The following is a 141,391-nucleotide window of genomic DNA, read 5'->3' on the forward strand; positions in this document are numbered from 1 at the left end:
GAGAACCAGACTATGATATCAAATATTAGGTCCGTAAAGCCATTAGGAGAGGGGGGGGGTATGTGGGGTATATATATATATATATATATATATATATATATATATATATAGGGATCCTTAAAATTTAAAAACATCATTAATTAGAAAAAAAAATTTATATTTATTTTCACTCCATATAATACTATAAGTTGTTTTAGATGCTAAAGACATGGATCATTTGTTTTAGATGCCAAGAAACACATATATTAGTCAGACAAAGTCGAAAGTGGGGAGTCAGTCCAAAACACATCTTTTGTTTGATTAAATATCCAGCGATAACGTCATTAAATAACACCTAAACAGAGATCGGATTAAAAGAATTACCCAAATTTAGAAATCATATGATGTACTCTAAGTTTGACTCTTCCGTAACCTAAAAGACTATATAAAGATACCTTTTCCACGAACTGCATTAAAAAGAATTAATTAATTAATTAATTGGTGAAATCATTTGTCACACAGCTGCTCACAAGAGTCAATAAGTTCGCAATTTCTTACTAAGCCAATTCCTAAATCATCATAAGGTCATAAACATATTCCATTTATATATATAATATGGAGAGAGAGAGAGAGAGAGATTTTTGGACAGAATAATTTCCTCTTCATTGATTACTAGGAAAAAAAACCCATAATATTGCTTTTTACCAGATGATGCAGTCATATCGTTTTTATTTTTAAGATTATTAGTATTACTTTTTTTGTTTTTGAAAATTTCATGATAATTAATTATTAATTTTTGAATAACATATATGATTAAATAAATCATTTTAGTAAAAAATTGAGAATATTTTCGTCCAAATCGAAAAAGACACACCTACAGGTAAAAATGAATATGGAGGCATCATCCTATAAAAATTATCCTTGATTCACGATGGTGAGATTAGTTGTGTTCTACCGATGGGAATGTTGACCATAGTTGTTAACCTTGATGATGCCGTTCCTACGGTGTCTCGGTGATCCAGCGAACTCTGACAGCATTCAATGGGTGTTTTAATTAAGCTGGGAAGGCCCGCCGGAGAACGCAGTGGGTGTGAGCGGCTCAAAAGCATTAGCCTGGTGGAGCTGTTGAGGAGCAAGAAAACGGTGGCCTCTTTAATGCCTCCCATCCTCTCACCTTTCTCGTCGTCTGTAATCTTCTTCTGTTCCATCTCCTCATTAATTCCCTCCATGTTAGCTTAAGTCATTAGCCACCACCACCACCTTCCCTTCACCTTCACCTTGTTAAGAGACTTCTCCCTCTCTCTCTCTCTCTATATATATATATATGTATATGTATATATATATCGCTGGGCTATGCCTCGTTCACTTCGGTGCTTGTGTTGTGAGCGAGCGAGGGTTGAAGGCGGTAGGGTGACAAGGGGAACATGGAAGTGGTGACGCTGCTGGTGGTGGCAGCATGCATGGCAGTCTACGTGTTGTGGTTTTCGCGGCTGGCGTCGCGTCTCACCGGCCCGCGGGTTTGGCCGGTCGTCGGTAGCCTGCCGGGACTGATTCAGCACTCGGAGCGCATGCACGAGTGGATCGCCGACAATCTCCGCGTCAACGGCGGCACGTATCAGACCTGCATCTGCGCCGTGCCGGGGCTCGCCCGCCGCCAGGGGCTGGTCACCGTGACGTGCGACCCCCGGAATTTGGAGCACGTCCTCAAGACCCGGTTCGACAATTATCCCAAGGGCCCGACCTATCACGCCGTCTTCCTCGACCTCCTCGGCGACGGCATCTTCAACTCCGACGGTGATACCTGGCTGTTCCAGCGCAAGACCGCGGCGCTGGAGTTCACGACCCGCACCCTCCGCCACGCCATGTCGCGATGGGTCTGCCGCTCCATCCACCTCCGCCTCCTTCCCATGCTGCAGGACGCCTCCCTCAAGTCCGGTGTCGTCGACCTCCAGGAGCTCCTCCTCCGCCTCACCTTCGACAACATCTGCGGCCTGGCGTTCGGGAAGGACCCCGAGACGCTCGCCCCCGGCCTCCCGGAGAACGCCTTCGCCGTGGCCTTCGACCGCGCCACCGAGGCCACTCTCAACCGCTTCATCCTCCCGGAGTCCATGTGGCGGTTCAAGAAGTGGCTCCGAGTCGGCATGGAGGCCACGCTCTTACGCAGCGTCGCGCACGTCGACCGCTACCTCTCCGCCGTCATCAAGACCCGCAAGCTGGAGATCGACGACGGGCAGAACCATGACGACCTCCTCTCCCGCTTCATCAAGAAGGGCACGTATTCCGAGTCTTTCCTGCAGCACGTGGCGCTAAACTTCATCCTCGCCGGCCGAGACACCTCCTCGGTCGCTCTCAGCTGGTTCTTCTGGCTCGTCTCCTCCCATCCCCACGTCGAGCGCCGCATCCTCCTCGAACTCGCCTCCGTCCTCCACGAATCCCGCGGTCCCGACACAAGCGCATGGCTCGCCTCCCCGTTCACCTTCGAGGAGGTCGATCGCCTCGTCTACCTGAAAGCGGCGCTCTCGGAGACGCTCCGTCTCTACCCGTCCGTACCCGAGGACTCGAAGCACGTCGTGGCCGACGACGTCCTCCCCGACGGCACGTTTGTACCCGCTGGCTCCTCCGTCACGTACTCGATCTACTCGGCCGGGAGGATGAAGTCAGTGTGGGGGAACGACTGCCTGGAATTCCGGCCCGACCGGTGGCTTTCGTCGGATGGGAAGCGGTTCGAGATGCAGGACTCGTTCAGATTCGTGGCCTTCAATGCCGGCCCGCGGATCTGCCTCGGGAAGGACCTCGCCTACCTCCAAATGAAGTCCATCGCCGCCTCCGTGCTGCTGCGACACCGCCTTAACGTCGCCCCGGGCCACCGCGTCGAGCAGAAGATGTCGCTCACCTTGTTCATGAAGCACGGGCTGAAGATGAACGTACATGACCGCGACATGGATTCCATTGCCAGCGAGGTAAGGAAGATTCGGCAGTCGGCGGCGGCAGTTCCCGCCGAGGTCGTGGCCGCTGGTGCCTGAGCGCCGAGTGCATGCGCCTGCTCGTAGTACAATAAGCAATGGTGGTAAGGTTAACGTTGCACGACCGCGACGCATGGTTTGCGTACACGTAAATTAGATGGTAATCAAGGAAGTCGGTGTCACTATACGACAAATAATATCATATAATATAACATATGTAATGGAATTGTATTATGTCTCATGTTATAGATGGGTTCCTTCAAGTGCAAATCTCCATAATGTACGTAAACAAAGATGGCATGTGACATGAATCAAAACACAAATATGCTATTTCTACAAATACAATGTTGTATATGTAAAAACATCAAAAGGTACACCACCGAACAAGAAGTACATGTATAACTTCAACATCTATCTCCCATAGCGATTAGTATAAAACAAATAAAAGAAACATGTGCCGTAGCATAGTTGTATTAAATACCAAGTATTAATATAAACAAAAATAGATTTATTAAAAGGTGCTGTGCTTAGTTTAATGTAATTAAAAATTGTTAATTAAATTAAGCAACAAATTTGAACTATAATAATGAGCTAATAAAAAACATTTGTTATTACTGCGTTAACTCCCCGATGGGTGAATTGGCACGAGACGGCGACGAGCGTGCACGAGAATAGAATAAGGCATCAGTAACCAACAGCACCCGCCTTGCATTAGCATTTAAAAGTCCTTCATTACGTGCGTTAATTAAGCACTAACGCCAACCCTCCCCTCTCGTTGCGTCGGGCCGCAACGGTGCTATTGGGACCCGCGGGATGAGGTGACACGTGGAATAAGTGTGATTTGTAAGTGCATTGTTTTTTTAGTTGCCTTCGTTCTTCTTTCTCACACGGTTGCTCACCCGAACCCTTTTCTCTCCTCTCCTCCGTGTCGCTGCCATTCGCCTTCTCCGCTCTTACTCGCACACACTCTCTCCGCTTAGGTCTTCATCTTTCTTCCTCTTCGTCGTCGCTCGCCTGTGGCATTCTTCCGAACGCTTCGTCCTTATCGATTCTCCAGTCTCTCCGTCTCTTCTTAGGGTTTCTAGGGTTCCTTGATTTCAACCGGGAGATCGAGGTCGGTGAGCGAGACTGAGCGACAAGTGAGTTGACAATCTAGGGCATTGGTTGGTTGGGACGTTGGGCGCCCGCTGGTCCTCTGCCTTGGGAGCTCTTGAGTTGTTTGATCGGGCGGGGATCGGAGGGATTCGGCGGCGTTTTGATCTGCAAATTGCTGGAGGGGCTCTTCTAGTGGTGCTCGGATTTTTGCGGTTAGTTCATTGATAGGAGCATTTGAGATTTCTTGCGGTTCTTTTCTTGAGTTTGTTGGATTGGACGAGTTTTTGGATCTTCGCTTACTACAGGGCTAAGATCGGGGGACGGATAGGTTGTTGTAACTCTGTTGTCGTATAATTGGATCGGTAGATTGAGTTTAAGCACCGTCAGTACTGGTGGATAAGCTGCTTATTGGATGCCATGACTGTTCCTGTTTGTTGCTTGGTCTTTGCTGGATGGCATATTTGCAAGATCAACCTTTTAATCTTGTTCCTGGTTTGTTACTTTGGGTAGTCACTACATTGTAATCTGTCCACTTCAATAGCAAGCATCATATGAATTCAATTTGTACATATTCCTTTATCTGCTCATTATTTGCTTTACCTCTTATGGTACGAGCTTGAGATTTTTGAGGCATTTATGATGAGGAAATAGTAGAAATTTGCTGATGCTTTTGACCATTTGCTTATGTAAAATTATGAACACCGTATATCATGCTGCTTGAAGTTGTATTCATGTATGATGCTCATTTGTGATTACTTCTTGCTGGGTTCAGCATTTCATGATGCTTTCTTATTCAGGTTAATGACAAACCTTCTTGGGGAGGCTTGGTTCTTCAGGTGTCTCTCTTTGGTTGCTAGTGCTGATGGTGAGGTGCTATAACCTGAAGCAAGACTATGAATCTCTTCTCTGGTGGCTAAAGCATTAGCTACCATGGTTGCTAGTATTACATAGCCATTTATTGTCTTTAGAAACCCCAGCCACAATGCCTTCATGGTGGGGGAAATTGTCTTCTAAGGATGTGAAGAAGAACACAAAGGAAAATTTTATTGACACATTACACCGTTTTATTAGTTCAACTGAACAAAAAAGCACTACAAAATCAAGGGGAAGTCGACGGCGAAAAAGTGACACTTCAGAAAAGGCATCCAGATCAAGAACAGAATCACGATCTACATCACCTTCTGCACAAGTGTCCCGGTGTCAGAGTTTCGGAGGCAGGTCAAATTCCCAACCACTTCCTCTACCCGGGCTGTGTTCAGGCATATCATGCAAGCCCTCTGAGGTCATTACATCGAAGTCGATCCTAGAAGAGCGTGGAAAATCACAGCTGCGTTTACCACTTCCAAGACCTAACCACATTTCAAAAAGACCAGATACTGCTGAGCTTGATGGAGGTGTAGCTACCACCTCTATTTCTAGTAATTGCTCTATTGATAGTGACGATGCAGCAGATTCTGAACTTCACAGCCCAGTCAATGACTTTTTAAAAAGCAATAGAGCTGTTACAAGCAACCATAGGTGTGGAACTTGTGATTTGATTTCCGTGTTTCATTTCCATTTTAGCTTGTTGATCTTTCACTTCTAGACCTTTCCCCTTACACACTTTTCTTCTTTGTTCTCTTTGAAGCGTGGGGCGCAAGGACCCATGTCCTGCGACACAATGCAAACCAAGAGAGATGATGAAATCCACAAATTTCTTACTTGGGAACCATATTTTATCTGCACCATCTAAGCAGGGTTTTCAGAACAATTTCCAATCAAATATACAAATTCCTCGACATGGTGCTTTTGCAAGTGCACCAGATAGTTCATTGTCAAGTCCCTCGAGAAGTCCTATGAGAGTTGTATTCCCTGAGCAGATCCCAACATCAGCCATTTGGGCGACAAAGCCGCAACAAGATTTGACTTTTTTTGGATCTGGCCAGTGCTCAAGTCCAGGTTCAGGTCAGACTTCTGGGCATAATTCAATGGGAGGAGACATGCTTGGACAGTTCTGGCAACATAGTAGAGGTAGTCCAGAGTGCTCTCCAATACCAAGCCCAAGAATGCTGAGTCCTGGTCCTAGTTCTAGGATACATAGTGGAACCGTCTCTCCACTGCATCCACGGGCTGTAGGAACAGCACCAGAGTCACCAACAAGGCGGCATGATGAGGGGAAGAAAGAAAGCCACAGATTGCCACTGCCGCCAAAAAATATATCTATCAGTGCTACTTTTCCTCCACATAATTCAACCACAAATTCTTCAATGTCAGTAGTACGCAGTCCTGGAAGGACAGATAATCCCACAAGTCCTGGATCAAAGTGGAAGAAGGGAAAATTAATTGGACGTGGTACATTTGGACATGTTTATATTGGTTTTAACAGGTATTGTGGGCCTTCTACCCTTCAAAATTTTCATGCTGTTACTTTGATTCTTTCCATGCTGATGGATTTTGAGATGCATGGTTTAGTTTGTTAAAAATTACATTGTTAGTTTAGGAACTTCCTACATGGAATGTTGATCGAGTTTTATTTCATCAACTGACTAGGTAAAGCTGATTTCTGAACCAAGTTACTCCATAGGTGTCCAGTCTTCTCTTTAGGCTGAAGAAAGCACTATAACTTGTAGTAAGATCACTTGTTCCTTTCACTTAGTAAGAGGTTTAAAAGTGTTCAATGAAATACAAGTCAATTATCGTATCTTTCTACAATTTTAGCATGATTATGGCACCATGAATCAGTACATAACCATCCATTATTGACACATGTAAGAAAACATGAGCAAGTCCAGAACTGTTACATGCATGTACAGCATATAAAGACATACTAACTCAATTGACTTTTAACTGTTGCAGCAGCTTGGACCAGTAGAGGCTAAATTACCCAATAAAAAAAAGCTCTAATATTTAGAAGAATGGATGGGTTATATTATCCCTTTAGAGTACATGTCATGACTCTTGATGTTTTTCTTCATATAACCTGAATCTACAAAAATGTTCATGTTTACCTCAGCTGAGGTCTCTCTGTTAACTAGTTCTCGGTAAGTTTTAATGACCGCACAAGTTGTTCAGTAGGTTACTTGGTGAAGGTGATAGGACCAGGTCATATGATAATGAAAGTGAGAGAACCTAAGACTTAATTGATGGTGCTTGTAGGTGATTTGCATTTCCTTTGTGAAGGAGCTAAAATGAGGTGTCTAGTAGAAACAAATGGTAATGGGTTAGTTTCATTTTTTGGACAATTTATATTTGTTTAAATTGAAACATCCATATCTGATAAAATTTTATCTTGTTTTTATTTCTTTGATCTTCGTATAAGATAGTCATTCTCTATTCTATCTGCTCAAGTTTTTCTTTCTACTGGCTGCTTGTTGATTTTCTACCTTTTCTAGTGAGAGTGGTGAAATGTGTGCAATGAAGGAGGTTACCCTGTTCATGGATGATGCTAAGTCAAAAGAAAGCGCAAAACAGTTGGGGCAAGTGAGTATTTTATCCCATTAGTTATTCTGGAGGATATGCACTCAATATGACATCATCTTTTCCCTTTATGACAGTATACATTTAGGTGTTTGCTTTCTTGGCAGGAAATATCCCTCTTAAGTCGGCTACAGCATCCAAATATTGTGCAATATTATGGTTGTGAGATGGTATGTCAATTTTCTAGAAATGACACGACCTATGATCTTGGCCTGGATTTCAGTCTTTCTTTATTCATCATCACACATTAATTTTGACATACCTATATTTCTCTCATTCCAAACTGTGCCATGTCAGCCATTTTTTTTATAGGATCTTTATGTTCAGTAAGCTTGATACCAATCAGACATTTGACAGGACTTTTACAGTTTTACTTTTATCTATCACTTTGCATTTTTATCAAGGAGTACACTGTTATTTGTTCATGCATATCCTGTTAAGATACATGCAGGATTAGTGTTTTCTCAAGGTATTCAACAGTTAATTATGGTATTTTCAACTGCTATATGGACCAAGTTACTGCAACTTTCAGAACAATTTTATGAATGCCATAATTCCATGAGTTGATGTCTAATGGCTAACTAAATGCAGCTGAAGAATCACAGTTAAATTTTTTCTAATGAAAATGGAGGGAAGGTCTGCCAACCTATTTATCAGGTGTTGAATTTTTGAAAAAAAAAATTATTATGTGAAATAAATCAAGATATAGAAGTACAGTGATGAAGAGAAGGTAACCGTAAAAGTAAAACCACTATCAAAGTTAAAACACTAAAATAAATACCAAATCCTATTAAAATCTGTTAAGAACTTTGATTTGTTTCATTTTCAATAAGCAAATTTACATCCCTATCTTATATTTATTGCACAGGTAGTAAAACTAATTGTTCGACACTTTCCATTCAAATACAAGTCATTGAACATAGCACAATACTTCAGAATTTTCTTCCTTTTATCCCAAAGCCATATATGGTTAAGGGCCATGGCAAGCCCAACTCTTTTTAGTTTTTTGGATGTAAGGGCCTTTTACCATGCCTTTTTCTGCTGGCTATTGGCATGGTACCTGCTACATACTGTTGTATAGATAAATGCTTCAATATATAATATACACCTTTGTGTTGGTTTCTTACTGACACTGCAAATACTGGATGTACACCTTCATTGGTGCTGACAGCACCTTAATCTATGCTTTTTGGAATAGTTCCTTTCCATCTGGTTGGGATGTAAAATGAGAGTTCCTGGGCTGCCAACTGCTGGTCAGCTATTCATAAACTTAAACTGTCTCTTACGATTGGATGGTTTGCATTGAGATAATTAGATCTGATCTGGACAGATAATGTACTAGATGGAACCAAACATTAAAAGATTCCTTAAAGCACACAGATGAAAAGAACTCCCAGTACTTATCAATGGAAGAATTAGTTCATTTCATAGAGATCTAGCAGCCTTACTAATTTCATGGGTTGGTGAGTTGCTGCCAATGATTGAACACCTTATGCAGTTCCCATGGAGGCCTGATGACCCTACATCCATCAGGGGACAATCAAAACAGTGCCATGTTTTATCTGATGCCTATCATTTTTATTTTGTCTGATGCCTATCTTCGTTGTTTTTAATCTTTCTCTTTGCTGTTCTAATTTCATCTGGAATCTATGTAGCCAATCAAAATCCATGTTTTGTCAGATGCCTATCTTTGTCCTTTTTCATATTTCTCTTTGCTGTTTAAATTTCATCTTGGAAACTATGGCGACGTGGGGATAGGCTGTAGAATTGTAATCTTTTTCTGAAATATCATCTTTAAGTTATGCAAATGGGGACAAGGCATGTGAGGGAGGGAGGGAGTTCTCCTCCTTTTATTGAAAATCCCATTAAGCATTTAGACTGACAACTGTTGTAACCCCTATATGTGAAACTAATCCACCCAGCCAATTTAATTATTTTAAAGTCAATTTAATCTGATTTACTCTTTAGAAGTAGCAGTGTTTTATCACTTTGTTTTGTTTTAATTTTGTACTTCTTAACAGATTGATGACAAGCTTTATATTTACTTGGAATATGTATCTGGTGGTTCCATACATAAGCTACTTCAAGAGTATGGGCCACTTGGTGAACCAGCAATTAGGAGTTATACGCAACAAATTCTTTCAGGTTTAGCATATTTGCATGCAAAGAACACTGTTCACAGGTATGAATAAGTCTTGGTTTATAATTTTTGAATATCTGTGAGTCCATGTTTTGGAAGATGATATCCTGACCATAGATTTTCTTTCTTATGTTTCCAAACTATCACTCACATTTAGGGACATCAAAGGTGCAAATATATTGGTAGATCCAAATGGCCGGGTCAAGCTGGCAGACTTCGGGATGGCAAAACATGTACTGTTTTAATAATGATATTCCTTTTTTTAATTCTATAAGTATATTTCTGATTAGTTGGAAATAAATATCAGGCTTTAAAGTTTTAAATGATGTGATGTTAATCATGATGTGAGTTGGTTTAAACTCATATTTTGTGGGAAGATTTATAGATTGCATCTTTTAGAGCTCCAGTTCAGTTTTAACTATTTTAATTGACCTTAGTTGCAGCTAGAAATTAGTCATGTTGGTCCAAATCCAAAAAAGTGATGCCTTGTAGGGAGGAGGGGAGTTTCAGAATGGAACTATTTAATTATTCTTGTTGCTTTAGCTTTAACAGATATACTGAATTTTATACAGGACTATAGAGGGGAGATGAAACCGTGTAATATACATGGTTTACATATAATTGCGAGGTCCTGTTTGGAGTTTGTTAATTTCGGAGTGTAAAACATGCTTGAGTAAAGGACAAGCAACTTCAAACTAGTTGTAAAACATGAAATCAAAATATAGGAGGCAGAAATGACCTGAGCATTATGCTTTTATATTACAAAATCGATTTCAATTACCCATTTCTTCCCACATGTTGAATATGTAATGGTATCCTGATTGTCTTTTTGTTATTTTTATGTCATTTGTGATTGCTGTAGTGTCTTTCTCTTTTAAACATCGGACACCTCATCATGGTGCTGTAGGATTGAAACGCTAAACATTGATGCACTGTAGCAAAGTTCTGCATGACAGCAGGCCAAATTGATTTGTGGTCATTTCAGTTTGACAAATTATAGTATGATAAACAATAAATCTTAGTTCTAACATACAATCTTTATGTTGCTTGCACAGTTTTGTGTTATGAGCTTTTTCCAGCATTTCAAGTTTGTTTTGGGCATTGTATGGCCATAGAATAACTCGCTTGAAGAAACTGATGGCATAACTTTATCTTATATAAATTCCACGGTTCATCTTCGACCAGCTATTTCAGCACTTTACCCTGATTTATAGTGTCCTTTGGTTTATTCTTATATATTTATCTGGGAAATGTTAACCATCAATTACAATGTTCTTAATATCCTCTTGATCCTTTGTCTTAGTGTCAATTACATGCCATTACTGCCATGTGACTCCAAGAGTTCTGTATGAAATGTATAGTTTATAAAATACTTGTCTATGACAGATGTATACAACGAGTTCCTTCTGAATTGAACCTGAACTACATGATATGTTCCAAAACATCAAACTGAGTTGATGAGATATAACACTTTAAAAGAACACTTATGGATATTGGTTGCAACATAAGCAAATTTTGTTATTGATTAGCAATTGCATCTGATATAAATTTAAACTGTAATGCACCCTCTGAAACTCAAGCAAATGATAGCATGTGTTTTTTGAATTAACATTTATTAATTCTGTAAGGGATAACTTTCAACTTCTTTGTGTTTCATTGTGCCTGTAAAGCTGCAATTTATTTGTATCTTGAAAAATTTTCCAGTCTCTTTATTCATCAGTTTTTATTAATGAAACTTATCCCTGAAACTCCATAAAGGCACCACAGTAAAGAAAATTTGCTGTTTAAGTACATTTTATAGTGATACTCAAATGTTGTTCCTTTTTCCAGATTACTGGACAATCTTGTCCCTTGTCATTCAAGGGAAGTCCTTACTGGATGGCTCCTGAGGTACTCTTGTTTTATTTTCTCTTCCTCCAAAATTTACATTTTCTATGAAAGTCATTTTACTTCTCTCCTTTTGACTTGTGAATTGTCTGCTTCTAATATGCTTTCTTACTGCAATATGTGCATAGGTCATAAAGAACTCAAATGGCTGCAATCTTGCTGTGGACGTATGGAGCCTAGGGTGCACTGTCTTGGAGATGGTTACATCAAAACCACCTTGGAGCCAATATGAAGGGGTTAGTACTTGATCATTTGGGCCGAGTATAGTGGTACTTTGGTACATAATTTACTGTGATAGCAGCACTTAGCTGCGGGATAAAAATCACAACATCCATTAGTATTATCATCCTGTTGTTACACTCTCGATCAGTAGTTGTTTTACTAGCATTAGATTTTTCTTGTTGTGCTCTAGATTGCAGCCATGTTCAAGATTGGAAATAGTAAGGAGCTGCCACCGATCCCTGATCATCTTTCTGTTGATGGCAAAGATTTTATAGGAAAATGTCTTCAACGTGATCCATCCAAGCGTCCAACTGCATCTGAACTGTTACAACATCCATTTGTTAACAGTGCAGCCTTGATAGAAAAATCCATCTTTAGTTCCCAACCTGTGCAACAACTGATAGGTGTTTCAAGTGGAGCATGTATCAAGGTATTGACATATTGGCTCTCATATTGTCTATTATGTTTACTGGTTCTTGCCATGCATATAAATTGCAACTTCTGGGAGATTGCTAATTTTGTAAGCTGTGTTATGGAAATTTATTAGTATTGATTCATTGTTTGCTATATGGTTGTCATATGGTGGAGGAAGAATATTGCCAATTATGACTGAGTTACAATGTATTATTTGTGAAAGAGATGTTTATCTTATTGAAATTTTAGTTTGAATTATCAATATGCAGTTAAAAGTCAAAAACTATTCATTAGTTTGTTTAATAACAAGATGGTGGTTTTGCTGCAGTAAAGTGACAGTTTTCTTATCAGAATTTATTGCTATTGACATAATTGTCACCGTAGCTTCTCTCTGATTTTGTACTTTGTCATTGTACATGGTGCAATATTTCTCATCTTTGTTAATTTACCAATTGAAGCTTTATAAATTTATATATGGAACTGATGCAATGATCAGTAGCTCCCTTGGACACCTTTCATGTCTTTAAGGCTTAAATGTAACATATTGTAGGACCAATAATTTACAATTTGCCCTTCGTTGATGGTCCCTCTATCAAACTTCAAGTTACTTCTTTGTGTCTTCTAAATTAAAGCCAAAAATGATTTTTTTTAAAAATAAATTAGAGTATCCCAGTTAATACTTATAAAATGTGATGCATTTATGAAATATGTTGCATTATGACCTCATCTACAGCATGTAAAAAATACAGTCCCATTTTATTTTTTAGATTAACCTGTTTATTTTAATTCTTTTTTTTTGTGGGAATCTTATATGTGTATACAAGTAGTATTCATGTATGCAGTCTTTGGAACAGTTATATTTTCCTACATGTCCTAGCATCTCCTTGCTAAATTTTCACTCGTGTACCAACTCCAATCCAGTTCTCATGTATGCATACTTGCAATACAACAAGTATGATAAAGGCTGGACTTTCTTTGGAGTGTTAACCTCTCCCTTCTAATGTTCTCCATGTGTAGTTCTGGTACTCTTAATGGCTAACGATAAATCAAATAGATGTTTGTAGACCCTTGTTTAAGAAAATTATCAACTCTCTATGCATCAGTGAATTCATGAATTTCTATCTTACTTCTAATGTTCTCCATGTTGATGTAGGAATGCAGTGTGTCATAAACTTGTTTGCTTGATTACTTGGCATCAATATCAGTGTTAGCCATGAATATATACTTAGGATTTTCATGTAGGACCAACATAGTAGGACTCCCATCTTGATATGCCAAGGCAATCCCGATCTCATTGTTTTAGCCCACATGTAGCGGTTCACTAAATGCTCTTAAGTGAACCATGGGCCAAGATGCCTACTAGCCTATCTCACTTGTATAGAGCAGTACATAGCTAAAGTGGCCTAAAATGGTTACATTCAAGTCATTCTCAGGTCATCATATTTATATCTCTAAGTTCACTTTCCCATTCTGTTTACAGGATGACACACCATATCTCTCTGTGGGAATTCAACTAGCAGTATCATTATAGTGTTACAAATATCTTTTTGGCAGCATAGTTTTAGGGAGCTGATTGAATTATCTAAACTAATAGTTGAGCCTAGGTTTCATGACTAAATAACAATGAGAAGAATACTTTGGTATAGTGGTTTCTTGCTTCTTTGTCCGCTGGCTAGATCATGTACAACATGATATTTTCTGCTAATATTTTCCTTAAATTATTTAAATTCACTAATTTTAAGGATGATACAATGACTTGCTGACAACTTCTATATCAAAAACCTGTCATTACCATGCTATAGTTGCCTTCCATTTAGGAAGCTTTTGTATACTTCCATTTGTGGGAACCTTGTGCATTGTTGTTCCCCTTTTTTGTGTATACTATCAGCAGTGGCTCAAAAAAAAAAGAAAGAGCATATTTAATATTAAAGGAAGTGCACGATTGAACCTTGTATGCTTATCCATGAGCACATGTATTTGTTGTTGCTAGTTCTAGTTAAAATTTTTTCTTTGGGTTGGAAGACCTGACTCTTCTTTTATTTTATTTGTGGGGTATAGAGAATCTGTCTTTTGCTTTGTTATATCATGGAGCTAAAATATAGTCATTCCATTAATCTTCTAGAACATGATAAATTGATGCATGTTCAATGGAAAGGTTTTTCTAGATCTACATGTGCTTGTGTTTCACCATTCCAGGTCGTTTTAAATGCCATGCAGTTAAAAATAACTATTGTATTTTTTGTAGCTTCGTTGGTAGCACCATAGTTTTTATGATGTCAGTCTTGGATCTAAGTATGAGATTGCAAGGTTTTCAATGTCTGGATTGTCATAATATTTTTAACTCTTAAACGACAGATTATAGCCATTTGCTTGAGTTTTTAAATTTTGTGAACTATTCTGATCTCTAAAATTTTATACTCTTGCTTTATCTTTTATATCATTTGTAAGTTTTTCTTTTCATTAAACTTCTATATTTGTGGCTTATGCATAATTTTGTCCAAATTAAGAAGGTGCTTGTCTTAGGTATCATGACATAAACAATGAGAACATATTCTCTTTCTTACTAGTTTTCTGTATTTGTGGGCTTTCATCTGTTGCTCTTCAAAGTTAAAAAATAATGAAACTCTTGTTGTTATGACTAAACCCCAGGGTGTTGGTCATGCAAGAAATCTTTCTTCTTTGGATGTGGAGGGATTGGCATTTCATCGTTTAAGAGGTGGAAAATCTACTATTTTGTCTAGGTAAATTGATCAAAATTCCCCTTTCAGTTTTTATAAAGTTTTTTTAAGCTTACAGAAATAGGTATGCAAGCCAAAATTTTCTGTTGTAAATCAGTAAAAAGTTATGTTTGCTGCAAACAAATTGGGTATACATTGAGTTTAAAATTTTAAATCCATTTGAATAATGTTGTAGGGTTTTACTACGAAAGATTTTTCAACTAGCCTTCTCTAGTCTGATCGATTTTTTATTATGAATAGCTTTAAGTGCAGAAAGCTACATGGAAGAATGGAGCATACTTTATTACTGACTCTGAAGTTTGAACCAATCATAAAACCCCTAAAATTGGATACCAAGATTAGAATATGTACCCACTCACCTATAAAGGATAATTGATGAGCAAACCTCAACTTTTCCCTGGATATGCAATGGTAATTTTCTGAGCTCCATTCAACTGTATGATTAGAATATGTGTTTGGTCTCCAATTATTCATGTATTAGCTAAGAAAAACCTGGTCCTAGCTATCTTATTCTTCTAAGAGCCATCGGGTACTAATTGATTAGTGGATGAGTTACTTTTATGGACTTTATCTTTCTATGACCATATTGGCCACCCATTTTCCGAGATTCTATAGATTAAATTTTTCCTTGTATCATTTTTTTACAGCATTTCCCATGATTGACTCCCAAAAACTGGAAAATGCTGGTGGTGGTAGAAAAATCGACCACTGCTTCATTGAAATGACTTTAGTGCTTCGCTAAGGACACATTTTTAACTGTTTTGACATGAGCTGATCTCAAAGGTTGCCAGGAAATGACTATGTTTTTTTTTATCATGTGTCATTGTTGAAGATCACACTATTTAATGTTTTCTCTTCTGTAATTAGTAAAGAAAGGACTGTTATCTCAAGTGGTGAGGCCAATTTACAGCTCTTATTGGCTGAGAAATTTTGCTTGTCAATGCGTATGGATGGAGTAGCTAAATTGAGAAACTTAAGAGATTCAAATTGTCTAGATTCTTAACTCTTGCTGTGTTATGCATATGGTTTCTTTCGAGGCTAAGGTCATGATCTGAACAATAAAACTTTGTACATCAGTATCATATTTGATATTAGATGAGCAAGAATGCAAGACTTACAGCTGTTCTCTTGGAAACAGCTAAAGCAGTCGGTGTTCTTTGTGAGAATTTGCAATAAAATTTTTTAAAGATATTATTTTCCACTAAAACAAGGGGTTTTTTCTATAACTTTTGTTGTGTACTCTAGTTACTTGTCTTGTGGACTTATACTGTTCTACATCCTCCGTATAGACATGATAATATTCTCTAACTTGTTTGGTCTGAATTCCAGTAATCCTGCAAGGTACATATCTTGCCCTGTCTCTCCCATTGGAAGTCCTCTTCTGAACTCCAGGTCTCCCCGGCACATCAGTGGACGAATGTCCCCGTCTCCCATCTCAAGCCCTATGGCCACCTCAGGTGCATCCACACCTCTGACAGGTGGCAATGGTGCTGTTCCATTCAACCAATTGAAGCAAGTGGCTTATCTTCATGATGGTCACGGAAGTTCATCAAGATCCATGAATGGTTGCTATCCTAGCGGGGCCATCTATCATGAACCCAAGGTGGATCTCTTCCTTGGGATGCAGCACATGTTACCACGTCTTGGTGAAAGAATGACATCTGAAACTGACACTCTCAGCATTCAGGTTGGTAGGGTGGGACATGATAATATGAGAGATCCTTGTGAGAGTCACTGGTTTTTATCTGATCACATGTCATATCAGATATTGAGAGATCAAATGAAGCTTAATCCATCAGTAGATCTTCGTTCTGTTTCTTCAATGCATAGCCGTAGAAATGGTACATAAACTCTTAAATTTGAGCATCATAGTCATGTCGGTCCTTGACCACATTGCAGTCATCTTGTATGTTAAATGCTGAACATCGCAAACTTGCACCCATAAAATCAATATTTTATAAAGTGAAGACACAAGCAAGGGAAGCAAGTTCTTATCGTAAATACTGTCCGTCAAGTGACACAATGGTAAGTATCATGGTTTTTCTGATTTGTTCTCTATCAAAGCTTGTTGTTGGTAGAAAGAAGTTTTTTACTGACAATATTGACTTAATTTCAGAATGTATATGCTTATTTAAACTTGCTTTTCCTGATTACGAGATAATATGGCCTCTTTACTAATTTGAGCTAATAATTGATTTATTTAACCTTTTGATCAGAGACTTATAACCATGAATTGTCTTTTCTAGTCATATGTGCAAGGGTTCTGCCAGTCAGTGAAAATAATCTTGGTTGATAGGGAATCCATCTTGCAAACAATTGCGTGATTATAATCAGGTTCTTATCTACTGTGCTTTGGTAGTGTTACAAAGAGGCTCAAAAGTATTTGAAATATACTGCAAGTTTTGTATACTTTTTTATGTCATACTGTTTGACCTTTCAGCTCAAATGTATGTGTAACTGATACCCTGTATTTTTTTATTGCATGAACAAATAAGTAGTACTAGTTTTACATTCCAGTGCTTTTATCAGTGTTGACTACAGATATACTGACTCGAGATATGGCAAGTTGAACAATTGACTGAGGAGAACTAAATATGCAGTTTCTTTGTTTGGAAAAACTTATATGACTTTGTGTTCTTTTGATTTTGGCATTGTATTTTAAAACTTTCATATGATTTTATACAGTGGATGTGGTCTCTCTATTTCTTTCTTTTTGGTTTTGGATTACTTATTGGTCGGGAAATCTAGTGCCTGTACTTAAATATATTGAATGTTCTGTGTTGGAATTCAAATAAATATTACTGTTTCAGCATGGGTGCTTCAATTTTGTAGAAGCATTTAAACTTTTTTTTTTTCTTGTTGCATGCTATACTGGTTCGTACTTGATAAAAAAAATTGGCTGCTTTATCCGGGAGATTGTTCTGCCGTTGGTCGAGTAGGATTGATGTGATCGTTAAATACTTGATCTATAGCAAGTCCCCTGCCACCCGATTATATGGTGTTTTTCTTCTTCTTTTTTTTGTTGAAAAACTCATTTTTTTACTTTATTTATTCTTTTCTAAGTCATATGATTTAGTTTGATCGTGGAGTTCAAGTCTGATTACTAAATATTTTTCTTCTATGGGCTTATCGAAAGTTTGGTGCAAATTATAATTCCACAGCTGTAATCGAGCGAGTTTAAATGTGTGTTGATGAATAGAGCCCGGTTGTCAAGTAGCTTAATTGAAGGACACGGGGTAAAGATACTGAGAGTGTGCCTCGATCCTTTCCCTCGGAAGTACATGGAATTCTATGATTTTTATTATTGAACGATTTTGAGGAAATGAGCATTAAGCGATGTTCATTCGCTTTCACCATGCTCACCCTCCATAATGTCTTATAATTGATACTTATTTAAATTAATACAAATGTAAATCCTATGTACCAAAAATATATATGAATGTGAGTGACCCTTTCAGGCATCGAGTCCACCACAGGAGCTCTCAAGCAGAATTAGCGTAATACTGGCAACAGTCTAAAGACGTTATCGGCAACGAGATTGCTTGGACTCCTGTGTTTCGTACGAAGCCAAAGGAGCTGTTTCCACAACCCCACGCCCAAATCACCGCCTCTCAGGTCCTTTTCTTTCCCTCCTCTCTTCTCACGCTCATCCATCGATGCCTCTCTGCAACAAGTCACAGTCCACCAAGGACATCCATTATCTCCATCCCAACATAATTATAAAGGCAGTATCCCATCACCATGTGCTTTTAGCACATGTCCCATCATCAGTAGGGGTACCCCACGTGTGGGTTGGTAGCTTCCCAAATCTGGCATTTGTGAAGACACCTCTCGATCACTGTTCGGAATGTGGATAAGTTCTTAGTTCATGTTTGATCCGGTCATCGAGATCGATACTACCACCCTACTTAGCTGCTCATTTGCATTCACCAAACATCCTGTTTGGCCAATGATTGTGCTCCCCATGAGCACTGAGACCAGACATAGGCCGCACGCGTCATTACTTGGTAGGACACATGTCTCGAGGTATGTAGCTGACGCGGCTGAGCTATACGAGTGGACCGGATCATATGGATCTTAAAAGAAACGTGATACAGGGAAAAAGATGCATTTGTATATTATTATTATTATTGTTACCGGCTTACCGGATACTGAAGGTGGCTTCCCTACGAGTTCGCAGCAAATGCGTGTACATATAGTACTTGGTTCAGCAGCAGCAGCAGCAGCAGCAGCATTAAGAAAGAGATAGAATGCCGATCTCTCGGATCGCCATCGGGACGACGGAGGAGGCGACGCACCCGAGCGCGCTGAAAGCCGCGCTCGCCGAGTTTATATGCACCTTCATCTTCGTCTTCGCCGGCCAAGGCTCCGGCATGGCCTACAGTACGTTCTTCCTCGAATTGTTTGCTTGCGTAATGCGTGTTTGGTCGCTGATGGTCGATGGTGAACAACGAAAGGCAAGATGACGAGCGGTGGGGCGGCGACGCCCACAGGACTGATCATGGCGGCGCTGGCGCACGCCTTCGCCCTGTTCGTGGCGGTGTCGGTGGGGGCGAACATCTCGGGCGGGCACGTAAACCCGGCCGTGACCTTCGGTGCGTTCGTGGGCGGCAACATCACGCTGCTGCGAGGCGTTCTCTACTGGGTGGCGCAGCTGCTCGGCTCCACTGCGGCCTGCCTCCTGCTCCACTTCGCCACCGGCGGGCTGGAGACCGGCACCTTCGGGCTGTCGTCGGGGGTGGGCGTGTGGGAGGCGCTGGTGCTAGAGGCCGTCATGACCTTCGGCCTCGTGTACACCGTCTACGCCACCGCCGTCGACCCCAGGAGGGGTAGCCTCGGCGCCATCGCCCCCATCGCCATCGGCTTCATCGTTGGCGCCAACATCCTGGTGGGCGGCGCCTTCGATGGTGCCTCCATGAACCCGGCCGTGTCCTTCGGTCCCGCGCTCGTCAGCTGGTCGTGGACCCACCAGTGGGTGTACTGGCTGGGCCCGCTCAGCGGTGGCGCCCTCGCCGGCCTCGTCTACGAGATCTTCTTCATCTGCAGCACCCACGAGCAGCTCGCCTCCGCCGACTACTGACGTCCACGTCGTCTTCGTCCGCTGCTTGTCCCACCTTGCTGTCTTTAGCACTGTTTCCGCATAGGTTAATGGTCTTTTAGTCGTCGTCTCGGACGTCGATCCTTCCCTGCTCCTCCTCCTCTTCATCTGAATCCATCTGCGTACATTCATGGAGAGCTGTTCCTTTGGCCATATCTTTCGCCATAATTGGTAGGAACTTTTGACTGAATGCTATTGGCATTACAACTACATCTTCAAATAATTGGTATCAGAACTATAGGTTAATGATCTTTGATGATAAATGAATCTTAAATCTTGATTAGATTTGTTTATCTTTTGAATCATCGTTTTAATTTTGAATTAATATTATTTCCGAATTAATATGTGATGTATTATTTGAGATCTGTGAGCCCATTCTTCCGTCCTCCTCGCCTGCTTCTGTGCGGCGACTGCTTTGGGCTACGGCGTTCCTGCGTGCGATGGCTCGACGGCGGCCGCCCTACCGGAGTTACGGTGTTGAGGCTCTGCGCATGGCGGTTGCGGCTGTGTCAGTGACAATGTTGGGCAGATGTTGCTTCACAGCAGTGCGCGGACGATGGCGCTGTTGTGGCCACTGTCTTAATAAGGAGAGTAGCGGACCGTAGATTATTGGACCTCGCGGCGCGCTTGGCCGTGGCCGGGGCTGCTGGACTCGCCGAGGAGGGTGCTGGCGGCTGTTCGACAGAAACGGACGTGATGAGGAAGCCGGGGCGAGATGGCTGTGCGCGGCTCTAGTTGGGCGATCTGGCTGTTGTGTTTCAAGGCTACGTGCGACGGCGGGGCAGACGACGACGGAGATGCCGCCGTGACGATGCGCCGTCGGTGAGGGCTCGGGTGTGGAACGCAGCATGGCGCGGCGGGCTTCCACCCTCAAAAGACTATTTTACCCTTCTATAATCTATTAATTCCACCCGCAGTACCATAGTTCCAATTTTACGCTATCCTCAACCACTTAATTCCACTTTTACCCTTATAAATTGAATATTTATCCTAATATCCTATAATTACATTTTTGTCCTTCACACCTGGCATTATTGTTTGAGCAACCATAATAATAGAAATTATGTCAAAATCTGATAAATAATTTTATTAGAATTAATTAAAAAGTAAATTATAGCCATTTTATTATTATCCATATGACATAATTTATTATTATTATCAAATTTAATTGCTTATGGTATTATTTTTAGATATTTATATGACTATTAAATATATGAGCATAAAAGAAATTATGAAATACTATTTATTTTTAATGAAAGAATGATGAATACTCTTGATTGTTGCTATTACCTTGTTGCTTATTAAATTTTTTGTTCAATTAATACTATGTTTATTTTATTGAATAAATTATATCTTTAATAATGATATTAAAGAAAAATTAAGTGAATATTATTTATGAACTATATCCTTAAGTTTTGTCTTACTAATAGGCTTAGGATGGTAGGGTTATGAGATGTGAATAATAATAAATAATTTATTATTAATTTTATATTTTTATTGATCATGTACTCATGACATGAATTAATACATTTATAAAATTATATAATTGTTACTTATAAATGTTATTAACAAAATAATATTCACATGAAGACACTCATAATTAAGATATTTAGATAATTTCAAAGAGAACCTTTTTCGATTAAGTATATAGTGGGGAAGAATGATATTATTAGTGACTTTTATACCTTTTGTTGAAGGTTAGTTGTACGTGGGCGATTAATGACTATCGGCATTTCAGGCAATCGATTTGTCCACTTTGGATGGCATGGGCCGACTATTTTAATTTCATATCGTATGGCCTCGAGTAATATGGTTACTACTATTTATGATTGTATCATTTTCAAATGTAGCCAGTTACGTTATTTTTAGATATGTGTGTTCTATCGATTCGGAAGTGTTACATTGGTTTTGAGGTGACTATCGACTATCATAGTGGGGTGATATCAAAACATCCCCTATCATTATTGAAAATTGTGTAAGATAAATAATTAAAATAATTGATCTAGAAAGATCTAATAGGCTTAGTTTAATGATAATTACTAATAATATTTAAATTTTATTACAATATATAACTAGCACATTAGAATATTTAAAAATAGATTTAAAGTTCCTAGTAAGTCATTAGTTGCTTAATGATATTTAAAAAAATTTAGGACAAATCTTCGTTATAGTAGACAAAGTTGTAAAACTCAAAATATTGGACATAACGAGTCCTCATGTATTACATTATTAATTCTCTTCCATTTTAGTTCGACCCATTTAAAATATATATTTAAGAAGAATCAATATTAAAGTAGAAAAGACTCATAATATTTTAGTTACTATTAAAGGAGTTTTAAGAATAAAAGAAAACTAAAACATAATCTACCTAGTAAATTATTAGTAAGTTAAGAAATGTTATGGACGATAACGTTTAGTTCGAAAAGAAAAGATATAAGTTTGATCTTTATTTCAAATCAAATGTTACATAAATCTCTTTTAATACTCGATGAATTGCTTCAACTTATATTATCAATAATATAAGTAATTTATTTTAACTTAGGAATTAAAAAATAAGTAATTCATCGCTATATGGAATCATAAGGTAAAAAATGATAATAGTAGTAACCTATTACCTATACATAAAGATAGTTTATTTGATGGATCATGTTATATCTCTATAATTCAAAAAAATTAGTTTCTTTATCTATATTTATTAGGATATTATCTTCTATTAGTGCTGATAAATTCAATATATTTATGATTCAATAAAAATTGATTATAAATTTTTTATGATAGTTATATAGAATTAATATGAATATTAAGTTTGTAATAATCATACAATCAAATATTGAAATAAAATATAGTTTTAAGAACTCCTCGACACTATATACACTTACTATTTGCATAACACTTCATCTTTCCTATTTTATGGATAGATATTTTAACACATTTATAGATGATATATTAAAATATAACTATATATATCTAATTCACATAAGATATTAAGTTATTAACACCTTTAAGTATACATAAATAAAGTAAAAAAATAATTAGATAGAAATATTATAATTATTAGATAATTAAATATGATTATTTTATGGTAGATACAATGAGTAAGATAAGAATTATGATCCTTTGGCTCCTAGAAAAATAGGGTATTTGTGCATAAGTGTATCTCCGGTATGCCTAAATAAAATATGAATTATTGAATGATGAATCATACTCTTATAAATATAATTGGAAATATGATGAATTATTATTTTTTACCTAACTTAACGTGGAATGAGGCTTAAACGATAACGGTGTATAACTTAAATAAGATTCCTAATGAGTTAGTTCTATCAACTCTATTGGAGTTATGGATTAATAAAAAATCTAATTTAAAATATTTACATATTTAAAATTATCCAACGATCTTTAACTAATATGAAAAGAAGTTAAATTAATAACTATTTTTAGATATCTTATTAGTTATATAGAAAAATCTAAAGGATACATATCTTGTTACCCTAACCACAATATAAGAAAAATTAAGTTTGGCAATGAAAGTTTCCAAAAAAATGAGAAACAAATGGGAGTAAAAAATCTTGAAGATTTGTTATTAAGGATATATTGATTGATACTCTTTTATTATTTCCTATTCAAGAAGTTATTATTTTCCAAATTACCAAATGAATTAAGAAAAATGAACAACATGATAATATTGATAAACTTCCACATGATGAAAATATTATTATTGATGAATTTATAAAACATTCACAATCAACTTTATTATATCCAAACATAAATTCGAGGGTGAGTTTTTCTCAAGTGAAGAGGATTAATATGAACAAAATTATTTTTAAATAGCTTGAAATTATTCATTTATTATTTTTATATTTCTTTTATCCCATATTACCAATTGACTATTTTTCAAGACCTAAAACCAATATAAACAAAGGCTCAAATAATGTAAAGGTTTCTCCACTATAAGAAGTTGGAATTTTCTCATCCTTCCAATTTGTTAGAATTGTTTCTAGTAGTATTTTCTTAATTTTGTTTTTGCTTGGAGAATCGGATATTAATACACTTTGGAAACTTAAACAAAGAATTAATGTAGAAATTCTTTTTATTTCTCGTATGAATGTCCTTCATTTTTTTGCTTAGATGCATAACCTATGTATGTATAAACAGGCCATATATGTAATGTATGTAAGCATTCTAAATCAATTCCATATTTTGGAAGTTTTTCTCTTCGTGCCAATTGTTCTTTCTATGTTGTGAGTTCTGTTACAGCAACATATAAACTTTGATGTTCATTTGTCACCGAAGTCGTTTCCTCGTCGCTTCTGCCAACAAGTGGATGACTTGTATACCTTCGACCGATGGCTTCTCAACATCAATAATTCCATTCTTTGATGGAGAAGATTATGAGTATTGGTAGATCAAAATGAAGAATGTACTCACGGGAGAAGACCTATAGAGCTTTGTAGAAAAAAGCTTCGTAGAACCAGAAAACGAAGATCAACTTTTACAAGCAGAAAGGAAGAAAGTTGATGTAGATCGTCGACGAGATGCCTACGCACTTCGAAGGTATGAACTATGGATCTTCAAGCCTTGCGAAGAGACTTTCAAATCTTGTAAATATAGATTATCATGCAAGAGTTATAGAAATTGTTAATCAAATGAGAACATATGGTGAAAATGTTGCAGATCAAAATATTGTTGATGAGTTTGAAGACATAAGTATTATTAGTCTATCGTTGCTGCCATAGAGGAATCGAAAGATCTTACCAAGTTGACTATTTGTGAATCGATGGGCTCCTTTCGAGCACATGAGAAAAGAAGATTGAAATCTTGGAAGACTTGAAAGAAGACATATTTCAGCAATGATTCAAAGAAGTCAAATCAAAATAGAAGACAGGAATTAGACACAAGTAAGATGGAAGACGGAAATACCGACAAAGATATGCACTCTAGTAATCCAAAATCCTCCATGTTATCATTGCAAAAAGTTTGACCATATTGAAAAAGAATGTAGATTTAAAGCAAAAGAGAAATCTAACTTTGCTAAAGGAAAAGATGAAAAGGAAGTCCTATTTTATACATTTCTATGACAAAAGAAATATTTGGTACTTTGATAGTGGCTATAGTAATCATACATATATGTCTGCAAATAAAAATATTTTTCTTCGAATAGATACTTCAGTAGGTGCGAGGTATGATTGCAGGAAAGGAAAGGTGTGATGTACATTCATCATATCCTCCTCCTTGTTGGGCAGCTAGTTGAAAATGGTTATCTTTCTCTTCTTTAAAATAGGGTCCGCAAAGAAAGACAAAAATGGTGGATGGGCTGCTGTCAGAAATTTAAGTTGAAATAGATGATTGTGAAGACTGTGTCTACGGCAAGCAACATCAAAGATCATTTCCAAAACTATACAAGCCCCTTGTGATTGGTACAATAAAATTGATAATTATTTTGTTCAAAGTGAATATGAAAGGAGTAAAAATGAACCTACTTTATATGTGTAGAATTAAACATAATAAAGTATCGTAAAGAGGTTCATTATATTAAAGAGAGAGTTTATTGCATTAAGAGAAAAAAAACATAAAGGACAAACTAAATTAACTATTGATTCTTGAAAGGGTTTTTTAGAATAATATAATTTATTTTAAATATAATTAATGTTATATATCCATGTGGATTATATAAATCCCTTATGTTATATTATGAAATATATATAGAGTTTTTGAAATTATAAAGAGATTTGAATGAAAGATAAAAGATTTTGTCTTCTCTTACTCTCTTTGTGGTAATTCTATCTCTTCTTCCTATCTATTTTCAATAAGGTGATTATATCCTTACTTTCTGTCTTTACATAGATGATTTATTTTTTATTGATAATAATATACTATAAGAATTTAAAAATGATACGATGAACGCATATGAGATGACTGATTTCCTGGGACTATAAGTCTCTCAAAATTTAGTATGACAAATTGCAAGGGTGTTGGTAGGCAATGAAAGATTGAAGAAGGATGATGGTGCTAAGAAAGTTGATGCTTCAGTTTATAGAAGATTAATTAGAAGTCTTTTGTATTTAAGTACTACAAGACCTGACATTATATTTGCTGCAAATTTAGTCTCAAGATTTATGCAGGAGCCAAGTCAACTTCATTGTGGTGCAACCAAAAGAGTGCTGAGATTTATAAGCGGAACACTTGATCATGGTATTCTATACAAGGCAACAAGAAGGCCAAGATTGGTTGGTTATTTTGACAGTGATTGGGTAAGAAGCATTGAGGTCATGCATTTTCTTGGTTTTTATAGAAGCAAAATCCTATAGCCTAAACACCAGCTGAAGCAGAGTATACCACAACAGAGAAAAATTCTTGAGGATGGTAGAGAAAAGTAAGAGAGAAGCACTACCATTATATTCTAAATTAGTCTCATATCGAGTTCAATTACAACACTACAGGACTCAAAAGACCAACTTGCAGATCTCTTCACCACAGCTCAAAGAGTAAATTGGAGTTTGTCGGGGAGTCTTGGAGATTAATGCACTTTGGAAACTTAAACAGAGTATTAATGCAGAAATAAATTTATTATTCCAAGAATACTCTTTGTTTTCTAAAATATCTATTTTTTTTATTTTCCCTATGAGTGAATGTCCTTAGTTTTCTTCTGCTTAGAGAGAGATTTGAGTTTTGAGCTCTGCTACAGTAACTCATATAAACTTTGATGTTCATTTGTAGTTGAGGTCGTTTCCTCGTCGCTTTCGGATCGTTTCCGCATCTCAAGTGTCTTTTCATATTTTCTTATAAATGTCAGGAGAGAAAATTCTTGCGATGATTTGAGTTTGGAATAACTAAAGAATATATTTTCTAATTTTATTATTATTATTATTATTATTATTATTATTATTATTATTATATAAAAATAATGTACATCAAAAAGTCTCCAATAATAATGGTTTATCAGATGGTGCCCATGTTTTTTTTTTTAACCAGGAGACAGACCCTTTTTGCATAGTAGAACTAAAGACTTTGATTTTGTTTAATTTATTTTTTTGGCTTGAATCAATGTGATAGATTAAACCAAATCAAATTTATTGAAATAGACCAATTCAATATGACTAGTGCAACAATAATAATGATGTCGTCGGCTATCGTGAACCCTAGTCATTGGGTTGGAGTTCCTACCAACAATGCATCGGATGTCGATTGTGGCATCGTTGTCATTGGGTCCTTGTGGTGTCGTCAACATTGAATCCTATCACGAAGTTATCACCATCTTCATCAAGTTCTTCTAACAAGTCATTCTCATAGAGGAGAGGAAGGGGGGTCACGATTATCATCACCAACGATGCAAGAAGTGAACAAAAGTACATTAGCCTTTTTATTATTCATCATTGTCGTAACCATCGATTGATCATTAAGCTTTGTGCAATCACAGTAATCAACGATTCATTATTATAATATTGTGTGGCCTTTTCCAACCTAGCTGAATAACTATATGACTTATCATAGTATTAGTGAAACATTTACGGTATCATTGAAGCCTCAATGTTTGTTGTGTCGGCCTATCAATCATAGCATCGTGAATCATTTGTTGTAACAACAAAAAATGTATAGTATTAAATATTTATATTTTTATAGTTTGGTACCATTAATTTCGAATGTCATTTAATTATAGACTACTTGTTACAACGATGATCATCTGAATGAAATATTAAGTTTTCTAGATAAGATGGATAGTTTTGATGAAATAACAACTTTATCAATACTGGAATTAAAAGTAATTTTGGCAAGTAATAATTGAGACTAAACCAAATTGAAGGATCTGCCTCTTCACAACTTCAACCATCAAATTTTGTTTTGGCAAGTGGCCATTAATTAGAGAAGCCAATTGAATGATCTTTTTGCACAACCTTAAACTTATATATTTGATTTGACTAAAACATTTATCATGGATGAGAACTAAGATAGATGGTTATGAGATATTCAAAGAAAGTGAGATAATCAAAGAATAGTAGAAGAAATCAAAGAATATATAGATCATAATACATCTTATGCCCACGATATTGTTAGTAAGCTGATCGATTTCAATCCAGATGTGTATAAAATCTCTTGGAGGATAGGGTTACAGAAAGAAGATGATCTCAACTTTAATGATTTAGCTTTGTCTCTTGATGGAGATGAACATATCACCAATGACATATATATTGGACTGGTAATAATTTGCTACTATTTATATTATAAAATAAAATATAAAGATTTGTTATGATATTTGGCACTTGAGTCTTTCATATTTTGTATGTATTTAAAGATATGTAAGAGTTTAAATGAGTTTTACAAGAATTTATCATAACAAGAAATTTTGAAATGAAAATTCAAATTTACATAAGTTAAAAGCTTAAAAGCATTACCCCCTTGTATTTTGATTCAAATTCAATTCGATCCGAATTCGCATCAAATGATCCGACCTAAATCCAATCGACCTAGATTAAGATCTAGATCAAACCGAACTAGTCTTTCGGTTAGTCGGGTTTGAAACAGTTCGATCGATTCTTAAAAAGATATTTTTAAATTTTCAACAAAATAGGTGCTCCATACTAAAAAACCAAACAAGGAGGTATCATATAGGAAAACCTTATTATTAATTTTTTTAATAAATTATGTTATAAAAATTTTAGATTTTTTATTAAATATAAATAAATATGTTGAGTCATATAAAATTATATATATGTACTCGATGGGGACACATTAGGCATGCTAGAACCCCATGAAGACTCTTCTTCCAGTTCTTTCACTAGGGATACTCGAGCTTAATGAGCTTAGAGAGAGAGAGAGAGAGAGAGAGAGAGAGAGAGAGAGACTCCTCTTGTCATATCCTTATTTAGTGACTATATTGCCTTTTGGTATCAAAACCAGTGTCTTTCCTTATGTTATATATCAAGAACCACTTAAAATTATTCTTCAAAGAAACATTACCACTTTCCCGGAAACCGCAGGAAATCAGTCGAACAACAAAAGAATAAATAGTATACTCTCGTGGGAATTTTTGGTGGGTGATGATGGCCTTCCGATGCTTTGTATTTGTTCCCGTTCGTACGATACCGCCACCATTGTGCCCAATTCTGACCCGTTGTCCGCTATCTCCTCTTCTTCCCACCGCCTTCATGTGGTGGCTGCGATGCGGAGCACACCCGTGTCATCGACGCTGTCCTTTATACCTTCTCGGTTGATTGCCGTCACCCTATCCGTCCTATCTTCTCTTGTCTTTGCATGATGATTCCGGTGAACATGATGGCGGCATCGGTGGGTTCCATGCATGGATCTTGACCCGTGTAATTGCCATGCCGATTCCGCTTTGATTCTTACGGGAAGAATGGTCTATAAAAGTAGTCGAGTTTATGTACCAAATAGTTGGTAAGGTCTGCTCGACTTGTGACTTAGTACAACCACCAAACAGAACATATGAGGTGGTCATTATGCGGGGTCCCACTTTGTGTGCAATTAATGATCGACACGGAGGCAGATTCACGTCCGCGAGATGCTTATATCCTGTTCCCTGCCTGTGATTTAACAGGAGATCCGCCCGCTTAACGTGGTTGGCGTTGAACGCGTGGGGCCCCACTTGTGCCATCCAATATGATAAACAGATGAACAGACTGAGAGGGAGAGAGCGCAGCAGCGGCCGCAGAAGCAGCAGGCTGAGAGAGAGAGAGAGAGAGAGACAGAGAGAGATGGCGAGGAACATGATGGAGCTTGTGAGAAGGGGAAGGAGCGGGTTGCATCTTCTGCGAATGGCCTCGCCCTTCTCTACTCAACAAGCGGTGGATCCTGCTGTGGCTTCTCCAAACCTCAAGGACTTGTCCGGCCTCCGAATCAACAAGGAAGCCACGCAAGTGAGCCCCGTTTTGCTCTTTGCTTTACCGCTTCGTCGGGCAATAACCTTTTGCTTTGCATTCATCTCTTTCTTTCCATCTATCCTCAAGCAATCTTCAAACTTCGACAAATGTACAAAAATAAAGGAAGAAAAAAGAGCAAAAATTGATCTTTTTTTGTTGATAATAGTTTGATTTGGTGAAAACGCACAGAAAGAAAGGGAGAAAAAGAACATTTTTTGTTTTCTTGGTGACAAGAGTTTGATTTGGTGAACGCAGCTTATTGGGAGGACGCCGATGGTGTATCTGAACAAAGTGACTGAAGGCTGTCATGCACAGATCGCAGCAAAGCTGGAATATTTGCAACCTTCCTTCAGCGTGAAGGACAGGTATGACATGTTCCCCTGTCTCTTGTCTTCATGTAGTCCGCGAGATGTGGGCTTGGCCACCATCTGATTGATGGGCAATTGCTCTGTCTACTTCTCTTTCTTTGTTTTCAGGCCGGCTGTGGCCATGATAGAAGATGCTGAGAAGAATGGGCTGATAACTCCTGGCAAGGTTATCGCTATTTGTTTTATGTCCATCGTTTCTGATCCACTTCATCTCTTGCAGCTCTGGTTGAATTAACACAATCCAATAATCAAATATCTAACTTTAACAAAGCAATTCAAAACTAAGATCTGGCGTTTACCCTGTTGCACATACCTTAAGATGAAATAAGTCAAAGAATAAGATGATATGATTTTTTAGTTCATGCTCATACTAATCTTATCATCACTGGTTCTTATCAGACAACCTTAATTGAACCCACATCTGGAAATATGGGCATTGGGCTCTCTTTTATGGCTGCTCTAAAAGGCTATAAACTTGTGCTTACGATGCCTTCGTATACGAGTCTTGAGAGGAGGGTGACTATGAGGGCTTTTGGTGCAAACTTAGTGCTCACTGATCCGACCAAGGGGATGGGGGGAACAGTGAAGAAGGCATACCAACTCATGGAGTCTTACCCAGATGCTTTCATGCTTCAACAGTTTGAGAATCCTGCTAATGTCAAGGTAACTTTCTTTTGCCTCTTTAGATATGTGGTCACAACATCAATTGATTTCGAGCATACTATGGTCTTGAACTTTCAGTGTTTTCGTAATATCCAATATTAAATATTATATTTCTTTTGCTCAGACACTAACATTTGCATTCACTTCATACTCAGAAATATTCCTTAAGCTACTTCGGTATTTGAAGATTCCGGCCTACACTAATTGGTTTTGCCGTTAACATCCTGTAGCAAGAAAGACATTTTCTTTCCATATCTAATCTACCGATGTCCGTAGCACTCCAATGCAAAGTTCACAAATTAGACATTAACCATAATATAGTTAATTCTGTGATGTTCATGGTACATCCATGTATAGTAGCTAATAAAAGAAAGTTTCATCAGTGTTGAAGAAAAATTCCCTGAGTTATCTCTTTCTAATATGGTAAGTGTAGTTATCACATCTTGTTTTGTTTTGATTTTTGACGGAAAACAGAGGAAAAAAAATATAAGCATTTCCTCCAATCTATTTGCAGTATTTTTTTGTAGTTATTCATATCTAACAAGAGCATGCAGGTACATTTTGAAACCACAGGCCCTGAGATATGGGATGATACACTAGGCCAAGTCGACATCTTCGTAATGGGAATTGGGAGTGGTGGTACTGTGACCGGCGTCGGGCAGTATCTAAAATCAAAGAACCCTAATGTAAAGGTACATGCTCCATCAAAGAGATTGACTCTCGATGCTAACGAGAGATGTACTGAAAAAATAAGTCATGTTTGATTAATCATGCAGATTTTATTAGGAGTGATGCATGTAGGTTGTTCATTTTTGCACTCATTCTTTTACGATCTTTGGTAGATATACGGAGTTGAGCCAGCTGAATCCAACATTCTTAATGGTGGTCAGCCAGGTAGGTACATAGCATTTTAATCTATCGTTACAACTAATCATAAGCCAAGGAAAATGACTGTATAATCCTTAATTGTAGTCAAAATCAGATAATGTTTTCTTAATGCTACATCATCGAAGAATTTTACACAAGTTCCGGTGCAGGTCCTCACCTTATCACGGGTAACGGTGTTGGCTTTAAGCCCAAGATCTTGGACATGGATGTAATGGAAAAAGTTCTTGAGGCAAGTTAGGTTTTACTCGGACATTCTCGAACATCTTTGGCAATTTTTTTTCTTAATGTAATCACTATCTTAACTTTGAGCAGGTCAAGAGTGAGGATGCTGTAAAGATGGCTAGAGAGTTGGCAACAAAGGAAGGGCTTTTGGTAATGACCATATACAATTATCCCATGTTAAAATGAAATTTTTTTTGTTCTCCTGTGATGAGAATTAAATAATTTTGTTTCAATCTACATTAAATGTCACTTTGGTTTGATTTGTTTGTAGGTTGGAATATCCTCTGGAGCTAATACTGTTGCAGCACTTCAACTTGCAAGAATGCCAGAGAACAAAGGCAAACTTATTGTGGTATGCAATTATGTCATATGTAGTTTGGAAGTTTCAACTTACTAATGCTTATCGATTATATTGTTCGATAGCTTTCTTCTCTAAACTTAATTGTCTTCTTAATTTTATTTACTTGATCGTACACCGATAGAAATCATGCAGACTGCTTCTATTTGTTCATTGCTTTTGTAATAAATCAGCATGTTAGCATTTTTTAGTCAGGTGAATGCCAAGGAAATAACATGATCTGATATTTGCGTTGCAGACTGTTTTGCCAAGCTTGGGGGAGAGGTACTTATCATCTGCCTTGTTTGAAGAATTAAGGCAGGAAGCAGAGCAGATGCAACCTGTGCCGGTCGACTAATCTAGTTTGGTGTTCGTCAGCGACTATTTCTTAGTCGATCAATATCAAATTATGCCAAATGCTAGTAATATCGATCAAAAGTATCATGTATTACCCAAAAAACAACTTTGTATTGCCATCAACATCCTTTTGTATTTTTCTCCTTTTCATTATTGGTGTGAGGATATATGAAGACAGCATGTGATGTTGATTACTTGGTTTGTTTTCTTGTGGCAAATGGTAAAAGAGGACAGCAACTGAGAATTAGGAAAACTACCAGCTTGCTTCTATCTCAACTTTACAGGAAGTTCCCTATGAGATTATCCATACAGTGCAAGAACAATTCTTCTATTAGCATGTTGATTCAAGACTCTGAGAGAAGAAGAACAAAACCAATTGCTTGGCCATTGAAAGATAAAGTTAAAAGAATTAAGGTATGCAAAGAGTCAGGGTTTTGAGGACAAGTAACAAAAAGAAGTCAATGGTTCCCATTACTAGACATTTCCTTCAAGAGGGATGTACAGAGGAGAGTTCCTTGTACAATGACTTGGAATCCAAGAATGCATCAATCCTATTCATATGCATCATTGATGACTAGATGAAGAGCAAACAAGTGGAATAGGTTAAACAAAAGATATAAACAAGCTTACTGTTCTAAAGAATCACTGAGGAGACAATTGTATAAGAAGGATAAAGCCTTTCAAGAAACAGTACTTGCATTCAAATCACTCTATCCTCTAAGGTCTACAAGACATGAGATATATAGTGATAATTTTGAACAATCTTCCAAACATGGATGATTTTTAATATATTAATTATTCCCTATTTTTGAAGACAAAATAAATGACAACTAATTATACATACATGGAATAGTTAAAATTCATTTAGTAACTCATCTAGGAACTCTTAAAGAGTGAAAAAAAATATCATCTGATCGCAAATATAGTACCCATCATGACCTTTATAGAGAGAACAGATAACTCATTTTCTAATCATTCATAAAATGCCTCATAAACATCTGAGCATTAATATCGAAATTCATATGCCTAAGAATTTTGGTTCTTTTAAAAGTCGAGATTCTCTTGATTCAAGGCATGGGGACACTCATGTGGAAAACCATCTTTATTAGGTCATGCAGAAACCACTAATGTAGAAGCAAAAAACTTGGCAGCCTAAGATTAGTTCTCTCTAAAACTTAGAACAGAACAGCAAATGTTTTCATGATGTTATTACACTTCACAGCACTCACAAAGATGTTTTTGAACCAATAATAGGCCGAAAACATACTGCAGAGACACATGTTAACATTAAGTATATATTGATTCATGAAGGCAACAAAATAGAGAAAGCATATTACTTAAGCTGAGTAAAGTAACAGCCAGGTAGGCTAACCACATCAGAGAACTTTTTATCTCCTAAGATGTGTTGGTCATGCAAGTTTCAAGGGGAAATCTAACTAGTTAGAAATAGAGCTTAATTCCCCAACAAAGTGATAAATAATGAGACTTTATGATTGCCAAGTAAAACAAATGGCACGGAAACTCGAATAGATGAAGATTACAAGGTCCATCTAAGGATGCATCCAGTTATGGCCTAGATGCAAAGGGCAGACTGTAGGTTCAACAATTGTATGAATCTGACTTGAAATGGTAGGTAATCTGTAACAAAATAAATTAATGTGGTGAAATTCTCTCGATAGCCTTCTTTCTTTCCACTTGGCTTATTCGTTGGGGTGGCCAGATCACATGAGTCACCCTCCCTTGAATCAAACCCAGAGGAACCTGCAAGTTAAGATAAATACTTGTCACTCTTGTAGATAAGCAACGTTCATAGTTCTTCATATTAAAGATGGCCAGCTACTGCAAAATTAAGCATCAGAAATGGCACACATTAAAAGATGTTTCAGTCTTTCAATTTACACATGAATTTGGAATAATGATGAGATTTCCACTAATCATCCCAATGTGAATGTCAGCACCAAGCAAGAAGTAATGTCTCACTCTAGAAGATATGAGAAGTTCTTTTATACCAGCAGAGTAATGCAGTAAATGCAAACTAAAGATTCCATGTTTCACAATTTTAAGAGTTGAACAGTAGGAAGTGACAACATCAGACTTCATCAGGCAAAAGTCATGTAACATAAATATAATGCAAACAAAGGAAACATGTCTTCAGTATTAGACATAAGTATTAATAGACTGTCCAACACAATCTGATTCAAATAAATACTATGTAGTTTCCTTTCTAATTTCTTCCTAATTCAGTAAGTTAATAAATTTGTACAAATTTTCCAATACTTGTATACCACGGTTTCGGTTAAAAGGTAATATTTGTGCAGTATCCTGAGTGGCATGTTTCAGTTCTAACCAGGCATATCTGTGCTCTTCCAGTGGGTATATCATGAGCTCAATCACATAGTCCAGGATGGTGTAATGTAATTTTTTTGCAAAGAGTAAGTGGCAAAGGCGAGATTCGAGCCCAGGACCTTGCAATGATTTATCAAAGTCTTTACTAACTAAACTAACAAGCACGTAATGTAATGCCTAGCCAGAGACATGATTTTGTGGTATAGATGTAGCAATCCATGATAGTGGCACAAGGGTATATGCTGTATAACTTTGTCGACAACCTGCCCCAGTGTGTGCAGGAACCAAATGACATTTGTTCAATATGGCACAATCAGCAGAATAGATGGATTTGGAAGGCTATGTTTTGCAACCACAACATTGGCCCACATGTTGAAACATGGCCAAGGCACTACTAAAGAAGTAAATAGGTCAGGTTCTTAAACATAAGGATACAATTTGATGAAAAGGATTTCCCCAATAAAATTTTGGCACTAAGTTATGTCAAACTTTATAACCTTCATACAGATTTTGGTCATTAAACTTGTTGTCACAGTAATCTGATAAATCTAGGTCCAAACAGGACCTCATATAATGTAAAAGAATTATGAATTTGATTCTCTCAAGTATTCTCCTTGTAAAAGAATTATAGACAAACAGGAGCTTATACAATGTTGGACTGCAAATCTCAAGTAAATGGAATGCTGGGCTGCAGTAAAGCCATGTTGGGTATATGTACCAAAATGACAAATGATAGAATTAAAAGTCTTTACGCATACAACATACAAGAAAAAGTAGATAATTATGAATGTAAAATGAGAAGAACAAAATAAAAAGTTAAGTTATAACTGACTCCATGCTCAAAGGTGACATACAAAGCCGAACGATCTTGAATCCAAACTACAGGCTGCATTATCACCTTCAACCCAGCAATGCCCTTCAGGAATTTTCAATATTTCAGAAGACTCTGGAACTTGTACCCAATCACCAGGCAATGCGATCAATCTTTTAACAAAAGTCTGCTTGTGGTTAGTTGGAGACCTATAAAAAAACCCAAAACAAGAATTAGACCAAAATTAATATGGATTGAAGTATGCATATACTATTTGATTACACACATATGCTTAATCTTGTAAAATGGTGGTTGAACAAGTTATTCTGAACAAAATAGTCCTTAAGCTGAACAGCTGCAGATGGATATATGAAAACTTACTTGAAAGTGATTATATCCCCATGTGAGAATTTATACTTTTCCAGGCAGAAAAACAGATGGATATATGAAAACTTACTTGAAAGTGATTACATCCCCATGTGAGAATTTATACTTTTCCAGGCAGAATTTTTCGACCAGTACAACATCAGCTGGGTGTAGTGAGCACAAGTAGACAAAAAAATCTATTCACAATTTTTTTTATATGGAAGACATTTTCACCATGAATTAATTTTAATCTAAATCCCTTCCATAATGAGATACCTTTCAGATATCCAGGAAACCTAGAATCACAGGCTGAAAATGTTGGATGCATAGAACTGCCTGTCACAGGAACAATGAAGCCATATCGATCCGAAATTGTTAGACCAATCAAAGCACCAGTTACAGATTTCTTTGTGAATAACCACATTGTACTCCATTTTCCCATAATCAGTTGTCTGCACTATAAATACACATACTGAGACGATATGATAACGTAAACAAATTCAAGAACAGAATAAAGCAAATTTGATGTATAACTGCTGCATGACATTACCATTTCTTAAAAAGAGCTTGCACATAAAAAGCAACGGATGCAGAAGAACTGCATCAATGAAACCGAATAGAAAAGGCTGGAAGCAAAGTAGAACTTGGATGTGATATTTATCTCACATTTTGGCATAAGGAAGGCATACAGGAGGACAATGTTGAACAAAAATCTATAAGCAAGGTGTTGAGAATAGATTTGACACTACTTGCAAGTGTCTCAAGTCTAAAATGAAGCATCATATCCTACATGACTTGGATCCATCTTTTAACAGGTTGAATCAATTCTAGTTTTAATGTAGCCACAGGCAAGTCTAGTTTCAGCCAAGTTTTCAAAGTAGGAACAAGGACTGGCTTGAATCCATCTTTTCTTGACAGTTACTAGTATTTCACCGTAACCATTATCTCTCACAACTTTTATCTATGTTCTACAAGACTCAGGCATCGGGTTACTCCATTTCACAGTCACTGTCAAGGAAATCCTACTTTCTGAGCATACCTGAAGTTCTGAAGTTGAAATTCCAACCTAGTTAGTTAAATGCATCGCAATACCTCCCATTTTTCCGACCAATCTATTAATAGTGACGACTCACAATCACTAGAATAACAACCCTAATTATCACAAAACCTCTTTCTCTATACAAACAACTGTTCAGCTTCAACGTAACCACCTCAAAGCAGTAAGAATACGTTTCTTGTTGCCTATTAACTATGAGAGCACATTATCCAAAACCCAAACCCAGATTCCAAAAATCTCATTTCTTGCACGCATTTCCACAGTAACCTTCCATTCCCATCTCAGTTCCCTTGTGAAGAATAAAACGTAACCTGAAAAGAACTATAATTTGTGGTAGAAACTATGGAAAATGAATCAGATCAGAAACAAGGTCATGGACCAGGATCTTGAACAATCAAAGACCTAATTTTCAGATGAAGAAGCAAGAACTTCCCACCGCGTACGCCTACATCTCAAGCTGGTTTACCGAAACAGTTCAAGATCGATGCTCGAAATACACGGATAAAGGAAGGGGAGAATAAAAGAAGGGGAGAATTTTGGGCTTTGACCCACCTTTATCTCCGAAGAAGAACGGCTGCCGAGAGAAGGAAGACAGCGATGAGGCGGAGAGGGAGAAGGTGGTCGTGTAACAAAGAGGGGGTTTAGGCGCTGCTTCAGAAACCGGGCTTCACTCAACCGTAGCGACTTGCGTTCGTTTGAAGACGATTGGGTCGAATCAAATTAGATTCGGTTGGGTCGAATCAAATTAGATTCGATTGGGCCGAATCAACGAGTCATTATGGATTTCAAATAAATAAAAGTAATATATATACATATATATTAAAGGGGAAAGTATAATATTTTTATTTATGATATTCATATTTTTAACTATTTTAATATAAAAAATTTATTTAATAATTTTATGTTAAATAATTTTATATTGAAAGCTTATTGGTCGAAATGAATCCTATAATTTGGGTATTATTTGTAAATGTTTTCATAAAAAAAAATAGGATGATAATTCCTTTTCAATGTTTAATGAAAATTTAAGAATTTTCGACAAAATGAGAGGTGAATTACACTATATTTAAATATGATATTCAATTTGTTTTTAAAATCTTCTCTAATAATATTCAAGTGGTTATTAGCCCAAAATGGTTATTTATGCTTTTATAATTTATTTTTAAGTTTTCTGAAAATTTGAGAATTTTTGGAAAGAGTGAGAGATGAGTATTATACTATTTTTAAATGTGATTACATTGTTTTGAATATGCCCCTAAAAATATCATTCAAACAAATCTCTATTTTTTTTCAAAACTTTAAAAAATATTCTATAAAATATTCAAGTGGTTTTTGGTACAAAGCGGTTGTAAACTCACCTTAAATTAGGTAAGATTATAAAAATACACAAATTCAAACTCATAAAGGTTAAAATTAGTAAAAGTCCCTATTTTAACTACTAAAATGGAAAATATGATCATTTAGGCATTTATAATTCATTTATAAGGTTTTCTGAAAAAAAAATTTGAAAAAAAAAGTTGTGAAATATACTATTTTTAAACAGGATCCAAAAATAGTGTCATTTTAATTAAAAACAATGTCACTTAGATTGCAAAAACTGTTTCTTTTTCTCAAAACTTTATTAAAAATCCTCTGATAATATTCAAGTAGTTTTTGACCTGAAGTGATTTTAAATTCACCTTAAAGTGAGTAAAATTCAAAAAAATACACAAATTCTGCATCATAAGGGCTTTAAATAGTAAAAATACTTATTTTAAATACTTGGAAATAGAAAATAAATCATTTAGACCTTATTTCTAAAGTTTTCTAAAATTTAAGATTTTTAAAAAATAAAATATTAGTTATAAGATTTTTGAATAAGGCTTACATTCTTTTTTTTTTAATAGGACCTCAAAATAATATAACCTCGTTCAAAAATAGCATGCTAAGGTCTCTAATTTTTTTATTAAAACTTAAAAGTTTTCATAATATTTAAGTGATTTTGACCCAAAATGATTCTATTTTTTTTATATATACAAAACTATAAAAACACAAATTGAACCTCTTAAGGGATGAAATTAGTAAACATATTTACATCAAAAAATAAAAAAAATAATTTAGGCATTTGGAATTCATTTCAATTTTTTTAAAAAAAATAACTTTTTTTTGGAAAGAGTGAGGAGTGAGTTGCATTATTCTTGAATATTACTCCAAAAGTAGTATAACTAAGGTCTTTAAAAATGTTTTTTTCTCAAAACTTTAGAAAACTTTATGTGATAATATTCAAATGGTTATAAATTCATCTTAAGTCGGATAAAATTTAAAAAAATAATACAGGTTTAAAATCTTAAGAGGTAAGACTAGTAAAAATATCTATTTTAAATACTTAAAATGAAAAAAATGATCATTTATATATTGTAAGTCATTTTCAGGGTTTCTGAAAATTTTAAGCATTTTTTAAAAGGGAGAGAGGTAAGCTATGCTATTTATTAACAATACTCTAAAAATAGTGTGATCATATTAAAAAATAATGTAAATCAGGTCTTTATTATTTTTTTCTCAAAACTTAAAACCTTTTTTTGGATAATATTCAAGTAATTTTTAGACCAAAGTTGTTATAAGTTCATCTTAAATTAGATAAACTAAAAAAGGCATAAATTCAGGCTCTTAAGTGTTGAAGTTAGTAAAAAAAATATTTTTAAATGCTTAAAAATAGAAAAATGGCCATTTATGCCTTTATAATTCAGTTTCAAAGTTTTCTAAAAATATGAGACTTCTCAAAAAAAAAAAAAAGTGAGATGAGTTATATAGTTTTTTAATACGACTACAAAAATAGTGCAACTCTAAAAACATTTTTCTAATTATCAGAAATTTTTTATAATAATATTCAAGCGGTTGGTTATAAATTTATCTTAAATTGGGTAAAATTAAAAAGACTTAATTATAGCCTCTTGAGTGATAAAATTAGTACAATTACCTAATTTAAAGGCTTAAAACTGAAAAATGGTTATTGAAAACCTATGTAATGTATTTTTCAAAGTTTTTTTGAAAATATAAGAATTATTGAAAAGAGCATGAGTTTAGTTATACTTTTTATAAAAAAAAATAACCCAAAAAGAGCATAATCACATTTAAAAATAGTACATCTTATGTCTCTAATTTTTTTTCTTAAAACTTGAAAAAAAATTTCTGATAATATTGTAGTGGTTTTTGGTCTAAAGTGATTGTATATTTATCTTAAATTGAGTAAATTAAAAAAAAGCATAAATTCAATCCTACACAAAAATAATCCTATTCGATGTAATTCAATTTAGAAAATAACTTTTTAAGCTCACAAAATTTTCTATAATAATATTGTTGTGATCCAGAGGGAGTAAATTCATCTTAAATGGAATAAAATTAAATAAAAATTAGCATAAATTAATTTTTAGTAATTTTTTACGTGGGTGTATCTTTCAAAGAGGGTGACCGGTTGCAGCCGGTTTTGGTACGGATACCACCGGCCGAATCGGTCCCAATCGCGGAAGCACAAGATCTCGACTCGCCCACGCCCACCCTTTCATCGCCTCCGGGGTCTTTGCTGGGGATTCTTCCGAGTCCATCCTCTTCTCGCTCCCCATCTACCTTTCCTTGTCAAAGATCTCCGTTTTGAGGTAAAAGATCTCGTCTTTTGAGTTCCTTCTTCTAATGATTTTTTCTAGTTTTGTTGTATCTCGTCATATTAGAGTTTGAGGTCTCTGTCAGTTTGGTACTTTGCTTTGATAGATGGGTGCCAGTTTATTGATCTGGATATTTGACTTTGTTGCGCTGGATTAGATGGTTAGATTCTCAACCCGTCGCATAATTTTGGTGGGTTTCGTCGACGAGACTGTAGATTTTATGTCGAGAAGTAGGAGTGTCTCGATATATTGGGGCTTTCTATCAATATTCACAGTTGTAGCTTCTACTGGAATGGTTTGATGTCTGTTGCTTCATGCGGTACATTAATCATGAGATTGCCTCGAACAAAGAGAGTTTGATCTTCTTCTATTACGAATCATGATTGCTTGATTTGATATTAAGACGCTAACTTGGCTTCCATGAAAGAAGGGGGAAGAATCTGTGTTGAAAATGGAGGAGGAAAACTTCTGCTTTTTTACCATATGGATTTTGTTTCTTGGGTGTTGATCTTACTGGAAATGTGCTCCTCCTTTTCCTTGTGTGCTTGAGTTCATTTGGATATGTATTTTTGTCTGCACCGGAATGACTTGATCTTTTTAAATTTCTAATAAATATTAGGGTTTGACATGGCGGACAACGAGAAAAAGGAAGAGGGAACTTCTTCTCGTGGGGTTGACTGGGAAGTCGTGTCTCTCACAGCATCTGCCTATGCTGCATCACCTGGTCCAGAATTTGACCCTACTGATGAAAGTAGAGAGATAGGGGTAACCGAACGCGAGTCTTCTGCAGCGTTATTCATGTCTGGTCATTTTGTGTTTCCACCCAGTGAACATGAGAATCTCCCAATAGAACCCGATGTAAGCGAGATCCATATCGAGCCGGAGAGGCATAATGTGAGTTCTGCAGTGGTAGATGTTGGTAATGATGGAGTTGATAATTCTGATAAAGAAAAGATGCAGATTGTATTAGATGATGACCTACATGCCGTCAAGTTTTTTGATGAAGGGAGTAGAATTGCTGTTCGTGATATGGGATTTGAAGACAGCAATAGATCTCAACGACAAAATTTGGTTGGAATGGAGCAAGATATATATGCTGATCCTGATGTCGCTATTCGCTCCGAAGAATGTGAGGGTGGCAGAAAATTTGATGGTGAAGAAGCTTTCGATGTGCATATGGATTCTCCTCGAGATCATACAGAACCAGATGAAGACGAATTTGATGGATCCAACCTTCCCTGCCAATCGTGGTGGAAGAGGCATGCAGTATCATTGTATCGCCAGGCAAAGGAGGCAGATACCTTTTGGTCAGTGGTTGTAGCTGCGGCTGTCGTGGGAATCATTGTTCTGGGGCATCGATGGCAGCGAAACAAATGGCAGCTTCATCAAATTAAATGGAGGTTTAGCATCAACGACGGGGTATGCTTGCTTCTATTGTGCAAAATGCTACTACACTATACAAGCAAATGTTGAAAAATTATTATAGCTTCATGGTCCCAATGTACCACACACACACTTCCTCTCTTTCTCAGTTACAGCTGATCCATGATTCTGATAGTAGGCTATTTTTTTTTATGATGATGTTGTCAACACCTAGATTATTCGATGTGCATGTATACTCATAACACTTAGCAACAGCAATGAAGTCCCATCAGTTTTGACCATACCCTATCCTGGATGACATATCATAGGGAAGAATTTTAAAATTTTTATGCTCAATTTTGTATGAGATCTATGCCCAGAAGCTTGAACTTGAGATAACTAGTTTTATATTTAGACTTCACAAGCAGTCAGAGAAATCATCCAAACCTTTTGTGTATCTGGTTCGAGTTCCCCGTTGTAGTCTTTTTTTTTTTTTCGATTGAGACAACCATGTATGTGAAAGCTCCACCAATTCAGTTTTGCAACACAATACTGAAATCAATGATGTTTTGCAACTTCCATATGAACTCACAATCAATCAATTAATGCATACATCAGAAATAATTTTGAGAAGTGGTTACTTCAAGTGTCTTAGCAGATTTGGATTTTAAAGGGTATAGAGACTATGCTGTGCTGCTTCCGGCTTATGTATCTTGTAGTTAGTTGTTTGCGCTGCCCTTAGCTCAGTTTTTATTTTATTAGCTAACAAAAATCTTTTTGACAGAGCATGATGAAAATGCTGAGACCGATTGGCCGGTATAAGGATGTTCTAGTTGGCGCCGCCAGCGGGGCTCGCTGATACACTGAGTTGACACGTAGGCCCAGCTCTCAAGTTGATGATGACGAATAAAAAAGAAAGCATATCTTGCATATGAGATGTACTACTGAGAAGTGACTTGTTCAAGTGCCACTATGACTTGGAAGTTTAAAAGTTGTAGCATATTCTGGTCAACTTCTACTTCATGGATTTGTTTAATATGATTTACATTCAAAATCTATGAGGTTTAAATTTCATTCAGTTAATGTGCATGGGAGCATTTTTGCTCACATCAGATCATTGTATTTGAGACATGAGTATTTTATTTACATTTGCTAATTTAGTCAACTTTGAAATTATTTGACCTGCAAAATCTGCTCTTAGCCCAAGTCATTTTCTGGTATCAGCATTTTAAATTAAGCTCATAATAGTGTTTCTAGATCCTCATCTTTTACTCATTATAGTTAACTGTAAATTAACTCACCAAGTCAATCATACTCACATCTGTTGATTGAGCCTTTTATCCTTGTGTTAAGCTGTGAATATAGACTTGCATCTGCAGTCCCTCCAAATGATGTGATTAAGACATTAGTGGAGAAATAATCAATCCACAAACCATCCATTTCGGAGTCTTATTCAATAAAGGGAGAGGATGATCTTAGAAATAACATTTAAAGAATAACTTAAAATGATTGATATAACAACATGATAGAATTAAAAAGATAACATTAGAGGATATTGCTATCAAAATATAAATAATCATATGGCAAAGTTGATATGTTATCATTTGAATGATCCTAACACCAATATAATCAATCCATATTTGTTGGCTGCTTCTTTATAAATTCAGTTTCATAATCCAAAAATACCAAATTATTTATTGAATTGATATAACAATACCAAATATATATTAAGCTGTCATAATATAATTCCCCATATAAATCCAAGCAAGAATGTATACCAACATGAAGTTATTATATGCATTAGCAAGTAAGCTCCCACGTATTTTGTATTGAGCACACGTCATAATAAGTTTTACTGATACAGCAACAGAGCTCTTATTGCACGTAATTTAATGGTATATAGAACTAAATCTAGTAGTGGCCATTTCCGCCGCCGCCGCCGCCGTACCCAGAACCATAACCAGAACCGTAGCCAGAGCCAGAGCCGGAGCCGGAGCCCATTCCACCACCACCTCCACCCCCTCCACCACTTCCATAGCCTCTACCTTGAGCGCCGCCAGCGCCAGAACCATAGCCGGATCCATAGCCATGACCAGAACCGTATCCAGAGCCTTCACCACCACCTTCCCCTCCGCCGCCACCACCGCCGCCTCCGCCACCTCTGCCATATCCTCCGGCACTCCCGCCACCAGCACCTTCACCATACCCGGAGCCGTAGCCATGTCCATACCCAGAGCCGGCGCCTGAACCTCCGCCTTCTCCCCCGCCGCCACCGCCTCCTCCTCCAGCACTCCCACCACCGGCACCCGCCCCATAACCGGACCCATAGCCATGTCCGGCGCCATAACCAGATCCTTCACCACCCCCTTCTCCACCGCCACCGCCACCACCGCCCCCTCTACCAGACCCTCCCGCACTCCCCCCACCGGCACCCTCACCATATCCAGAACCACCGCCACTGCCACCAGCTCCACCACCTCCACCTCCACCTCCTCCTCCTCCGCCACCTCCGGCGCTAACTCCAGCCAGAGATCTAGCGGCGAAGGCGAGCTGGAGGCTAAGGAGAGCAATGAAGCCTAGAACACAAAGCCTAACACGAGTTCTACTAGCCATGGTTGCTGTATCCCAGCAGCAATCGAAGGGTATTTATAGGCCTTCTCTGCATGGCTAAGAGTCCAAATCCGAGGCCACAATTCACGTAGTTTGTGGAGGCAGGTCGGCAAGTGGGATTCTCTCGGTCACCATCTCAGTGGCATTCTCTATCAACGCTGCAATTATTTCCATATCTCTCCCTTTGGTTGCTTTCAAATCATGTCATCGACATCCACCAGCACTGGAACGTTCTCGACGTCGCTCGGAACTCGTTCCGCGTCCGAAGCACTTCTCGGAGTTCTCCACTATGCTGATTCCATGGCTCTCGTTGTTGCATGGCAGAGAGAACCACCACCGCCAACCTTCCTTTGCGGCCGTCGGTGTCCCAACCTCTCTCTCTCTCTCTCATCTGCGAGTTGAGTGCCATGTGACAGCAGCTGCACCGCTCACCGGAGTCTGTGTTTCGTCTACCACATCGCTGAATAGCTCTTCTTCTAATCGAGACACTTGGGTGAAGCATAAGCAAGTAAATCCAGTGGAAAGGTTAGGTAGAACACCACTAAGATTGCAGTGCATGGTGGATTTACTTGAACAGTATATTACAATCAATCATAAGCATGCAAATACTATGGTATGATCGAGATCTAATCTTAAGACATGATTATATATGAATCCGATCCAACTTGACAAAATCTTTGTCTTCAACGATAAAATCAAATGTGAATAAGAACGACGATAATAACAAAGTCGAAATACAAGAAAAGAAACAATCAAAATGGTCATGAAATTAAAATCAATCATAAAAAAATAATGAGTATATGAAAATAGTTAAAATATTTAATTCAATCAAAATATAATGAAGTGAAGAGAGAATATTTTGGGTCTGTTTCTAATGGGATTTTGGAAGCCATAGCACTTGCGAGGGAATAAAATTAACTTTGTTGAGTTTGAATTATATGTTTGTCTAATTTAATATCGTACATTCATTAGATTCTTAAAAATAAATTTAAAATTTAATTTAATTATAATGTAAAACTAAAAGGAAATGTTATAAGTATTTTGTTAGAGAGTATTGACGGCATATATGAACTGATATTTTTTCCTATGTTGCCAATTATTTGATATTAATGTTGATAGAAATGAAATAGAAAGAAAAAAATTATATTTATTGAAATAATACATAATACTTCATATTTATAAAAAAGAATTTTCCTCAACGGATGAGGATTTTTCTAACATATTTATGATGTGTCATCGTGTACTCAGGAGATCTTGATTATTATTGAGATTATTATCACGGGAGATCTTGATTGTTGTTGAGGTTGTTATCGTGCAAGATCTTGTCGTGACCGACGAGTTGACCAATCGATCTTAATCGAATTTGAATGATCATATGTTATATGTTTAGTCTTACATATTCCACTTATACAATTAAGATTTTGATGATTAATAATAAGGTTTTGTATTTATTGAGATTTACAATGAGAACATTAGTCCACTTGTAAGAAACAACAGTCGTTGTTTTATTGATCTCAAGAAAGTAGTCTTACAAGCACTTATTACACACGTATTTCGAACATTACGACAACTCAGTAGTGTCCATCTACTCCTCCGCTGCCATAGCCAGAGCCGTAGCCATGCCCAGACCCGTATCCCGAGCCTTCACCTCCCCCTTCTCCGCCACCACCACCACCTCCTCCGCCTTCGCCTCTGCCGTATCCTCCGGCACTCCCTCCACCAGCACCTGCGCCATATCCGTAGCCAGCGCCTGCACCTCCGCCTTCTCCCCCTCCTCCTCCGCCTCCGCCGCCGCCTCCTGCACCATACCCTCCGGCACTCCCGCCACCGGCACCTGCGCCATAACCGGACCCATAGCCATGCCCTGCGCCATAGCCAGATCCTTCACCAACCCCTTCTCCACCGCCACCGCCACCACCGCCCCCACTACCATACCCTCCCGCACTCCCCCCACCGGCACCCTCGCCATATCCAGAGCCGTGGCCGGAGCCATATCCCGAGCCACCGCCACTAGCTCCACCACCTCCACCTCCGGCGCTAGTTCCAGCCAGCGATCTAGTAGCGAAGGCGAGCTGGAGGCTGAGGAGGGCAATGAAAGCAAGAGCCCAGAGCTTAACACAAGTTGTTCTACCAGCCATGGTTGCAACGCTAGTGAACTGAGAGCTGAATTTATAGGCCTTCCTTGCATGGCTGACAGTCCAAATCCGAGGCCATAATGGGTGGACGTAGTTTTAGCTGGCGGAAGTAAAGCGCGTGTGAAACGAGGACTCGTGGAGGAAGCCGAACGCGGTGGGCGGTCCATTGGTTTGGAACACGCGTCCGGTCCCAGTAGTTCACCGCCACCCTGTCTCTTCTTGCTTCCTCAACCGTAGTCTACATCACTTTTGGTTTTTGAAGACTTGTCTCCATCGATTTGGTTAGTGGGATTCCCTCCGGATAGCTATCGGCCAACCTTATCCATCCCTTCTCTTCCTCGCATTCATATACGAGTGTGCGAGGTGTGGCTTCTGCTGTGCCGAGGTCTAGCCTTTGAAACACCTCAAAGGCTATGATGAAGATAAATGTCAATCTCCTGCTTCTGGTCGATTCCAACGCGCATCACGATGCACTCCTGCATTGCCTTCTTGTGTCATTGTCACTATCCCAATCCAGTGGCCAATCACTCCACCGTTACCCCACCCCACCCCTCCCCTCTCTCTCTCTCTCTCTCTCCTTTGGATTGCTTCGTCATGGTGGGAGCGTGTGTTGTTCATGTTATTTTAAGGTCGTCTAATCCACCAGATTGCTTGTAGTTCTTCTCATTGAGACACTTGGGGAAGCGCAGGGCAAGCTAAATCCAGCGGGATAGTTTAGGTGAAACAGCACTAAGACTCCAGTTTTCTTGTATAATAACCTCGAAGTTGATCGAATGATGCGATATTGATGGATTGATGCGATCAGATTCGGATACGAGATGGGAACAAGTTGATAACAAGGCAAGCTAAATCCTTAGTTTTCTGTGTCTTTCAACGGGACTTCCTTCTTGTAGGTGAAATGACTTCAGGGAAGGAATAACATTGGCAAAATAATAATAATAATAATAATAATAATAATAATAATAATAATAATAATAATAATAGATTGGACAGTTATAATTTTACTTGATTAGTGTCAGGACATCTGAGTAATTAAGTATAAGAGAATAATATTTATTCTGATAATTAAAATACAATAATTATCATAAATTGGAGCCCTCATTGTACTTTATTTATAGGCTTACTTGGACAAATGAACATTGTTTGAGATGTTCATAAATGGATAGGTAATAAAAGCCAATTTATACGTCCAACATTTATTAGGACTTGTACACAGTAGTAGCTGTAAGAGATTGATGACAGGGCTTCCACTTACAGAAACAAAGCAATAAGACATACGTAGCCATTCTTTATATCACCGAGAAAGCTTATTTGGTATTACACACACACACATCCGCATCTTACATTACTGTTTACCGGTAGTGCAGCGTCGAGATCAAATCTAGTAGTGACCGTTTCCTCCTCCGCTACCGTAGCCTGAGCCGGAACCAGCGCCGGAGCCGGAGCCGGAGCCGGAGCCCGAGCCCTCTCCACCGCCGCCTCCACCCCCTCCACCACTCCCGTAACCTCCACCCTGAGCGCCACCAGCACCAGCACCGTAGCCGGATCCATAGCCATGGCCAGACCCATATCCCGAGCCTTCACCAACCCCTTCTCCCCCGCCGCCACCTCCGCCGCCTCCTCTACCGTATCCACCAGCACTCCCACCACCGGCACCTTCACCATATCCAGAGCCAGAGCCATAGCCATGCCCGGAACCGGAGCCAGCGCCTTCACCTCCTCCTTCTCCCCCGCCACCGCCACCGCCGCCTCCACCTCCTCCTCCTCTACCATACCCTCCCGCACTCCCCCTACCGCCGCCCTCACCATATCCGGAGCCGTAACCTGAACCATATCCAGAGTCACCACCACCTCCACCGCCCCCACCGCCGCCGCCTCCACCTCCACCTCCGGCTCCAGTTCCATAAAGTGATCTAGAGGCCAAGGCGAGCTGGAGGCTGAGGAGAGCACAGAAGGCAAGAGCGCAGAGCTCCACACGCGCTGTTCTACCAGCCATGGTAGCTACACTTGCACGAGTAGTGAACCGAGAGATGAGATAGTGGTGAATGGAGGGAGGTAGCGAAGGGTATTTATAGACCTTCTCTGCATGGCTAAGCGTCCAAATCCGAGGCCGTAATGCACGTAGTTTTCGGGGCCCCCACAAGAAGTCAGTGTGAACTGAGGACTTTAATTGAAGACACCTCAGCAAATGCATGTTTGCTTCTCTGGCACGTCCTCCTCCTCTCGTCTTGAAGCTTTATTAGTGGGATTCTCCCATAGTTGCTATCGAGCGACTTCTACTCCCTCCAAACTTGGTTTCACGTCAGATACGGAAGAAGAGTTGGATTTATTTGCTTGTTGATATGGGTAAATGAAATGTGGAGAGTTAGAATATTGCATCGACATCAACACCATGACATCCGATGGTCCAAGTGATTCTTCACGTTCGAGTAACACTCGACGTTGATGATAAGTGCATCATCACCGATGTATCAGACATCTAAATTAACATGATTTGTTTTATCTCTTATCAACTTAGCATTTCGAATCAGAGATAGCATAGGTAGTTCATGACAAGTGAGTGGCATGAAAGTGATCATACATAACAGTTCATTACCTTGTTGCCTTCTGTCAAAGTCTCACCCATAGTTTGACTTCGGCTACCACCTCCTCAATCAAAATCCAATGCCCATCTACGCCTCGTTCGTTCCTTGTTTCGTCTTTCCCATCGCTCACACTTCTTCACATCGACTTACATGGCGAAGTTTGAGGCATATCCGGTGGGAGAGGTTAGGTGAAAGGCCACTGAGATACCAGCAGTGGTCGGCAGTGCATGGATTCTTTACTTGAATTGTGAGCCCAAAATAAACATATCAATGAACTTGTTTGATTAATTGCTCCTTATATTATCTTTTACTTCATCCACGGCCAAAAAAGATTACCGTGACTTCCTCTCTCTCTCTCTCTCTCTCTCTCTCTCTCTCTCTCTCTCTCTCTATATATATATATATATATATATATATATATATATATATATATAGCGTTCAAAACTTAAATCCTTCTTATGTCTATACGCAAAAAATAGGTACTTCTCAAATTAAAAAAAAAAAAGATCACATGAGCAAATCATAACCCAAAAAAAGCTAGTTTCTAAAATATATATTTCGATATGTAACCCTAATTTTGATTGGGTTCATATTATAACCATACTCACTAAATAACTATCATTGATAATTTTTCTATTTACAATTAGGTTCTTAGATAAAATTAAGACTATCACAACGTCTTTGATTGATTTACTTCATTATTTAGTAGTAATGATGGTTTTGTTAAGTATTATATTTGAATGTGAAAGGTTATTCGAAGCATCAGTCATTTTTTTGTTGACATACAAAATTGACTTCAGATCAAACTTAAACTTAGTATCGACAAATAATGATGGAATATCCTTATGTACTTTTCTTATAAAAAAAATTAAATATTAATTTTTTTATCAAACCCAAGATATATCAATAGACTCTTTCATTTTAAGATTATTAATCTCTAACCCATCCGATGTTAATATTTAACTCATCTCTATTTTTGTTTGGCAAATGGATAATAATTTCTAATATTTCTTCTTTCATGTATCGATTGAAGGCAATCAACAAATCATATTTCTGACTTTTGAGGGTCCCAACTCGGATGTTTCTTTTTCTTTTCACATTTAAATTGCTGGTTAATAATGTTTGGCTTCAAAATATGTTTTTCGCTAGACTTCAAAGATTTTGTATATAGTTTTCAATCATTGTTGGAAAATAACTGTAATGCAAAAAATAATTATACCAAGAATTGAAATATAAATTATCATAGATTTGGGAAGGATATGTGCATACCTTTATTTGATATGCTTATGTCAAATCCAAATACCTTATGTTATTGTTGTCACCTCTTCCAGCATGACCATCATTATTGATGGTGCCATATCACAAAACATGTTATACAACATAAATGACTTTGCCTATTTATAGGGGAGAGGAGGGAGGCTTTGCGAAGACATCTCGAATATTCTCTTCTATCAAGATCAATATTCAAGATTTAAATTTATATAAATATTATCAATCAAATATTTGATTAGAATCTACACATAATCCGTCTTATTGATTAGGTTATTAGCCACATATGGTTAACATTTTTCTATTTAGCTTATAAATCGAAAGAGATATAAAATAAACATTCAAAATCATAATAATAAAATAAAATTTTATTTTTAAAATAATTTTACTTGATTAGATTATAAGTTTCAAAAGATAATTATATACATGCATGATCTAAAAAACATGTAAATAAATCTAATAAATATTATAATATTATATTAGGCTAAATTATCAATACGAGTCATAGCGGTTATATGTCATTTGTATCATATTTTCTTCTATGTACTATAACATTAATAATTCTTCTTAAAAGTAGTTAATAAAAATCTATATAATTTATTTTGTTAGGATAATCCTATTATCACGTACAAATATAATATGTAAATAATAATAACAAAACAGAGTAATAGAAACAGTAACTTTTATTTACACAAATAATAACATTAATTACAAAAATCACTAAGACATACATCACCTACATTTTATGGATTGCTCACCAGATCTATTCTAAGAATATGTTTTTTATATACTTTAGATTGTAATGCCTTAGTTAATAGTTCAATAATCATAACAATAATCACTTAGACATGCATCATTATATATTTTATAGGTTACTTACAAAACTTATACTAATAACATATTTTTCATATACTTTAGGTTGTAAGGTGTTAGTCAATAGATCAATAATCATTAAAGTAGTGCTGAAATTCTCAACTAACACTTTTGGACTCTTTCTATAATAACTAAATACCTTATCTTAATGTGCTTAGAATGACATAACTATTTACTATTCTCAGAAAAAAAAAAAATTATAATATTATCATAAAATATCTTTAGTAACTTGACAATTGAGTTAACTATACTAGATCCTAAAGTAAAATTTTACAACTATAAAGTTTGATTAGTAGACTCAAAATACGTTATAAATTCAGTCTCTATTATTGATGATATAATAATAGATTACTTAGTACTCTTTTAAGAAATTAGTTTACCAACTGGCAAAAATATATATCATAAAGTGGACTTCCTATTATCAATATAACTCCCAAAGTCAGCATCTAAATATCTTATCATTTTTTTAACTTTTTAATGCTTTATTCCTACATTACTATAGTATCTATTTAATATTCCAACTACAAAATTAAATATCTTATCATTTTTTTAGCTTTTTAATGCTTTATTCCTACGTTACTATAGTATCTATTTAATATTCCAACTACAAAATTAAATATCTTATCAGTTTTTTAGCTTTTTAATGTTTTATTCCTACATTACTATAGTATCTATTTAATATTCCAACTACAAAATTAATATATTCCAACTATAAAACTAATATATAATCTGATATAGGTTTGAGTATATAATAAACTTTCAATTAAGCATATATATGAAATATTTTTCATCTAATTCAATTCTAAATCATTTTTAAAACATTGACTTTGATTAAATTTTTCATTCTTTGTCATAGGTGTATCGTTTTTTAAGTAAAGATGCATATTGAATATCTTCAAAATTTGATCAATATATTCTTTTTGAGATAGTAGTCGGAGTAATCATGAGATCAATATGATCTCTATACTAATAACATAAGTTGTCTCATTTATATTAACTATCTAAAAATTCTTAGTGAGAAGTTCATAGTTTTATATAGTAAACTAATATCACTATTGGTAAGTAGAATATCATTCACATACATAATCAAAATAATAAACTTGCTCTCATTAACATTTAGATATATGCATTGATCAATAATGTTATTACTAAATCTAAAAACAATAATGGTATTATAAAAAAATATATATCAATGTTTGAAAACTTATTTAAAATCATAAATAAATTTCTTAAGTTTATAAACCAAATATTCTGTTATCTTTTATATGAACCTATAAGTTGTTTCATATAGATCTCTTTATCTAAATTATCATTCAAAAGTATTATTTTCATATCTATTTGATGCAACTTAAGATCATAATAATAAGCTACTAAGGCCTTCATGATTTTTAATAAGTTTTATTTTTAAATTTAAGAAAAAAGTTTCCCTATAATTAATCTCTTTATTATGAGTAAAAATTTTGATCATAAGTTTAACTTTATATCATTTGATATTGCTCTTGAATCGAGTTTAGTCTTAAATACTCATTTAAAATTTATTCTTTTATAATTATTAGATAATTCGATGAGCTCTAAAAAATTATTCTAGTCTATTAATTTCATATCTTCCTTCGTAGCATCATATTATATTTCAAAATTATTATTATTTATATCTTGTGAAAATGTTAAGAGGATTTTTGATTCTTATATCATAATTTGATTTTTATATATATACACCATATAATAATTAAAAATAATAAATATTTTTTCTCTTTAAATATTATCAAAGATGTCAATTGTGGTTGTTATATAAGTTTATCGATAATAATATTTTTATTATATAAAATTTTATTAATGTTATTACATTGTTCATTTTTCTCAATTTGTTTAGTAATTTAAGGAACAACTTTTTTAATAGAAAATGATAAAAGAGTATCAATATATATCTTCTTAATATTAAATATTTTAAAATTTTCACTCCCACTAGTTTTAGTAGTTTTTAGAAATATTACATTATGAGACTCAATTATTCTGTACTACAGTTTAAGTAATAAAATATGTATTTTTTATATTTTTTTCTAAATAACCAATAAAATCTCTAAAAATAATTCTTTGATCTAACTTTTCATGTGGGTTAAAACTCTTATCTCTTCTAAAAAAATCCCAACTATATAAATGTATTAAATTAAATTTTCTACTCATCTATAATTCGAATGAAGTTGATTAACTAACTTAAGATAATCTCTTAGATTTTTCTAGATAACCAATGAAATATCCAAAAATAATTCTTTGATCCAACTTCAGGTTAAAATATCATTATCTCAACTGAAAAATCTCAACTATGTAAATGTCTTAATTAAGTTTCCTACTTATCCATAATTCGGATGGAGTTAATAAAACTAACTTAGGATAATGTTAGATATACATAGAAGAAAATTGTATCATTCTTTTAACCATATCTAAAAGGATAAGATTGAGTATTTCATCAACATCTTTCTGCACTCATGATAATAAATATTAAACAAAAATATCTTATTTTTGTAAGAATTTAGCAAATAGGCCATAATACTAGTCTAATCTACCATCCCTATCTAACCTTATGATTTTGACTTTTTTATTTGTTTCTCATATGTACACTTCAAGAATGTTAATTGCTAGAGACATTTACGTATCAAATATGCATATTTATTTATTGAAAAGTCATCAATAAAGATGATGAAATATCTTTCTCCACTAAAACATGAAATATGAAACGATCCATAAATATCAGTACGTAAAATCTTAAGAAGTTCCTAGCTTCTTATAGAATTTTTTTGGTGTGTTTAGTTTGCTTTACTTTAATATAATCTAAATACACAATAAAATTAGTGAAGTCTAGATATTTTAAAATTTTAACTATTATTAATCTTTTAATTATTTCTTTGAAGATATATGACACATGAAGGAATCTTTGGAACTACATTTTATTCCAATATCTAATTATATGAATAGTCAAAAATTTTATATATTCATGATTTAAATTAATTTTATATAAACCATCAAATAAAATTCTATATATATTGAGTTTTCCAAAACCAAAAGAAAGAGTACATCCTAATTCATCCAATTTAGAAATGAAAACTAAAGTTTTAAAAATTGTAGAAACATAAGAAGCATCTTCAAGACCCATCAAGTGATTCGTTGTATGTAAATGTTATCACTATTGTTTTGGGATGATTCTCTATCACAATATTTTTTTTTTAATTTTTAGGTTAAAAGAAATCTCTACTATTTATTAGTAACATGAGTTAAACACCATAATATATCTAGTAAGTATTAGAAAAATTAATTTTTAGGTTAAAAGAAATCTCTACTATTTATTAGTAACATGAGTTAAACACCATAATATATCTAGTAAGTATTAGAAAAAACTTTAGTAATATTTAATTCAAAACATACATAAGTAAATATACTATCTCTTTTGAAAAAAAGAAAGCTTTGCATGTAGGATAGTTATTACCATAAAATGTCCACTATTACCGTAAAAGTTATATTTTATTATGAATATTTTTTTCTTGAGTTTGAGAAAATTTTCAGACCCAGCTTATTTCGTAGATAACATTTAATATTACTTTTATTATTATTAGTTCCTTCAGAAATAATGAAACATCATGATTTTTTTTTTAACTTAAATCTTATTTTTTTCTGCACGCATATGGTCAATTCATTTAAATTTCATCGATTTTTATTTGTGTTTAACATATTAGATATTTGATTATTGGATTGTGTAAATTCAACCTGAGCTGCAACAGGTAAAGTGGGTCAGAAAGGATAGGACGTAAAACAAAGAGTGACAACCTTGCCAGGAGTCATCACCTCATTCTTCTCAGCATCTTCTATCATGGCCACAGCCGGCCAGAAGACAAGAGAAAGAGAAGCAGGCGATGAGCAATCGCCTATCAATCAGACGGTGGACAAGCCCACTTCTCGCGGACTACATGAAGACAGGTGACAGGGCAACATGTCACACCTGTCCTTCACGCTGAAGGAAGGTTGCAAAAAGTCCAGCTTTGCTGCGATCTGTGCATGACAGCCTTCAGTCACTTTGTTCAGGTACACCATCGGCCTCCTCCCAATAAGCTGAGAGACAGGGCAACATGTCACACCTGTCCTTCACGCTGAAGGAAGGTTGCCAAAAAGCCCAGCTTTGCTGCGATCTGTGCATGACAACCTTCAGTCACTTCGTTCAGGTACACCATCGGCGTCCTCCCAATAAGCTTCGCTGCGTTCACCAGATCAAACTCTTGTCACCAGGGAAAAAAAAAATTCAACTTTTGCTCTTTCTCTCCCTTTCTTTCTGTGCATTTTCACCAAACCAAACTATTGTCACCATAAAAGATAATTTTTGGCCTCTTTTTCTTCCTTTATTTTTGTACATTTGTCAAAGTTTGAAGATTGCTCGAGGATAGATGGAAAGAAAGAGGTAAATGCAAGGCAAAAGGTTATAGTCCGACGGAGTGGTGAAGCAAAGAGCGAAAAGGGGCTCACTTGCGTGGCTTCCTTGTTGATTCAGAGAAGCCGCCGCAGGATCCACCGCTCGTTGAGTAGAGAAGAGCGAGGCCATTCGGAGAAGAGGCAACCCGCTCCTTCCCCTTCTCACGAGCTCCATCATGTTCCTCGCCATCTCTCTCTCTCTCTGCCTGCTGCTACTGCGGCTGCTGCTGCGCTATCTCCGTCTCAATCTATTCATCTATTCATCTTATTGGATGACACAAGTGGGGCTACGCGCGTTCAACACCAGCCACGTTAAGCGAGCGGATCTCCTGTTGAATCACAGGCAGGGAACAGGGAATCAGCATCTCGCAAAGTGGGACCCTGCAACAGTGACCACCTCACATTTTCTGTTTGGTGGTTGGACTAAGTCATAAATCGAGGAGACGTTAACCACAATTTAGTACATAAACTTGAAAGATTCAAAGCGGAATCGACATATCGCAGCATCTTAAGCATAGATAGGTACTCGGCATGGCAATTACACGGGTCAAGAAGCATGCATGGAATCCCATGGATGCATACATACATCATGCAAAGACAAGAAAAGATAGGACGGGATTCGGTGAAGGCAATCAACCGAGGTGGTACAAAGGACTGTGTCAATGACATGGGTGGCAGCCGCATCGCAGCCGTCACGTAACGTGCATGCTAGTCGCATGCAGGTGGTGGGAAGAACACGATATGATGGCTAATGGATCGGAACACGACCAAAGAATTTGGTACCACCAATTCAAACATATAACGAAGGGGATGAGATTTTCTAAGTGTCTTGGAAAATCTCTTACTCTGAGGGAAATCCTCTAACCTGTTGAGGAAAATTTTTCTTTCTAACCTGTATAAAAGGAAGGGGGATATGTTAATAACAATCAACTTCTTCTACAACTTGTTTATCTATTTATTTTCTAACATGGTATCAGAACAGTTCCTCCTTGACGACTGTTAGCCAAGCGACCACAGTAACACGCTGCCTCAAGCGGAGTCATTGAAGAAGCACAAGATACGGATTCAGAGCCAGTGCTAACGAGCACCGTCTTGGCTCTGCTCATCCACTCCTTCTCTTCCTTCATCGTCGGTCTTGCTTTTCTTCGTCGGCCTTGCTCCCTCTCCTATTTGCTGCCTACGGAGGAAAATATTCTCTCACTACCTCCTCAATAGCGGTGAACGACGAACAGCGGTGTCTACGCTTCCCGGCCAGCAGCAGTCGCAACTGCTGCATCTTCCTCTACCGCAGCAGCTTTCGCTGCCGCTTCCCTCTACACAACGACGCCTCCTTAATGGCGGTGTCCTCCTCCTCAATAGCGACGAATTGTCACGGACAAACTTCTAAACAGGGTGTTTGATGTAATGCTTATGTATGTCCGGGGACGGCCGAAGGCTTAATAGTCTCATTTTAGTTGGGTTGGTGGCCGCTTTAGGCTTGTAAATAAAGGTTGTGTCATGTGGACACGTGTGAGTGATTCTCGGTCTGTAATGGACCATTTTACCCTTTGTTGTGCAATTGTTCAGAGCTTGTAAAGTCTCTTTGTAATTTGCATTGTCTATAAAGTGTTTTTCGGAGATGTTTGCTTGTGGATCCCGAGTGAGGCCTTTTCTCTGTCCTGTTCTCTCTTTTGTGGGACCTAAGGGACCATGGGAGGCTTCGGGGAGGCTGACCTTTGCGGACGGACACGCAAGGGTGCCGCACGACTTAGGCAAAACCAGCTAAGTCCGTGACAGATGGTATCAGAGCGGGACAAGCACTCATAGAAACAAACCCTTCGCGCAAGAGGCACCACGAGAACAGACAAGCTTGAAAGAATGTGAAGCGCACAAAGGTTGGGATGGCTGAGTTTGAGCTACGGCTCAACGTTGACAACTATACTTGATGGTGCTCAAGGCAAGCGAGACGCTTGGTAAAGGATGAGAACATCCAAGGTGGAATGAGTTGCTCAACGACCAAAAGAGTTATGCAAAGCTCACAGAGGTGAGGGGAATTGCTAGCTCGAAGAATTTGGTACTCATACATGGGCTTGTATGTGGACGATGGAATGTTCGTGGCCATCCCAAGGCGACCGAAACTCGGCGCCATGGAGCATTGAAACTTTCTCTTCGGCATGTGAAGGATACGTCCGTAGGAGGCTGAAGGGTGCAACTAGTTCAGCATGTTGCTAGGCCTTGAGGGGTGCAGCGGGGGCTGTATTGACGTGGAGTCGCAATCTAGCAAGTGTGTTTGCAGGAGGCAGAACAATGCACAGTTTGTTCAGCAGATCGGAGTAGTCCAAGGGGATGGTGGTCTCCGAAACGAAGAGAGATTGCTCCAATGAGACAGTTATCCAAGAGGGATAAGTCCCGGCTCTCCAGAGGGAGAATCATGTGGGACGGACCTCACAAGTTGAGGAGTACCTCAACAAACAACAACTCCACGAAGCTCAATGGACTGAGCAAGCGACGAGGAGTCGTCGCATGATCTCGCTTGAGAGAATGCATTAGTGGATGTATTGCGAGATCAAGTGGGGGAGCGACCCAAAGCAACACAAATGAAGACACACTTAGAGTCGATATGGAGATCGGACTCAAGGGAGGGCTGACCCGTGGAATGGTGGGCGCGAGGGCCACCATCAACTCAATGCAAAAATGAGGAGCGGAGCAACTTGGGTGTAACTTGGCGAAGTACCCAAGCCGCATGAAGGGAGCCAGCATAGAAGATGGAACATGGAGCAGAGGCATAGTGCTTTCCTTGGACAGAGGTCAAGGACATGAACTCTTGCAGAGGCAAGAGCAGGATCATGTTGTTCCATGGGTCATTCATTCTGACGGAGCAGACTCATCTTGCATGGTGCCAAAAGATGAAGGGAGCTTCTAGGCACATGCACTTTACCTCGGAGGAGCATTTGATGGAGGAACTAAGGCGACTCAATTTGCGGAGGCGAAGTTGGGTTCAGAAGGCCTTAGCACGGGGCAAGAGGACGCAAAGGCGGGTACTCTTGAAGAATATGCCATAGTGTTGTCATTCAAGTTGCTATAAAGGGGGCGGTGCGTAGCGAAGATTGTGCTGGTAGGGGTAGAGGCCCAGGATCCAGACAATGGTGCACTAATTGCAGCGAAGTCGGAGGACTTCGGGAGCTACTAGGCGACGGACTGTCCTAGAGCGGTGTTTCATCGTGGTGTGACCCAAGAGTGGGTGGATGAAGGTCGATTGCCAAAGGAGCGAACAAAATCGAAGGTGGAAGAGACCCTGCGATGTATTGGTAGAGGCAACACATGAAGGGTTCACAATTCGAGTTCATCCCACAAGGATCAGAATGTAATAGAGATGTCACCAGGAGGCGACATGGTGCAGCGGATCGTGGTGGAACAGTTCGTGGCAATGCGATTCACACAACCTAGCCCCGTGAGGGACTAGATCATACGGAGGTATGATCGAGAGCTACTGGAAGCTCCACTTCGGTGAACAACACGACGGCAAGAAGGGTTATGGATTCAAGGAGTGAAGGCCATGGTACCGCAGAGGCGGGTCTTCCGTGCGTGCATCGAATTTTGCATCGGATGAAAGCCTTGGTCATCAGCATATGGGGGCTGTGTTCCACCAAGGGAAAAGTTCGAATGCAAGTACCAGTGAGTCTCATGGGAGGGACTTGATCATACAGCGGTATGATCGAAGCAGCTGGAGAGTTGGATTGGTCCAGAGCTCATATTCGCTTAAGGGAGCCCGACAAGTCAGAGGACAAGGTCGAGTAAGCGAACATTGCTACCAAGGAAGCTAAGGAGAACAGAATCGGTGCAAACCCTACAGCGTGATGGCAGAGGCCGTGCATGGGAGTTGTAGTATGTCTTTCCATCGACCAAAGGGAGCTGCTTGGAGAACACAGAGGTGTTGAAGCAGGGGGTCGAAAGGGGAGAGGAAGCGACGACGAGTCCAGAGGGACTTAGCTACCCAAAATCATGCATCAGATAGAATGGAGGTGGACTCGGAGGAGTACCACAGAGGCATATCTACTGATTGTGAAGAAAAGGGATGCAGATGCGAGGCGACGGATAGTAGTGCCATGGGCATGGCTGCGCCATGGTACCGCAGAGGCGGGACTTCCGTGAAAGTCATCGATCCCTTGCTCTCATGGAGGGAGAGCCCTTGGTCATGAAAGGGGCCGAGGAGGTGGAGCATGCAGAGGCAAACTCCAAGTACCGAGACAAGGCTGAAGGGCAGAGGCCAAGGAACTTCGTAAGACCGGTGTCAATGAGTTTCTCATCAAGATAGCCGAAAGTGAAGGACTTCGGGTCATGCAAGAGTGCACGACCAAGGAACGAAGTAGTCAGTACGTGGTGCTGGACCTTCGCTACTCAGGGGAGTAGGCGGCAGAGTTGATGGAGAAGACGGTACAATCCCAGAGGCGACCAAACCTATTAGAGAATTACTCCAAGTTGGGGTGAAAACTTCCTGCATTCCAGAAGTTCGATGGCATTGAGAATGTGAATCACAGTAGCTAACTCAACGCAAGGAGTGCAAACACTTCAAGTGCTTCAGAAGTGTGAGCAAAGAGCAAGCAAAGGCTAGTAACCAGCTCGATGCATGGAGTACAACCTCGAGGAGGCGGGCGAAGTCAAGTAACCTTTGCCTTCTCAACCCTTAAGAGAATGGGCGAAACCGAGTACCCCAATTCTCTTATCTATCCAGCAGAGGAGCTCTGCATAAGTTCAAAGACCCTTCGAAGATAATGGAAGACAATAGTTGTCAAATCCTCACCAATGGTGATCAATGTTACTGAGAGTAGATTGTCCGCTTCATTTCCCAACGAAATGCCAATCGAAAGCGGAAGTGATGCGAACCTACTTGGATGTGACAACTAAGTGAAAGAAGAGTCAATGAGCAAATTTTGTGGAGGAAGGACCTAAATCTTCAGAAGTTTGCGAGACGATGCTCGTTAAAAGCTCCAACAAGCATCCACCCAGTTCAAGTAGCATGAGGCATTTGAGAGACTGACGCAGTAAGGATGGTCTTTTCCTTCATTTGAAGGATCCGTAGGAATCAACAAGGATCAACACAACTCAGCCAACCCCACACCGGAGTCAGAGTCATTGGTGAGTTGAAGCAGCATGGCGGATTAAAAGGTTCGACTACTCGAAAACAACAGTTGAGAGCAGTTGGGAGCCAAGAGACGCATTGCAGTTGGAGCAGAAGATTGAAGACTCAGCAGAGGCAAGGAGTTGCAGTGTCGACAAAGGCTTCGACGAGGACGTCGAAGGAATAAGTGGGGGAGAATGTCACGGACAAACTTCTAAACAGGGTGTTTGTTGTAATGCTTATGTATGTCCGTGTCTTTTGGTATGTTCATGCTTTGTACAGCATGTAGGGGGACGACCGAAGGCTTAATAGTCCCATTTTAGTTGGGTGGCCGCTTTATGTATGTCCGTGAGTCTCTCCTTATGACTCTTTTTCCCAGTTAGCGCACCAGATTGCGCTTCCTCCGCTCGCGGAGAGTTGCCAACTTCTCGCTCATCCTGTTCGCTGCCGCGATCCTCATGAGCGGCTCCAACAGCATGGGAGCGAGTGTGCACATGCAGCCCACCTGCGGCTGCTTGGGGCAAGGGTCCGGCCTGCCCCGTCTTGCTTGATTCGCCACGATGCTTTGCCATGGCGAAGTTGCGAAGTTCGTTCGCTGTTCGATCGAAGAGCTTGCCCGCTCTGATACCACAATGTCGCGAACTTAGCTTGCGTTGCCTAAGTCGCGCTTCGCCCTTGCGATCTTGCTCCGCAAGGATCAGCCACTTTGTAACCTCTCGCAGGTCCCGAAGGACCTGTAAAAGAGAAAGAAAGTTAGATCGAAAGAACGAGCAACGGACAAGTCCCGAAGTCTCGCGAAAAGGGAAGCTTTACAAGCAATTCGTCGAACACCTTGTGTGCACAAGAGAAAAGAGGGAGAGGGGGAAAAGCAAGGCTTTCAAGGATGAACGAACAGCTGCAAGCCCACAAACAGCCGCTCACCTGGTCCCGGACGCAACACCAAGTTCCCGTAAAGGTCACGTGCGAACTTGCGAAAGAGTGTTTAACGCCCGGTATATAACCGAAGCCCCATCCAGCCCGGTGCCACCTGGGGGGTTCCAGGGGTCTGAAATGGCTGACATTTTACTTCGACGAGACAGTTCGCCGCGCGAGCCCGTGGCACGCGAAAACGGGGCTGATTTGGGCTGTTTTGGGGCTGTTTTGGGGCTGTTTTGCTCGGTTCGGTGAGCGGTCGCATTGCAGCGCTGCAGCTTGTTCGAACTTACATATTTACAAGCAAAATGACCCAAAACCAAAAGAAAACCTGCTGTCAAGCAGCTGTACAAGCAGGTGTGAGCGACGAACGGATCGTTGAACGAAGTTGTTGCGGGTGCGCGACGACCGTTCGTGACATTCTCCCCCACTTAAACTGTCGACGCCCTCGTCGACGCTTGTTGGTAGTTGTTGATGACTTCTTCTTCATGTCGCAGGGCGTCTTCAGGCTCCCAACTGGCTTCAGTTCGGGGAAGCTTTCGCCACTTCACCAAGTACTCTGTCTGCTTCGTTCCGTTGGGTAGCTTTATCTTGCGATCCGCCAGAATGGTTTCCACTCGCTTCTCGTAGGAGGCTGTGATGGGAGGTAGCCGAGTTGGAACACTTCGAGAAGCATCTTGCGGATCCGAATGGTAGGCCTTCAGGTTGCTGGCGTGAAGAACGTTGTGAATTTTGAACCACGCCGGCAGCTGTAGCCTGTAAGAAACATTGCCTACCCTGCTGATAATTGGGAAGGGCCCTTCATACTTACGCACCAATCCTTTGTGAACTCTGTTCCTGAAGAATTGGAGGGATGCCGGTTGGAGCTTTACCAACACCAAATCGCCAACTTTGAACTCTTGCGGTCGCCTTCCCAAGTCAGCCCACTTCTTCATCTTCTTTGCCGCCTTCTCCAAGTAAGCCCGCGCAATATCTGCATTTCGATGCCACTCCTTTGCGAAATGATAGGCTGAAGGACTACTTCCAGTATACCCAATTGCCATGGTGTGCGGAGTCGACGGTTGTTGTCCTGTGATAATTTCGAAGGGGCTCTTGTTGGATGCAGAGCTCCGCTGCAAGTTGTAGGAGAATTGGGCGATGTCCAACAGCTTCACCCAATCTCGTTGATTGGCACTCACGTAGTGCCGGAGATACTGCTCCAAGAGCGAATTTATTCTTTCAGTCTGACCATCCGTCTGGGGGTGGAGGCTTGTAGAGAAGTATAACTTTGACCCCAACAATTTGAATAGCTCGGTCCAGAATCGTCCTAGGAACCGAGCATCCCGATCACTAATGATATTATGTGGGACTCCCCAATACTTCACTACACCCTTCATCATCAGTCTAGCCGCCTCTTCAGCTGAACAATGTAGGGGGGCAGCAATGAAAGTTGCATACTTTGAAAACCGATCGACCACCACGAGTATCGATCCAAGTCCCCCTACAGGTGGCAAACTTGATATGAAGTCTAAGGAAATGCTCTCCCATGGCCTTTCTGGTACGGGCAACGGCTCCAAAAGTCCCACCGGCTTCCGCTGCTCCGCCTTGTCTTGTTGGCAAGTAAGGCATGTTCGAACATACTCCTCCACATCAATCCCCATCTTTGGCCGCAAGGGTGCCTCACGCCTTAGGCAATTCCAGCTAAGGTCGTGACATTGTGGTATCAGAGCGGGCAAGCTCTTCGATCGAACAGCGAACGAACTTCGCAACTTCGCCATGGCAAAGCATCGTGGCGAATCAAGCAAGACGGGGCAGGCCGGACCCTTGCCCCAAGCAGCCGCAGGTGGGCTGCATGTGCACACTCGCTCCCATGCTGTTGGAGCCGCTCATGAGGATCGCGGCAGCGAACAGGATGAGCGAGAAGTTGGCAACTCTCCGCGAGCGGAGGAAGCGCAATCTGGTGCGCTAACTGGGAAAAAGAGTCATAAGGAGAGACTCACGACGGCGGAAACCCGCCTGGATGTTCTGGAAGCGAGCATGGAGGAACTCTACCATGGCCAACAAAGACTTGTTGGGGTAGAGAGCTCGCAAGAGGAAGCGGAGTCCAGGATCGACAAGGTCGAGGCCCTAGTCGACCGACTGTCCGATGACACCAAGGACTCTGTGCAGCACTTACAAGATGTTGTGGCGGAACTCACGGCGAAGGTGGCTATGCTCACAAGAACGCTAAATGCGGGAGGAGGCAACACCCGCGTTGCACCGCCACAAAACTTGAGGGCACCTGAGCCCCATGGATACGGAGGGGCCAAAGATGCCAAGGAGCTCGAGAATTTTCTGTTCGACATGGAACAATACTTCCGAGCTACGAGACCCGATTCTGAAGATACCAAAGTTTCAATAGCAACAATGTATCTGAACGGAGATGCGAAACTTTGGTGGCGAACTCGTTGGGAGGAAATCCAACAAGGTCGGTGTCGAGTCGACACATGGGAAGACTTGAAGCGGGAGTTGAGAACTCAGTTCCTACCGGAGAACACAGAGTTCGTCGCAAGAAGGAAGTTGAGACAACTCCGCCAAAGTACCACCATCCGAGACTATGTAAAGCAGTTTTCTGCACTGATGCTGGACATACAGGACATGTCCGAGAAGGACAAGTTGTTCAGTTTCCTTGATGGTTTGAAACCATGGGCTCAGCAAGAGCTGAATCGAAGGAATGTTACCGACGTGGTCGGGGCAATTGCAGCTGCAGAAAGGCTCACCGACTTCGTTTCCTCTGAAGACCCAGCGAGAAGGAAACAATCTTCAAGCAATCGCCCTCAAAAACATTCTCGAGGGAAGGAGCTCGGGGGTGAACAAAAGAAGAAGAGCTCCCACAAAGGGCCGAACCGGAAAGGCAAGGCCTCAAAACCGGGAGGATGCTTCTTGTGCGGAGGACCGCACATGGTAAGGGAGTGCCCACAAAAACAGGCACTCAATGCGTTGACGGCATCCATCCACCCTCCCCGATCGGACAAGGGCAAAGCTGTTGCTCTTAGCTCGAGCAGTTCAGAATCCAACAGCGATGACGAAGAGTCGCAAGGACCCCGAATGGGAGCAATGCGTTTGTTGAACGCTATGCGGGGTCAAGTGGGGGAGAACAACAAGACAAAGCAACAGAAAGCAGGAAGTGGTGAGTTGATGTACGTAGACATCAAGCTGAATGGCCAAATGACCCGTGCAATGGTGGACACGGGCGCTACCCACAACTTCATAGCCGATCGTGAAGCACAACGACTTGGGTTGATCTTGGAGAAGAGCCCAAGCCGAATGAAAGCGGTGAACTCGGAGGCCAGGCGAATCTCCGGGTTGGCGAAGGGTGTTCCTATCAAAATCGGGACTTGGAGCGGAAACACCAACATGATGGCCGTGCCACTGGACGACTTCCAAGTGATTCTTGGAATGGAGTTTATGCACGCGGCGAAGTTGGTGCCGATGCCGTTCCTGAACTCCCTATGTATGATGGGAGGCGATGACCCCTGCGTGGTTCCCGTCTCTCGGAGAGGAACCAAGGAGCCCCAACATATTTCGGCGTTACAATTGAAGAAAGGGGTGCGAAAGGGCGAACTGACATTCGTGGCTGCTATGAAGCTAGAGCCACTCAACGAAGAAGCCATTCAAGAACCTGCTGTGGTGGCGAACGTCCTGAGGGAGTTCAAAGACGTTATGCCACCCGAGTTGCCGAAGACTCTTCCACCACGCAGAGGCGTGGATCACAGTATCGAGCTGGAGCCAGGAGTGAAGCCTCCAGCGAGACCACCCTACCGCATGCCCCCACCAGAGTTGGCAGAACTCAGAAAGCAGTTAGGTGAACTGCTAAGCGGTGGTCTCATCCGCAGCTCGAAAGCACCTTTCGGAGCTCCAGTTCTCTTCCAGAAGAAACAAGATGGGAGTCTCCGATTATGCGTCGACTACAGAGCCCTCAACAAAGTAACAGTGAAGAACAAGTATCCCATCCCGCTCATTGCGGACTTGTTCGATCAATTGGGCAAGGCGAAGTATTTCTCGAAACTCGACCTTCGGTCGGGATATTGGCAGGTGCGCATTGCTGAAGGCGACGAAGCAAAGACAACTTGCGTGACCAGATATGGAGCGTTTGAGTTCTTGGTGATGCCTTTCGGCTTCACCAACGCTCCGGCCACATTCTGTACTCTCATGAACCAGCTATTCAAGGAGTATTTGGATAAGTTTGTGGTCGTCTACTTGGACGATATCGTCGTCTACAGCCAAACGCTCGAGGAGCATGTCAAGCACCTTCGGACAATTTTCAAGGTTCTCAGGGAGAACACGTTGTTCGTAAAAAGGGAGAAATGCTACTTTGCTCAAACTGAGATCCTATTCTTGGGGCATCGAATCGGTGATGGCTCCATTCGGATGGACAAGTCGAAGGTGCAAGCAGTTGCGGAATGGCGAACTCCAAAGAAGGTGCCAGAGTTGAGATCCTTCCTGGGTTTCGTCAACTACTACCGACGCTTCATTGCTGGATATTCGAAGCGGGCAACCCCACTGACGGAGTTGCTGAAGAAGGAGCAGCCTTGGAAGTGGTCTGACAAATGTGAGATAGCATTCCAAGATCTGAAGGCTGCTGTTCTAGATGAACCAGTGCTCAAATTGCCAAACTATGGAGAGCCCTTTGAAGTCCATACAGATGCTTCGGACTTCGCTATTGGAGGAGTACTCATGCAGGAAGGTCATCCGGTGGCCTACGAGAGCCGCAAACTCAACGAGACCGAGAGGCGGTATCCAGTGCATGAGAAGGAGATGACAGCAGTGATTCACTGTCTACGAGTTTGGCGACACTACCTTCTCGGGTCGCGATTTGTGCTGAGGACAGACAACATCGCCCTGAGTTATTTCCAAACTCAGAAGAAGCTCTCCCCAAAGCAAGCACGGTGGCAGGACTTCCTGGCTGAATTTGATATGGCAATGGAATACAAGCCCGGGAAGGCGAATGTCGTGGCCGATGCGCTGAGTCGGAAAGTGGAATGCGTGAATGCTGCCCAACTGGAGGGCAGAGGCCAAGCAAGTCAGTTACACTCCAACTTCCTTTCCCGAATCAGAGATGGACTGTATAGTGATCCCCAGGCAGTTATCCTGATGCAGCTCATCAAAGAAGGCAAGGCACGACGATTTTGGGTCCAGGAGGGACTTGTTTACACAAAAGGGAATAGGGTTTATGTTCCCCGAGTGGACAATTTGAGGCGTGAACTCTTAAAAGAGTGTCACGATTCCCTTTGGGCTGGACACCCCGGCATTCACAGAACGTTGGCTCTCGTGGAGAGGGCCTTCTACTGGCCAAAGATGGGGATTGATGTGGAGGAGTATGTTCGAACATGCCTTACTTGCCAACAAGACAAGGCGGAGCAGCGGAAGCCGGTGGGACTTTTGGAGCCGTTGCCCGTACCAGAAAGGCCATGGGAGAGCATTTCCTTAGACTTCATATCAAGTTTGCCACCTGTAGGGGGACTTGGATCGATACTCGTGGTGGTCGATCGGTTTTCAAAGTATGCAACTTTCATTGCTGCCCCCCTACAGGTGGCAAACTTGATATGTTGGTGGCCGCTTTAGGCTTGTAAATAAAGGTTGTGTCATGTGGACACGTGTGAGTGATTCTCGATCTGTAATGGACCATTTTACCCTTTGTTGTGCAACTGTTCAGAGCTTGTAAAGTTTGTTTGTAATTTGCATTGTCTATAAAGTGTTTTTCGGAGATGTTTGCTTGTGGATCCCGAGTGAGGCCTTTTCTCTGTCCTGTTCTCTCTTTTGTGGGACCTAAGGGACCATGGGAGGCTTCGAGGAGGCTAACCTTTGCGGATGGGCACGCAAGGGTGCCGTACGACTTAGGCAAAACCAGCTAAGTCCGTGACAGAACGGCGAATGATAGTGTCTTCCTCACTCAGTCTTCCTTGCTTAACGACGGCTGCCGTGTCTTCCTCCTTCGCTGTCGCAGCCGCTTCCCGGCCAGCAGCAGACGCAACCACTGCATCTTCCTTCCTCTACCGCAACAGCTTTCGCTGACGCTTTCCTCTATACATCTAATTGCTGCAGATTTCTCTCACTGCAGTTTCCTTGAGTACCGCTGCAGTTTTCGCGGTCATCTTCCGGCGAACTGCAGCCTCTACAATCTGCTACAGCAAGCAGCAATCTACAGTAGCACCCCCCTCCCTCATTCTCCACCTTGTGTGACCTGAGTATCACACAAGGTTCGCTGCATATCTTCCAAAAAAAAAAAAAAATGTCTTCGTTCACTTCTTCTGATGTTTCAGTTCCTGTAGGGACTCCCACTTCTTGTTCTTCTACAAGGCTTATCTCCATCAATGCTGCCATGCTGATCCCCTTTAAGTTATCAAAGGGTGGCAACTATGCGTCCTAGCGAGCTCAATTTTCTAATCTTTTATTTGGATACGACTTGTTAGGTCACATTGATGGCTCTTTCAGTTGTCCTCCGGCAATGCTCAACACCCCCGGCGATCCCAGTCCAGTACCCAATCCAGCTCACAAACTGTGGCTACGTCAAGATCGTCTCATCCTCCAAGCTATTCAAGCTTCAGTTGCTGGATCTGTTGCTCCCTTGATATCTTCATGTGTAACAGCTACCGATGCATGGTCTACACTACAAACCACCATGGCAAATCATTCGCGTACTCGCAAGCTCAGTCTTCTATCCAAGCTTATGGTGACGAAACAAGAGGGAAGTACTATCTCTGATTATCTACAACATATCAATGTTATCATTGATGACTTAGCCTTGATAGGTCATTCACTATGTGACGAAGAGGTTGTCATTCATACCCTCAATGGTCTCGACACTGACTATAAGGAATTGGCTGCTGCAATTCGGGCATGCGACTCGCCAATCTCTTTTGAAGATCTCTATGATAAACTGACTGACTACGAGATGTACTTGAAGCGTGCGGACAAACTGCCTGGATCAACTGTCACAGCTCAAGTCAGTCACAAGTCCAAACGGAAGAGCACTCGGTACTCGCCGAACATCACCCAAGGTTTGGCTAATGCGCCTCTTGATTCTGTGAGTTCCATGCAACACCCCTCATATCCTCCTAGTTATCACTTCTCCCAAAGTGGTAACTCTAGCCATCATTCGTCTTGGCGTCCTGCCCTACCGAGCCATCAAAGACGGGTCGTTTGCCAACTGTGTGACAAAGTCGGCCACTCCGCTAAAGTTTGCCGGTCTCGTCCCCGCCTTCCTACTCCGTCACACTAGCCTCAGGCAAATCTCTTAACTTCTCCGACACCTAGCCAGTCCAACTGGATTGTCGACTTTGGTGCCTCTCATCACATCACCGCTGATCTTCAGAATTTGTCCCTTCACAATCCCTATGGCGGCGATGAAGATATCGTCATCGGTGATGGTAAAGGACTTCCTATAATTCATACTGGTTTCACAACGCTTAATTCTGACTCTAATACATTTACCCTCGATGATGTTTTATGCGCCCCTCATATTAAACGAAACCTCATTTCTGTTTCTCAATTTTGCAAACATAACAATACTTTCATTGAATTCTTTCCTGATTCATTTCTTGTTAAGGACTTGAGCACGGGGGCATCATTGGTCCAAGGCCTGAATAAAGACAACATTTACGAATAGCCGTCAACCTCTCGAATAACCCAGCCCACTGTTCATTCTTCTGTTGCGGCTCCAATTGATGTGTGGCATCGTCGGCTTGGTCATCCCTCGTCCTTTATTCAGCAGAAATTATTATCTCGTCACTCTCTTCCTCTTTTTAAGTCCACTAATTCTATGATGCATTGTGATGCTTGTCTTAGTAACAAGAGTCATCTGCAGCCTTTTGGCTCATCTTCCATTTCCTCCTCTAAACCTTTTGAAATCATATATACTGATGTTTGGGGTCCTGCTCCAATATTATCTTTTGATAAGTTCCGATTTTATGTTATTTTTGTAGATCACTTCTCTAAGTACACATGGATATATCCTCTTTCTCATAAATCCGACGTTTCTCGCATTTTTTTCACTTTCCAGAAGTTGGTCGAAAACTATTTTCAGTCTACCATTAAAACAGTCTACTCTGATGGTGGCGGTGAATATCAAGCCCTGGCATCCGATCTCTCAGCTTGTCGCATTCAACACCTCAAGTCTCCCCCACATACTCCTCAACTAGTTGGTTCTACCGAACGTAAACATCGGCATATAGTAGAAACTGGACTCACACTTCTACATCAGGCTTCCATGCCTTCAACTTTTTGGACAGCAGCCTTTCAAACTGCTGTCTACCTAATTAATCGAATGCCTACACCAGTTCTACAATACCAGTCCCCCTTTGACACACTATTTCACAAACCCCCTAACCTTCGTAAACTCCGAGTGTTCGGTTGTTTATGTTATCCTTGGTTACGTCCCTATGCCTCTCATAAGTTAACATCTCGATCTACTCCTTGCGTCTTTATTGGTTACTCACTTGAACATAATGCTTTTCGCTGCTATAATCTCTACACTCGTAAAATCTTCATATCACGTCACGTTGTCTTTGTTGAGTCTAACTTTCCTTTCCAAACCCTTCCATATCCTGCCATACGGACCACTTCACTATCTCACTGGAGTATACCTTCGGACCAATCGGACGAGCCTCCCATGACTTCGTCTACTTCCTCCCCTCCTGATCTGCACTATATCACTCCAGTTCAACACTTGCCCGTTTCCTCTGTTCCTACTCCACTCCACTCTTCTCCAATTGATGGGGCAATATATTCCGAAACACAACCATCCTCCTTACCTCCTTCTCGCCCAAGTGCCCTTGACGTGTCTCCGCTTGACCCAGCTTGTGCCACAGATCCTCACCCAACATCACCTCCCAATCATGTCGTCTCCAATCATCCTATGACCACTCGCTCTAAGCATGGTATTTTTAAACCTCGTCAGGTACTTAACCTACAAGCTATCATGAATTCCTCATCCCCCAACGTTGAACCCACCACCTTCACTCAAGCCCAAAAATCTCCGCATTGGCGTACTGCCATGAGTGAGGAATATAATGCCCTCCTCCATAATTCAACGTGGGATCTCATTCCTTTCCATCATTCACAAAACATCATCGGGTGTAAGTGGGTCTTTAGAATTAAGCGGAACCCAGATGGCTCTGTTGCCCGATATAAGGCACGTCTGGTCGCCAAAGGGTTTCATCAACGACCTGGAGTTGATTTCATTGAGACGTTTAGTCCTGTTGTTAAACCCACTACAATCCGGCTTATCTTGAGTCTGGCTACCACCAAAGGCTAGCAAATACGACAATTGGATGTTAATAATGCCTTTCTACAGGGATCTCTATCCGAAGATGTTTTTATGCAACAACCCCCCGGTTTTACTCATCCTCAGTATCCACAGCATGTTTGCAAACTTCGGAAAGCCATTTATGGACTTCGTCGGGCTCCGAGAGCTTGGTATACTGAACTTAGCTCATTTTTTACTTCTATCGGCTTTCTTAACTCCAAATCTAACACTTCGTTGTTTCTGCGACGTCATCATGGAAACACAATGTATATTCTGGTATATGTGGATGATATTATTGTCACAGGCAACAATCCCATCAGCATCCAAGCGTTCATCAAACAACTGGCAGCTCGATTCTCGCTTAAGGATCTCGGACCCTTGAGCTACTTTCTGGGCGTCGAAGCCACCTTCACTGTCTTCTGGTCTCCTTTTATCACAACACAAGTACATTCAAGATTTGTTATTAAAGACAAACATGCAGGATGCAAATGCAGTTACAACCCCCATCTCTACTAGTGGTTCTCTCAAATTATCGGATGGAAGTCCTGCTACGGAACCCACTCAATACCGCCAAGTTGTTGGCTCTTTACAATACTTAGCTCTCACGCGTCCAGACATCTCATTGCTGTCAACAAATTATCACAGTTTATGTAGCAACCATCTACTCTACACTGGTCTGCGGTCAAGAGACTTCTACGATATCTTAAAGGGACCCTAAATCATGGACTCTTTTTTCGTAAACACTCTCCACTTCATCTTCATGTCTTTGCCGATACTGATTGGGCAGGTAACCTTGATGTTAGAACATCCACATCGGGGTATATTATATTCCTTGGTGCTCATCCAATCAGTTGGAGTTCTAAGAAGCAAAAGACAGTCGCCCGGTCTACAACTGAAGCTGAATACCGTGTCATTGCCGCTACCACTGCAGAACTCAATTGGATCACGAATCTACTCCAGGAACTCAACATCGATTCCACCCCTACAATATATTGTGATAATATTGGAGCTACCTATCTGTGCGCTAATCCGGTATTCCACTCGCGCATGAAACATATTGCTATCGACTTCCACTTTGTACGCGATCAAGTTGTCCGTCGTCAGCTTCGTGTTTCTCATGTTCACACGGCTGATCAATTGGCTGACTCATTTACGAAGCCTCTAGCTCGTAAACTTTTTGCATTACATCAGTCCAAGATTGGCCTTCTTGATCGAAGTACCATCTTGCGGGGGCATGATAAGTAGATGAGATTTCCCTAACTGTCTGAGGAAATCTCTCTACTCTGTTGAGGGAAATCCTCTAACCTATTGAGGAAAACTCTCCCTTCTAACCTGTATAAAAGAAAGGGGGATATGTTAATAACAATCAACTTCTTCTACAATTTATTTATCTATTTATTTTCTAACAAAAATATCCTCCAAAGATGTGAAAAATAGTAATTTACTTACATTGTAAACATTACGCATCTTTAACATGCGTCTACTTTGCTCACCTGTCTTGTTTATAAGGAGTAGGGAGTAGATAGAAGTGGAGAATGATTCTTGTATCTTTTCTTTGTATTGTATGATCCCAATTGGATGGGTCTCTTATCACTAATGTAGATAAATGAATCAATTATCTAATATCATAATAGAATTTTTAGACATGTCATGTCATGGTCCACATTACTCTACTTTTCCTCAGCTTAAATTAGTTGCATATTAGCAGTGTTTTCATTGTATTATAGTTAAAAACACACATCAGTCATATTAATTTATCTTTTATAAAATATTTATGATATAAGAAATTTTGATAATCATAATTATCTCGTGAAAATGATCTTGTTTGTCCTAATTCACCTATGAGAACCATATGTCACTTGGACCTCGAGTCGAGATTGAGATTGATGAAAATAATAAAAGATAAGAATAATTATTAAAAAAAATTTATTGAAGTAACTTTAGCTTTAATACATTAACATGTCTCTCTCCTATTTATACAGATTAATAGACAATTTTTCTCAACAGAATAGATGATTTTCCTCAACAGAATGGAAAATTTTCCTTATATAATTGAGAAAATCTTATCTTCTATCAAAGATGATAGATATCTTGACCATAGATATTGAAGGGTAAATGATATATTCTCGTTCAGATTATTAGATATTAAGTTGGATTCTTTGCTTAACATGAGAGATAAAGAGAAGGCATGAGAGAGAGAGAGAGAGAGAGAGAGAGAGTAAGAAAGATCTTACCTTTATCACAAGAGCTCCTCCCTTTTGTTGAGCTCAAGTCGATTGATAGGGAATGATCTCAATACTACTCAAGTTCCAATAGCCAAAATCCTTTATCCAAAGTTTGCCCAATTAATTAAAGAATATCCAAAGTCCTATTGTTCATTATCCAAATCTGAGGTAGTATAAGCAACAATAGAAGAGACCAAAATCAATAGTAATCATTAATTTTATCGAGAACGTTCACACAGGTGCTCTATCCAAAGACTACTTATATTTTTATACATCTATAAGTTTTCTATCATGTATCTACAAGTTTACGAGCAATAAATATTGTTTTCCTTTCGGCTTTATGTTGGTTTCTAGTGATAACTCTTTCACCGCAACTTCCATATGAGAGGTGATATCAAATCTATGGATTGTCGAACCTAAGCCTTATTTGGATCATCAAAGTTAAAAGTGCTAATCCATGCTCGGGCTGGTGAATCACATAACAGACGCATAATATGTAGTGAGATGGACTACACGGGTTACTGTGGCACCATACAAACTCCACAAAAGCTAGCATGCATGTATTCAATTGAGTTGGCCTCAGTGTTGTCTCTTCGATGGTGTGAACTCAGAGACTGTTTCCACCGCTACCTATTCGTTTGCAGCCTTGATGTGCGAGTTGCTTTGTGGAAGTCAGTGAAAGCTTCCACCGGATGTGTCCTTTGTTGCTCTTCCTCATCATTAGGTTTTGGCAATGCCAAATAATTTATATGATCCTCTTTATTATATAAAATTACAGAAATAAGAGTGTAGAAATATCATAGTATGATAGGTGAAGATTTTGATCGTGAAAATTAACATCCGAATCGATTTAAAATTGAGATATGATGAGAGATTCGAATTCGGATCACTTACCTCTTTGAGGCAATTCGTCGAGCACCCACCTGACATCTCACCAGCTGAACAGCTGGAACATCACATCATCCTTGGACTTGTGTTGCGCTCCTCTCTTCATCCTGGGCTGCGTCAGAAACCATTTAATTGTCGGCAAGCATTTCATCAAGCAGGTGGAGTGCAAGTCGCCGAATCAGGGAAGAGCATAAATGCCAGAGTATGTACAAGCGACAATAAAATGGCTTACAAGATCGATAGAGGAACGTCATGTGGTCCATCCGCACCGTCGCGCATTATGTCGAGCAGATGAGGAGTCCCTTTCGCGCATGACGGTGCGAGGCATGTGTGCCTTCTCCTTCCGGGCCAGCGTGCGACGTGATGGGCGACTGAGCTGCCGCGATCCGATGCCGCTTTCGGCTTCATCAAACCGATGCGCCCATGGCGCTGGGACTCCACAAGGGAATGGGCCGCCTGTCGGCACATCAGGTCGCGTCCTACTGCGTGATCTTTGTGTGTCTCCGACAAAGTAAACCGTCTCCATCCAAATATAATTAGTTTTAAAGATTATATTTGTCTATGAAAGATCATATGTTCTTTAATTAAATTTTATTACTGATAAGATAATTTAGTATGATATTAGTTGATGAGTACAAGAATCAAGGATCTATAAATCCATCAAATCTCTCTTACCTTCAAATATGGTTCATATGTTCCAAAAGGATAAAACCGACCCATCGCATAAAATGAATCATTCCGCGTAAAGGGAATTAAGGTTCCCTATTAAATTTACACTAGAAAGAGGACACTTACGAGAGGAAACGCTGACAAGTGACAGACAATGATCGACCGACCAAATTATCCTTTATCAATTATAAAAATTAATTGACTTAATTAGTATTCTAATACTTAGGTTTGTGCAGATATCATGAAGCGTGGAATGCGTGTATCAATGTTGTTGTAAAATCCAAAGCCTCCAATTAAATGTTGTTGTTATTACTGTTGGGCTGACAGTCTAGGATGATTTTTACCCTTTATATTGAAAGGGTTTTTTATATATATCTTAATATTTTATTTGATTATGATTTTCATTTAATTTCGTTGCGTGTTATGATATGTTAATATTTATTCATATACAAAAATTTATTTCTCTTTATATCCGACTACTCGCACACGCAGGCATATTATCTGTGTAATCTCATCGTCAACGCCGATGCTTTCACTGCAACGAGTGGATCGACGAAGAGAAGACACAGACTGGTTGATAACACTTTAATCTATTGGTTCTTCCTACTCACCACCTCAAAGAGCATGTGAAGCCGTGGATAACACCTGCAACTCGACCTCCTCTGTGAGTCCACATGCACGAAACCCCACCTTGAGAGAGCAGAGACTCGTCTTGCAGCCTCACATGGGATTCAACTCGATGGCTTTGATTCGCAACCCGAAAGGGAAAGCCAAAAGGTCCACAGGTCTCATGGCAATGGGGCTTAGTTTAATTGTGATGACAGCAATAATGCTCTTCGAAATAATAATCTTAATTAGCTGCATGCCTACCCCTAACCCTAATTCTCTGAATGATCCAAAAAGAAATGGTGGGATTGTTTAGGGTTTCTTTGCCAGCTGACACAATTGTTCTTATCACAACCAAAGGCTGAAACGGTAACCCAACATGCTATCCACCATAGATTCACTATAGATCATTGGCCATATATACTAAGATATGCTTAAATTCCTTTTTAGATTCTATTATCCTTTTTAGTAATGAGTCCCATTATTTCCAGTTAGAAGTAATGAGGTGACCTAATTGATGGACCTGTTCAACTCTTGATTAGGTTGTATTACCTAATGAATCTATAATAATAATAATAATAATAATAATAATAATAATAATAATAATAATAAGAGAAATATATGTTTTCTCATGTTGGCACATTGGGAATGTTGTCTTGAAGTGACAAGATGTCTTTGGTTTCCTCAAGCACCAACCATATCTTGTCAACCTAAGCCGGAATTCCATGTACTACTTGTGTTGTTGTTTGCATCTAACTCAATCGAATGTAGCAAACAATGGAGGATTCTGGCCAAGTAGCAGACCATCTCTTCCAAGGTTTGGGCTGTCCCATGGAAGAAGAAGAAGAGTCGTACATGCGTCCCTCCTTAATACCCTGCGGAGCGTTGTCTGCGTTGATAATGACACCCTCCACATTCTTCCATCCCTCATCCCCAGACTCCACCATGGTCTCGAGCACACCACATGTTACTTGTACTTCGGAGGACATATATCCTCCACCATCAGATGTGGTGAGCAGATCTCTCCTCCCACATTGGTGGACCAGATGAAAGCTTCCGGTGCTGGCCATGGAGGAGTAGCAGATGTAGAGGATGAGGCCATGACCACATCCTGATTACTTAGTTGCATGAGGAACTCATGAAGTCAAGCAGCTGCTGGTTTTGCTTGGGTTTTACCTGCTATTACCATCCAACACTGTCAGATAGAAAGATGGTTTTGTTTGGGTGCATGTCATGTGTCGGCCACAGAAGCTGATGGAAGCACCATCTTCTCTGAACTCGTTACCAACATTACTGTGTTGGCCATCAGCTGACACCGTGTGACAGAGATATTGCAGTCAGGCAAAGTGTAACTCCATAAACGCCCCCTGAAAACCTTTCATACATGGTAGCAAAATCTACAAGGGAGGACTGGACAGATGGAGAGAGATGCACCAAAACAAAACAAAGCACCAATGTTTTCATCGGCTATCACTAACAAAGAATAATAATAATGGTGGTGATGATTCCTACAGAAGTACATTACAGAGGCTGGTGACTCTTTCAGTTGCACCAAACACTAGAAGAGGAGGAAGGGAGGGTACTTCCATCTTCCCCTACCTCAGTGTCAGATGCACACCCTCATGCTGTTCTTGAGAGAGGGGAGGGCTCTACAGCCTCCTCTACCAGCAAAAAGGGGCCTAAAGAAGGAAGGATGGCAGGACAATGGCAACAAGTGACAAGATCAAAGCATTGTCGACAGAGACCTCCTTTAACATAATTGCAGCTCTTTCAAGGCCTCGGAGACCAAAGAAAGGGAAAAGGAAACAGTAACTCTGGTGCTCCCATACGGTCTTGCTTTCTGTTATAACTCTTCCCTGGATAAAGTCTGAGATCAAGGCCAGGAAACATGTTGGGTTTTGTTTTCGGAAACACTTCCATCGATCTTGAGATTTGAGCTGCACCACAGCGTAAAGCTTTGAGGTGATTATTGGATTTTGAGCTTGGAAACAATAAAATTGAGATTTATGCTTCAGAATTTGATGTTTGCTTCTCCTTTATTATCATCAAACCGGTTCTTGTTTTCAAGAACAGGAAACACGAAACAGAAACAGTACAAAACTGCTGCTTGTTGTCACGCGCCGCCTGTCAATAAACAAAGGCACCAGCTTTTTCCCCTCCGATATATCTTATCGCTGTTCACGGTGGAGCTCCGCTGTTTTCTCAGATTAGTCTATTTGGCGAGAGTGAGGAGGGGAAGTGGAGGCAGGCATCCATGCGAGTGCGCGTCGGGGAGGGGAAGAGAGCAGGAAAGATGTAAGCTTTCTTGATCTCCACCCATCAAAATCTCTTCGTGCTCTGTTTTTTGCCAGAGATTGGTGGCTCTCAGGTCCCTGTCACGCCCTCAATGGCCGCCAGATCACCTTCCTCTTATGCGTCTGTTCCATAGCCCTCAGGGATCTCGTTCTTTTTCCTTGGCCACAAAAAAGGAACGATCTTGCGAGCAAGAATCACGAAAAAGATTTGGTTTTTTCGCTGTTCCTGCGATGTTTCGCTGTCCCTTGTTGGTTCTTGACGAAGCGACTCATTTGTTTTGTTGACATTTGGTGGGATCCTTTTGGATCTCGCGTGCATTAGGGTATTAAGAACATGCCTTTTTTATCCTATGCAATCTTAAAGTCTGGATCTTTACATAGAGTTCATGAAAGGAGGGAAGCCAGCACAGATCTGGCAGGGTCGCTGCATCTTTGCATAGTGAACTTGTTGGATCGAAGACACATGCGGCTTTAGGTTCTTGGAAGCCCTTCTCCCATGTTGTGAATTTGAGCTCTTGTGCAGGGATCTCGCCTCAGTTTCCTTCCCATTCTTGTTTTCAGATTTTGCCCTCAGAATGCATTTAATCTGACGAGATCTTCGCCATTTTCTTCATCGTGAATGTATAAGGAAATGGAGGGTTGTTTCCTGAAGTCCTTGCTCCGAAAACTTCAGAGGATTCTGCTCCATGTTAGGAAGTTTAAGCTCACGAGTTGCTTTCCTTTTCGAGATCTATGCCAATAAGTTTCTTTCTTCTGCTTTTGATTGGTTTCTCAAGCTTAGGACTTGGTTCTTGTCTTCATCTTGAGATGGTCAGATTACCACCAGCACATATCTGTTTATCCTCTTTGACTATATTTCTTTCCCATTAAAAAGGAGAAAATTTCAGATTTGTAATCTACCGGATGAGAAAATCTGTATTGTTATAGTAATTTCAGTTTGAAATCTTCAGAATTATTTTTTTAGGTCAGCATAGTTAAGATTGCCCACGAAACTTGGTCGGTTTTCTTGAAACTTGACGTGATGACTGTCATCGCCATGGACTTAGGTGATGATCATGGTGATGACTGTCATCACCATGAACTCAAGCTTCTTACAGCTATGACTCATTTGCCTAGAAAGAAAAGAAGAAATTCAAAGTTGGTGCACTGATTTCTTGATTTGGCTGTCAGCTTTGAGTTTTTGTCCTTTTAATCTCAAGATATTGTTGTGTTAATTAGATTTCTTATTTGTGATATACTAATACTTGATCCTTTCTTATTTCAGAACACCACTTTATTTGGAGTTAATACATTTCCATGTTTCTGAGGGACAGCAAAGTCTAGTTAAATCAAATATCAAACACTGAAAGTGGTGGATATCTTATGAAGATGGATATATGGAGCTTCAACAAGAAAGCTCCAATGTCGGGGCGTTATCTGCCACAACCCTTCGGAACCCTTCATCTTCTTCTTCAGCGTTCGTCTCTGCTAATCAGTCCCCTTTCTTCTCCCCACGGTCACCATCAACACATACCTCTGAACCTCTAAAGCATGACAGTGCCGCATGCCCAAACGGTGTCGGTATTACCGTGGATCATCTTGTCTCCCTAACTGGACGGTTGCAGTCAATATCTAATATCCATTTTGTTGCTTCCAATATTTCTCCTGCTCCCAGTTTCTGTTCTTCCAGTAATTTTGGAACTCCAGGAGCCGTATATAACAACCTTACTCTGGTTTCCTCCTTTAATGGTGTTTGCAATGGCAGTTCATCTAATAATAGCCAGGGGACAGGAAATAATTTCTTGGGTCGAGGGGAGAAGCAGAAGAGATTGGGCAAAAAACAGGGGAAGCTTTTGTGTTCCCGGCCTACAGCTTCAGTTTCTTCAACTAGTAAACTTCGGAGCTACGATGTGTACATAGGCTTTCATGGAAGGAAGCCATCTTTGCTGAGATTTGCCAACTGGCTTCGTGCGGAGCTGGAAATTCAGGGGATCAGTTGCTTTGCATCTGACAGGGCTCGATGTAGGAATGCTCGCAGCCATGATGCAGTTGAAAGAATAATGAATGCTTCTGCCTACGGTGTGGTGATACTCACAAAGAAGTCATTTGGGAACCCTTATAGCATAGAGGAGCTTAGATGTTTCCTGAACAAGAAAAATCTGATACCAATCTACTTTGATTTGGGCGCTGGTGATTGTCTTGCCAGAGATGTAATCGAGAAGAGGGGAGAATTATGGGAGAAATATGGTGGTGAGTTATGGATGCTTTATGGTGGCTTGGAGAGAGAATGGAGAGAGGCCATTGATGGACTCTCAAGGCTGTTGGACTGGCGGTTGGAGGCATGTGATGGCAACTGGAGAGATTGTGTACTGCAGGCAGTTGTTTTTCTAGCTACAAGATTGGGGAGGAGAAGCGTGGTTGATAGAATTAATAGATGGAGGGAAAGGGTGGAAAAGGAGGAATTCCCGTTCCCTCGAAATGAAGATTTTGTTGGGCGGAAAAAGGAACTCTCCGAGTTGGAACTTATTCTGTTTGGTGATGTTAGTGGAGATGGAGAAAGAGAATATTTTGAACTCAAGACGAGGCACAGGAGAAAATCTCTGGTTATCGGGTGCCCTGACAAGTATCGTGAAGAAGAAGATGCAAAAGATCAACAATCAGAGAGCAGCAGCAAAGGAAAAGAGCCAGTTCTATGGAAGGAATCTGAGAATGAAATAGAGATGCAAAGGTTGGGAAGTCCACTAAAACGATACCGCCCTCTAAGGCCAAAGAATGGAAGCAGGCACACCAGGAGAAAAAGATCCATGAAGATACTATACGGCAAGGGTATTGCTTGTGTCTCTGGAGAGTCTGGAATTGGCAAGACAGAGTTAATTTTGGAATATGCTTACAGATTCTTTCAGAGATATAAGATGGTTTTATGGGTGGGAGGAGAAGCCAGATATTTTCGGCAAAACTATTTGGCTCTGCGAACCTTTTTGGAAGTTGACCTTAGCATCGAGAATCATTCTCTTGAGAAAGGAAGAACAAAGTGCTTTGAGGAGCAGGAAGAGGAAGCCATTGCGAGTGTTAGGAAAGAATTAATTCGAGATATCCCGTTCTTAATTATTATAGATAATTTGGAGAATGAGAAAGACTGGTGGGACCAAAAAGATATCATGGATCTGCTGCCACGCTTTGGTGGAGAAACACACTTAATAATAACTACATGCCTTCCTCGGGTGATGAGCTTGGATCCCATGAATCTGTCTTATTTATCTGGTGCGGAGGCACTGTCTTTGATGAAGGGAGGCGTAAAGGATTATCCCATGGTGGAAGTTGATGCTCTCAGGGTCATTGAGGAGAAGCTCGGCAGGCTTACACTAAGTCTTACCATTGTTGGTGCCATTCTTTCCGAGCTTCCTATTACTCCAAGTAGACTTCTTGATACTATTAATAGAATGCCTGTGAGAGATATGGCATGGACTGAAAGAGAGGCTCTTACATTTCGAAGAAATGCAGTTCTTGTTCAACTTTTAGATGTCTGTCTTTCCATATTTGATCATGCTGACGGACCAAGGAGTTTGGCCACCAGAATGGTTCAGGTAAGCGGTTGGTTTGCTCCTTCTGCAATTCCAATACCACTCTTAGCTTTGGCTGCACACAAGGTTCCAGAGAAGCGTCGTAGTTCCCCCCTTTGGAAGAAGTGCTGGCATGCATTATCCGGCAGCTTAACTGCTTCTCGTATCAAGAGATCTGAAGCTGAGGCAACTTCCATGTTGATCAGATTTGGGATTGGGAGAAGCAGCACAAAACCTGACTGTATCCATTTCCATGAACTCATCAAATTATATGCTCGCAAAAGAGGGGGCAATCGGTTTGCTCATGCTATGGTACAAGCAGTTTACCTTAGAAATTCCATTTCTCTATACCCTGAGCATCTCTGGGCAGCTTGCTTCTTACTTTTCGGATTTGCAACTGATCCCATTGTTGTGAGACTAAGACCGTCCGAGTTGCTATTTTTCATGAAACGTGTGGTTCTGCCACTTGCAATAAACATGTTTGTCAACCTATCCCAGTGCAATGCAGCATTGGATCTTCTCCAGCATTCAACTGATGTTCTAGAAGTTGCTGCGGACTCCCTCGTTTCACGAGCTGAGAAGTGGCTTGATAAATCATTCTGCTGCGTCAGACAAGTTCAATCTGATTCTCAGAACACATATCTCTGGCAGGAATTATCACTCTTGAGGGCAACTGTTTTACAAACAAGGGCAAAACTAATGCTCAAGGGAGGACAGTATGACAAAGGAGATGACCTCATTCGAGAGGCTATATTTATTAGGACTTCCATATGCGGCGAGCATCATCCGGACACCATATCTGCTCGAGAGACACTAAGTAAAGTTACAAGGCTTCTCATGAATGTCCAAGTTAGTTAATTTTTATCTATTTTCTTCAAAATTTGCTACACATTCTTTCATGTGGTTTCACATTAGAATCACAGAAATGTCTCGGCTTCAAATAACATGGGAATAACTTTCACTTTTTTAATTCTCCTCTCTTCTTGATTTACTTTCTGACAGACTTTTCTCTCTTTGGCCCTTGTAAAATTTATGGCCAATATATATTGAGTTAGATCCGAGCGGTGACATTCTATTATGTGGTTGCTTTTGTCTAGATGTTATACTGTGCTCGTTCATTCGGCATTGCCGAATACCGTCACTTGAACTGAGCTGTTAGCATATTGACGTCGAAGTGGTTGACACTGAAAAATTCTGTCTAACATTATCCTCACTTGTATTTTAGATTCTTCGACAGCATTTGAAAATAGGAAAATTAGCACACTCTTCCCTGAAATGTTGCAATGAGTTGTATGTTGTTGGAAACTATCACAAATACCATTTTTAAGAGTAAACATGGTACTTAGTTGTCTTAGATTCTGTGCTTGAGAGATGCATGACTCATTGCAACATTTCAAGAGAAAAATATGATATTTCTTTCCTCGCTTGGTGCCAAAGAATTAAATTTACTGATCGGAAATATTACTATAGGAAATGCCTTGGACACATGACATCTTGGGAATGTATCTTGTGACCTCCAAGCCACAGAACCATGGATCCACATTGACACTCATATATGTTGCGACTCCTTGGTGGATTATATGCCTGTCGATGTATAGTTTTATGATACCTGAATTTGATTTGAATAACAATCTTTTGGCTTATCAGTAAACTGATGAACTGAATAGATATTGTCCTTTTAATTTGCATCAATTTTCTTCCCATTCTATTATATCTAACTACATTGCTTAGGTTGAATTTTGTAATAACCTTGTTAATATGATATGAATTTTAGTGATTGCATTTGGTCGGTTTATGCCTTCTGAGACTGCTGCTTTTAACTGTTCTCAAGATTCTTGTTGAAATGTTATGTTAGTTGTGGAGCATATCACGGAAAACAAAGAAAAATGCAATCACCTGAAAATGATTGCAGCAGTAGATATGTCATTAATTTGTTCATTTAGAGTTCTTTGTCTATGTTATCTGGGTTGATCATATCAAGAATATGCTACTGTGGAGCAGAGACTCTGCTCATCTCAAGTACTATTTTGCCTTGAAATCTTTGTGCAGCTGACACTAGAAAGAATCCTTGTGGACATGTTATACAGATGTAAGGAAATATGGCTTATGTTTTGTATTGGTTACATTGTGATATCTCTCTTAGAAGTTATCATTAAGCTAAACATACTTCTATGTGTTGTTTAATACAGTAGCTCAATTTCATTTCTCTCTCTCTCTCTCTCTGTGACACTACTTCCAAGCTATTTGATATTTAATGTCTTTAGTAGCTAATTTAGTTGATATCTTTAATAGAAGCAATATTTTTTTTATAAAAGTCAGATTAAGTTATTATAGATAGGATTGGATTTGGAATGAATTTAGATGCTCTAAATAGAGGAAGGATGCAATCCATGGAAGGTTCATCAGAGAGTAATTATTAATGTGGAACTCATCATCACTAATCACCTTTGTATTTCAATCCTGACCTAAATTTGACTCCAATGCCACTTTTCTATTCCAACTCATCCTAAATCTAATTACAAGAGTAGATAAATCCAATTCAAGCACCTTAGATAGATTTGCTTAACAAGATTTTAATATGTTTTTTTTAGATGAAAAGTGTAAGATGATTTTCTTAAAAAAGATTTTTTTTTAGCTTTTTCAAAAAGATGTCTTGAGTTTTTAATTTAATTTTTTTAATATTTTAAGTATCTCTCATCATTGTCGATCATCATAAGCTTTCGTCGTAAAGGATTTCTTTATTATTATTATTATCATCATCAATGAATATGATAAGCTACAGATTGGATTGTGAATTGATTAATGGATCTTTCGTTTCCATCTTCGATCATTCGGTGATTAGAAACTACAATATGCTCACATTTTGTCCAACCAAGAGGGGGAAATTGATGACATGATTGATCAAAGCTCCATTCAAAATGTCCCCCTTATTCTAACATTTCGATTAGACTTGAAACCCAAATATATGGTGCAAATTCAAATGAAAAATAAATATTTTTGATAAAAATACCAATAAAGGAGACAGATATAATATTTAAATTTATATTTACAAATATTTTTATTAAAACACCGACAAAAAAAAAAGACAATTACAAGATTCAAATTGGGATTTGATTTAGCCACCTATATGCTTAGAGCAAGTGTTCTTTCTCTCCTCCTCCTCATGAGATCAACTGATTCATTTCCAAATCATTCATCTAAAATATCTAAGATTCATTCAAGTGGTACAATAATTAAATGTATACTATGGTCCAATCCATCCCTATTCCACCATGTTCTATTCTATTGGTCTTTCTCTCATCAATTTTGGATGGATATGGTACGGTTCTACATGGTTCATGAAATTGATGTGGGCCCACATCGGACACGTAGGTGATAATGCTAAGTATATTTTTATCATCTTCCTTTCTATTTTTTAGTTATTATTATTATTATTTATTTATTTATTTATTTTTGAATCCGAGGCCGGACTCCAATTGCTTCCTAAATTCCGGACTTGTAGCGCGCCCTATAGATCTGTCACTCCCGGGCGCGCCGCACGGCGGGACGAACGCACCCACCCGACGCGTACCCGCGCGAGAAGCGATGCGGGCCCGCTTGGGTCCCCGACAGGGTAGTCGACGAGTCGTTTCCTCGCGGGTCGACGACGGCGTCTCCTTGCGGATTAGATCCCGACAGCCGGATGCGTACGCGTGTCGTTGTCGTTGTTCCCCATGCGGCTCGGCTCGGCTCGGCTCGACTCGGCCGGTCGGCAGCTCACGTGAACCCACGTGACTCGGGTGAATGGAAAAGTTCGAACGCGTTGAGTGGTAAAAGCGTAAAAATAAAAAAATAATTTTAATCATATTTCATCGAATTTTCTTTTACGAAAAAATAATTTGATTGGTTTATGATCTTTTTTGTGTAAGAGAAAACACGAAAAAGTAAATTAACTGAATCAAAATAATATAAATTTTGGACGAAAATGGTTCGGTGAACAAAAAAGGTAAAAAGGAGTATAACGGTACAGAACCGTTTTAAGACTCTACCGGGTGAAGCCGAGCCGTAGCCACTGCGTCGGCTTCCGACCGGAAGGTTCCTTAAAAGCCGGTCCGAAACGCTCCCCTGCTAATACTGCAGCAGTCGTAATGCATCTACTGTGCCCTCCCCTGCGCTCTTCCCCTTCTCCCCTCCCCAAAAGATCGCACGAATCCCTTTTCCGGGTTCCAGTTCTCGCAGATCTGCCCGTTTCCGTGATCGCGGAAAGCCCTAGGTCTTGTGATTTCCTCGGCTAATCCCCCGCATTTGGACGGTTCGTTCGAGTTCGGTCCTTTGCGTCGCTGCTGCCTGCAGCATTGTGGTATTGCCTTTTGATCTGCTTGTTTGGTTTCTGTTTTGATGTTTCGTCTTGGTTTGTTGTTGGATTTGTTTAAGGACTATAAGGAATTGAGATTTAGATCCCCGACGATGGATTTGAATTGGCTTCTTTTTTGGTGGGAGATTGGCATTCTGTTCCTTCAGTTGGATACTTTATTCTTTGGATTTAATGCATGCTTTATCCGAAGAACCACATTAAAATGTAATCTGTTCGTGTGAGATCAATTTAACATGCTCGCCTACTCTGATTTTGCATTTAGTTTCCTTCTCTAATTTCTAATCCTTGGAGAGATCGATATTGTGATACAGGATGGTGTTGAAAAAAGTGATTTTTTGATGGTACAAAATATACAGTCGATTCTTCTCCGAGTGTCTACGAACTTACTGCTTGATTTGATATGCGATTTCAATTATACATTTCATTTTTGTAGGACTCGTAAAAGTAGGCTTTCGTCTCAGCACCTCTTTAATCTATAACAGGGTGATCACTCCATGAATATGTTGTCCAAGTCGCTCGGCTCATAGAATCAGGTGAGTTTGTGGAACTTGACATGCATGTTGGCATCGATCACTATGACTTGATTTGTTCCCAAGTCACTCATTATGTAGCCTGCAAATAACTTTCAGAAATGTTGGTTTCTGAGAGTAATTTTCTTCTCTGACAAGATTTGTTGGATGTCGAGTAGCCTGTTACAATTTTGAGCATTTGGATTATATTCCAAAGTCCAGTCACAATCTGTTTGGTGTTGATCGAGCTTCTATTGATATTTTTTAGGTGCGGGTCCTGCATGGGGATAAGCCTGCACCTGAAAGATGTGATGTTGTACTCATACATACACAATCACCCTACTTATTCCTAATTCAAATGTCATTGCATTACTACGTGCCATATCATTTTTTTGCTTTTGTGATCTTGAATTATAGTATCGAGTTTATCTAACGGTTGAGCTTCTCTGTCTAGCTGAAGAAATCTGATGTATTTTTTTCTGCTTGAAACTCAGGTGGTAAGAATTTTATTCAAATCATGGAGGCCGAGTTGTGTTCAGCCCGGACCCTATCTACATCTCGGGAGGAAAGTGGTGATGAAGAGCTCTCGGTGCTTCCCAGGCACACTAAAGTCATAGTAACTGGTAACAACAGAACAAAATCTGTTTTAGTCGGGCTTCAAGGTGTTGTGAAGAAAGCTGTTGGTCTTGGTGGCTGGCATTGGCTGGTAAGTAACTGTTTTTCATCGTATCTGTTCTTTTACTGACTTCCGCTCTAGTTCTTGCATCACAGAACTCATGATGATTGAATATTATGAGGAATTAATTACCTATATCCATAATTCAAATTCCAATTAGAATTCTTTTCAAACTGATGTAGAGAAAGTGAAAAAAAAAAAAGGAAAAAAATTTCCGCTAAAACAACCATTTCCAGTGTGATTTATTGAGCCACAATCAGCTTACCATATCAGTTCATAGTTGACTGTCCTTACTTTTCTAAGTTTTATCAATATGTTTAGAAATGCATAGGTGAGATGGCTATAGTAAGTCACTTATTAATGTGTTTAATTTAGCTCACAGATATTATCTAAAAAAGTTTTGACTAGACCTGTGTGATTGCTTGTTCGACTCTTGTCATTATCCTTTCTAATAATTTGAGAAAACTTGACACTTGATAAGTTCCTTTTTTATTATTTCCATATATTTTTAGCCGTACTTAGCTGCTTTTAGAAATAAAAAGCTCATGTTATGACATTTGATCAGGTCCTAAAGAATGGGGTGGAGGTGAAACTACAAAGAAACGCATTGAGTGTCTTAGAAGCTCCTACAGGAAATGAAGACGATGATAATAATATTGACTGTGACAACTCATTCTGCAGTGGTTCAGCTGTGGGATACAAAGACATTGCTTACTGTGAGTTATCCAGACTGGCAAGTACTATTTGTTTAACTTGGTCCATCTAAATGGTAGGATGTAGGATTATGTTTGCCTGAAGTGAGAACTAAAACCTGCACTATAATCTCTTTACAAAATGACCTTGTTTGCGCAGCTAGCTTAGAGTTCCATAAACCGACAAAACCAAGAGTTAGGCATACCAGGCCATGGACATCTTTGGCAAAGTCGAATGGACGAAGCAACCATCGAGGCACTACTCACTCTAATGGTCACAAGATGGTGAGAAAATATTGACTTGAATAACTTAAATGACATTATGTAGTAATTTCTTTTTTGAACTTTTAGATATTTTTTTATTGAATAGGGTGGTTGTGTATACATGTTAGGAGAAAATAAACTTTTTTATGTGCATATTATCGGTCATCTCAAAAATATAGCTTGTAGATTGGGTTATATACATGTTGAGAACCTGTGCTTATACTTTGTAGACTATGAACAGAGAGTAAATCTGGCAAAGCTTGGAACACCCACCTTATGGAGATATGGGAGGCATTTCAATCTTGTATGTTTCTTGGTGGAACAACCATTCAACTATTCTCATTGGTAGTTCTTTTACCTGCTTCTTGCAAAGTTTAACATCAAATGAGTAATTGATAAATAGGTAAACATCAACCCTAACCCTACAAAGGAACAGCTGATTCATGTGGTGCAGAGTCATTTCCGCTCACAGGTACTTGTTCTATCCATCATTCTTTTATATGTTTAAAGAATCTGCTACACCAATTGCATCGACAACTATTTTTCATATCTCCTTTATTTCCTTGTAAGCCCCCCACTTTTCTGATTAATCTTATAATTGAACCTTCCCACTTGCAACAAGCAACTGGATGAGATGCAAGTCATCGTAGGCTTCATCCAAGCTGCAAAGAGATTGAAAACTCTCTACTCCAAGAGAAGAAAAAAGGAACAAAGCGGTGCGGCAGGATCGACACGAGAAATTAGCATAGATCTGATCAACTGGTGAAGTAAGAAATCTGTGTGCTTGAACTAATTAGCCAATTAGTTGGTGCAATTCATGCCAAACCAACTTGAAAGAAATTGTAGTGTGATGATACTAACCATGCTGTCTAATGATTTATGTTGTAGTCAAGTTAAGAACATGTGTATCAGTGCAGTCTCTTTTAGAGGTTGCAGCAACCCAACTCCAAAAATCTTACACAGGAAAAGCCAGCTGATGAGCTCCTAAATTAACATGGACAACTGGTTGGTTTATTATGATGTATCATCGAGTGTGTTCATCCAAAAACAATCATTTTATGTGCTTCTCTCTCAATAGGCCAATATTGATGACTTGTGTTTTTAATTAAATCGTGAAATGAAGATTGAAAAGAGGACTAAAGAACAGTCTGATTTAGATAAATATTGAGTTTGGTTCATAAGGTAATATTTATTTTATCTTCATGCTTACTTCCATTGACTCTCTTCTACTAATGAAAAGCAAAACCATCGACATGTAGACATCGAGGCTCCGACGACGGCGGACTTGCATGTTATGCGCCATCCTTTCACGCATCTCAATGCGGCATGGAGGGCATTTCCGTGCATCTGTGCAACTCCATGGGCATTAATGAAAAGAAAGAATTTGCCATCTGTTCACAAACGTTTCCCCGTTGGTGCACCAACTGGGCCCCGAACTGTTCCTCCAATCACAAGGTTGAGATCTGAACGGGTTATAACTCGATAACGATAATAATAATAAAAGGCATTCCAGGGAGAGAGAGAGAGAGAGAGAGGCAGGGAGCGTCCCCGAGAATCCCAAGCAAGAAGGTAGCCACCACCTCCCACCTCTTCGCTTTGCGTCGCGCCGCCCGTCCCACCTTCCCACCCTGCCCTCCGCCTGGCTCGGCGGCCGTCGATCGGCCATGCGGATCCGAAAATGCGCCAACCGGCTGCTGGGGACGACCCTGCCCGCCTGCTCTTCTTCTCCGCTGCCCGCTGCGCCGCCGCGGTCGTGGGGCACCGACGTCCCGGCTCCCGCCGCCGCTGCCGCTCTCCTCTGCGAGCTGAACCGCTCCCCCTGGGATGATCTGACGTGCCTCGATCTCGTAGCTGCTTACGATCAGGTACGATCCATCTTCCCCTCACCTCCTCTTCCGCCTCCGTCTTTAACTTGCAAAACCCTTCCTTTCGGCTGCTGAATCAGCATACAAAGCTTAAATTTCGACTTCTTTTTCTGGCCTAAGACTCTGCCCCTCGCGTTTTCTCGAGCAAGAGTGTTTCCTTCAAAGTTAGGGTTTTTCCTTTTGTTTCTTGCTCGCTTTCATCCCTAATGCTGGAAATAGATCCGGTTGGGAGAGGCAGCATGAGAGCTGATGTCGGAAAACAATTCCAGCTAGCTTCCTGCTTCCTCTGCTGGTATTTGTTTGTGGAAGTTCCGCTTCCGATTCATGAAAGAAAGGGAATTGAATCGGAAACTGGAAACCCTAGTTGCTCGATCGATCACGATAGAGCAATCAGATAATCTGCGCTGTTGCCCTGGTCTCATTTTCGATTCCCTTACTTTCTCTCTTTGCGGATTTTTTGTTCTTGGTCCGACGGCGACTCGACCTAAAACGATGGCAGGAAGAAGAGGATGACGGGGGCATTCTGGGAAGTGGCGTGAAAGCTAAAGTGGGAGAAGTGAGGGGTATTCCGGGAAATCGCATCAAATATGAGTCCGCTGCTGTAGCTTGTGTCCCGAAGAGGTAACCATCAAACCTTGCTCTTCTTCTTCTTCTTCTTCGTCTTCTCCCTCTTTCCTTTTTGCTCAGCTCCCCAGACCATTGGGAAATGGAGCGAAACGGAGACGTAGGTCCTCATGCCGGAAAGCGATGCTTTTCTGACAGCGAAGCACGCATGAACTGGTCGCGGAAGAAGGAGACGGCCAAGACGAGGAGAAAGAAGAAAGACGACGTTGTCGAAGCCAGAGGAGGAGCTGCGGCCACGGAGGCCTGCTCGAGCTGCAAGAAGAGCGACGGCAAAGGTTGGCACTGTAAGCGGCGGGCGCATCACCCACACTCGCTCTGCAACTACCATCTCGCCCAGCTCCGCTCCTACAGCTGCAGCCATGGCCATGGCCATGGCAAGGCCTCAGGGTCACCCAAGGAAAGCCACGGTGACGTCGGCCGTAGGAAGAAGAAGACCGAAGCAGCTGGAGCCGACTCTAGCTTCTACTATTACTACTCCGGCTTCGGTCCCTGGCGAGGAAAGACGAGAGGCAGCAGCAGTGATAACGGCGACGGGTGTAGTCATCCGGCTGCCGATGAGGAGGAGGTCGAGACCCCGATGGCCGGCGAGGATGAGGAGGACAGCGAGGACGATGACCATGATAACAGTGGGAGGGATGGAAATGATGGTAGGAAGGAGGGCAGGAGGAGCTACAGGAGGAAAGGGAGGAAGAGGATGAAGGCGCGGTCTCTCAAGTCTTTGCTTTGATGCATGTCGTTGGTAGTTGTCGTCGTAACGTGCCGTGTTTCCTAATCATGGATCTTTGCATGCTTCGGACGTCGTAACGTGTACGTGGGCCGGGCTTGGGTGCAATACGTCGACATCTTTTCCTCACAATTATTTTTAGGTGATTTACCTGAAAAAATACTTTTTTTTGTGCTTTTCACTGCAGAATAATTATAGGCTTTTTTGTTCAAACTCAAAATAATTAATCGAATTTTATTTCTTGTGACTCGACACAATGGATCAAACCTTCACAATAAGAACGATTGTTTTTTTAGCGAAGTTGGAATTAAGAAAAAATTATCTGTGTTGAAAACCAAAAACTGATCTACTTAATTAATTATACATGCATATAGTCTCATGTTTATATATATATATATATATATATATATATATATATATATTGATGTTGTAATAATAATAATAATAATAATAATAATAATAATAATAATAATAATAATAATAATAAGGAGATATGTTGACGTCATCCAGCCGGTTCTTTGTCCCATGGCGGTTGTCCCCTCGCTTCGACTCTTTCGAAGCTTCAAACCCATCTCGTCTTTGCTGACCACCATCGCAGCCCAACCTTTCTCGTCGCCGTCTTCTGCTCCTCCTAGTATCCGCATTCACGATGAGCCCCGGAGAAGCTTCCACCGCGCAACCGTTCGCCGTCGAAAACTTGCTTTTGGGGTTCTCGTTTGCGGCTGTGAAATCTACGGGTTGGAGAAATCTTCAGAGTTCTTGATGGTATGCCGGACTTCACGGTCCTTGTTCCTTGGAATCTTTCTTGATTGTTTCTTTTGGTAATTAATCACCCAGACGCACGTCGTCTAAAGAATTTGTTCTCTTCGAATTTGATTGTGCTTTTCGTTTTGGATCGGATAATATATGTAACCCTAATGACTGAAAAGAAAGGTGATCAAAATTGGTGATGCGAGGTGGCATCGTCTAGTTTTTGTTACTCGGATAGTTTGTAGCAAGAAGAGTGAAAATAGTGACGACTTGTTGGATTTTGAGTGGAAAGCAGTTGATCCCCGAAACTGCAGCTCGAAGGAGCAAAGAATCCTTATGTTGCTCACAGTTTGCTGGAGTTGTCTCCTTGGCCTTTTGCAGATATACGGAATCCCTAATTTAGGTTAGACTTGGTCGTGGGAAATGACTTAAGAGTTTTGGTTAATGGAATCCTGTTTCCTAAACCTGTTATTGACTCTAATCATGGGAGAAAGGGTAGACCTTGGGCCATTAAGAAGCTCATTCAGGATGGAGTACATGCAAAACATGGGAAGGTGTTGCTATCAAGTAAAAGGTGTGGATCTTTTGCAGGACTTATACTGCCTAAGTTTGATTGGTCATTTTCTGCATAATTTTTGGTGAGAATCTTTAAGCTTAGAAAGGTTTTACACATACATGTCCATTTATGTATCTGTATATATACATAATTATATATCTTTGTGCAAGGATGATGCAGTTTGACCATATTCTGCTCTGGTCTTCTCCTAAATTTGGCTAATCAGTAAGGGTCCCTGTTTTCCATCTTTGGCTAGCAGGGCACACTTTTTTGTTCCCTTTTTTTCATTTTATAGCCAGAACATGGTATGTCCTCCATTTCATGTCCCTGCTTATATCTAATAAATTTCCAATTGCATTTAGCACTATTTAGCTTCAGTTTGAAATCTTTAGTTGCTTGTACGACTGTAGGTTGTTGGACTTGGAATATGGTTCATGTAGGACCAAGCAATGTGGTAAATTTTGGCCTCTATCTAGTCAGTGCACCATCTAATACTTTTCTATTTGAAACTTCACATTGTTTACTTTATTGGTCTTTCTTGATGATGTTTCATAATTATCATCCTCTGTTAAATTTATTGTTCTTTCCTGATATTACAATTTAGCAATCGAATGATATGTCACACTTGTAATCAATCTTCAGTAGCTGTGGCATGTTTGCTAGCTGTTCTAGTTATATTGGTACACATTTGCATGAGCATTTATACACTGATTGTGAATTGCTTTTTCAATTTTGTCACAATAGTTTACTCCTTAGTGGTTCATAAGGGTGAACACATTGGTCCTTTTGGCCCATGAATCACAGAGATGCCATGTGACATAGGTGACCGTGACAGTACCAGTCAGCAATCCTCTGTCTCAATCCACAACTGACTGTAAAAAGAATTAGCTAGAGCAAGTTCAATGTTCAGTGCATACTGATTTGTCCTTAAGAAAACTACAATACCAAAAGGAGAATCCTAATGCAGTCAATGGCTAATCATACTTTGAGCACTGTTAAACTCTTAAGCATTCCAATTTTTTTCCATATCAAATTCTGATCTAAGCGTCGGAGAACGATCCTTCTAGGCCTATTCCTGCTGGTCTTTTCCTGTTTTGGCAAATTGAGATGACAGTGATTGAGACATTGGATGCTTTGATATGGTCCACTTGAATGCAAGAGATGGTCGAGATTGTCTCTCGCGTTACTTAGAAGGACAACCATATTCGACATTATCAGCGGTCATCTACTTGACAGTGTAAAACCACACATTGCTTGGGCATGTGTGTGTCGAACAAATTGTTTGGGCAACCGCCTACTTTATTCCAAAGATATTGGGGATTCCAAAACCTAACAAAGCCTCTATATGTTGATTGAGGTGCTGATGATGTCATGATGCATACTTACTATGATGTTGGCATTCTTACAAGTAATGGGTGCATGTAACGCTTGCCAATATATGGAATTTTAACAGCAATACCTGGCAAATGGCTGGTTTGATCTCACATAGTTCAGCATATACTATGTCAATTGTTGGCTAGTATGGCTAGGACCTTAACCCTTGTTTTCAATTTGTCTACTGAGGCTTTGATTAGTTTTTTTTTTTACTTTTTTAATTTTAAATTATGATCCATTAGTTTATTGGTTAGGAAGATTATTACTAACTATGGTTAATAGAGATTGTTAGTTTATGCCATCAGTCATCGTCATCGAAAAGTTCTTATTCAAGAATTATATTGCTTTAGTAAACAGAACACTATCGTATAGACATCTGAATAACCTGCTTGTCTTGTTCAAATTGTAGTATGGTCAAGTTATAGTTAGAAAGCTCTGGGCCAGACTACTTAACATTGGGTTCTAAGATGCAATTATGATGACATCAAAACCATACCTATATATATGATCTTGGCCAAACATAAACCTTTCGAATGCTACATCTATTAGAAGCTCCAGGTATCTCTTTCAGTGAATTGCACTGCAGGCTAATTTATGTTTTTTCAACCAATGCACTTCTTCAGCCCTTCATTTCCATAGGTCATGTTTCTCCAATACATATGTAATTTTTTTAAGCACTGAGGAGACACATAGGAGAAACTATTATAAATTATGCATTGCATATGTTCTTTTATGTTTTGAGAATGTGAAATATTAGAAAACTGGTTTTGCTTTCTGATGTCCTGTCATCATGGTAGGTGTACTTATGCTGGTGTTAACATTCAAAACTTTGGAGTCAAAGATTATAATGCATGTATATGCACACATATAACTCTCTACAAGATAAGGTATATGGATAGCATGTTGATATATGATCATAATGATGTGGATCAAAATCTGGCTAATACTGTTTTCAATTTTAACATAATCTTTCGTTATAGTGTTTCCTCATTTCATCTTTATAACTTTGATGGGCCTATCATCTCTACTAGTTGTTTTAATCAAGATCTTTTGAACAATGTCCATTGCTCTGATATGTGCACCAATACTATCTTAATTTTATCGTTCCTGTGTTTGATTCTAAATGTCTCTTTCACGCTCCCTTTAAATCAATATCACATTCATGCCTAAACTATCATTGTGCTTCCTAGTTATATTCATTGTCCTGAACAGTCCTGTCCACAGGTATAGCTCATTATTAAAGTTGGTTATATCTATAATAAATTATGGTTATTGAGACTGAGGTGTTCCTGACTTTGATCATGGATTCATCTACTTCTAGAGTTAGTTTTAGCTTGGCATGTTAAGTAGCCATACTCTTCTCCAGATTCACTGATTTAATCTGGCATTGTAATCTGAATTGGTTTTCATCAGTCATGGTTATATATAGATTGAGGAACGATGATTTGACCTTCATGCTCTGTGACAAAGACTACAAGTTATCAACTTTTATAATCTTGTAACTTCTTGTACCGTGTTATCTGCTATATCTTTTGACAAAGGCTTCTGTGTAATACTTCCATAGCCTTTGAACACAATAGCCCTCAGTAGATGTTTTATGATTCATTTGTCTAATCTAGATTTTCATAATGTTGTTGTTGTTGGGTTCTTAGTGACTGCATCCATTATAAATTATCTTTATCCAGTGGGCTGATGTTAGGGTATCCTTTGTCATCGGTTAATTTGTATGATATCAGTGACAATGATGTAGCCACCTCTAGGTTACATTTATGTTTCTGTATCTAGAAATTTAACTGGAAATTTGAGTGAGGGAAAAGATATTATTCATACTTGAGACATTCGAGTATAGGAAACATCAAAGTGGTTTCCAACTGATTGCTTTGGACTGACTGATTAATTGCAGAAATCCATTAGATTGCAACTTGAACTGTTACTTGTCATCTGTAGAAGGATGAAGGATTATGCCAATTGATAGTGCATCATCTTTAGAGAGAAGGATTTTCTGGGATGTTCCTTTTACACTTGTACATTTGTAACACCACTATGTGCACCCCTTTTAATTGACATGACACTGACAAATATGAAGTGATTAAAATGGGCTATATGCGGGCTTTCAGTTGAAGGTCTCCACTTGCTAACCATTTCAGGAATTCCTTATTCTATTCGCTAGCATCATATTTCTTACAGCACTACAATTGGACACAAAGCATCAGCTTTCTGAATCATCTTGTGTTCATCATAACATGAAAAACATTAAATTGAAACTTTGAAAATATGCAAATTGTCTTTTTTAAGTGTTACATTTTAAATACTTTATCTTGGTAAGTCTTTAATTGAAGTATTTACTTCATGTTAATAGAAGACAAAATCTACATTCCTTTGAAAAACTGGGTACGGATGGAGTGGGGCAATACTGTTTGGTATTCACTGCAAAGGCAGGTCAATAAAATAACAACTTCCTTTAGTTTCAATATTTTTGAACTTTGGAAGTTACTTGCAGTATCTAGCTAAGATCTGTGGTTGGAGTAGTGGTTTCTTTGAATGACGTATATTGAAATAGTTCTTTGTTTTCTTTTTTTACTTTAATGTGGCTTCTCCTATATCTTTGTTATCCTGTATCAGGTTCAGTTAGCATAAGCATATTCTTTTTGGTAGTCCATCTTAAGGATAACATTCATCATGTTGAACCTTTTCTCATCATCATGTTTTAGTGCTGTCATTCAACCAAATGCTTGATCAACTTTGCTTGCCACTTCTGTGAGGTTCACAGTGACAACTGTTTGTTAACTGATCAGGGCACCATGGATAGCTATCGCCACAAAATTGACATGCATAAGAACTAAAATATTTCAATTTCCTACTGCAAGGATGTGCTGATATGTAAGAATAGATGCCCTTTTGTTAAGGGAATTTAAGCATTAGATGTTCTTATCATCACTGTTAAAATGGAGGCATGGAAAATTTAGGTTCATCCAAATACAAACAACCTCAGATTCAAAATGTCCGGCTGCCTAGTGATTTTTTTTTCCCCTTGCTTGTTAATTAAATGAATTAGATTTCTGTTTATTTCTTCACCTAAATAGTAAGACTGAAATGTTATTCTGGAGACTCATTTACAAACACAATGGTTGTCCTACCCTGTTTATTCACCTGCAGATGATGCATTGCATCTTTTGTTAGCAGTGCATGAACTAGACATCAAGAATAATTTCTGTGTTGTGTCTGAATCATGTCAATTAGCTTGCAAGTTGTCATAGAATCAAACTTTTTACCCTGAAAAGGCCTTTCCCATTACGAGAGCAGTTATGGGGCTTGGTGGCTTGCATTCTTTTTGGGCTACAAAGCATAACTTTATTAGTCTAAAGCAAGATAGTTGTTTGACCGTAAGCTAGCAGACATGACAACTGAACAACCCCCACCCACTCCTTTACTAAAGTAAAGATGAGAATCATATTGTATTGATGCAGGAATGACCCAAGAAAACCGAAGTCAGCCCCCCTCCATTATAGAAAACAGAGTGGGTTTAGCCAAAAAAAAATTTCTTAGGTAGATAAAGCTAATTTTTTATGTCAGGGATACAGCTTTCCTATCAGCACATTTAGAGGCTAGTCTGTATGACACATTCTTTGCAACAGACCATTTAAGAAATAAGGGAAAAAGGACAGAATTTAGAGGGCACGGCTATAATTGTATCTTATACTTTGCTTTTTTTTAGTGTTCTACCAATCAATAGTAAAAGTAATACATGGAGGAGGTTTTTATTGAGACGTCCTGGTGATTAGCATACTGTTTGATAAGCATTAGATTAGAGTCCATGCTAAAGATAGGGAACAGAATAATGGTAGTTGAAAGATCTTATATACTAAGAAAGCTTTCGCATTGGATGGTTTTACTACCGAAGATAGGGAACATGCTTATTGCCAGCATTTAAAATTACTGCATTGAATTTAATGTGGTCGTAATTGTTTTATTTTTGTTCCAACCCATTGCAGTATCTTATTAGTCTCTTATTTTGAAATCATAATACCTTGTCGGCTGAATGATGCTATAGGAAACTGTTTAAATATTCTTTTTATGATATGGGACTTCAAATCTCAAATAAATCTTTTAACTTTTGCAGACTTTGAGACCAGTTGTAAGACCTACACCTCAATTTGTTCAGACTAAAAAGATGCAGTTTTTTGTCTTTCTTGTTCTGATTAGATATTCGTCACTTTTATCATAATGTACGACCTCCTCCATGTACAGAGTCCAACAATGCCATTCCCAGCAGGACCTTATGCAGTTGTCGGCTGCGCTCATCAGGGTCGTGTGCATATCTCAGACCATGGGAGTAAGTGTTTTGTTGCTTCGAGTAGGCACGAGACTTTGATTTCTTCACTTTTTAGAAACAGAGTAAGGAAAAAAGAGAAAGAAATAAATAATCGTAGTGAAAGATAATATAAATATAATCCTTCAATATGTTAGAATGGTATTTTGCAATTTTGGTGCTTCGATACTTGAGTGGCAATATTGAAAAATGGCACACCCACACTAATGAAAACATGATACAACGGAGGAGGTGTACGTGTATATTAGGGGATGAAAGTGGGATGGTCGAGATTTTATGTTCTCATACGCAATTTATATTGAAATTTTATTTATTTTGATATCAAAATTTTATTATCCAAACTCTTTCGAATATCTATGTAAAGATCAATTCTATCTGTATCCACAGTCAAGAATAACATTATAATCCGCCAAAATTCTGATCTTGTTGGCGCTTTGATATTCTAAAACCCTATAGATATTTATTTTGGCAATCAAGAAGGAACAGCACCAGTGGTCTAGTGGTAGAATAGTACCCTGCCACGGTACAGACCCGGGTTCGATTCCCGGCTGGTGCAGTTAATGTTTTTTTCCGTTGGTGTTGATTGATAGACAATTAACTTTCTTTTCAAATACTATAGAAGATTAGTGATCCCAACAACAATATCACAGCACCAGTGGTCTAGTGGTAGAATAGTACCCTGCCACGGTACAGACCCGGGTTCGATTCCCGGCCGGTGCATGTGTTTTTGGTTATCAACCGTTGCCTTTGTTGGTGCGGAATAACGGGAAGAGTGAAGGGGTGGGCGGGAGCAAGGACACCACATCATTCAGAGAACCTCCCCGCATTTTGCGGGCGACACTCGACATGGGCCCCTCTACGTACCCCCTACCGTCGCTTTTCCCGCGCGCTCCGCCAAAGCCTGTTTCGGACCCCACGCCCACATCCCATCATCTCTCTCTCTCTCTCTCTCTCTCGCTCTCGATGCCGTTCTATTGTTATTTTCCCTTTTCCTTCGTGTACTCCCTTCTTTTTAGGGCACTGAATGGGAAGTAACAGACTTCGACCCTGCGGGATCCGTCTCTGGGGATGTTGCTGATTCTTTTAGAAGTTAGCTCATTGCGAACCTTACTTAGAATGTGGAATGCTTTTGCTTATGTCCACTTCAAGGAAGACGATGATGGTTGGAGTAAACTTCCCTCTTATCCAAATATATCCGGTAGCTGTAAGAAGAATCCTTCTGCTCGAGGAGGCTTCTTGGTTTAACAGCTACCTCCATTTGGCCATCCGACTTGCAAAGCTGGGTCATATTCCAGTAGCTGTAAAAATCCTTATGCTCGAGGAGGCTGGCTCTCTTATCCGTGTACATCACTGTAAAGACAACTCATAGGACATGCATGAGGAACGAAGGATTTGTGCTGCTACTTCTATGGCTTCATCAGGGTCCTCAACCAAACAGTATCAGAACTTCGATGACCAGGGAAGGGGAGTGTGTAGGTGATGTTAGATGATTACCAATTCTAAAAGGCATGCTCAGTCCCTCACACAACAATCTCTACACTACCAGCACAAGAACCCTTGTCACTGCAACAAAATATACTTTAGGCTGCAGTTTTTACCAAAGAATCACTTCAGGAGAGAACTTGCGATTCCAAGAGAGAGAGAGAGAGAGAGAGAGATTATTTTCATATATCCAATCACCTGTTGATCCACTAATACTTCAAAATGGAGAAGGTCCACCAAAACAGCACCCAAGTACGTCTAGAGATCTTTCCAGTGATAACATAACCATGGAAATTTGACTCGGGTGCTGATGGACATGTCCTTGAGAACCCTTTTTGCATTAGGTGGGTTAAAATCAGTCGAAGATATATTTTGAGACATGTCTTCATCGATCAGATGCACATTCAATTTGGTCAATGTAATCGCTGCAGTTACTTTTTAATGCAACTTTTAGCCAAATCATTGATTTCCAAGTCGACTGTAATCGATTGCATGGACTGAGTTCAAAAAAAGCTTCCCCGAGTGCTACAAACTCCTTTTTTGAGCTAACCTCCAATATATATATATATATATAGACTGATTCTTTTCCTTCCAACTTATTTGAGCTAACTGTGTTCAGATGTTACACCACTGAACTCTTCTTTCCAGCATCATCTAGAGAGCAAAGGGATCTGATGGTGCTACTCAAATTACAAGCTTTGACATATTCCTTCTACGTTGGCTAGGCTGAGTCTGAAGGCCACTTATAAGAATCCATTTCAATTCAATTGTTAACTAGTGATAGATATATCATCACAACAAGGAAGGTGCCACTTGAACTCTGTTGATGACACACTCATCACTTGGAAATCACATCTCTTTGCCTTCATCCTCAGGTTCTCTCTGACTATGAAACCCACTTGAATTCTTCATGTGTAGGTTATTTTGATTCAAAAAAGTATATTATATTGGCCCAAACTGCAGTTGTCTTGATGGACTCACTCAAAGAATGCACAACTTTCTCCTGACAAACATTTCGCATTCAAAGAGAGCGGACTGCTTCTCAAGGTTCAATCTAATTTAGATCATTAGGAATAAAAAATGTAGTTCTGCTATGATCCATTGGTTCTTCCTTCCTTCTTCAACTTTTACGAACCAAGTGCAGGGAAAGGACCACTCAAATTTGTGTCTTTTCTTTATGCGATGGCAAGCTATGCTTAGGCAATGAACCCTATCGATTGGTTACCACTATCTCAGTATATAACAAATACTATTGTTACATGTTCCAAGGATATCTTTTCAATCTGTAGCAGGTGGCAATGAGGTTGAGCTTGGAAAAGCAAGTGATACCAAAGTGGGGGAATCTAATGGATCCAAGAGTGTTTTTTATTGTTGTTATTATTATTATTAGTGGATGCAATGATTTCACTGTTAGGGTTGATGGACTTGAAGGTTTTCCATTGGAATGCTACATCCAAGTTGCCATTGATTAATCAAATATTAGGTGGAATAAAGTAAGTAGTTCATGTGATCCATGTGAAGCTGAGGTGTCCTCATTTGTGAACACCATCAATTATGCATTTCTTTGACGAGAAACTATCCATGTTTGCTCAGCAGAGAGATCAAATGTTGACTGTTTCTATGGTCGAAAAGTTAGTCATCGCTGATTAGAACAAGATCTACTAGTTTTTGATGTCTCCATTGCTCTTGATTCATATTATACATACACTGAGGCATGAAGATTAGTATCATATGACCTGTTCATGCTAGATTATTACTGTAGCTTATCACAGCTTTTCTTAAACCCAAGTGAGGAACCATTCATTCATTTGCAGTCACAGGAATCAAGAGGTTTGTGAATCTCTCTCTTACTCCTCGAGAATGCAATATAATAATGATTAAAATATTATATTAGAAAATTAATATAAGATTTAATGTGGTTCGATAATTTTTATCTATTCTATGTTAATAGAGAAAATCAAATTCTTCATCACATAAGATCAATTACAATACTCTTTGAGTTATCCTCGGTGAAATACAAATTTTTATTCCTCTCAAGAAACTCAGTGATATCAAAAATATTCCTCGCATATTGTTCTTTCCTTATCAAAACTTAGAATAACCAAATCCTAATTGTCGAGATTTTCTTTCTCCACTACAACTCCTTCTCGTTCTAGAATTTCTTATCATTTTAAGATATTTGACTATAGAAATCACAAAATACTTATCGATTCTACCGGCATGAAAGAGATAGGAAGACTACAACTCTAAGAGTAACAAGCATCACTCGGAGAAGAAGGTAAATAAGGTAGGTGTGGTAAACTTATGGCATGGAAAACAAGTTAGCTTCACAAAATTATGCATTGAATCTTTTGGATCCCTATATATGATGCGACAAATTATCCTAGAAGATAGATTATGAGACATATTTGGTCCACATTAGCAGCAGTAGATTAATATATCTTCCACGAAAACATGGCGTGGAACACAAGTCATCGCAATTGGCCTTCGATATGGCATCTACGCATCTTTTGACCATGTAAAAAATGATGATTTATTATTGATTAAGAGAGACTTTTCAACACCACCATCTTCTAAAGTGCGCCTTTGGGGAAACTATCCTCCTATTGATGATCTTCACTTATTTGAGGCATCAACATTAACAAAACGATTTTTAGATTAATTAGCAATTTTTAATGATCATTATGTGGAATTCTCTGCCCTCAATCTCTCAAGCTTTTTCTTCTTCTTTTTAGTTAGTTAGTTGCCACTCTTCACTCTGTGTCAATAGCTAGCTTATTTGGATTGAGAGATTAGGTTTAAGCATTATACATTGGCAAATGAAGTCACTTATTATCAATGAAAAATCTAGGATTATTTTCAGTGAGCAATGAATACTGTTTCAAGATAAATTGCATACTAAAATTCTTTTTTGTTTACTGTTATGTGGTATGCCTTTGTAATGTAGAAAATACATGGGTTATACATATATATACCCCAATAGAATATACGATCGAGCGAGATAATTAAAAATTAAACATTAGGTTGTGTTTTGGGTATTGCACTGAGATAATGGACCGATAATTACCGGAAAAAAATAACAAAGCATTGTAGTAATGACAACAGATTAAAATGACTCTCTATTAGTGCAACAAATTTGACCAAATATTTTATTAGCTCTTTGAGGTTGTGATGTGCTGCATATTTTTCCCTGGAAAACACCCTTTTCACTGTAATTGTGAAAGCTGTAATCTTGTATGTGTTTGCCTTAGTCCAGCAGTAAACAATTGCCCACATCCTCTTCTCTTGTTTGGAAAAGTCTGATCCATTGTTCTATCTTTGTTCAAATGCAAGAAAAATGGATTTCAAATGTATACAACATTATAATTAGTGACATATACTCCTACTGGGGTGCATATATTTCTACAAGTAGATTTGTGTCAAGTATCAATCATACTTGTCAACCTAGCAATAATGATGCAGCTCCAGTGGCCCTAATGATTGACCATAAGAAGAAAATGAGCATCAGTGAAGAGTAATAATATATGTAGAACACAACATGCAATACTCAACAGTAGTTCTCAAGTGATTCCTGTTTTGCATATCAAACTATACAATGGTGGCATCCACCATGGTTTCATAGCTTAATCAAAGAGTTGCTCGAGACAGACCTTGAAGCAGCAGCAGCAGCAGCAGCAGCTGTTCTTCCAGCTTTCCCAATCTCTCCTGCTTATTAGCTATGGTACAACGTAATTGTAGGCTATGCTAAGCTAGTAAGGGCATCTAAGCTGCCACCAACACCATCGTTGCACGCCACCACATCCGAGGAAACAGAAGCCAAAAGCTCCAAGGAATACCGTCATACACCATGGAAGCAAAGAGAAGCTTCTCTTTCGTCGTCCTCCTGCTAAACTAGTATGGCGGGGGGCGCGCATGAGCCCACGCGAGCGCGTCGTGGCCGAGCTGCCCGCCGTTGGGCATTAGATTCGGCGGCAAGCTGTACATGTTGAGCAACGATGGATCGGGCAACCCACCCGTGAGTGAGCTCGGCAATCCGGCGTTGGCGCCTGCGGCTTCGTCTTCCTCCTCGAGTGGCAGCCTCTCGTAGGTAGCGGTAGCGAACGTGGCGGCGACCACCATGACAGGCCCCGTCGCGATGAGCGACCCCACGACGGTGCCACCGACCACCTGGCCCTGACCGCCGGCGAGGTAGACGGCCAGGCCGCTGGTCCCCGGCGGGGCTGGACCCGGCAGGAACGTGCCGGTGAGCGACAGGATCTCGAAGCGGCCATGCAGGGCGACGACGGAGCCGGGTGCGGCGGGCTGGCGGAGCGTGACGTTGGCGACTGCACCGGCGCCGCTGAGCACGCTGACGCCGCACTGCCGGCGGCGCGCGTACTGCGCGATGCAGTCGGCTACGTCGGCCCCGGCGGCCACCTCCATCACGTGGCTGCGGAGTGCGTTGGGGCTGTCGCGGGTGATGAAGATCGGCGGCTTCGGCTTGTTCTTTGATCCAGGGGGGCGCCCGCGGGGGCGGCGGCTGCCGACCTCCACCGCCCCCTCTTTGGGGTCGTCGTTGTTGTCGCGGTCGTCCTCGTCGTCTGCTCGGGAGCCGAAGGGCTCGGTTCCCTTGGGCTGCATCTCGTCCTCCAGCTTTTTGCGACCGGAGGACGCCGGTTCAACTCTGGGAAGGCCCAGGTTCCCCGCCCACCAGGGGTTCGACATCTTGTCAGCTTAAAGCACCAGATCTACCAACCTACAACTCTCTCTCTCTCTCTCTCTCTTTCTCTCTCTTCCTACTGCTTTTATGCGTTCCACTTCTGTGTACAATATACTAGAAGAGAGGCAAACTGAGAAAAGCTTCTGAAGATTTAACAAATTCTCTCTTTCCCTCTCTCTCTCTCTCTCTATCTCCCTTTTCCTTCTATCTCTTCCTCTTCTCTGTATACTATACTAGAAGAGACGCAAACTTGAGAGAAGCTTCTTCTTTGGAGAAGACGAAGGAAAGTCTCTCTCTCCTTCGACTCCTCTTTTCCTGCTGCTGCTTCTATCTCTTCCACTCATCTGTACACCATACTAGAAGGGACGCAAACTGAGAGAAGCTTCTTCTTTGGAGAAGATCGAGGAGGAAGGTGGGAGCAAGAGGAAGCAGCTCGGAGTCAGTTTGTATGTCATCCACCGGAAGAGGCGAGGCAGAGGGAGGAGGGAATTGGGTTTGGTCTACATGATGGACAAGGAAGGAGGCAAGAAGAACCTTCAACATCTACTACCTAAAACAGAATTCCACGCCGATCTTCTCACACAGAGGAGGGCAGAAACGGGAGTTTGCCCTTTTCCTCTTCTTTCGGTCTACACAGAAGCAGCAGCCAAGTGGTAGTAATTAAGAAAACGTGGCCACTCACTGAGAGGAGAAAGCGAGGCCATATCTTCCAATCGTATGTGTGTGTGTGTGACACAGAGACGGAGAGAGAGAGAGAGAGAGAGAGAGAGAGAGAGAGAGATGCGGATGGGGTGTACATGGAATAGTTTACTGGTGGGACGTTCTTTAGTTGTTGCCATAGGGTGGTGCAAAGAGAAATAATAGAACAGTGTAAGAGAGAGAGAGAGAGATGGTAATTGTTTACCTCATTGCTCGCGTGTAGGGCCGCGTGCGCATGGGAAGGTGGGAAGCACGTCCCTGTCTCAAGCCTCGTCGTCCCAATCCTCCACCAGAGATGCTCGTGAGAGATCGAGTCTCGACGCACTCAGACTCTGCTGCTTTCAACTCCATTCACTTCAAGAACAGCCCATCTCTTCCACGCCCCCTGCAAATATATATATATAGTTCTTAGCAGAATTTATAGAGCAGTGACTGCAGGATCTCTGTCTTCCCTTTAGTCTCTCAGCAACAACATGAAGTCAATTGAAGGGATCAGAATGTCGCTATGAGGAAGATCTAATTGGTGGTAAATTAATTTGAATCCTTTTTCTCTGATGCAGAGATTTCAATTTGAGAAGTTGTTCAGCTTACAAGAGATGACTCGTAACAAAGATTTGCATTACTACCCATCACGATTACTTTTTCTCAAGAAACTGGATATCAATGGTGATTAAGAGAAATTGCTGATGAAATGTTGATTACGAGAATACATTAAATGTTTTTGGTAGTTTCATTAGAGGAAATTAAGAATTAAATGTTCTCTTAGGGTCTCATTTCTCTTCTCTTTGCATATCTATAGATAGATATCAATGATGTTATTTGCAACATTTCCAATCAAAAATCAATCATAAATACTTAAAGAGGCTCCATTAAACATATGATGTATATATTTGTGTAATTACTAGGAAAGATAAAAAAAATATATTTTTATTGATGAGCTAAATATCGATTTCATAGAAGATACCTGTACATAGGTATCGTAGTTAGAAGAAATAAACTAATTAAAATTAATGATACGAGAAAAAGGTAATGGAAACTAAAATTTTTTTAATGAAAACTATAGATAAAAATTGAAGTACATTAATTTAATTAGAGATATGATTTTTTTACAGATTTCAAGATGACAAAAAATTCATGTAGTCATCCTAAATAATTAAGACTTTCCACGTAAACATATTAATAACACATTTAAGACAAACTATAAGCAAAATCAAGCATCCTATCACAATAATTTAAGTAATTCATCATCTAAGATAGTATAAACATGTGCTTAGGAGATCTATACATACGATAATTAGAAAAAAAATAAAATAATTAATATTAATGATATAAGGAAAGACAAAGAAAAATTAAAAAACTCTTAATAAAAATTATAAATAAAATTTAAATACTCTAAATTTAACTAAACATATGACGTTTTACAAATTTCAAGAGCGATAAAAAATTTATATGATCAACACAAATAATTAAGACTTACGACTTTATTGGTATCGTTGATTCGACGTGAACATATCAACAACACATTTCAGATACCTTCCAAAATTGTTGGCAGGATCAAGCATCCTATCACAATCATTCAAGTAATTCATCATCTTTATTAAGATTCTAAAACGTTCAACAGGAAAATGATAGGACTACAAGATAAAAGACCTGAAAATGATAGGACTCATTCTTAGTCTTCAACCTCACAAGATTCAACATCTAAGGTGTCAATTTCACATATACAGTAATAGTACGCAAAAGGATATCACGCGTGGGGGATACAGTCGCAATAAATCACTTTAAAAGGACCAACAATCTGCTTGTGTACTATAAAGCTGAAAATTTCTACTTGGTTAGGTAATACATGAGTAAGAAGAGCACCAGGAAAGAGATCACAAGTGTAGCCATTCTGCAATTCAACTTTTCCTCAAAAACCGAAGGAAGAAACTTTAATTTTGGTCAAAAACAGAAGTAGAAACCCAATGAACAGATGTGAAGTGTATTTACCATCTTGAATCGATCAACTGTTCCAGAAAGGACTCCACTGGAAGTATCCATGTCATGACCCTAAAACCAACACCAAGAAATCACAATTGGATACTTTGCTAGAGAAAGAACAAGAGAGTGAGAAGCCCCCATGTGCCCTGCACATACCATTTGGTCCAAGGCATGATTATGGATCTCGACTTCTTCATGTATTTCCCATCAACTTCACACCAAGATGATCATAATAACTAAAATGTAATAGCAACAAATAGCCAAGTTTTCTAAGATAATTAAATTCCTTGTCGCTGCATGTTAAGATAGATAAATAGGCATCAACTGTGCCACAAAAAAAAGGAAATGATTGAGATGATTGTTGCAATAAAAATAAATGACAAAGGCATAATTTCTCTGTTAAACTGCTGATGTATCAGAAGATGAAAAACTAATTGAATTGCCAAACTCAAATAAAAGAGATGGGCACAAGAACAATTAAATGAAAATAAGAAAAGGATACACAAACTGGAAAATTAGAAGATATTTTCTCTTTAGATTGCTAAATAAAACTTTTTAAGTAAATTTGTGACAATTTTAGAAATAATGAGAAGGGGAAAATATTTTGGGTGATCTTGAAAAAAAACAAGATCTAATCATAGAGTGTAACATTTGCATATTGACCAAAGATATGCCACCAATATTAAGGTCTTCAACTGGGTAATATGAAGCATGACTCCTTAGCAGGGCTCAGAGTTCTGAAGATCAAACATTATAGCATTAAATAGATATCTCTGGACAAAGAAACAACAGAGTATCTCTTACCAGTCCATATGGAACAGCTCTAAAGAAGAATATTTTACACATTCATCATCAAAAACAAAATTCTAATAATCTGGAAGAACATGACCAGGTAGATCATAAAAATATGACTGAAGCTGGGGTGTCAAGTTTAAACCCATGCATCAACTAAAATAACTGTCACCGGTCCTCACCCAACAAAAAAAGAACCGTCACTAGTGGCAGTGAAGAAGTAAGAGCTAAAACACATCACAAAACCAAAAAAAGCACAGGTCCATCAAGAAGCTTCCAATCTTAAGAAAGATATTTGTTCTAATATCAATCACAATATCTATGAAATATATTTACAAGATAAACAACAGGTCCAACAGTTATATCAAGAGAAATTTGAGTAGGACTTGATAAAATATAATGAGTCAGGAAATATTTACCAAAAAATCAAATAAAATATTGTAAATGACCTACTCTTTTTTAAAAATTCACTCTATCTTGCAACCCATCAATATATTTATCTTAGTCATACTCAGCAATTTCATGAGACGATTAAGATGAGGCCTGAATGCCACCCTCCTCAATGCTATCAAACAGAGCAGCTCTGTTGTTTCGATACTCTCTCTGCAAGCAGTTAAATTAAACATAAGATAAGAAGTGACAAATTCAAGGACTTATTTAAAATACTAGAATAAAGTACAAATTTTGCTGAAGATCCAAAAAAAACACTGCCAAAGTGCTAATAGGCAATGCAATTCAAAAAATGAATTAACTCTTTCCTTTATGTCGAATATGCCACTATCAAGGAACACACCATATGAGCTACCGTATGTAATAAAAAAGCTACACTTAGAGCATCACTAATGAAACTCAATGCATTTTAGTCAAGTTTGTGCCACGGCCTAAACTCAAGCTTTCTATAAAAGCAGTCCATTTAATGCGTTGAAAATCTTTAACAGCCAAAATGCTAAATTCAATTGCTGCTGCTGGCAAGCACATATTTTTATACTAATAATTTCTGTTTTGGCATAAAGTGGGCCTAATTCCCTTTCTCCAAAAAAACTCGTTGTTAATTTAATGCAACATCATTCTTCAAGTCCTTCAACTCTAATGATGCTCTTTGGTTTGTCCATCATTAGTTTTCCTCTTGAAACTATAAAGAGATTCAAAGTTTTCTCTAGTAGCATACAGCATAAAATTGGTGCCAATTTGTTATTGGTCAACCACTTAAGGATCAGCTCTAAAATTGAGCTGCTGTGATCCATTATTCAACAACTTGAGACAGTCCCAGTTTGAGTATAAACATATTCCATAGTTCGAAATTTATAGGGCAAGCCACAACTGCGCTGACATGCATAAACAAGATTCATGTCTCTTTATGTACTAAAATGCAGTGAGATCACTTTCAATTTAAAATTTACCAAAAATATTGTTAAATAAGAAATGCAAAGACCAAAAGACGATTCTACTAATAATTGAAAGGAAAAAAATATGAACATATGAAATAGCCATAAAGTTTAAAAAGTTTGTTCATATGAACTTCCATGAAATTAACTGAACAATTAATGCAAAAAGAAACAGGGCAAACGAACTGTGGAGCGCTTTATATGCAAAAAAGTTAATTTTTGTCATAAAATCTCGCAAAAGCTAGTCCTCGAAGCAAATCCTTGGATGGAAACAAAATAAAATAACGGACGTACCTTCTCAAGTTCATAAGTTTGGTGAATTCAGAGAATTCCTTTATTTATCCTGATGCCTTCTGCTTTTTTAACGTTCCGTATATTCCGCGACGGCCACAAATGCAGCGCCATAGGTGTGGTCGTTTCAGTAAATGGATAAAAAATTGCATCTTTAGCAAAAAAAAAAGGGAAAATGTTAGCAACAATTACATCACAAAGGAACCAATATCAATAGCAATTCATTCTGGAACCGTTTCTTAATCGAACAAATAACGTGTATTCAAAGGTCTTCTCGTCGTTCTACAACTCATACTATGATAAAATCTGAGTTATGAACCCCCATAATTCAGACAACAAATCATCCAAGAAAGCTCAAATCACAACACTAGTTGATCAACGAGAACTTGAAGCACTTAAATTCCTAAATCGTAATTATTCTCGGTGACAACTCATCCACAACACCAATCAATTCGACAGATCCCACGAAAAAGGCAAAACAAGATTCGACTTATCCCATTCCGAAATGTAACGAGAACAGGGGAAAACAGGAGGAAAAGGCGAGACCTTCGATCCAAGACATATGAACAGATGAACGAGCCTGTGTCTTAGGACGCAACAATATCCGTCGACAACAATTCTAGGGTTCGGGTTACCTCGCAGTACCCAAATGCAGCGGTGTCGGTGGTGTGAACCGCGAAGACGAAGAAAGGGGTAACGGAGTTATCCCTCACCGGCTTTTATATGCGGAACGCGCTGCATACTACGCGCTGGCCACGTGGCGTTCGCCGATTCGGAAGAGTTGGCCGCGACGAAGAGGAAGGGTTTGTTGCAATGGAAACCGCAGAAGACGGGTTTGTTGGACGGTGATTAGTACGCTTAGAATAGGAAGGGACGTGCAGTGATGCTGTGGATGGATGCGAGGAAGTTTGGGTCGGAGAAGAATGGGTCGGGTCGGGTCGGGTCGCGTTGAAGGAAGTTTGAACCGAAAAGAACGGGTCGGGTCAATTTGGTCAAATATCCTAATTAATCGGATCATAACAAATGATAATACTTCATAAAAGAGGAGATTTCAGGCCAAATTCTGGCCCTGAAGCCCAAGCTTATCCCTTAAAATTTGGGCCTTTAACAGGCTCACTCCGGCCCACTTAATTGACTCGATTCACGAGGTCGAACCAAGCCGGTGACAGAGACACGACCACATGCCTGCTTGCACGGCGGCCGGCACCCATCGGCCGTCTGCTTTTTTACTAGCCTTTCCCTTCGAAAGCTTCACTGCGGGCTGCTGCAAAAGGGGTGCACGCTTGTCGCTTGATTCGACCCAATGCATCGCCTCGTAAAGCCACACGCAGCCTCCGCATGGCATGCATACGTAGCAGAAAAAGAACGTAAAGTGACTTGCAATGAGAAGCAGAAGGCTTAGACCTCCACCGGTGCATGCAATGATGATCTTTGTGAAGATAGGAACAGATGCAGTCTTCTCAGGGAACAGTCGTTCATGTGAAACGCTCATGATTCGTGTGAGGCTAATCATTTACCAAAGCTTGACCCACCATTGCGACAGAAGTAGATGAAACTCTCCGAACTAGCTATGAGTATGTCTCTCTCTCTCTCTCTCTCTCTCTCCGCATGCACTCTGTAGAAACGTTAATGGAAAAACATAATATCTCCTTTTATATATTTTTTTCCCTTTTTTCCTTGTATGATTCTTAAGACATCTTTAAACTATTGATTCACTCTTGAGTTCTACTTTGGGAGTAATTTCTCCCGTCTATTTTTTAGATTTTTTAGAATTTCTTAAAGGATCAAAGCCTAATTTCTTGGAACTTTCTATTTCTTGTTTCAACATTTTAACTATTTTATCATTTTAGTGAGAGTTAGATTTGCATTATTCCGAAAACTATGTCGTGTTTGCAAAATAATAAACTCATCATGCTCTTATAAATCAATTCAAATTTTAACTCATTTCTAATATGAAACTAAACAATAACAAAAGAGGAGATCATCTCTGAGTAAACCTGCTTGAATCATCAGAGAAAACCAAGATTTCCTGAGCAAACTATGCCATTAGTTTGATGGATTAATCTCCCAGAACGAACAATCTATCGTGTTCAAAGGAAGAAGATGACAGAGAAGGTAGGAAATGGAGCCCAACATGCTGTAGACTCCTGCAACAAAACTGAGCAGCAGCTGGCCATCATCTGACAGAAAATACATTAATGCACCATTAATTCAGCATCAAAGGTTAGCACATGAGAATGCTCATCTTCCTCCTACCCACTCCTCCCAGTCTCTATCCAGCTTTAATTCCACCATTAATGGCTTCAACCAATTGGGCCCAACATTTAACAACAGGAAGCTGCACTGTCATGCATGAATAATACACCATAACATCTGTGGCCAGCAGCACCTGCCTCCAATTCAAATGTTTGAATTGGAGTAAAAGGGCCAGGTTGAATGCTTGGTCGCTTCTGAGAACCCACAAGTCAAACAAATGAACACCAACATTTTCGCCATGTAAAAACTTCTGCTATCACTAACAATTGCTTAGACACCATATTTTTGTAAGCATGTGTATGTTATTAACAAAAGACACACAAGTCTTGCAACCATAGAGACCGCCTTGCCATAGTTAATCGCTCATCAAGTAGGACCGATAGTGTTTGCAAAACCTCATTGTTCACAATGGTCATCGCTAGCTGAATCTTACAAACACCTGAGACACAAGCAAAAGTTACATCAAAATCTACCATAAATCAGATTTTATGCTGAAAATAAGGTTTTCAACAGTCTAACCAAATATTCAATATTACTGGCTTAGTAATGTCGGGAATCAATTAGCATGTATCCATTTCCTTTAGAACCATAGCAGAACATACTCGATGTTGCTCTTAAACTGTTGCCTACTGTCATTATGCTACAACAAATGGCTGCTACTGGGATGAAATGCAACTGACTAGAAAGATCCATAGCTATTAAGGCATGAAAATATATTACAGTCCACGGACGAGAGAAGGCTCGATGCTATATTATTAATTGAATTGGAGATTTTAAAAAGAGGTCAAATAATGGACATTTATAATACAAAGAGATGTTTCATTAGTGGATTATTACCAAAGGAACGTGGAGACTGGAAGAAAACATGTCAACATTCCACAAACAGGTGCTGCACAATTTTGTATCACCATAGGCCAATGATAGAAGAATATTAAGTCAACATCACAAACCCATGAAAAGGATATACTGGAAAGTATGTTTGTTTGTGATGAAAAGGAAACTGGCAGCTCCCTCGCCTGCTGTCAGCTCATTAGCACCTCAATCCTTCATTATTTACTAACTTGCAAGACAAACATAACCCACTGCTACTTAGATAAACATAGGGACCTGTTTCACTGTTCGTCGATGCACAAAAAACACTTCATGGATTATAAAAGTAGGTAGAGAAGAAAATTAGAAATATTAACATTTAAAATCCTCCTATGAGAAGGCACCTGACTGCTGAATGATGCATAATATTCATGTTTGCAATACCTATCTGAAAAACAAGTAACAAGGACCAGAGGAATTTAGATTGTAGAACCATGAGATTGTATATCCTAAATGATACTTTTTCTTTCATAAGCTTATTAATGTCAGGTGATACATCATATTCAGAGCCATATAATTGAGGGAAGATGATAGAGATATGTGAAGCTGGAGGAGGTTCTCCATCTCTATGGCTAAAAAATATACTTATTGAGGGATTGGCAAACCATGAAATAAGGAACTTATAAAGAGTAAGGTAGACACTAAGCATAAGTGTTGTCATTTAACTATGCATAGTTTAGTTCTACGAGTATCAATTCCAATCAACCATGTTTTTGCTAGTGAATTCATAAAAGTTGAAACATGTATAAGTCGTACAAGCAAACAAACTTACCATATAAATGAGAATTATGGTGTACCCGTCTTGTAAGTTTACCAAACAGATACAAAAGCTGAAAGGAATACACATAAAATTTAACTATGTGACAGTCGTGAAAAATCACAGTGAATGAAAATGTGAAATTCCTATAAGCTTAATCATTGAATTCTGAACGGAAGATTCATAGCCATTAGAAATAAGAATTTGTACCTTAGAGAAGAAAAATCAGCAACTCTTTTCCTTTTGCTGGATGCAGAAATAGGAAAAGGTAAAGTTCCAAATACCACATTTTTCTTTCAATCTTGATGAATTACAAGTGGAGCTGAGAAACGTATTGCATATGCCATGCCATACAATCATCAAAGTCCAGACTACTTGTACAATCCAGTAAAGCATTTTGCTGCTGTTCATACCGACAAATATAGTTCAACCCTACCAGAAGCTCACAAATAGTCGCCTCTGTCTTCTCCCTGTCAGCAAAATGTAAAGTCTGAAGCAACAAAACATTTTCTCTCGACACTATTTGTTGTTGCTCAAAGTTCCGCTCAGTCTGCCAACGAATCATATCATGAGCCATGGGTAGCAGCCAGCTCAAGATTTTAGCAAGTGCTTCCTTCCAATTGTGTGCAAGTGGAGCATCATAAATAGCTAAATTCTTCACATACGACTTCAGGCTCTTTCTAAGAGCTGCTCTTAAGCTCGAGGGCAACATCTGGTACAAATCATCTCTTGCATCCTCCCCAACCAAATGCGGATACTTTAGTAACTTCTCAATGATAATTATGATGTTTGCATAATGCAATGCAAGAGCTGATCCACCCACGGTGGAGGGTGCCGCAAGCATCATTACCTCACTCCTTGGCCCAAATTTTGATCTTCTTCCACTTGTATTCTGCACTATTTCATCACTAAATGGAACCAAAACACCAATTGCAGGCCGACTGAGGCAACTCTCCTTCTCTGACTGCTCATCGCTATCCTTCAATAGAGCAGAGCTGCCTAAACTGAGGCACTGCATGAAAAGGCGCCCAGGACTTGCTCCACAGTGGAATCGGAGACCCTCTCCCCGGAAATTAACAGCAGTGACAACATCAGAAGCCACGGCAGGGATCTTCACAGACTTGCTATCCAGGGAACCTGATCTTAGGGACCCTGAATGAATTGGGTACTGAACTGGACTAACAATTTGGTCTGAAAGCTGACAACTTTGATCACAAACTAGGGAATCCAGGGTGCCGATTGTATCCCCAAACACGAGGCAGATCCGAGAATGGATAGTGCAGACAGCTCGGGCGAGGAGGAGGACGACCTTGTCGAAAGTTCGGTTCCAAAGGGAGGAGTCACGCAAGTGCTTAACGTCTCGCCGCTGCCACTGGATCTTCTGGTCGAAGGCCTGGCGGCTCGCGTGGTGGGCAGGGTTCTGGTGGAACTTCTTGGCAGCGTGCTCCAGCTCCGTGAGAACCTCCAGCTCGGCGTAGAGAGCTGAGGTGGAGGAGACGAAGCGCTCCATCTTGCGGATGGTCCCGGCCATGTCCCTGGAGAGGAAGCCGAGGCCGGAAGGATCGACGCGGCCGGCAAGGAGGTCGGAGTACACGTGCTCGAAGCCAACGAGGGCGGGATGAGAGCAGCGGCGGCCCAGGCGGGCGGCGACGGCGGCGACGCAGTTGAGGTCGTCCAACTTCTCGGCGAGGGCGAGGGAGAGAAGAAAGGGTTCGTCGGAGGAGACGAGGTGGTTGACGCCGTAGGCGGTGAGGGTCTGGGAGCGGAACCGCGCCATCTCCGATTCGGACAGGGAGCGGTAAAGACCGATGGCGCGGGACATGGCGCTGGCAACCTCGAAGGAGAGGATCCCGACGGTGGCGGTAGAGGCACCGCCATCCGGCGGCAGCTTCGACCCGTTCTTCTTCTTCTTCATCTGCTTCTTCTTGGTGGTGTTGGCGGCGGCGGCAGCGACGGAAGTCCGCATATTGTCTATCCGCGGCTGGCGAGATCTAGCGTTCCCCTGATCTTCCTCTGCCTCCGATCGGATTCAAACAAGGCTTCGTCGTCTGCGAAGAAGCAAACAAGCAAAAGGAAAATTGAGCGCTTTCGCAGGGCAAAAAAATCCAATCTTTAATACGAAATCAGCAGCCTAAAACAAGCACGAATTCAAGTCATACACAGCCAGCTCAGAAGGACGAAAAATTGGAATCTTTCATTCACCTCCTCGATTCCCAAGATCTCATCTTTTCCATTCCAATCCGAGCACGATTGACCTCCAGCCAACACTGGAGAGTAGCGCAAACTCGTACTTCCGGGATTCGACACACGGCGACTTGGATAGCCTACAAAAACTGACAACACCAGGAAGGGGATAGCGTCGGGAGTTGTAATTCCGCCTCAATTTGCTTCTCCAACCACGACGGCAGAGTTGCGGAATTGGATTCCTTCTTTCGTCGCCTTCCTCCGAACATAGGGAGTCATAATTAGATGAGGGAAGTGTTGCGGAGGCCGCTTAAACGAGGAGAGGAGACAGAGGAGGGAGGGAGGGAGGGAAACACTTGGGAAGAAGAGCAGCACATGGAGAGAGAAGCTTCTGGGTATGTTATATATACACACACCGTACAATACCGTAATATTATATCAAAGACGTATGAATACGGTAGGGATAAAAGTGGGTGAGACAGTCTGAGTCAATGAACTTTAATATGTGAGTGAGTGAAATAGGTACATTTACACATTATGCATGCAATTTTTCTAATATATTTTATTTATTTTTGATAATTAATATTCATATTTGATAGGTTTTATAATTTCTTCATCATTTACTTAATTAACATAATATTCACATTCATCATATACATCATATAATTCAATATGTAAGGCTAGACATCATATTATATGAGATTCAAATTTGAATATTTTAACCTGTCACTCTCTCTCTCTCTCTCTCTCTCTCTCTCTCTCTCTCCAGTTTTTTGTCTGACAGAAGATTTTTGTTTTGGTTATTTTCCGTAAAAGTGTTTCTCCTTTTTCCTTCATTTTCAGACACATTCATTTTTATTAGATCATTCCAAAATAAAAATAACCAATAAATTTAAATAATATATATATCTATTCATTTGTATTAATAAAATAGAATAATCGTATGAAATTATTTTTATCTAGAGATGATATTTCCTATCCGTGTGTTAAAAGTGGGATCTTAATATTTGAATCATCTAAACCAATGGAAACATGCTTTGGGGTTAAGTAAAGCCAAGTATGGATGAGGTCAAAAAGGGTTGCATGGCTTAGGTTTGGCTTTCGTACCATCTCCATCTCCATCTCCGCAAGTTCCTATCCCTTTGGAGTTTTCCCTTCGTGCAGAACATCATCAACTTGGGACCTCAACCAACCCAACTTGCCTTTGCCAGCAGTACATTCCCCCCTCTCTCTCTCTCTCTCTCCCTTCATTTCTAATAGGCGATGGTGCCGCAGTTGAACCGGAGTGGGTTTTGGCTGTCGTCAGTTCTTTGTATGTGGGATTTGGTGCATTGGCCTTTATAGCTTTTGGAGTTCAAATGGCTATGTCATGGCGAATACGTAAACTCGTATCAGAGAGGATGAAGAGAAGTGCACAGCATTCAACATCACCAGCCTCCTTTTCCTTCAATCAGATCTTATCCACCTACATTTGGAACAGGTAAGACTTGCTGCTATATGATAACAGATGAATGAGATGTCAATGGTAATCTCATCTGAACCAGAGTTGCGAGGATGGGGAATGGTTGGGTTACAGTAATATTTTCATGGTCAAATGAACTGTATATTGGAGAACAATCAATTCAATGTTTTGCAGTGACATGTAGGCTCGTCTCCTTCATGAAGGTGTAGGAAGCAGCAAAACACAGGTATCATCATCTCATCACACAACCAAGCATGTCCTCGAATAACTTAAAGGTGATATTTGCCCACATTGTTTCTGAAAGCATGATAAGGAGACGAGTGAACCACCAACCATCAGCATCTACTCGAGGCTGAAACGAGACTATATGTCTTCGATCATAGGCTTCATCTTTCTTTTCTCTCTCTTAGTTTTCTTCACATACTTGAGACTTGTATGTATGTACCTTCGACATGCTTTGCATCGGGTGTCTTTCCTAGGTTCTCCAGCAAAGGCAAAGGCTTCTCCTTCTGCCCTAAGCTTGCTTATTGCAGATGCTAATCTATCGTCAGGTAAATCCAAAGCTTTGGATTCTGGCTTCTGTACCACCTCAGAAAAAGATGTATTATGGACAGCGGGTGTCACAGCATAATCCTCGTTGTATTTCGTTTTACATTTGGTTGAATAAGTATCGAGTTTATCATTCACATTGCTGGCAGATGAAAGATTCTTATCGAAATGTAGTTTCAGAATCATTTAAGTGCAAAGATGTATGTATCTATACGCCTTTTTCAATTTATCTAGCATCATACTTTCCTGCATTGGAGCCACTAAGCAGTTTGATGTCCACTTCGTCATACTTGCTAGATTTCACTCCCCATCTATTTCCTATTCCATCATTTTATTTTAACATCATAACTTCAACCGTGATCTCAGAAGATTTTACAAAGGCAGAAGATGGACATGCTTCAGAAATAGTGAAATCTGGGATCATTTTCCTTATCCTTTTCCTTTGCATGCTTCTCATTAGCAATAGTTTCCTAATTATCATAACTTATGTCATGCCATTTTATCTTATAATCGTCGTGTGAGATAGTTTGCCTAGATCTATAATGATTTAGATTATTGTAACTTTTATGCCATAACGTTGATTCATCAATTACAGTAGCACTACTAAGAAATTCAAAGATAATAAGGAATAAATTTTATTTTTTATCATCCTCTGTCAATTTTTTTAATTTTTTTTTATCATAAATCAAGTATTTTTTACATAAAAAATAACATAATATACTTTTTCTCATCAGTTGTCCTATACCGATGAGATTTTATTTTAAACTAAGAATAAATATTAAATCATTAATAATTTTTTTATCAAATTTAGTATTCACGATAATTATTTGTTTTTCTTTAACTTAAACCTTGCTATTATTTCTCATGCACTATAAATCTAAATGAATCATCAAGTCCTTGAAATAAATTGTTGTCTCCTATCATATAATTACTAAGTAGATATAGAATTCTTCATCAGATGCTATAAAGAAAATATTTTTTTCATCCTTATTTTATAGTTATTTTCCTCATAATAATTTGTGTGATTTTTATTCCAATAATCTTTTTAAAGACGATCATATTTTTTAGAATAAGAATAAAGAAGAACATTTTGATTTTTATTTTTATACCCATAATTTTTTTTCAATTGTCTATTTTTTTATAGTAAAAATATTGACGAGTTTCTTTGTTATCTCGAGTTCTTCTAACCTTCATTTGATCAATCGCGATCTCTATTTTTTTTATCTTTCTATTGAGATCTAGCTTTTGAATTTTTTATTTGAAAAGCAGATGTTTTATACGAAGATCTATTCATTTTTTGTTTATGAACTAAGAGGGAGCCCGTTAATTCATCAACCGATAATGTACTTATATCCTTAGCTTTTTCTATAATAATAAAAAGTATATCAAATTTTAGAGATAAACTCTATAAAACTTTTTATAATACAGTTTGATCATTTAGGTTTTAACCATGAGATCTCATTTGTTTCACAATAAAAGAGACTTTCAAGAAAAAACCAACGATAAATTCAGAATATTTCATCATAAAAGTTTCAAATTTATGTCAAAGTATTTGAAGCTTTAAACTTTTTATTTTGTTTGTGCAATCAAGCATACTTTTTAATATCTTCTAGGCCTCTATTAATGTTGATGTCATGATTAATAAGAATTCATTGTTGTAGTATGAAGAGAACTATCGCATCTTTTTACATATTTTTATTCATTTGATTTTTTTGATCCTCAGTAATATTAGGATCTTGTAGATCATACTTAATAAAACCATCTTTTACTAAATTCTATAATATTTATGAAATAAATAAAATTTTCATGTTAATAGTCCAAAATTAATAATATCATTTTTGAAGATAAGAAAAATTAAATTAGAAATACTTATTTCAATATCTGCCTTTTTTAATTTATTATTTTTATTAAATAATAAAAATTAAATTTATGGTGTATTTTGATGTTACAAATAAAGTTTTATGACTATGAAATTTCATCTCATGACTTTACGAGATAGACTCAATTATCATATCATTGAAAATATTTTATGATAGATGTACTCTTATTGAAATTCTTCCAATCAGACTATAATACTATATTTGTTATGTCGGCTTTTCTATAAAAATTCAAGGAGAAAAAAAAGAGAATAGTAGAAAAATGTAGGAGTATTGGATTGATCCAAAAATACCTATTTATATTGATAAAAAAATAGAGTATAATTTTTAAAATAATAAAAGAATTTATCATATCTCAATAAATATTCTCACTATCATCTATTTATTTTAATCTAGATTTTAATTTTTTATTTTATCTAATCCTAACTATTTGAATTATTCTTATCAAAACTGTTTGTTCCACGCTCTTCAACTTCCCATTGCTGATGAGCTACAGAACCCATCAAAGCAGGCGCCTGAAGAAGTCCAATTCAAGTAGTAAGCAGTCAGATTGTAGATACCTGCAGGAGATCGCCCATGTTGACTGCTACTGCTCCTGGGATCGGCGACACGTCCACCCACTGGTCCTGGTGAAGCACCTTCCGGCCGCCGAGCTCGTCCTCCACCAGCAACTTCAGGAGCGACGGGTCCGCGTGCTTGGTCGATGACGGGGACTCGGAGACCGGTGGTCGAACGGGCCCGCGAGGACGTCCGGCGAGTGGATGAAGATGATTCTAGGGAGCTTGGTGACGCCAGCGTCGACGAGCCCCTTGGTGCCGTCGAACTCCTTCAGCTCCTCCGATCTGTCGTAGTCAGTCAACCGCTGCTGCCATTTCGGTATCTGTGGCGGTGGTGGATGCTCTCTCAGTTGGCTTGGAATCGAGCTCCACTTACAGTTGCTTCCTTCGTAGGATGTGTTCTTCGACATGATTTCCTCCGACAAGTGGAGCTATTTCTTTGTGGACGTTTCACATCTTCTGTGACGTGAACACACTGTGAGTTCAATATTCTTCCAAACCAATCCATCTTCTCTTTCGTTGAACTCCATTTGCTGTTCTTTTTTTTTTTAAATAATAAAAATATCCTTTATAATCAATTGGGTTCACATAGACTTCTCACAACATTAACCGATTCATACATTATATATTGTTTCATCTTTTCGGTAGAATGTCTGTGAGGTGTACGATTTTTCATCTCTATCATTGTTCCATCTTTAGTCCTATGTCGAAGGGTTTAGGGTTTCAATTGTCACCAAGGAGAGTCTCAAGTTCCAATACATCTATCTCATTGGTTTAGGCTTCTAGGGTTCTAGTGTTTCTCACCGTCGAGTTATAGTAAGGGTTACTTATTAACTTTGTAGGATTTATCTTTTGCTATCTTTGGTTAAGTTGGTAGGATTTATATGTATTATAATTTATAGGTTTTATATGATGAATATTCTATTATTAACTTCAAAATAAGAAGTTACACTCATATTTTTTTCATGTATCTAAATACAAGAGTTAGCATACATCTATTTCATGTTTCTCCCTAACTTGTATTATACTCTTTCCCTCTAAAGTAATTAAACACAATCATACACATCGAATTAAGATGGATCCATATAATATTTTCTAACATTTAACTTTCTAAATAGGTCCATACCTTTTGATAAAAATTTAGTCTAGAAAATATATGTTTTGATACACGATATTCTATTTTTGGGGTCAACTCAAAAACATTATATCGTATGTTAAGACCAGTCCAAATCATTTGAAACTTTCATGAAATACACCCAAACACACTTCCATACCAATTTTTTTAGTCATTTTTTTTTATTTTCACCGTATTATGATAGATCTATGTAATGTTTTTTTTTTTAATGTTTGACCTTCTAAATAGGTGGATAACTTATATAAAAAAATGTAAAAAATATAAGTCATAGTATATGATAAACTATTTTTGGGGTGGGTCAGATCAAAAATAGTATATTGCATATCAAAATTTTTATGAGTCCAATTCGTTTAAAGTTTTTTTTGAAAGCTTGGAATTGGACCACTATTTTAGTAATATAGAGAATTTTGATATTTTAAAAAATTTTAGTATCTAAACTCTATGTCATTTTTTTAAAAATTTTCTCCTTGTTTTTACTATTTCCACTGTATTAAGATAGACAAATATAATATTTTCTAAGATTTGACCTTCTAAATTGATAAACAATCTATAATAAAATTTTGTATAGAAAATACAAGTCCCCGTAATATGATACATTATTTTTCGGGTTAGATCAAAAACTTTTTAAAATTTGAATTAGACTTCTAGATATTCAATGATCTCTTTTTCTATTGGTTCAATCATAAGAAGTCTCCCTTTACTACAACGATGCTCACGGCTCCATGGCTCGTCGCAATACCAACATAACCTCTTCGCATATCGCTTCCGAAGCTCTTCTCTTGTTAACCTCTTTGGTGTAGGGACTCAGTCGATAGTAGGGGGGCTGAGGGCTTCAATATTGCTAGTTGAGGAGTGACCCTAGTCCTCCGAGCTTCACGGTTCAGTTGCTCCTCTTGATGTCGTGCCAATGAGATGGCTGCCATAAGCGTGTACGGTTGTCGTGCTTTAACTTCTCCTCGGATCTCTGGCTTCAAGCCCTCAACGAAGGTTCTCAATAGCTGTTTTTGAGACCAATCACGAGTTTGATTAGATAACCTTTCAAACCTGGTTTGGTACTCTGAATGGTGGAGGTTTGTCGGATCTTTGCTAGTTGTTCGTCAATATTCTCGTAATCCGTTGGTCTGAAGCGGATCAACAGTTCTTCTTTGAATTGTCGCTATGAAAGGACTCCATAAGTGTGTTCAAACCAGTCAAACCATTGTATGGCATCCCCTTCAAGATGTATAGCTGTAATTTTCACCATAGATGCGTCTGCGATTTTGTGGTACCGAAAACATCGCTCCGCACGCGAGATCCAACTAATCGGGTCTCCTTCTTCCCATCTAGAAAATTTTACCCTCACGCATGGATAGTTAGCGTCAGTTCCTTGCTTTTGTTATTTCCACTAAATTAAGATGGATCAACACAATGTTTTCTAACATTTGACCTTGTAAAAGGTGGATAATTTATAATAAAATAATTTATAAAGAAAACTATTGTATCACATATAAGGAATAGTCCAAAATCATTTGAAATTGTCTTAAAAGCTTTGAATTAAGAAGATGGACATAAGTCACTAATTTTTTTTATTTTTTTCAACATCTAAACAGTGTGTTATTTTTCTATTTCTTCTTATTTTTTCTATTTTCACTGATTAAGATGGATCCATGTAAGTGATATTTAACCTTTTAAATAGGTCCACAACCTATGGTAAAAAAATTATGCAAAAAAATAAGCCCTGATATATGATACCCTATCAAATGAGGAGAAGGAGATGATAAAGAAAAAGGTAGAGCCGGCCATCATCTTGGATCTCAATGATGAAAGCAAAAATTCTAGGACGAATATTGATTTAAGGAGATGGCTAAAGCTTTGAAGGTACATTATTAATAGTTTTTATAAGATACTTTGGAAAGAGAATGTTTGAAGTGAATTTATTTGATCTTATAGAGTATTACAAATATTTTTATTTGAGTTACATGATAATTTTTACTTAGATTATATATAATATGCTTAACAAATATTTATTAGATATAAGGAAGGTGATCAAAATATTTTATTTATTTGATGTTATAGCTTATCATATGAAGTAATTTGGAAAGAGCCCCCTCATGTTAAATTCATAATACATGACGATGTAATAGATACATATTTCAATATTTTAATTGAGAGGTTATGTGCACATTTATCTTTCGAAGAATCCCATGTATCATTGATAGTAATATATTCACGATTCGAGATATAGATATATTTAGAATTCAGAGTTATTTTTTCTTATTCAATATGAAATTCTAAGATTACTAATAACAGTGATATTATTTGAAGATTTCTTTTTGGCTAAATGGCCTCCAATAATATGCATGATGTTAGGTCAATTAAATATAATTTTCTATCATTAAATAATGAAGATATGAAGCATTGACACCTTCTAGTTATCAATCTATATAAGACGATTTGAAAATAAATACTATAATTCAAAGCCTAATATTAAAAACAAAATAAAAAATTATAAAACAATAACTCAACACCGAATTTTCTGTAATTTGATCGTTTCGATAAATAATTTTTTTAATGATGATGTTTCCCAATTTTGTAGGTACAAACATGGAAGAAAATGTTATCTAAAATTGTTGCAGCATCCCAATATTGTGCCAATTATCAAATCTAAGGGATGGATTACAAAAATATAGTTTATCTGAAGCAAACTGCCTATACCTCATAAGTTATCATATTCGAACATTTTGAAATAGCATACACATTTTCTTATTCATCAATTATATAATTAATGATCTTTTTGGATTTCTTGTGTGGTTCTCACAAAAAGCATATGAAGCATTTTCGATCAGAAATTGTAGGAGCTCTTTTGAATGACTCACAATTTTATGGAAAATATCAATGTCTTTCTTAAAGAGTTTGTGAACTCTGAAATTATACAAAAAAATTTCGTTTATTTTTATTTTTTTGTAAATATTGTACAAATGAAACAGGTTTATAAATATAAAAAAAGAACATTTATTGTATTATATACATGAACAATTTGTATCGCATATTAGTGTATAAAAGAGTAGTTTTTTCAAGTTATAAGAGTATGTATGATACTTTCTCCTTGAAAAACAAAGTATTTTTCTATTTTATCTATTTTTTTATTTTCACTGAAATAAGTTGCATTCATGTAATGTTTTTTTTTTATATCTGAGCTTCTATTCAGTCCAAAAAAAAATTAGACTTGATATGTGATACACTATTTTTAGGGTTAAAATCAAAATTAGTATATCATATAGCAAGACTAGTCCAAATCATTTGAAATTTTAATGAAATCTAATTTTTCATTATGAATATGTATATGTCACTATTTTTTTCTAATTTAAATTTTTTTAGCTATTTTTTGAATTATTTAAACCTGAACAATATATCATTTTTCTATTTTCTTTAAGTCTTTTTTCCATTTGGACCAAATCATGATGTATCCATCTAAATTTTTTAACATTTGACCTTCTAAATAAGTTTGGATTCTATTATAAAAATTTGGTCTAGAGAAAATATTTTTTAATATACAATACATTATTTTTAGTATCGAGGAGAAAATTAGTGTATCATATACAAAGGCTGGTCTAAATTATTTATTTTTTTAGAAAATTCTTAAAGCAAATTAGTGTATTTCTAATTTAAAATATTTTAAATACTTCTCGAAATTATTTAAATCTAAATAATATATCATTTTATTACTTCTATAGATTATCTTAATCTGCATATTAAATTTTAAAGATCCGAAGACTTAAATAGAGTCTTCGTCTACTTGAGAAGATAAAAAAAAGGGGTTGAGATAAAATGCCTTGTTTATATTATATTATTGTTAACTCTCAAACCATAAATAAATATTGGGAAGGGAGAAACAAGAAAAGTAAATTGAAAGAGAATGCTTCAAAACTAAAATAGTATTAAGCAAGAGGTAAAAATTAAGAACAGTTACAAAGCCAGCATCATCTATCTCATCTCACGTGATAATTCCAAGTGGGCATTATGTCCAACCATCCATGCGTTAATCTTAGACTGCAACACCCACAGTTCAACGCCGACCTCCACTTGTGGACGGCCGCCTGTTGAGTTCAGCAAACTTGAATTCGGAGTCATATAATTTTTATAATATACGAAAAATAAAATAAAATTATGATATAGTTCGTGAAGATACATACTCTCCTTATTTGTAACTGCATCAATGACAACCATTACAAAAGGAATAATTTCTGTGCTCGATGATGCGATAATGGTTACATTGTTGAAATGCTTGGAATTTTGTATGATTTAGGCAAGATTGATAGAGATCAGTTAGGGTGACCAAGGTTTCTACCTCGGATCACTTGGAGATGGAACAATCAAACATCTTACAGGATACGAGCTTCATTCTTTAACTTGTGAATGAGCTCATCCACGGAGGAGACGATAACACCGGCTTTCCTTTTGGGAGGTTCTGCGACTTGAACCACCTCCAGATCTGGCTTCACCTCCACATTCAGCTCTGCAGGTGTAACTTTTTTAATGACCTTCGATTTCGCTTTCATTATGTTGGGAAGAGTTGCATATCTTGGCTGATTTAACCTCAGATCCGTTCTGCAAAATTGATACCATGTCCGGCGTCAAGCAAGAAGAAAATCCAACTGATTGGATAAAGAAATCAAACTAAAAACAGTCAAACAATGTTTACAAAAGCTCCTCCTTATACCACTTCCGAATAAGAATTAAATCTTATCTCTCCTTTTTGAGTTGAGATAATGTTTACAAATCTTTTTAAAGAAAAACAAAGTTAGACGGTGTGCTATATAGACTCCGCAAGTTTATGTGATGCATCGAGGCAGAAAATTCAAACTTTGTACACACTAAAGCAAGTCTTGATCAAGATAAAATTCTTAGTGTTTATGATGTCCGACCTGCTTCTAGATTTAATAGCAGCTACAATGGTCCATCACACAATCAATCGCCGTGTTAGTGGGTTCCATTCTCTAGTCAGCAATGGAGGAACACGAGAATAGATAACTCAGCACCGAGTCAAACACAACTTGTCTAAATTTGATTGAATTTGTTAGCCAAGTGCGTTCCAAATTATTCCAATTCGAACACAACTTCTCGATTTTGATTGAATTTGTTATTCAAGTATATACCAAATTATGCCAGTGACTGCAAATCAAGGCAAAAACTTATAACCAAGAAATAAAACAGCTAAAAGAAAGATGAGAACTTACGTGATTACTGCTGGCAAATCTAGAGATAGAGTCTCAATACCACCATCCACTTCTCTTTCCACTGTTGCTACTTGTTTTTCTTTATCCAGCACAACCTACTAAAAGCAATGAAGATGGTTGAATAATATTACATTAACTTCTGGCAAAAAGAAATATTATCCACATATAACATCTCCAAAAAATAATACCTGAACACAGATCAAGAAACAAGAAACAATAGCTTAAGAAGAAAAAAAAAGCAAATAAATATCCCAGTACAGAATAAGAATAAGCATGGTACTCTGCAAGAGTTGGATCAATGGTCCAGTGATGCCAGACACAAATAGAATGGATGCCGGAAACAGTTATCTAATAAAATATAACAAAAAATCATCTGCACTAAGAAAAAATAACTCCAGTACAATTTTGTGCAGGGTAAAAGAAAGATAAATCAAGGTATGGTTTAATGGTTCTCAAATATAATCCGAGGACGTGATTCATTAATATAAATAACAAGGCAGTTTGGTGCATTCTCTCGTATGTCATACCAAAAATAATTCAATTTGCGATCCGTATATATTTTTAAGAAGGATGGTTCTAAATTCCGATTTCAAGTAACCGGACATATATAATTTGGAAGCCTCATCACTCATCAGAAAAGAACTTTACGACTCTCCTTGTTTCAGTTTTTGCTTCAGAAATTTTATAATGGTAATGTTGAAGGTTCCTAGTAGAGTAACCCAAACATGAGAAGTAGATGTGTTTTCCAAACTACAAAAGATGACTATTCATTAAGAACTTTATTTCAATATAATATAAGCAACATAAACATTTTTATGACTCAAAACTTCTTAACCCATGTCCTATGAAAGAATAATGCTTGATCCATAATGACATGTCAACTGGCAGAACAATTGTAATGAAAAGTCCAAAACAAAACCATTCCTTGAGTTCAGAGAAAGTGAACTTCAATGGAAACAAGTCTCAAACTTTAGCGGTGTGTCACATCAACATTCCTACTTCTAAAACTGCTTCCATTACATGATTTTCTTCTCCAATTACTTGACTTACTTAGCACCACTCCTTTTTATAATCCCTGGATTAAATTTAAAAACCAGTCTCCAAAGAAGAGACGTTGTTAGCACAAGGGGACCAATACAGCCTAAATAATTATCACAACTAAACATGTAAAGACGAAACACTTGAATTTCATATAGTTGTTCCCCTGTCTTTTGCCTCCTGTCTTTCTTAGCTTCAACAGAAATATGCATAGATCCACCTCAACATCCTCAAATTCTATGCGACCATTCATGCTTTTCAAAGCTGAGAAACATAATCAAACATGTATTTGCCTTAAAGTGCTAAAGGAGCAGCTAAAAGGAGCACAAGTAACAGTGGGTTAATCAAAAGGTAAAACACCTGATCTATGATTAGTGTTCGTTTTTCCTTCATGTTAAAATTTCAGTAATAATAATTTCCTTCAGTTTCCTTTCACAAGGACTCATGCTTTGGTTCCATTATTTTAATTGGAGGGTGGTGGAGTTCAAATGATCTTCCTCTGTTTGTACATGTATTAAGAACTTCAACTTATGCTCATTGGAAATATTAGCTGGTGCATTCTGTCTCTTCTATTCATTAAAGAAGAAGAAACCTTTAAGAAACTGTGAAAGGACATACCAAGCATTCAATATCTATATGATTGTATGACAGTGTATTAATGTGTACAACCGCTTTATAGCTTAATCTCATTTTTCCATATGGTTCTTAGGATCAAGTAATCATCAAAGTTCCATATAGCTCAAGGCCCTGGAACAGTCTTCAAACTTCTTTCATGCTTTTTACAAACTTGTGTTTCATAACTGAGACATACATCAAGTGGATTACTTCTTTTTTTTTTAATAAAGACTACTGTATCTGCTCAGGATTTCTGTTGATATATGCATGTCGAAGATCAACTGGATTTGGGATATCACATAATATGGTTATAAGTTGGGAACTCGGAAGAGTATCACTTTGTATATATCTGGGTTATAATGCCTGACCTTTGAAGCAAAAGTTCCTTGTGGCCATCTAAGTAGTCCAGCTATCATTTGTCCTGTTTGGTTGCAGTCATCATCAATTGCCTGATGCATGTAATTACAAGGTCAACATTCAGACATGAATCAAGAGAGTACAACTCTTATCAAAAGAGAGTAAAGTCATTTCACAACTAGCTAGATCAAGGATCAAAAAATCCATCTTAAAACTTTTTGCACAAATATGTAATAACAATAAATGATTTAACTAAACAATACAAGTTTAATTAGTTTAAAAGATTTCAAAAATACATGCAATGTCTGGATAATATAGCACTAGAATAAGTGTACTGAGCAATAATTTTACAAGTACCAAGAAAAATCATGATATTAGGTGGCACTGACTAGCCAAACAGGAATGAGGCTTGTGCATGTCATGCTAACATCAAGCAATAGAATGATTGTTCTTTTACAGAACAAAGAATCAATAGAGGGAAGACATTAAATATCAAACAAGACTTGTAAAATTAATGGACAAGCTAGAGGCTATTCTGATAATTGGGATAAGCATAATGATCATCCTTTACTACATTCTGCCAACCTAGAACCTTGTCATGTTCACAAGAAAATCTATGTTCGTTAATTGTAAAATTTACGGTTTCAGTTCTCAATAGCCTCAATTAAACCAAAATCCTAATAGATCACCAAAATATTGCAAAAGTCTAAAATCAGAACTCTATGTTTAATCAAATGGTATTAATTTCTAACTGATAAAATATACTCAATTGGATTACATAAGTTGTCTTATAAAGCTGAAATTTATATGATGGGCATCTAATTATTGTTTCTCAATAATCACTGGGGGGATTGACAAGTACTACCTCAAGGAACTATACTTTTTACCATGGTTGTATGTACCATTTAAAATATGTATGTGCTGCTCAGTATTTACCAGTTTAATCAAGACATATAGTAAGTTTGGTACCACTCAGTATTCATTTTTTTCAACTATTTTTTAGTGATACTAAAGATACAAGTTGGCGAATTTTCTTGGTATACCAGCACCATACCAGTCCAAATCGATAACAGATATTGGCACCAGACATATATTCAAAACCATGCTTTTAGCCATGTTAAGTGATGTGCAATACTTGAGAAAAACAATCAAATACCAACCGCTAAGAGTTCATGACTAACTAAAATATAGATAACATTAACACCCAAAGCCACTCTGAACAACTTGGTGTTATTTTCTCATCAGAATATTATCCCCAATACAATTAACAACCGTAATACAGTGATCACTAACAAGAACACTCAAAGTCTCATCTTTGGTTCATAAGGCAACCTAAACAGTGTAAAAAAGACGGTCATCCATTTCCTAATATCCAAGAATTAACATCAAAAGCAGACCAAAGATGTTATTTTTCTCACCCGAATATTAGCCCTGAAACAGATAGCAATTCTAATACCACAATCACTAATAAGAACACACAAAAACTCGCTTTTAATTCATAAGGCAAGCAAAACAGTGAAAGAACACAGTACTCCACTTCTCTAATCTTTAATTATAGGAATAAAGATTGAAATTAAACGGGCCCCACGTGTCAAGAACCCAACATTGGTTTGATTCAAGATAGATAACAGAAGCTTGGATCCAATTCCGATACCTGCTTGCCGAGGATCAAGAGCCCAGGCTGCTCCACCTGGACGAGTGCCTTCAAAATCTTAGCCACGGAGAGGGGGAGAACCGGCGCCGCACCGGCGTCGACGTGGACGGCACGGTCGGCGCCCATGGCGAGGGCGGTGCGAAGGGTGTCGACACACTGGGCGGGGCCGACGGAGACGGCGACGACCTCGGCGGCGGCGCCGGCCTCCCGGATGCGGAGGGCCTCCTCGAGGGCGATCTCGCAGAAGGGGTTCATCGACATCTTCACGTTGCTCGTCTCGACCCCGCTCTGGGAAAGGCGGCGGCTCCCGTCAGAACCCTAGGTTGAGCGATGGAGGGTGGTGGTCGCGAAGGGACATCGTACCTTGTCGGGCTTCACCCGGATCTTAACAGCGTAATCGACCACCCGCTTGACGGCGACCATCACCTTCATCTCGCTTCCGCTGCGTGCGCCCACGAGTCGGTGTCCTGTTTTGGCTTCGCTTCTCTCCCTTTCTTCCTCTCTGCCCCTCTTCTGCATACAAATCGGTCTCCCTACACATCCTGACGTGGCTTGGATATGCCTTGTCGAAATCTTGTTGATATTTAAATATTTTATGTTAAGTTATGATTATATATATATATATAAAGTTTAAACTTTATAAATTATATGAGCATAAAGAAAATATCTGATGTTTATAAATATTTTATAAATATATCTTAAATGTAAAAAAAATATTTTTAAAATTATTTATTTGTAATAAATTTTGTGATTTGTTCGTACGACTATCTCTTAATTTTTTTAGAGTTACATAGCAAATGCATGGTGGACCGATTAGGACTCGAATTATGTAATCAGTTTATTTAATAATTATAAATATCATGAACTTGAATTGGTTACAATTTAGAATATTATATATATATATATATATATATATATATATATATATATATATATATATATATCCTATGGGTTGATTAATTATAAATTAAATTATGTAATAATTATACTATGGGAGTTATTGTTTGGGTTTTTGACCTTTTATTTTATTTTTATAAAGAAACCTATAAGATTGCAGTATTATATCGCCTTCTACTTTTCGGTGGATTAGATTGATGGCATTACAAATATAATTAAAAAAAAAGCAAATTTTGGTTGTGGTGAAATTTGATAATGATCATCAAATTTGACGAAGACAAAATTATCAGAAAGTTTTAACTCGTAATCTTACCGTCGACAATAAAAGGCTTTATAGCTAAATTAATTGGCAAATTAAAGATAATTACATTTTTTTGAATCTCTTATTCTCATATGATATTAAAATTTCAACAATTATCAATTCATCTAATTACTCAAGTCATTTATTAATTCATCTAATTAATCAAGCCATTAGATAAGATAAAATTTATATATGCTATATTCTAAAAAAATAAAAATACCCTTCAGCCACTTTTCTTAAATAACTTTTTTTAAAAGCTATCACGATCAATAACAACACTAAGAAAGGGGTGGGTGAATTAGTACCGTGGATAAAAAATAATAAATTTTAACGATTTCAAAAAACTTCATTCCATGAAATTCTAAGTTCGACGAAGACTAAGTAACTCGAATAAGTTTGTAAGTGAGTAGAGAATAGAGGATTAGACAGTTTACAACGAAGTAAAGTAAAGTACAATAAAGATAACAAGCATAATGGAAAGAACATGTCAGAATTTATAGTGGTTCGGTCGTTGCGACTTTCATCCACTTCCAATTCCTCCTCCGTCGAGGTCACCAGTGTCCACTAATGGTCCTCCTGCAATAGGCGAAGACCAACCACCTTTTTACAGCGCTTTTACCTTTTCACAGGTTTAGGAGATAACCCTTACAAGTCTCACACCTCTTATTGGATGATTATAAAACTAAACATAAAGACGAGGAGAACAATTGTACTTTTACAATACTTTTTAAACCAACACTTAAAGATTTTTCCATACTTAGATATCATTTTGTTGCCCTTTGATGCAGAAAAGGGATGGGGTATTTATATACTCCAATGATTCCAAAATTAGAGCCAAAAAGTGTCTCATCTTAGGTTTCTAAGGTACTAACGGTGGTACCATCAGTACTGGGCGGTACCACCGCTTGATACTTTGACACTAAGTGATACCATCACCTAGTCTGACGGTACCATTGTCTGATAGAGTCTCAGATATTGAGTTTTCGCGATATCACCACCTGACAAGGCAGTACCATCGCAAAGACTACATAGGAGACCATTCCCTAGGCGATTCCAGCACCCCAGTCTGGCGATGCCACCGTCAAACAAGGTCCAGCAACCTGGTTGGGCCTTGAATCCGGCCCAAACCAATCCAATTATAGGCCCAGTTGGCCCTTAATAGAGTTAATGAGATTACCTCACAAACCTAATCCTAATTATAAGCTAACTATAATTTTTAAGGTATACACTAAACAAAACAAGCCTAGTAAATCTAGGTTTCTTCCAATGAGCTTCCGGCAATATTCCAGTGAACTTCCGACAATCTCTCAGTATTCTTCCAACGGACTTCTGGCAAACTCCTGTACTTTATGATGATCTTCTTGGCGAGTTCCAACGAGCTTATTCTCGATCAATTCTGGTAACATTTTCAACGAACCTTCGGATTTCCGATGAATTCTCGAACTTCTAATGAAATCTCGATCTTCATTCTGATACTTCATTTTGTTTTATGTCTTGATCGCTATCATAGTTAATCCTGTACACTTTTCTTAACATATAGATTTGATCAAATAATTTACTAATTGATTTTATCATATCTATATGATCAAATAATTTACCAATTGATTTTATCATCAAAATCCAAGATTCAACAAAAACAGCTTAAGTTTTCAAAAGAAAAATAGGATTCCACGACGGACGCAAATAATTAACCTAATATGACTAACAGCCTATGATCAAATAATATAATATGGAGTGATCGTTTATAATTTAGACTCCAACAAATGAATTTAAGAAAAATGCATCACTGGGATTTTATCCTCCTCGGACGATGCAAAACATTATATAGATCATCGACTATCTAATTAATATTTGTTTGTCTAGTTTTCAGTCACATATTACACATTATTACAAATAAGATAAGGATGATTTGATTTTTTTTTTGTTGCTACTGTTGTGATATTAGGTGAAGAATTATGTAATCATATTTGTTGTATGTAGTTACATTGAAATGATGGAAATAAAATTCACCAACAACACCTTCACATTTGAATTGCAATTATTTATGATCCGGTTGAATGGAAATCTTATCGTCTGTGGCAACTCTCTCTCTCTCTCTCTCTCTCTCTTGTTTCTTCTCATGTGTGTCAGCTAGTTTTGACGATAAATATGTGTAAAGTCCTAAAATCAAATCTCATCTTCCTCGTTTACCATTATTAAAAAAAAAATAAAAACAAATTCTTTTATATCGGGCTTTACCCATCTTTCTAGCCCACATATATCCACTGATAAGAGACTGTATAGATCCTTCGTGCAAAGAGTAATCACATGAGCTTCTTGCTGACGATACGTACATGTCATATATTGAGTTATTTTATGATGAGAGAGAGAGGCACTGGTTGTGTCTGGAACTGCTCATGACTTCATTTGCTCTTCTAAAGAGAGATGGATTTAGAAGATGGAGACACTAAGCGATGGGCTCTACGTGAGCTTCTTGCTGATTATACATATATGACGAAGAGAGAGAGATGGAACTGTTCATGACTTCATGGACTTTTCTAATGGGAGATGGATTTAGTAGATAGAGAAACTAAACAATGAACTCCACATGAGCTTCTTGCTGATGATACACATCATATACCAAGGCTTTTGGATGAAGAGAGAGATGGGCACGGGTTAAGTGTAGAACTGTTAATGACTTCATGGACACAGCAACATGCAGGTGAGTTTTCAGGGATGAGCTGCCTCCTCTGTCATATGCCTTGGGAGTGAATGCACTGAGATTGTAGTCATATGCCTCAGACTCTCCCATAAGTTTGAACAGTGTCATTTGCCCGCAGGTCCTTGCTGTTGATGCTGGTGTTCCCCAGAGAGTGCCTTTTGCAGTGTACTTCTCTATGCAATTTCCAATGACCAATGCAAATGTAATCTTTGTGTGACACTATCTACCCACAGCTTGTTTTCCTGTAGTTGGCCTTACCATGTTGCTTTCCACTGTCCAAAGCAAGTCTCCTTAGCTGAAACAATTGGCTTCTTGCGCCATTCCCTTACCTCATCATCAATTCCTTAACCCAAGTATCTCATGTTCATTGTTTAGTCACATACAGTTGTCTTGATTATGAGGACTAACAAGACAATTCTGCAAGATGAATCAAGTTGAATGAAGAATAGATTATCATTAGGTATAAACCAAAGAAGAGGGATATCTTCAAGTATTTTGTCCTTGTTGAGATTTACCACTACCATATATTTGTTTTATCTCATCATTTTCCTTCAATTGGGCAGGCTCAGATCATTCTTCTCAAGTCTCAGTAAGTTTTCCCTTCTCATGAAACATCATCGATCGTTTGTGATGCACCCAATGAGTTCTTAGTGCAGGACCAGCCTCTCCCTATCTATATCTATCCGTCTGTCAATCTAGCTATCCATCTCCTCTGTATGCGTTTGGTCCTTGTGGTGTCTGCAAACCATTCCTCTCAATTACTCTGCAACATGTATTGTGAGGTACAGTTATTTCTCCATTACCTCACGTTTTCTGGTCCCAATGAATGTTTACCACCATGGCAATAAGTATCCTACTGAGTGCACAAACCTACTCTCTCTCTCTCTCTCTCTCGATCATCACAATTCAGCACCATACAACATTAGTGGCATGCCATAGCTTTCCTTGGATTACAGTGGCAGTTCCACAGCAGATGGGGGAACCACAAAGGAGCTTTCCCCAAGTGATGGGGGGCCAAGCACCATGGACACCTTCCACTGTTAGTTTGCATCTTTAGGCTGTCATGAGTGCATTCATGACAACTCCCAGTACATCAACAGAGGCACATGCATGCGCGCAGTGTTGAGGCAATTATAATAGACAACACATAGGTAGGCACAGTTCCCTGTGATGTGCACATGTGGGGGAGGCTGCTCATGGCACACAGAAGAAGAGCTGTTCTGAACAAAGGGAAGGATGGTCTCTGTATGGTCGAGAACAGTGGGAGGAAAATAGAAAGAGGAAAACATACATCTGATCAACCTTCCACAATTCTTTTCCTGTTGCAAGGATTCAATGATTCATATGGTTAGAGATCACAAGGATTCAATGATTCAAATCCTGTGTAGATCTATTGCTAGTGTAAGAAAATAGTAAGAATCGTGGAAGTATGTTGTGAAGTTACAGTAAGTAGATTTCTTGCCAACTTTCTACTTGTTTGACAAGCCCATAAATTTGAGTGGGTGAAGACTGTTCCTCTGCAACCCTTCACTTTTGTTTGAAGAAAGTTCCCTTCCTTGACATGGCAATTGCATGGATTTTGTCTTCATGTGCTGACACTTGTCTCATGCAGGTTTACAAGCTCCAATTCGCAAGATAAAAGAAGTTTTAAGGAACTTTTAATAGCCTTAATCATGCCCACTGCAAGCAGCACTACATTTCTCTTGAGCTTCTCTAACACCTACGTTTGCATGAGAGTCTACTGCAGACTCTCTCTTTCAGGCTTCAATAACACATTACAAAGCAGGAGATCAGAGACGTTGTCAGCAGTGCAGCAGCTAAGATCTCATGCATCACGCATGACGCTGCAGTGGAAGGACGGAGCTTCTCGAGCTCCGGCCAAACGAGAAGAAAGACCGCCGAAATCGTCCGGTCTCGCCACCGTCTCCACCCCAAACGTCGCTACTGCTTCCTTCGTCATTGCCTCCTTCAAAACAGCAGTGTTGCTTTCGTCTCAGGATCTCCTGGACTGAAAGGTAAAGCTGCCTATCAGTAGACGAGTCCATGGAGAGTGACCTCCGTATAGGCTGCACGCAGAACTGCTCATCCTTCGACCTGACATCAATGCATTCGTCCCCCATGCTCCCCACTTTGTGATACTTCCACCAATTCTTCCTCGGCAACGGATCAGTACCCTCCTCGCTCGAGCTCTGGCCGCCACCAACTTCATCGCCGACCTCGATCACCGTGCCTCCACTCTGCTCAGTCCGAGGGGCGAGAACTATGATGCGATCCATGGCCAAGCCGATGGGAGAACTCGCGATATCCGACCGGCAGAGCGGGCATTTCGCGTTGAACTGGAGCCAGGTATCAATGCAGTCGATGTGGAAGGCATGAGAGCAGTTGGGAAGCAGCTTGAGCCTTTCCTCCTCTCGGAACTCATTCAAACAGACCGCGCAATCTCGAAAGGACATTCTCTGGTCGGTGTCAGCGTCGTCGTCTCTGGCTTTCGTGAATTTGACGACAGGAATCGAGCGGATGACAGAAGGATCGAGGCCACGGAATCCAGCAGTAAAGGCGTGGTCGACGGGAGGTACGTAGAGGTGGCGATGGCGGCGGAAATGGGTGGAAGAGAAAACGCGGCGGAGGATGTCGGAGCGGCGCCAGCTGGGGCTGCACTTGATGACGAAGACGTAGTAGCTAACGAGGAGGATGGCCGTGGTGAGCATGCCAAAGATGGTGGTGGCCAAGATCGGGAAGCTGGTTATAAAGGTGGAGGAGGAGTGTGGAGGTGGTGGAGGTTGCTCAAGATGCTCAACAGTTGCATCCATTACAGGTGACTGTCACAAGAGAGCCGAAGACGAGAACAGCGATAGATACAACGAGATACGCTTGGAAGAGGTCTTGAGACGAAGAATGAAGAAATGGAGCCGACTGCACTACGCTTGTTCTCAAGATAAATAAGGCGGCCAACTCAGAGGAGAGAGAGAGAGGGATCAAGAATCAAGGTGGGTCAACCAAGGTCTACTGAGAGGAAAAGACAAGTTGGGAATACATGGGAAGACATGGATGGGAAAGGGCTGCAGGCAGAGAAGCAAGAGTGATGGTTTAGCTTCACAATGGCGACAATACATCGAGCAAGGAGCGAGAGGGGTTCGCAAAGCTTGCAGCACATCAGCTGACACCAGCAGTCATCGACAGCTTCTGTCGAAGCTTTTAGCCCCGAGGCGCAGAAGACGAGGAAGCCATGGTTTCGGTGTCGAAGCGCGTAGTAGACCCGAGAGTAGACCCTGGTTTCTGTGTCGAGGCGTACGTCCTTCGAAGCAACCGGCCTCCATCAATAACAGGAGAGGACCTCAAGAGGAAATCCCCCTCCCTACATAAAGAGAATTGTTCTTGGTTGTTTCTGCGACTCTCCGTCGAACACCTGGTGGGAGCGTGAGATTCGCAAGGGTCATAGTCGACGAGATCCCTTTTCCATCATGGTCTCATCATGTTTGGCTTTTGTTTGCTCTTCGAGATAGATTTCGGGGATCACAACCTGCTTTGCTGTGGGTAGAGGTCGAGTGACAGCAAGGGTGAGGAGCGTCTCGTCTACCTCCCACTCCCCCTCACTGGTACAGAAAAAGCTCAGTCAAATGACAAAAGAGTTCGTGTTTGTCCTGGGAACGGATCACGTGAACTCGTGCTACGTTTTCTGTAGGATTCGACTAACACGACTAATATGTGATCGACAAGCAAATTATTGTCATTGTTACGTAGTCAAAGTATAACTCGGGATATATCACAAGCATAGTCAATAAAATGCTTTATTAGTCAACACAAATATCCATGTGACGTCAACAACAAACGATGTTGTTGATATTGAATGTGGTCATACATCGGTTTAGCCTCACATCAAAGACAATAATTAATTTATATTTAAATATTTTATACCAATAATTCAAACTTATGAAGTGAATCAATTAAATCTCTCTTACTCAGAATTATAATTTTTTATATAAAAAAATTATATTAAAATATATATATATATATATATATATATATATATATATATAATTTTTTATTTACTTTTACAAGAATATTTACTGTAATACCATCCTCGGGTCGTATCGAATGGATTTATAAGGAGTAGATGAGTCTTTTGTGATAGAAGATAAGATTTCTTCAACTATACGAGGAAATCTCTCTATTCTGTTGAGGAAAATTTTTTATTGGAAATCCTTCCTTTTGTATGAGAGGGAAATCCTTCAATAAAGCTTCTTTAATAATTATTTTTATCTTCTATTATTTTTATCATTTTGGACTGATGATTTAGACAAAACGAATGATATGATTTGATTTTGGACTATATCAACACATGAGAATCTTGTAATATTATAATGAAATCACTATGGAAAGACCAAAGTTTATACCAAACCTGAGAAATTTAATTACCAAAATTAATAAAAATGAAGCTCAATCTTGGGTTGTTGCATAGCCACAGAAGGGCCGAACTCTCTCTAGTAAAAGAAAGACACAGTCCATTTGAAATCCGAACTCCATCTCCAATTCAGCCCATCAGCACATACGGTGTTATTTTAGTATCCTCAACAAGAAAAGGAGAACCGATAAATCTGCAAGGAAGAGTCAGAGGTTCCAACACTCTGCCCCATCAAAAGCTTGTCAATCAAAGCTGCATGCTTCAATAATCATAAAGAATTCCGCACACTCGCCTGGGAGTGCACAGCTTCCACTTCATCCCTGCAAAACTCCAAGGGCATAAACAAGCACAAAAAGTCTCTCAGATTCATGCACCTTCCCATGGCAGGTGGACATGCAAGATAAGGAACGAAAGTAGACCATAAGCAACTCAACCAAACCGCACGTTTCCTCTATCCATTTCCTCCTCCTCTCTCACATGTCTCACGTTCCCGGCGACTCCGACTCCATGGCCTTCTCGCGTGCCTCTTACCCTGGAAGCATCCATTCCTGCAGTTGGATGCTGCCCTTCAATAGTTTTATGCACCCATTTTGTCTACTAGTGTTGAGGCTGACGCCTTACAGGTCACACTGGGGAACTTGTGATGTCACCAGGATTGGGCAGATGCACTGAACTTGAATCAATGTATCAAGTGGATGATTTAGTCTAAAAGATAACATTTCGACGAGTGACATGCAAGTACATATATTATCTTACACAGGGTTGTCACAATGTAAATGATTCATGGATGGCTTTGATCCTACCAACTGATAGAATGTCAGAGAAGACAAATCCATTGCTTGGTGGAGAAGCGCATAACATTGACTTCTATTTAGGCTGTAACCTCAGAGAGCAAGGAACAGGAGCTAATGTAGTGCATCGATGTTACATGAGAATCTTTGATGGAGGTTGTTTTCGTGACTCGGGTCAAATCTATATTAAAGATTTATGGTCTCTTTTAAGATTTTTATGAAACCCCAAGTGGTGCCTTATAATACCAAGTTTGCAACTTCATTCTATCGGAATGGTTGTGTGGAATACGTAGGTCGCATCCATCCACCTTCATCGAAGGAGGCCATTCTAATGGCTGCTGGGGAATCCCTTGTGAGGAAATGAACCTAGAACAACTTTGACTGATAGCTCATCATTGCATACTTCACTAAAGCTCAGTGTGTTATGAACCTGATAAGTGTGAACTTGAACTTACAATTATTTATTTACAGGAATTAAAGCTGTTCATCCATCGGCTACTCATGACTGACGAACAATTTATGTTTCCCTTCACCCGTTTGCTCTGAGGTGGAAGGAGCTTTTCTTCTCGAGCTGTATGACTCTGATTCCTGGCCACTTGTTTACATCATCTTGATGAGGTACTGCATGATACAAGACGAGAGAAACTATGAACCCTACTAGCAGTCTCCTTGTATGCTTTGACTTGAACGCTTTCAATTCCCTCCTTACTAATGTGAAATCCTTGTGACTTCACCTTCGCCATCGAAAGGATTAGAAGGCCAGTGGGCCATAGACGATGAGGGGACATGGAAGCATGTCCTTGTTCTCTGCATCTGGTGCACATCAAAGCAGGGGGATGCATGCTGCCTAACACTGAACCATTGTGTTCAAAGCACCACCAGCTGAGAAAAGAGACATGCAAAGGGACATCACAGTTCTGTGGATGGTTCACCTCATCTACGAGACCTCGTTGGCTTATTTGCCATGATCTTTGAGGAGCCAACGCAGCTCCCTGACATGATCAGATGTTGTTCCAAGTATGGTAGGTCTCTTTTAAGCTAGAGGTGTACAATGATGAGCCTACGAACTTCGATTCATTGAACTGGGAATGTAGTCTGATGATTGGGGTCCCGAAACACCAAGCTTGTTTGAAGAGTCCCTAACACACAACTCTCTTCCCTACAATCAGCTCAGTGGACATTCTGATTAGAGACTGCAAGGCAGTAAACCATGGAGATCTTGTGATGCCGCTATGTACTTCACCTTCTGTTTTTGGCTTTCATCAGTCATTGTACTCAAGATGAGATCAATCTGACATCTTCAAACACCACTTGATTCAGCCACTCACTTCACTGAAAAAGTGTTAAGGACATCAACCTGGAGTTTTATGGCCTCATGATCCATGTTACTTGGCCATTTGAAATGAAGCTGTTCTTCCCACACCACTAATAGATTCAACAAAATATTTTATGGCTTCATGACAGGCTACTTGGCCAGGCTTAATATTTCATCCTGACTTATGTAATCTATTACTGTCATTGCTGTCAGGTAAATAAACATAAAGCAAAGGGAGGTCAAGAATGCCACAGGATAACAGGGGCAGCAGTCTTTATAATGGGGAATATTTCCACTCTTACTGCCTGCTAATTCAAGGGGATCTGTATGTGGACTTCTTCTGCCGATGTATCATCTCGTGCACATTGCAAGAACCTCGTTTCTATTCCACCAATCTAAAAGTACTGCCGATGGACACTTGTCCACAGCAGCACAGAGCCTGAGAAACCAGGATCTGGATGCCATGAAGACTATGGGGGTTATTGCATTCATAGGTAGGAAGAAGTTGTAGCCCACCTTCATGGATTGATACTTGCAAGGGGTGAAATCCCAATAACTCAAACAAAAATGCTTTTGATTAATTCTCCTTGATGATAGAACCCATGCCTTGCCCTCCTCAGCTCTTTCACTTTCACACTAGAGTTTGCACAGGTCACCAATGCAGCACTCTAACCCAGCTCTGCGAGAGAGAGAGAGAGAGAGAGAGAGA

At 39.0% G+C, this 141,391-nt stretch overlaps 14 protein-coding genes, 2 long non-coding RNA genes and 2 other non-coding genes across 33 annotated transcripts in view; 10 read left to right on the forward strand and 8 right to left on the reverse strand.

Annotated features, from left to right (window-relative positions):
• Positions 1-1,318: 1,318 nt before the first annotated feature.
• On the forward strand, positions 1,319-3,183 carry LOC103985950 (cytochrome P450 86A8-like). The gene has a single exon (XM_009403803.3). It carries the CDS (start codon positions 1,404-1,406, stop codon positions 3,000-3,002), a length of 1,599 nt encoding a protein of 532 aa, XP_009402078.2. The 5' UTR covers positions 1,319-1,403; the 3' UTR covers positions 3,003-3,183.
• A 649-nt stretch (positions 3,184-3,832) lies between these two features.
• Positions 3,833-16,895, forward strand: LOC135584346 (mitogen-activated protein kinase kinase kinase YODA-like). Of its 2 annotated transcripts, none has more exons than XM_065183971.1 (12): positions 3,833-4,249; positions 4,835-5,555; positions 5,665-6,402; positions 7,409-7,496; positions 7,601-7,663; positions 9,515-9,675; positions 9,791-9,866; positions 11,464-11,523; positions 11,649-11,756; positions 11,933-12,172; positions 14,806-14,897; positions 16,224-16,895. In XM_065183971.1, the coding sequence occupies exons 2-12, from the start codon at positions 5,020-5,022 to the stop codon at positions 16,741-16,743; spliced, it is 2,682 nt and encodes an 893-aa protein (XP_065040043.1). In that variant the 5' UTR covers positions 3,833-4,249; positions 4,835-5,019; the 3' UTR covers positions 16,744-16,895. The 2 variants fall into 2 exon arrangements, with proteins under 2 accessions (XP_065040043.1, XP_065040044.1); XM_065183972.1 differs by having other exon boundaries at positions 3,859-3,922.
• Positions 16,896-19,120: 2,225 nt separating this feature from the next.
• On the forward strand, positions 19,121-20,111 carry LOC135675089 (probable aquaporin TIP1-1). Its single transcript, XM_065185361.1, has 2 exons — positions 19,121-19,277; positions 19,352-20,111. The coding sequence occupies exons 1-2, from the start codon at positions 19,145-19,147 to the stop codon at positions 19,972-19,974; spliced, it is 756 nt and encodes a 251-aa protein (XP_065041433.1). The 5' UTR covers positions 19,121-19,144; the 3' UTR covers positions 19,975-20,111.
• Positions 20,112-29,636: 9,525 nt separating this feature from the next.
• LOC103985756 (bifunctional L-3-cyanoalanine synthase/cysteine synthase 2, mitochondrial) lies at positions 29,637-32,896 on the forward strand. Its single transcript, XM_009403570.3, has 10 exons — positions 29,637-29,864; positions 30,123-30,232; positions 30,344-30,401; positions 30,635-30,898; positions 31,453-31,590; positions 31,741-31,792; positions 31,936-32,015; positions 32,099-32,158; positions 32,280-32,360; positions 32,605-32,896. The coding sequence occupies exons 1-10, from the start codon at positions 29,703-29,705 to the stop codon at positions 32,701-32,703; spliced, it is 1,104 nt and encodes a 367-aa protein (XP_009401845.1). The 5' UTR covers positions 29,637-29,702; the 3' UTR covers positions 32,704-32,896.
• Positions 32,897-34,022: 1,126 nt separating this feature from the next.
• Positions 34,023-37,954, reverse strand: LOC135674273 (uncharacterized). 4 transcript variants are annotated; one of them, XM_065183975.1, is made up of 5 exons: positions 37,835-37,954; positions 36,502-36,677; positions 36,317-36,389; positions 35,947-36,068; positions 34,023-34,463 (listed from the first exon to the last, which is right to left on the reverse strand). In XM_065183975.1, the coding sequence occupies exons 2-5, from the start codon at positions 36,665-36,667 to the stop codon at positions 34,276-34,278; spliced, it is 549 nt and encodes a 182-aa protein (XP_065040047.1). In that variant the 5' UTR covers positions 36,668-36,677; positions 37,835-37,954; the 3' UTR covers positions 34,023-34,275. The 4 variants fall into 4 exon arrangements, with proteins under 4 accessions (XP_065040047.1, XP_065040049.1, XP_065040046.1 ...); XM_065183977.1 differs by having other exon boundaries at positions 35,903-36,068; XM_065183974.1 differs by having other exon boundaries at positions 36,317-36,422.
• A 2,820-nt stretch (positions 37,955-40,774) lies between these two features.
• Positions 40,775-43,458, forward strand: LOC135674274 (ATG8-interacting protein 1-like). Its single transcript, XM_065183978.1, has 3 exons — positions 40,775-40,914; positions 41,540-42,339; positions 43,067-43,458. Exons 2-3 carry the CDS (start codon positions 41,548-41,550, stop codon positions 43,139-43,141), a joined length of 867 nt encoding a protein of 288 aa, XP_065040050.1. The 5' UTR covers positions 40,775-40,914; positions 41,540-41,547; the 3' UTR covers positions 43,142-43,458.
• Positions 43,459-44,055: 597 nt separating this feature from the next.
• LOC135674275 (glycine-rich cell wall structural protein 2-like) lies at positions 44,056-49,064 on the reverse strand. The gene is made up of 3 exons (XM_065183979.1): positions 48,420-49,064; positions 44,424-44,477; positions 44,056-44,303 (listed from the first exon to the last, which is right to left on the reverse strand). The coding sequence occupies exons 1-3, from the start codon at positions 49,021-49,023 to the stop codon at positions 44,194-44,196; spliced, it is 768 nt and encodes a 255-aa protein (XP_065040051.1). The 5' UTR covers positions 49,024-49,064; the 3' UTR covers positions 44,056-44,193.
• Positions 49,065-55,569: 6,505 nt separating this feature from the next.
• Positions 55,570-75,079, reverse strand: LOC135674276 (uncharacterized). 2 transcript variants are annotated; one of them, XR_010513571.1, is made up of 3 exons: positions 74,827-75,079; positions 74,601-74,706; positions 55,570-56,535 (listed from the first exon to the last, which is right to left on the reverse strand). It is a non-coding gene; the product is annotated as an uncharacterized LOC135674276 (long non-coding RNA). The 2 variants fall into 2 exon arrangements; XR_010513572.1 differs by having other exon boundaries at positions 55,570-56,613.
• Positions 75,080-77,502: 2,423 nt separating this feature from the next.
• On the forward strand, positions 77,503-82,780 carry LOC103985749 (uncharacterized). Of its 4 annotated transcripts, none has more exons than XM_009403559.3 (3): positions 77,503-77,831; positions 77,943-78,164; positions 79,428-82,780. In XM_009403559.3, exon 3 carries the CDS (start codon positions 79,540-79,542, stop codon positions 82,558-82,560), a length of 3,021 nt encoding a protein of 1,006 aa, XP_009401834.2. In that variant the 5' UTR covers positions 77,503-77,831; positions 77,943-78,164; positions 79,428-79,539; the 3' UTR covers positions 82,561-82,780. The 4 variants fall into 4 exon arrangements, with proteins under 4 accessions (XP_009401834.2, XP_009401836.2, XP_065040052.1 ...); XM_065183980.1 differs by lacking the exons at positions 77,503-77,831; positions 77,943-78,164 and adding exons at positions 78,493-78,638; positions 78,725-78,851; XM_009403561.3 differs by lacking the exons at positions 77,503-77,831; positions 77,943-78,164 and adding an exon at positions 78,247-78,486.
• A 3,048-nt stretch (positions 82,781-85,828) lies between these two features.
• LOC135585919 (uncharacterized) lies at positions 85,829-91,654 on the forward strand. Of its 6 annotated transcripts, none has more exons than XM_065183987.1 (8): positions 85,829-86,041; positions 86,490-86,589; positions 87,060-87,271; positions 87,807-87,957; positions 88,094-88,218; positions 88,439-88,501; positions 88,601-88,669; positions 89,457-89,582. In XM_065183987.1, the coding sequence occupies exons 3-8, from the start codon at positions 87,083-87,085 to the stop codon at positions 89,565-89,567; spliced, it is 708 nt and encodes a 235-aa protein (XP_065040059.1). In that variant the 5' UTR covers positions 85,829-86,041; positions 86,490-86,589; positions 87,060-87,082; the 3' UTR covers positions 89,568-89,582. The 6 variants fall into 6 exon arrangements, with proteins under 6 accessions (XP_065040059.1, XP_065040056.1, XP_065040057.1 ...); XM_065183984.1 differs by lacking the exon at positions 89,457-89,582 and adding an exon at positions 88,820-89,272; XM_065183985.1 differs by lacking the exon at positions 89,457-89,582 and adding an exon at positions 88,820-89,272 and having other exon boundaries at positions 86,539-86,589.
• A 7,251-nt stretch (positions 91,655-98,905) lies between these two features.
• Positions 98,906-98,976, forward strand: TRNAG-GCC (transfer RNA glycine (anticodon GCC)). Its single transcript has one exon. It is a non-coding gene; the product is annotated as a tRNA-Gly (tRNA).
• Positions 98,977-99,069: 93 nt separating this feature from the next.
• TRNAG-GCC (transfer RNA glycine (anticodon GCC)) lies at positions 99,070-99,140 on the forward strand. Its single transcript has one exon. It is a non-coding gene; the product is annotated as a tRNA-Gly (tRNA).
• A 4,316-nt stretch (positions 99,141-103,456) lies between these two features.
• LOC135674279 (AT-hook motif nuclear-localized protein 20-like) lies at positions 103,457-105,647 on the reverse strand. The gene is made up of 2 exons (XM_065183988.1): positions 105,506-105,647; positions 103,457-105,230 (listed from the first exon to the last, which is right to left on the reverse strand). Exon 2 carries the CDS (start codon positions 104,604-104,606, stop codon positions 103,794-103,796), a length of 813 nt encoding a protein of 270 aa, XP_065040060.1. The 5' UTR covers positions 104,607-105,230; positions 105,506-105,647; the 3' UTR covers positions 103,457-103,793.
• Positions 105,648-106,875: 1,228 nt separating this feature from the next.
• On the reverse strand, positions 106,876-110,559 carry LOC108952954 (uncharacterized). 2 transcript variants are annotated; one of them, XR_001978218.2, is made up of 4 exons: positions 110,384-110,559; positions 109,752-109,900; positions 107,437-108,675; positions 106,876-107,349 (listed from the first exon to the last, which is right to left on the reverse strand). It is a non-coding gene; the product is annotated as an uncharacterized LOC108952954 (long non-coding RNA). The 2 variants fall into 2 exon arrangements; XR_010513574.1 differs by having other exon boundaries at positions 106,876-108,675; positions 110,384-110,540.
• Positions 110,560-113,890: 3,331 nt separating this feature from the next.
• LOC135674280 (uncharacterized) lies at positions 113,891-116,163 on the reverse strand. Of its 2 annotated transcripts, none has more exons than XM_065183990.1 (2): positions 115,834-116,163; positions 113,891-115,679 (listed from the first exon to the last, which is right to left on the reverse strand). In XM_065183990.1, the coding sequence occupies exon 2, from the start codon at positions 115,595-115,597 to the stop codon at positions 113,942-113,944; it is 1,656 nt and encodes a 551-aa protein (XP_065040062.1). In that variant the 5' UTR covers positions 115,598-115,679; positions 115,834-116,163; the 3' UTR covers positions 113,891-113,941. The 2 variants fall into 2 exon arrangements, with proteins under 2 accessions (XP_065040062.1, XP_065040063.1); XM_065183991.1 differs by having other exon boundaries at positions 115,791-116,163.
• A 9,384-nt stretch (positions 116,164-125,547) lies between these two features.
• LOC135674281 (electron transfer flavoprotein subunit beta, mitochondrial-like) lies at positions 125,548-130,816 on the reverse strand. Its single transcript, XM_065183992.1, has 5 exons — positions 130,639-130,816; positions 130,276-130,563; positions 128,633-128,713; positions 126,612-126,706; positions 125,548-125,982 (listed from the first exon to the last, which is right to left on the reverse strand). Exons 1-5 carry the CDS (start codon positions 130,792-130,794, stop codon positions 125,757-125,759), a joined length of 846 nt encoding a protein of 281 aa, XP_065040064.1. The 5' UTR covers positions 130,795-130,816; the 3' UTR covers positions 125,548-125,756.
• A 5,003-nt stretch (positions 130,817-135,819) lies between these two features.
• Positions 135,820-137,757, reverse strand: LOC135675091 (RING-H2 finger protein ATL16-like). The gene has a single exon (XM_065185363.1). It carries the CDS (start codon positions 136,982-136,984, stop codon positions 136,007-136,009), a length of 978 nt encoding a protein of 325 aa, XP_065041435.1. The 5' UTR covers positions 136,985-137,757; the 3' UTR covers positions 135,820-136,006.
• A 3,566-nt stretch (positions 137,758-141,323) lies between these two features.
• LOC135675092 (ethylene-response factor C3-like) overlaps positions 141,324-141,391 on the forward strand; it is a 1,455-nt gene continuing 1,387 nt past the window's right edge. Inside the window, exon 1 of the mRNA XM_065185364.1 lies at positions 141,324-141,391. This exon is cut by the window's right edge and continues 1,387 nt beyond it. The gene's annotated coding sequence lies outside the window, so the exon portion shown is untranslated.

The sequence above is a fragment of the Musa acuminata genome, chromosome BXJ1-5 (assembly GCF_036884655.1).
Source record: "Musa acuminata AAA Group cultivar baxijiao chromosome BXJ1-5, Cavendish_Baxijiao_AAA, whole genome shotgun sequence".
NCBI lineage: Eukaryota > Viridiplantae > Streptophyta > Magnoliopsida > Zingiberales > Musaceae > Musa > Musa acuminata.

Excerpts from the sequence above, each read along its gene's own strand:
- LOC135675089 (XM_065185361.1), top strand. The coding sequence starts at position 19,145 with ATGCCGATCTCTCGGATCGCCATCGGGACGACGGAGGAGGCGACGCAC. Across the intron at positions 19,278-19,351 it reads AGGCTCCGGCATGGCCTACA|GCAAGATGACGAGCGGTGGG; the intron begins GTACGTTCTTCC and ends GAACAACGAAAG.
- LOC135674281 (XM_065183992.1), bottom strand. The coding sequence starts at position 130,794 with ATGCAGAAGAGGGGCAGAGAGGAAGAAAGGGAGAGAAGCGAAGCCAAA. Across the intron at positions 130,564-130,638 it reads TCCGGGTGAAGCCCGACAAG|AGCGGGGTCGAGACGAGCAA; the intron begins GTACGATGTCCC and ends CGCCTTTCCCAG. Across the intron at positions 125,983-126,611 it reads GATTTGCCAGCAGTAATCAC|AACGGATCTGAGGTTAAATC; the intron begins GTAAGTTCTCAT and ends TCAATTTTGCAG.
- LOC135674274 (XM_065183978.1), top strand. The coding sequence starts at position 41,548 with ATGGCGGACAACGAGAAAAAGGAAGAGGGAACTTCTTCTCGTGGGGTT. Across the intron at positions 42,340-43,066 it reads GGTTTAGCATCAACGACGGG|AGCATGATGAAAATGCTGAG; the intron begins GTATGCTTGCTT and ends TCTTTTTGACAG.
- LOC135675091 (XM_065185363.1), bottom strand. The coding sequence starts at position 136,984 with ATGGATGCAACTGTTGAGCATCTTGAGCAACCTCCACCACCTCCACAC.
- LOC135585919 (XM_065183982.1), top strand. The coding sequence starts at position 89,862 with ATGCGGATCCGAAAATGCGCCAACCGGCTGCTGGGGACGACCCTGCCC. Across the intron at positions 90,063-90,561 it reads TCGTAGCTGCTTACGATCAG|GAAGAAGAGGATGACGGGGG; the intron begins GTACGATCCATC and ends AAACGATGGCAG. Across the intron at positions 90,684-90,749 it reads GTAGCTTGTGTCCCGAAGAG|CTCCCCAGACCATTGGGAAA; the intron begins GTAACCATCAAA and ends CTTTTTGCTCAG.
- LOC135584346 (XM_065183971.1), top strand. The coding sequence starts at position 5,020 with ATGCCTTCATGGTGGGGGAAATTGTCTTCTAAGGATGTGAAGAAGAAC. Across the intron at positions 6,403-7,408 it reads GTTTATATTGGTTTTAACAG|TGAGAGTGGTGAAATGTGTG; the intron begins GTATTGTGGGCC and ends TACCTTTTCTAG. Across the intron at positions 9,676-9,790 it reads GCAAAGAACACTGTTCACAG|GGACATCAAAGGTGCAAATA; the intron begins GTATGAATAAGT and ends ACTCACATTTAG.
- LOC103985756 (XM_009403570.3), top strand. The coding sequence starts at position 29,703 with ATGGCGAGGAACATGATGGAGCTTGTGAGAAGGGGAAGGAGCGGGTTG. Across the intron at positions 30,402-30,634 it reads GGCTGATAACTCCTGGCAAG|ACAACCTTAATTGAACCCAC; the intron begins GTTATCGCTATT and ends GGTTCTTATCAG. Across the intron at positions 31,591-31,740 it reads CAAAGAACCCTAATGTAAAG|ATATACGGAGTTGAGCCAGC; the intron begins GTACATGCTCCA and ends GATCTTTGGTAG.
- LOC135674273 (XM_065183974.1), bottom strand. The coding sequence starts at position 36,667 with ATGGGAAAATGGAGTACAATGTGGTTATTCACAAAGAAATCTGTAACT. Across the intron at positions 36,069-36,316 it reads GGGGATGTAATCACTTTCAA|GTCTCCAACTAACCACAAGC; the intron begins GTAAGTTTTCAT and ends GTTTTTTTATAG. Across the intron at positions 34,464-35,946 it reads AGGGCATTGCTGGGTTGAAG|GTTCCTCTGGGTTTGATTCA; the intron begins GTGATAATGCAG and ends CTTAACTTGCAG.
- LOC103985950 (XM_009403803.3), top strand. The coding sequence starts at position 1,404 with ATGGAAGTGGTGACGCTGCTGGTGGTGGCAGCATGCATGGCAGTCTAC.
- LOC135674280 (XM_065183990.1), bottom strand. The coding sequence starts at position 115,597 with ATGCGGACTTCCGTCGCTGCCGCCGCCGCCAACACCACCAAGAAGAAG.
- LOC103985749 (XM_009403559.3), top strand. The coding sequence starts at position 79,540 with ATGGAGCTTCAACAAGAAAGCTCCAATGTCGGGGCGTTATCTGCCACA.
- LOC135674279 (XM_065183988.1), bottom strand. The coding sequence starts at position 104,606 with ATGTCGAACCCCTGGTGGGCGGGGAACCTGGGCCTTCCCAGAGTTGAA.
- LOC135674275 (XM_065183979.1), bottom strand. The coding sequence starts at position 49,023 with ATGGCTGGTAGAACAGCGCGTGTGGAGCTCTGCGCTCTTGCCTTCTGT. Across the intron at positions 44,478-48,419 it reads CGGTAGCGGAGGAGGAAACG|GTGCTGGTGGCGGGAGTGCC; the intron begins GTCACTACTAGA and ends GGTATGGTGAAG. Across the intron at positions 44,304-44,423 it reads AGGTGGCGGAGGCGGCGGTG|GGGGTGGAGGTGGTGGTGGA; the intron begins GTGGCGGCGGAG and ends GAAGTGGTGGAG.